This window comes from Rhinolophus hipposideros (genome assembly GCF_964194185.1).
Source record: "Rhinolophus hipposideros genome assembly, chromosome: 15".
NCBI classification, from domain to species: Eukaryota; Metazoa; Chordata; class Mammalia; order Chiroptera; family Rhinolophidae; genus Rhinolophus; species Rhinolophus hipposideros.
The window spans coordinates 32,955,717-33,079,753 of record NC_138061.1 but is presented as its reverse complement, the minus strand read 5'-3'; the positions used below and the strand labels follow the sequence as shown (position 1 = coordinate 33,079,753).

The window sequence follows — 124,037 nt, the reverse complement described above, 5'->3', positions numbered from 1 at the left end:
ACAGCCTGAGCTAAGACAATTGCCAAAATATTGATGAAAAAAATTCATGGCACTACATACTGTGTTACTCTTCCCAGTTCAATCACCACATTTATTCATAGTTCTACCTGAACATATTTTTCACAAGATCTTTTTTTTAGCAATTTATATTTAGCTGAATATCCACACAGAAAAAGAAACAATCCCCCCAAACTAGACTGGTAGCTTTAGTGATCCGAATAATTATTTTGTTGTTTAGTTATAACACCTCAAATATAGATTTTGATAGGTCCATGTTTTAAATTAATTTAGTGCTTGAGTGTTTGGTCTCTGGTACCTTTGACTAAATTTACTTAATATTTTACTGTAAATAATCTCAAGGCTAAGTGATCTAGGTTCTCTTTGGGCTAATTCTTTTTGTTTTTTGTCTTTGAGAGGCTTACTTCAAAGAACATATGGTAAGAAGCCCACAGTCTATTTTTTTCACTTACAACATGATAAATATAAGAAATGAGAGTAATGCTGAATAAATACTCACATAATTGAGTGGAAGGAAGATAAAGAATTTTGCTTATTTTTTGCAGATAATAGTTTTAAGTAAATTCATATATGAAAATAAACAAAACACTAGTAATTCTTGACCATCAAAAATGAAGGGCAAGTCCTCATAATTGGAATGGAACTAGGCTAGGACTAGGCTATTGTCTCAAGTGGGCCGAAGATTCTAGAATAGGATCAGTGAGCTTTAAAGTACCTTAGGCAATTTCAAGTTATGCTCTATTGCTGTCCACCAGATGGACTTCTTTTCTCTCCCCCACTGATCTTTTCTATCTCATCCATTCCTTTTTCTTTTTACTTTCTTCATAACATTTTAGTCCATGAACTTGGGTTAATCAGTAGACCAGGATTTAAAGAAGCTGCTGACCCTTAAAGGGAGTGCCTTCTCTTTATACACCTCAATCTCCCATCTTTTCCTTGTATGCTTGCTCCATTCCCTTTACTATCCCACCTCTTCATATTGTCCTTTAGCTCTGACACTATTGGCCAGAAGACGTGATTTAACTCTGCTTGGCTCACTTGAGAATAAATTTCCCCTCCCATACTAAAGTTTTATTAAAGCATCACATTGTCCCAGAGTTAATAAGGATAATTTGTGAAACTAAGTCTCAGTTGTGATTTGGCTGCTTCCATCTTAGAGAAAATTAAAAGAGAAATATTAGAAAATAATAATTTTGTCAAAATTTGTTTGAAAAAGAAAAGTTAGCTTTGAATAAAATTAGGAGTCTACCTTCTGGGGAATTTTGGTTATTTATGCTGTAACTGCGGAAGAGGTACATTACTTACTGTATTTACTTTTCCAACTAAAAAGCCTTCATAAACCTTTATTTATCCCTTCAGGATACAATATTAACTAAATCTAATATTTCTGTTGTTGATGTTCCCTTTGGGAAACAAAAGATGGAAATAGTGATTAATGTCTTTCTTGAGAATATCTAATACCAAAGAATAGAAAGGAAAGGATTGTATAACATGACATGTTAATGTAATGCAATATGTGGCTGATACTATCATCTAAGGATTATATAATATCCAAATGATAAGTTCTACTTGTATGTTTACGTATGTGTTTGAAAAAGTGTGTAATCTTTTAGTTACTGAGTTTATAAATACTAACTGATTGTCTAACTGAAAATGCCTAAAAACTACTAGGCATTTTAAGAAGTACAAAGGTTTTAAGAAGTACAAAGGTTTACACAAGAATTGTTTTGTAACCTCCAAGAAACTTCAGTGGGAAGTGGGAGTAGCTTCACTGAAGTGAAAACTGAGATGTTCTTAGGAGTCGTCAGGGCTTAAACTAGAGTGTCTAGAGGAAGTTTTGATTCTAAGTGTTACTGTACCTTCTGACAACTGTGAATGAGGCTGGTTCTTGGGAAGCTCGCACTGGTTTGTTCTTTGCACAATTCAGCTGGGATTAGCATCCTTCTAGTTTGTGAGAGATGTTATCCAGGAAGCTATCTAATCCATAGGGAAGGTGACATCTCCTGATCCTGGCCCCCACAGAGAACTTTGAGTGGGTGGGAAAGAAGGCTGTGTGCATTGTTGCCCATGTCATAATGTTGAACATATGAGTTAAGAGAAGCATGTGTCAGGTCAATGTGATGGGAGCATTTCTTTACCAAGCCTGACACTAGAGTGACTCAGAGGCTAATGCAGCTTATTTAAACTCTTAATTGAAACACTGGTATGATGTAAGATTATATCAATAAAAGAGATACAGTTATTCAAAAAGTACTATTTGTTGGGGACATCTTGAAGGACTGGGAGAATCCTTATTTTCCCGTCATTTCCGATCTTGCACTTGGTCATAACTATTCATCATTCATCCAGCATTTACTGAAAGTTTACCATATGTCAAACAATATGGAAGGTGTTAGAAATGGCAACAAGGAAAGTATCATTGAATAAGATCCAAGTGATATAATCCTCACTCAATCCCCTAACAATTCTGTTAGGCAGGTACTATTATTATCCCCATTTTACAGATGAGGACACTGGGAGACAGAAAGATTAAGTCATTTGGCAAAGATCTTAAAACTGATAAATGGCAGAGCAAAATTTGAAAGCAGATAACCTGCATACAGAAATGGTGCTTTTAGCCTCCATGCTAAATAGTATCTCAAGAAATTTATAATCTGAATATACATCCTTTCCTTTCAGGGGAAGGCAGTGGGGGAGTATTGTATAGGGAAGCAAAAAGTGACTCAGGTGAAGTGTTTCTTGTAAAATAACACCAAAAGTGTCTGACTCAAGAAATGCTTCAATCTGTATTCCAAATAGAAGAATGGAGTAATAGGAAAGCATTAAATGTAGTAAAAAGTTTGAAATATTTATCAACAGATGGCAATCTAGTTTAATTTTATATCCAAGTGTAAACCCTGCATCCTCCTTTTACATACACATTTTGAGAATCAATGAATACAATCAATCAGATAACACTTTCTCCTTTTGGTAGAGGTACTTGTATGAAGGCTACTTCACTGGAGCTTTGGACCTGTATGGGCATGTCAATTTAACTGATGACATGGATCTACTGGGAGAGTACTTTCAGAATACTGGGAACCTTAGAGAGAACATTCCTGAAGGTGGAAAATTGCAGAAATGATAATAAAGCCTCAGCTGTTACAGGAGAGAGATGATTTCAGTTCTTGTGTTAAAGAAGCAGTATAGGGTCAAATTGTAAGAAATACATAAAATGTATTTCTGTAAATCATGCCTGTTGAACATTTAGTGGTAGTATGTAATCAATAATATTTGGGTCACAGAGCTCACCCAGACTGTCCTTATAGGAACATATTTGCAGAGCCCTAAGAGAGAAAATATAAATATGCCAGGGGTCTTCATAAGACCTTACATATGCCCTTTAATGATCCTATCCATTTCTAAATGTTATTAACAAATGTTAGTGCTAATAAGTGTCTGTAGTTATTATTGCTCTTGTTACCTCCCCATTTTATATTATCGCTAATTTTATATTGGGATCTGTGGGAAAAAGGATTTAATTTCAAACTTTTCAAATATTAAAGTACATTTCTCTAAACGGAAAGAGGAGAATGCAATTTATATGTATGGGCATCCAACTAATTGTCAGTACTGGGCATTATGGATTTTGCTTTCTAATAGAATTGAGCTCCTGAACTGTGATTTTATTATCATAGACTTAATTTCGTGCTAGGAGTCACTTCCTGCTTATCTCACCATTGGCTACTTGCTAGCTCACTGTTTCTTCTATTTATCCTTCCGATGAAAGTGAATAAGTACTTTACTTCCTCTTTCTAGGCAAGTAGAGATTTCAAAAAGATGATGAAATCTTTTTCCTTCTCATTGGTCCTTTGGCCCTTTTAATCTACCCTCCACTCCCAGCAGGGGTAGTCATTAAAATGCCTCAGACAACTGTGGAGCATTTATGAACATAACTGTGATATGATCATGTTACACACCCATTCAAAGTTCTCGGCTTCAGGGCCAAGGTTTGGATGATGTCACAACAGCTTATGGACTTCCTGCTTCCTGAACTGGTTTCTTTGTTGTGAGACGATAGGATATGAGAGAATGAGCCCACTGCAAAGCTCAGGATTGGATTTAACTAAGGTCTGATAAATCTTAAGATATTTCCATATTGATGAATTGATCTAATTTATTTCTTTTCACCAGTGTATAATATTTCATCATATAAAAATATAAAAACATCATGTTTTCTTTACCCACATTGTTGTACATTTAGGTTCTTTCTAACTTCTTGCTATTTCAAGTAATGTTACCATGAACATTCCTATATGTTTTCTATGCACATGTATGAAAGTTCCACCGGAGTAGGGGTCTTTAAACTTTTTGGTTAGCTTACCCCACAAACAATTTGGAAAAGCTTTTTCTCCTTCTATACATTTTAGAATTAAAATTAATTTTTTTCATTATAAATTTAAGTAGTTGTCAAGGAAGTAATTTCCTTGTAATGTAAACGTTAACTTTAAAAGTAGAATTCTTAAGTGCATGCAATGGAATACAAATACCATAGTGATTTGATACTCACCATTACTCATCAAAACATCAACAACACAAACAGCTCTTCTTGTACAGTGGGGAATTTCACGTCACTCCTTTTTTTTGGACTTGAATTTTTTCCCCCACAGATTTTTATCTAAATGTATTATATATTATGTGTGAATATCTTTTATCGGTCACTTTTATATCTCTCTGAAACAAATTTTACATAGAAATTTAAATTAAATTATGTAAAATTCCTTTGACCATACGACTCCTAAGGGTTAAAAATTTTTCTGAATTGAGTTATCATTAAATATTTTTAGGGGGCCGGCCCGGTGGCTCAGGCGGTTAGAGCTCCCATGCTCCTAACTCCAAAGGCTGCCGGTTCGATTCCCACATGGGCCCAGTGGGCTCAACCACAAGGTTGCTGGTTCAATTCCTCAACTCCCGCAAGGGATGGTGGGCAGCGCCCCCTGCAACTAAGATTGAACACGGCACGTTGGTCTGAGCTGCCACTGAGCTCCCAGATGGCTCAGTAGGTTGGAGCATGTCCTCTCAACCATAAGGTTGCCGGTTCGACTCCCGCAACGGATGGTGGGCTGTGCCCCTTGCAACTAGCAATGACAACTGGACCTGGAGCTGAGCTGCGCCCTCCACAACTAAGATTGAAAGGACAACAACTTGACTTGGAAAAAAGTCCTGGAAGTACACACTGTTCCCCAATAAAGTCCTGTTCCCCTTCCCCAATAAAATCTTAAAAATATATGTATTTTTAGTTCATAATTGATCGGTTAAATAATTTTAAATATTGATAAGTATTTAACAAAAAAGAAATCAGTGGTCCTTTTAAAAATTTGGTTTGTATATCATAAATGAATTTTACTTTTTTCTAGGAGATACGTTCAGCTTCAATTTATCCCTAGTTTTTGCTTTTATATTGTAAACACAAAGGAATATTATTCAGATAAGTAATAGATGACAATTGGAAAAAATTGTTTTAGTGATGTCACTCACTTTTTGAAAGCTTTCGAAATTATATGCTACACATCACTCAGTAATTTTATTTTTAATGATTTACCAGGGACCATTGAATAGGTCTTCTTTCAATTTACTAGAAAACAAGTAATGTTGAACAATATAATGTTCAAAAGTTTTGTAGGTCAATAGAATCATTCAGATTCTCAACACCAATATTATTTCAGATTGTCTCTTTAGTCCCTTGCATGTTTTTACACTTGGGGCAGCACATTGTTTTAGCATTCAGATGGAGAGAGGTATACCTTTCTCTTCTAAAGTGGTTGAAAGGTCTACTGTAAAAGGGTAGGGACTAGGAACTATGAAAGCCACTCAACTATACTGGTTCTCAGGTAAATCACATGTGGGAGGGAATATAGAGAGAGGTTAAAGATCTGACTTAATTCAGTTCTCTAGTTTGAAGACCACTACTCTCCGGTTTATACTCAAAGTAGAATTGCTAGTGTTGCATCTTCTAAGCTGTGTGACTGGTTCACTGGACCCACATAACTGAAGACATTGCTACACCTCTCAAGGACCCGAGAAAAGTCCCTCTGAATGTCCATCTACGTGAGTCATGGGAGTTTTCTAACTTTGGGAAAATCCCATGGTCACTTTATTTAAATAACTGGTGACCAATGAGTAGCAACCCATCAGAGTTCTATGAGACACTTAATATTTTTTTCTGTAATTTGCTTTATGACAACCTCTGGAAGTATTTTTATTCATGGCTTTCTTTAAAGGGCATCCTTAGTCTACATCAACCAAGATGGTACAAAGTCAGCACTGTACTTGGTTACGTTCTGTGTCCTGAAGCAAAAATACCTTTACTCTCTGTTAGTTGCAGAATAAATAGATGTCTAGTGGAGAAGATTATTAGAAATATTGTATGCAGTTTGGGAGAACTAGAAATTAGGATTGCTTTACCTAGCTTCTGATAGCAAACTCAAGCCAAGGAACGCCCCCAAGGTAAGTAAGCTACTACTAAGGAGCAAAAAATTTCTGGTTTTCAAATTTCTGGATGTAGTTGCAAAGGACTGTACATTTCAAAAATAGAATAATAGCCATTCTCAGGCAGGAGAATGATACTTGACAGACTGAGAAGATTTTAAGTGCCAAATTCAAATCATAAGGAAAAATTAACTGGTTAATAGGACAAATGCCTCTACATTGTGAAATAAACAGGATTCAAAACACAGACGATCCTATTTTTACAGTTAGAAGTTATTTTAAAAATCATAAAGACAACAAAATATATTTCATGGTTAGCAAGTCCATCAGAACACATTAATAATACGGCACATCTTAATTAAGACCTCCCTCCTACCTGCTTCAACTGGTGATACAGGAAAGGGGTGATTCCATGGGCTATAGCAGCCAGTGGCCTGGGACTGCACTCTGGGAGACAGTCGAGCAGAGGTGCTATGTCCAGGAAAGAAATTTCAGGTAAGAGTATAAGTCAGAGCTAGGTAAATGATGGGTTCCCCACCCTCTTTAGAAAATAGACTGTTTCTATCCACTAACTTTCTCCCAGTTCCCCAACTTCAGGAAATTTATGTTAATGATTTGACGTAGTCTCAAATTAAGTTTTAATACCATGACCTTTGCTTACAGACCTCCTTTTCCTCTAGGGTTTCCTGAAATGTAAAACATGTATGTTGCGTAAAAAATGCAATGCATTTAAGTAGAATTAAGCAGCAAAAATCCACAAAAGAGATCTCTTCATTGATTGTATTTAGGAAAGATAAAATTTCTCTTTTAAGCTAGGTCTGACAATGTTAGGTTTTCTCATGGTATTTTTTTCTGATGTTCCTACCAGATCAAAAAACCTAAATCGCAACGTGAGTATCTTTTGAACTTGTTAATCCTAAGACATTGTTAATAAAATAACGTAATTGGTCAGGTCTAGAACTGCTTTACTTTATCATTAAGTGGAACCATGGAACTAAACAGTGCCCTGCCATTGGGCCACTAAGGTTAGGTTTTTAAAACAATTATTATCATTAGTTTCAGGTGTATAAAACAACATAATGATTAGACATTTACACCCCTCACAAAGTAATAACCCCACCAAGTCTACTATTCCTCTGACATCGTATATAGCTGTTACTATACCATTGATTATATTCCTTATGCTGTACTTTACGCTCCGTGACCGTGTGTGTGTGTGTGTGTGTGTGTGTGTGTGTATTTAATTACAGTTGATATTTGATATTATTCTACATTAGCTGCAGGTGTACAACAAAGTGGTCAGGCATCTACACAATCTATGAAGTGATCCCTCCAATAATTCCAGTGCCCATCTTGCACCTTACGTTATCTATACAACATTATTGATTATATTCCCCATACTGTATTTCACATCCCCGTGACTATTTTGTGATTACCAATTTGTACTTTCGAATCCCTTCACCTTCTCCCCAATCTCCCTACCCCCCTCCCATCTAGCAGCCATCTGTTTTTTTCTCTGTATCTCTGAATGTATTTCTGTTTTGTTTGCTTGTTTATTCTTTTCTTTAGATCCCATATAAAAGTGAGATCACATGGTATTTGTCTCTTGGTCTTTCTCAGTCTGACTTATTTCACTTAGCATAATATTCTCTTGGTCCAAACATTTTGTTACAAATGGTAAGATTTCGTTCTTTTTTTAAAAAATTAAATATAAATTAAAGATACTACATTCATGGGGTTGAAAAATCAAAAAGCATGAAATAACTGCAATCACATACCATGTGAATTATGGCCTTTGGAGTTGTGTAACTTAGCAGTCTTGAAAATGTCATCTTCCTACCTCGTCTCCTAGCCATATCAATTTCTTTTATATTGATACATAGAGGCGAGGAGGAGGAAAATGGGGATAAGACCAAAGAGACTGGCCAGAGAGAGGACAGGAGACAGGAGAGTAGAAGAATGGATGGAAGAGAATTTCTTAGTCTGTTCAGGTTGTTACCACAATATACTACAGACGGGGTGGCATATAAACAATGGGAACTTATTTCTCAGTTTTGGAGGCTGAAAGTCTGACATCAGTTTTTGTGTCTACTAAGGGCCTGCTTCCCAGTTCATAAAGGCCTCCTTCTAGAGGTAACCTCATGTGGCATGGGGAAAGGGGAAGGGAGCTCCATTAGCCTCTTTTACAGGGGCGCTAATCTCATTCATGAGGGCTCTGCTCTGATGACTTAATCACTTCCCAAAGGCCCCAGCTCCTAGTACCATCACCTTGGGGGTCAAGTCTCAACATAAGAATTAGGGGTTGGGGGGTGGGGCAGAAGCATTCAAATCATAGCAGAGGGGAAAGACTGAGTTTTTATACAAAGAATCAGCAACTTTCTACCAGCCCTCTCTTGCAATTGTCTTTTGTGTGTATGTGTATTTGTATACGAATAGAAGAGGAAGAAATGAAAAGAGTAAAAGGAAAAAAAAACACTTATCTGAGGAAGAATAGTAATGAGCCACCAGGAATTTTTAACCACATGTATGTATTAAATAAATAAACTTCTTTGTATTGTTTTTTCTCTTCATATCACTTTCATCTAGTCTTCACCAAGTACATTTTATTATTTTCAGATTTAGGTTTTGGGGGAAAATTCAGAACTGATAGTCATGAACTATTCGTGGAAGAAAGAGAAGCAGGGATTGAGGCCTCTACACCCTTCATACCAGAAACAAACTAACCATTCTCCAGCACAAATTGGCCTGGTGGATTCCAGAATTAAACTTTCTCTCTGCACTGTCTGCTCAGACTGCAAATAGATTAACTGATTTTGTTTTCAATTACCGTTGACATTCAGTATTATTTTATGTTAGTTTCAGGTGTATAGCATAATGGTTAGATATTTATATAATTTATGAAGTGATCCCCCTGATTTGTCTGGTATCTACCTGGCACTATACATAGTTATTACAATATTATTGACTATATTCCGTATGGTGTACTTTACAACCTTGTGACTATTTTTTAACTACTAATTTGTACTTCTTAATCCTTTCACCATTTTCACCCAGCTCCCCAACCCCGCTCCCACCTGGTAACCATAAGTTTGTTCTCTGTATCTATGAGCCTGTTTCTGGGTTTTTTGTTTGTTGTTTTGTTCTTTAGAGTCTACGTATAAGTGAGATCATGTGGTATTTGTCTTTCTCAGTCTGACTTATTTCACTGAGCATAATACCCTCTCGGTCCACCCAAGTTGTTGCAAATGGTAAGATTTCATTTTTTATGGCCGAGTAATATTCCATTATATATATGTACCACATCTTTATCCAATTGTATATTGATGGGCACTTAGGTTGCTTCCACATCTTGGCTATTGTAAATAATGCTGCAGTGAACATAGGGGTGCATATGTCTTTTTGAATTAATGTTTTGGATTTCTTTTGATAAATACTCAGAAGTGGAATTGCTGGGTCATAAGGTAGTTCTATTTTAAAAATTTTTTGAGTAATCTCCATACTATTTTCCATAGTGGCTACACCAATTTGCCATCCCACCAACAGTGCAGGAGGGTTCAGTTTTGTCGCCAACACTGTTGTTTTTTGATTTATTGATGACAGCCATTCTGACAGGTATGAGGTGACACATCTCACTGTGTTTTAATTTGCATTTCACTGATGAGTAGTGATGTTGAGCATCTTGTCACATGTGTGTTGGCCATCTGTATGTCCTCTTTGGAGTTATGTCTATTCAGGTCCTCTGCCCATTTTTTAGTTGGATTGTTTGTTTTAATTGATGTTGAGTTGTTAGATTAACTGATTTTGAGCCCTGCCGAAGATACTGTATCTTCTATGCATGGCACCATTTTTATTGACTCCCACTCTTCAGTAGGTGGCAGTGTTCTCTTCTATTTCCAGTGGCTTTTGGCATTTCCTTACTTTTGGCGTTTCCTTCCTTTCAAAAGAGTATGGTGCCTTTTCTTTTTTTCAGTGCACATGTAACAGCTGCCTCTTTTATATCCATGTTTGGAAGATAATGTCCAAATGATTTTAGGAACTGAGGCAGAGAACCAAATTTGCAATATGCAGCAATTTGTGTTTTCAGTTTTGATCTTTGAGGCTCTGATTCTCATGGTCTAATTTTCACAACAGTTCAGGGCAGAGTGTGAGCACCAGTAATTGTATTGTTTACTTGTTCCCGTCTTTCCCTATTCCAATCCCTGTTTATTGTCTCTACTTAGGCAGTCTTCTTGTTCCCTTCATTCACCAGTGCCCAAGGCTTGAAATTCCATTAAAAGCCATCTCTAGTCAAATTTTTCTCTAATTAACTTTTTTAGTTTTCTATAAAAGTGCAGTTTTATTCCCATCTTTATTTACTGAAGGGATATCAGGAAATTTCCCAGTCTCCAGTCTAGGATCCCTCACTGAGTAGTTGTGTAATCTGCACATGTAAACCCTTTGGGCTTGTTTCTTCGTATGTAAAATGGGGTGGGTGAACTAAGGGATCTTTGAGTTTTCTTGTGTCATAAAATAGTCCGCCACTGCCTTGAATGGTGGTGGGACTGTGGTACTATATGATTATTTCTGGTGGAAATTTTCTTTAAGCAGCAAAAGTCATTAAATAGTGCATAGAGTGAAGAGTAGGTCTAGTGGAGAGAGCTGATTTAGGGAAAGAGGCTACTCAGGGTAAGATACAACCTGTCTACTGTTCAGCATCTCTATTAGCACTTAGGGCAAATATTCTGTGTTTCTATGGTGAGCAGACAACAGACAGCCTTCAATTTAGCCTTCAATACTGGAAATACCTTAGTGTGCTCATTTATTAAAAAATATTAGAGTGGAACTCTCACCCTGGTTTATTTGATATTTTTTGATAGTAGTCAAATTTATTTTTAGTCTTAATTCTGTTGGATGACATCACTTTTTTACCTTAAGGAAATAATGAATGATCATTGTATAAAATTTTCACACCACACAGAAAGCAATAAATGAAAAGAGAAATTCCTCTCCCTCTGAATCCCTCCCTCCCCATCCTGTCCTCAGAGGTAACCAGCATTATCTTTTCTCTTGTTCATTCTTCCAAATATTTGCCATGTATTTATGCAAACACATATACATATATGTATTATCACTTTTGTTTTATTTCACTATTTTGATGACCCCTTTTTGTGACATGTATTGATCCTAGAGTAGAATTATATATGTAAAATACATGAGTAAGAAAATTAAGAGATTACAGGATTAAGGAATACAATAGATAATAAACAGAAAACATTTCAGTTGCTAATCAAATTGAAAACGAATAGTGATGATTCTTAAGTGACAGTCTAGGCAGAATTGAGCATGGAAAATTGTCTGCTCTAAGGTGTCATTTGTAGGGGACAAGGTCATTGTGGTAGATGACTACCAATAATTCCTCCATCTCTCTACATGCTTACTACCAAGAGGTGGAGTCTATTTCCCCTCTGTTGAATCTTGACAGGCTCTGTTACTTGCTTTGGTCAATGGCAAGAATGAGGCAAGAATGATGCTATTACAGTTTTGGCCCTAGAAATGGCAACTTTAGTTTTTGCTGTCTTGGAAGGTAATCACCACGTCTGGCTACCTTGCTGGAGAGAAAGGCCTGCTAGAGGCAGTGTTCCTCTAGAGCAAGGGTGTCCAAATTTTTTTCAACGTTTTTTACCAAGGGCCATATGCGGTAAAATACACAGTCGGGCCACTCACTCGAGGTGAAGTAGTATTGCCTCACCTGGTTTATTTAAGTAAACTAAATATATTTTTGGAATTTGTTGCAGGCCAATTAACAATGGATTGAGGGCCACAGTTGGCCGGCGGCCGCATTTTGTACACCCCTGCTCTAGAGGATAAGAGACGAAGGAGGGAGCTAAGTCTAGCCAGCCCCTAGCTATTCTAGCCACTCTAGCTGAGGCACTAGACATGTGACTGAAGCCATCTTGTATCCTCCAGCTCAAGTCAAGCCACTCCAACAAATGCTACATGAAGTACACACAAGCTGTCACCCCTGCATCCTGTCTGTATTGCAGAATGGTGAGCAAGAAAATGGTTGTTGCTGTTTTACACTGCTACATTTCGGGATAATGCGTTATGCACAGTAGACAACAGAAGTTGATGTCTGAAAGTTGGTTGCTGGCATAACAAAAATCTAAACTATGTAGCACTGGCGTTGGGACTGTGCATTGGACAGAGATTGAAAAGGTGATGAGGGAAAGCTAACCTTTTTCTCTAAAACAATTAGTTTAGCTTTAAAAAATTTTATTTTGAAACATTTTCAGACTCATAGAAACGTTGCAAAAATGACACAGGGTTTATGTATATTCCTCATCCAGTTGACCTAATCTTAATAAATTTCATAGCCATAGAATAATTATAAAAATCAGGAAATTAACATAAAGTACAGACCTTGTATGAAATTAATCAGTTTTTCTAGTGTTGTTTTGTTTTGGTTCCAGGATCCACGACGGGATTCCATGTCATGTGCACTTAGTTGATCTGTCTTCTCAGTCTAGGGAGGAGACTCTTTTTTGGGGGGAGGAGGAGACTCTTAATGGAGGCTATAAGAATAGTGAGGAAATTGGTTTTAGAAGCTAGAAGCTAGAGAATTGGTGTTATGTACTGGCAAAATGGTCGCCAACACTTGTGTGTAGTAAAACACAGAAGATAGAAAATGTACCTAATTCAAAATGAAATACCAAAGTTTCAGTTGGCTTCCATTAGTTATGTAGGATGGTATCACAAGAGTGATGTGTTAAAAAAGGAGCTATTCAGTTTTCCAGCAGAATATAGGGGAAATCTACAGGGCCTAGGAGAGTCTTTTTCACTAGCAAGAGCCTCAAAGTAAGAAATGGTCTCAGGGGCCTGCTTGTAAAATGTGGCCTGAAGGGAAAGATCTAATCAAGATTCTGTATTAAGACCTCTAAAAAATGTAAGATATTGTCTTAGAGACCCCCTTATCTAGACCAAAGGGCTTCTAGGAATCTTAAGGGCAGTCCAACAGCAGCCACCTTAATTAGGCCCAAAGTAGAGGTTTGTTTTTAAAAAAATTAAGTATGTTGCTTTGTGGGCAAGGAGTAAACTCATTAATAAGTGTCATAGAAAACCCACAACATTTTAAAGAGAATTGTATTGATATAACCACCATCAGCTTAGACTAAAGAAGGAAATGGTTCAAAACAATTTTTTTTAAAAAGCCTCTGTGTCCCTAAAGTTCTATAGGCAGGGAGAAATCTGAGGGAGCAATTGAACTGTAAAGGGCAGGCAACTTCTTATGGAAAAGGAAGATTGATTCAGAGGTGATAGATAGCCTGGACCCCTTGAGCAGAGCCAAGAACACTAGATTAGGGAACTACACTGAGGGAGAACAACCAGGCCCTCATGGAGAACCAGATCCTTAGAGTCAGGATGACAATGCTTGGCTGGCTTTCAGAATGCTATGGACTGGTGACTACTATGTGCCTTCCATTGCCCCCACCCTGCCCCCGCCTTTGAACAGAAGTGTCTATTGCAGTGATGCTATCCCTATTTCAGCATTATACGTTGTGTATGTAGCTTGTCGTTTTAGTTCACAGGTCTCCAGATAAAGAGGAGCAGCATCTGAAATACCTCATCCACATCTGGGCCTCATGTATGTGACTAGATTCGGGATTTTAGAGCCAAGGCTATCCAGAATGATAATTTGGGGGGAGGAAGTGAGTGTATTTTGCATGTCTGTGTGTGGGTGTGTATGTGTGAATTTTTGTTTCCAGAGGGTGGATTTCATAGAGTGTTTCCAAATATGACTGCTAATAATTCTTGTCACAGCCACTCCTCCCATTGAGAAGTAGAGTCTCTTTCCTCTCTCCTTGGATCTGGGTTGGCCTTATGACTGTCTTTGGCCAAGAGAACACAATGAAAGTGATATTCTGGAAGTTCTAAACCCTGGCTTTAAGAGACCTTTCAGTTTCCACCTTCTTCCTCTTAGGATCCAGTCACCGTGTAAAGAAGCTTGGGCTGGACCCCTGAATGATGAGCAATCACTCACATGAAGAGAGGGAGGCCCCCAGCCACTTCATTTCCCCTAGCTGAGGTGCTGGACATGTGGGTGAAGCCACTCGGACATTCCATCCCCAGCCAAACTCACAGCTGAATGCAATCACGTTTGACCCCATCTGACATCATGGGGGAGCAGAAGAACTATCCAACTGTGCCCTTCCCAAATTGAAGAATTGTGAGAAAACAAATGATGGTTGTTCTTTAAAGTTGCTACGTGTATGGTGGTTTGTTATGCAGCAATAGATAATTGAAACAGTTATCAAGCTTCAGGGTATTTTCTATTCTTTAACTCTACTCCATAGGCTGTGAAGAGGTTGCAAGTGTTAGAGTAGCAAAGTTTTCAAGGAGACTAAATTTCCTAAGAGCTGGACCTCATATGCCACAATCCTTGTTCTGTTCACAGAGTTTAACATAGTACTGGCACGTAATAGACACCCAAATATTTGTTGAATGAATCATTAAGTAACTGGAGACAAGACCCCATGCCATTTAGAAGACAGGCAAAAAGAAGATACTTTAAATGGAGTCTATCCATTGCATTTTCTTTCTCAAAAAGTTATTCTTTGTTTTTTGAAAAAGTGGTATCTCAGAAGCCAGAGGATGTTGTGAAGAGAAAAATTTATAGGAGTGAGGCAATGGTCAATCTTAATTCTTTTTTAGTGTTCTTCCTGTACATAGACAAATGAGGCTTACTCTGCAAAGCATCTGGTACGTGCCCCAATATCTCCTGGTATATAAAAATTATTACATTTTTCTATTACTGGAAGAGCTAAAAAGCAAAATATGTGTTCTGTAAGGCTAGATTTAGAGTTAATATTAAGGGGACCAAAGTAGAATATCCAATAGTCAATTAGGTTGGAGACTAAAACAGGCAAAGCTGTCTTCTCATACTAGGTCTTCTTTTCTATCACCTTCTAGTCCGAGTCACAATTTCTGAATGCCACTTGGACACAGTAAGTGCCTGGTCTGCTCTGTGGTTCTCCCAGAAGCACCCAGCCCAACTTTTATTTTTGAGTTATAAGTTCATACAGCACACCTCTCTACCGAGATGTGAAAGGAGACATAGGTACCATCTGAAATAGCTCCAGGAGAGATTTAGGACACTCATAGATAATAATGGAGATTTAGGAAGAGCTCATAGATTAATAATGGAAACTTTTCGATTATAGTTACTTATATGTTCCATAGCAATGCCTTCTGGGGAAATGTCTTGGACAAAATATCTTTATTCAAAAAAACAGCAATATTTATTGTAATTAGGATAAATTAGGATAAATGAAATAAGGGGAAAGCCTTTGGACAGTTAGAAGAATGGGGTGGTTTAAAGTCAAACATATAATTGTTACATTTTTCTATTCTGTATTATTAAGAAAACAGTGCTTATACAGATTAAAAATAGAGACGATGGCTTAAAGATGAAAACCATTGACTTAGATCTCTATTTGAAAGGTCAATGTGTGGGAGATGAGAAAGGCACTGTAGTGTGCAGAGTGTTCAGCAAAAGACATGTTAGCAGCAGAACCTACAAAGATCACATCAGCTATTTATATCACCCACATCAGGTTGCTGGTCATTTCACTTATCAAAAAAAGTAACAAATGTATTTTCTTTGGACATTCTTTGAGTATAATAACAATACAGTTTGGGAATCAGTTGTTAGAAACTGATAATTAAAGCTGCTTTGTCATGTTCACTGTTCTATGTAGTTAGCCTCCCAGAAGCTTTATATAATTCTCCCTTTGTTACAAGCTTTTGTTTCTCCCTACGGTGTGGTGTTCTGAATCCAGACAGGTAAAGAACTGAAGTGCTTGGAAACCAACGTGTATTGTATTATATGCACAGCCAACGAGATATTTGCCTTTGAACTTGAAAAAATTATTTAAAAAAAACACCCCACAAATCTTTCTGTACATTAGATGGATTCAGCTACTTAGAGGTTTAAGCTCTACCACTTGGGTAAGGAGATTTCTTGCGTAGACAGAAAAAGTGAAGAAAAACGAAAAATGAAAAAAGATACTTTAGTATTTTCTTCAGGAACCTACTTGACCCTGGGAAAGGGAGGAGATTTTTATTCAGCAGCTCCTAATAATCACCTGATATTGCTGTCAGGCTGGCCAAATATCTACCAACATTGCTGATCCCCTCATTCATCACTAGAGAAAAATAGAGGGACATGAAGTTTCGAAAAGCAGCAAAACTATCTCCCATTTTCTTTCTTCAGCTGATGGAGGTGTTTGTGGGCCAGTCTCATATTCCAGCACTTTAAGTGCTGGTGATGCACATCCTCTTTGCTCCAAAATAACTCTGTGCCATGGGAATTGGAAAGGATCGCTCCTCATGCCTAACATGAACAGGGTATAAGTGAACCCATTTTCTTCCCAGGAAGTGGATTTCAGAACTTCTCAGATGATGGAAGAGTAATCCTCACCTCAGGTAGGCTCCTATTTACCTTCATTTGACTTCATCTTCACTTTGCCTTTTCTCACCAAGTAGTAGTTGATATTCAATTGAGCACAGCTCAGGTTCTTACCATGCACCTAGAAATCAGACACCTTGTCCTTGGTTATTTGTAAAATAAAGAAATCTCTAGCTCACACTAGGCTGAGTGGACAGCATTTTCATCTTTGGAAACCAAAGTAGGAGTAGGCCTTTCTCCTACTCTTTCCAAATTGCTCTCCATCTAATTTTCCACTGTGGCCCTTACGATCCCCAAGCTGACCAGGAGGACCACACACAAAGTCAGCTTCCAATAAATATCAACATTGATGGTTCAGCAGGTTGCTAACTCTTGCAGAGTTATCGTGAAAGGATGTTGTATATAAATGGCAAGTTTTATGGAGACTCAGAGATCTCTAAGAACGCTTTAAATATCCCTGGTTTAATTAGTAGTTTTGGAATTAGGTAATGGCCTGTGGCTTCTAAGCTAGGTCTCTTGGGGTTTCTAGTCTTCAGTGGCTGCATGCAACTATGATGTGCTCATACAATCTTCTGTCTCATAAATTGAATAAAATCCACTTCAGACCTTCCCAGGCACCTATTCTCAATTACTGCAATACACATGCAAATTGATCCCTATTCTTCCAGATCTAAGGAAAAAAAGAACCAGTGCCTCAGCCTAGATCTCAACTCAGATACTTTTGGACTCCAATTGTCTCCTTGAGTTCTACTTCCCAGGGGAAAGAAAAGGAAGAAATTCCTAGATTTATGCCCATTTTCTCTAAGCAGAAGGTGCTTAGAGAAAATGGGTATCAACTCGCTTTGCAGCTGATCAATGTCGGGATAAATGCGCTCCAGTTCTCAGCATTTCTGAACCAGCTCTTTCACCGGGATAGGTCAACTAAATCGACGCCGTAACCAGATTTGACAGGTTTATTCTGGGCTGACGGCCATTGACTAGGTTCTCCGACTAGATAAGTCACTTGGCTGAGTTTACAGTAGGTGGGGCGCGCTCACCAGCTCAAGGGTAGTGACTGGAAGTTTGTTGCAACATCGTTGAATCCAAGCAGCGGGCTGCAGCAGGAGATACCCTTTTGCCCCGCGAGCAAGGCACTAAGGAACTAAGGCACTAAGGTTCGCCCTAAGGAGCATCGGGCACTAGCAAGGGAGAGGCACCAGACCCCCGGTGGCCCAGCCCCTTCTCTCACGGTTGGGAACGCGCGGTTTTAGCCGAGTCAGAGCTAGGAGTCTCAGGTCTCGGCCATTAAATTTGTTCTGTGGGTAGCAAGCGGAGAGTGGCACCAACTTGGGAACTCTCGCTCTGTGGTCTGCAAGAATCAGCGGCGGCAGCCACTGGTGCGGGAGGCGGGGGCACGTGCTTGGATGTGGGTGCTTGTGTAACCAGCTCCCAGGCGTCAGCCCCGACAGCGCTCCGGTGGGTGGCTCGCCTGAGTCAGTTTTTCCGCCGCGACCCTGTAGGCTCTGGGGTCCCTTGTCCGAACAAGGCGGGAGCACCCCGGGCGAAACCAGCGAACCACTTGCCTTGCCCAGCTCTCCTAGGGGAGTGGGAATTTGGAAAGTTCCCCAACTAGAAACACACGTGACCTCCTCCTGAAAGTAGTTCCGACCGTGGCCGTGTATCCCTCCACCTCCTTTTGAACCCTCCTCTGTCTCTTTGGCCCCGCCTACTCGCAGGGGCTGCAGCTTCCTACCGTCCGGTCCTTCACACATGGGCCAGCAACCCCGGCCTCCAGCGTGCACAACCCGGCTTGGGGAGCACGGATGCTGGCCCTGGGGCGATCCCGGCCGGGTTTTCACAGCGGCCCAAAAGGGGCGGGGCGAGGTAGCCTCGGAGGACCGAGCTTGAGTTCGAGGCGGTGAACCGAGCTGGAACCCCGAGGGGGGAGGGAAGTGCTCAGCCCTCCAGGGGGCGACGCATGGTAGAGCCCACCTGGGGATCCGCTTTCCGTCCGCCTGGACAGTTGTCTTTTGGGACCTGGAAATTCAGGGCGATGCGCTCACACTCAACGTGCTTGGCCGGGAGCTCTCACTTTTAGGGCAAACGAGCCCACTTGCCGTGGAAGCGGGAGGTGGGGCGGTGAAAAAGAGCCGGATGAGGTGATACACACTGGAGACACAATAGGGGGTTGTTCTTTGTGCTGAGACTGACACCTTGAGAACACGGGGGCGGGGGGGAGGGGAATGGAGAGGGGTTTTCTCGGAAAGGCTGCTGCAGTCAAATCCCTGCGAACGACAGTGATCCAACACCGGTGTAAAAGGAGAGTGAGGCTGCCTGCAGGCCGTGCCGGGGAAATCTGGGGGCGGAGGCAAGCGGAGGGGTGTCATCGCTGCAGGGACCGTTCCCGCGTTTCCCTGTACACTGACCGGCGCTGTCACCCGCTCCTTTGCACCTGTGCACAGGTAACCTCCGGCTCGAGTCAGTGACACCGCTCAATGCACCCGCTTCAGCTTTCACCTTCAGCCCACCCTTCCCCCCACAACAGCCTACCCTGCCTCTGGCTGGGCTTCTGGGCACAAATCAAGGATTAGCTAGTTCCCCCATCCTGCGTTGATGAAGAAGCAGCCAAGGCAAGTGCTGCTACCGGCGGGCGCCTCGGAACAAGCCCGAGCGAGCCCTGGGTAGTCACACTGGGCATGCTCAGTGGCGCCCGCAGGTTGGGGGCCCGGAGCTCGTACGCGCAGCAGCCGCTCCTGCCCCCTCCCTGCTCCCCCGGCCCCACGCCGTCCTGCCCTCCCCCGGCGCGATCGCGCCTGCCTCCCGCCTCCCCACGGACTCCCGAGGCGCTCGGGCTCCCCGTGCGTCGGCGGAGGGGGCGGGCAGGCCGGCGGACGGTGATGTGGCGGAACTCTTTGTGCACTGCGGCAGGATACACGTTCGGACGCCGGGACGCGGTTGCGCTCAGTTCTCTCCTCTCGGAAGCTGCAGCCATGATGGAAGTTTGAGAGTTGAGCCGCTGTGAGGCGAGGCCGGGCTCAGGCGAGGGAGATGAGAGACGGCGGCGGCCGCGGCCCAGAGCCCCTCTCAGCGCTCGTGAGCAGCCGCGGGGGCAGCGCCCTCGCGGAGCCGGCCGGCCGGCGGCGGCGGCAGCGGCGGCGTTCCTTGCCTTGTCTTCGTCTTCGTTTCTAACCGTGCAGCAGCTTCTTCCTCGGCTTCTGAAAGGGAAGGTGGAAGCCGTGGGCTCGGGCGGGAGCCGGCTGAAGCGCGGCGGCGGCACCTCCCGCTCCTGGAGCGGGGGGGAGAAGCGGCGGCGGCGGCCGCGGCGACTACAGCTCCGGGGAGGGAGTCGGAGTCGCCTGTCACCATTTCCAGGGCTGGGAAAGCCGGAGAGTTGGTCTCTCCCCTTCTCCTGCCTCCAACACGGCGGCGGCGGCGGCGGCACATCCAGGGACCCGGGCCGGTTGTAAACCTCCCCTCCGCCGCCGCCGCTCCCCCTCTGGCCCGGGCTCCGGAGGCCGCCGGAGGAGGCAGCCGTTCCGAGGATTATTCGTCTTCTCCCCATTCCGCTGCCGCCGCTGCCAGGCCTCTGGCTGCTGAGGAGAAGCAGCAGGCCCAGTCGCTGCAACCATCTAGCAGCCGCCGCAGCAGCCATTACCCGGCTGCGGTCCAGAGCCAAGCGGCAGCAGAGCGAGGGGCATCAGCTACCGCCAAGTCCAAAGCCATTTCCATCCTGCAGAAGAAGCCCCGCCACCAGCAGCTTCTGCCATCTCTCTCCTCCTTTTTCTTCAGCCACAGGCTCCCAGACATGACAGCCATCATCAAAGAGATCGTTAGCAGAAACAAAAGGAGATATCAAGAGGATGGATTCGACTTAGACTTGACCTGTATCCATTTCTGCGGCCGCTCCTCTGCCTGTCTGTCACTCTCTCTTAGAACGTGGGAGTAGACAGATGCGAAAAATTTTCCATAGTCTGGGTGACTATAACATTTACCCCTGGTCGAATGTCTAGCTTATGGGCATTTTGTGCCTCTCTTGAACGCATTGAACGGAGGGTGTGTTCTGCTAGACGGAGCTCTTGCCGGGTTGCAAGTGTCAAAGCACCGATGGGTTTCTTAGCCTATGTAAGGGGTCTCTTCCTAAGGGCTATTGTCCGTTAATACAGAATACAGTACGCGGTTAGTGGATTAGTGAGCTCGGCAATCCGGTCTACTAAATGAGCAGAAAAATAGACGCTTTGAGGTTGAGCATATCTCGATTAAATCTTGGCTTTAGGCCCTAGATCAAGGGTATAGATCAGATTAAAATGAAAATTAGTGTTGCACGTACGCATATTGCATCAGAATCTTGCAGTGATTGTTCTTAGTTTTCTGGGTTGCATTGATAGACTCTTAAAATGTGACTTGGGAGCTGATTTGCATAATTTTAGAAGCCGACTCGTTTTTAGCTTATATGGTGCTCATTGGAGGACAACAGTAGGGTTTGTATGTTTCAACTAAGTTAATTACAACTTTGACCTGTATTTAGGAGTTTTGTCGTTTCACAGCAATGGTGTCTGTCATACCTCATAAGGCGCTTCTATTACATCTTTGTTAAATTTGCCTTTTTCTCTCTTGATGGGGTGATGTGGCACAGGGCATGAAATTTGCAGTTCAAGTAGTATTTTATATTCAGTGCTCGTCACACGTAATAGAATGGAGATTGAGTGTTTTTTGATCCCAGTGATAATGTTGTGTAGGTTCAAGAGACTGTGTAGCAAATGGTGATTGCAGAGATTAAATTTCAGTTCTCACTTGAAATTTAAGTATTGTGATGCCAGAACTGCTGCTCACCTTTTGTAGACTTCAGGTCCTCCGACACCTTTGGGTTTCCCTTAAGTCTACTCCGAGTTGTGTAGAATGTCAACTATGATTTACCCTCTAATAACCAGAAATGCTGGCAAGAGTGGATTACTCCAGCTTAAGATTGTAGGTGTGTTAGCTTTTTCCCATAGTGTTAAATTTACTGAGTCAGCTTGTTGAATAAGATAGAAACCCCAGAAATTTTAACTGTACAGTTTTGGTTGTCTAAAAGTTAGGCCTTTGTACTTCAAAGGGTAGTGGTTATTGAAAGGCATTAATTGTTGTAGTTTCAGATATAATAAACTGGTTTTGATCAAGGATGGGGAGCTCTCCTTTTTGTAGAATGGGAAGTATCATAGGAATTGAATTATTGGTAGGTCAGTGTATAAGGCATGAAAAACAGAATTAAGTTATTGATCTGAGGTGACTGGAGCACTTTATTAAGGCCTCAAATTTGGTGGTGTGAATTGTAGCAATGGACAATATTTAGTTGAAATTATGTAATTGCAGAAGTATTAATAGAGTATTCTTAATAAAAATTATTTCTTAGCAAATATCAGTAAACATTTTGCTTAAAGGTGACACGTGTGTATATCCTAAAAATTATGGGGGAGGTTTTTTTGTTTGTTTTAAAACTTTATATCTGAAGAGGTTTTATTCCTTTGGCTTATGTAGGTGCACATAAATAAATGTGCACAGCTACTTTTGCCTGAGTTTTTGTTTTAAAATGATTATAAAAGTTACTGAAGAAATAGCTTTACAATATACAAAATGTAACAGTTTTCTAAGTTAAAAATAACATTGAAAAAAATAATTGGAAATTTTGCGGGAAATTGCATTAATTGAAAACTTTGCTAAGGCTGAACTTGACCCGCTGTCTAGAAGATATTAGGTAAAAACTCTTCTGATTTGTAATATTGCAAAAGTAGTGTACTACTGGTGTGAATTGACAGTCATCTAGATATATAAGAACAAATTAATTAAATGCTTATTTAACTTTTTTTTAAAAGCCCCAATTCAAAAAAATTTTTAGAATGCTGTTTGATAGAAAGATTCTTTTAGTAATCAGAGTATATGTATGCTATTTTTACTTTATCCATTTGATTTAAAATTATCCGGGTTATAAGACTAAAATTGTTCAATCGGGTTCTTCTTATATGTGAGTAGTGAAGTGGCCATTTCTCCCTTCATTTCAGAGTATGTGTACCTCTATGTGTGAAATTTATGTGACTTAAAACTTTCTCTAAAACTGTCTTTTTCGTTATCGTATGCATAGAAAGCAGTATCAAATATTGCATCAAATGACTAATAACACTTAATTCCTAGAGTTGTGGTTTTATTGAGCCAAATGTTGATAAGAAAAAAAAATCACTTAGGAAAAAGTCAGTGAAGGACTTGCGTTTTCACACTTCCAATAATTTTGATACACCAAAGTACTTTGGTTTGCTTGGTTTCCCTTAGTGTTTTGTGTTTATTGTGGGGGTGGGGGTAGGGATTAAAATGGCCATTGAAGACTGTGGCAGGTTGTAGGATCTATTTCAATAGTTAGCCTGTTGAAAAGTTAATTTCCTTTATGAAAGTAGTGACTGGAGTATTTTCATCTGTGACTTCTCAAAGGAAAATTGGAAGACTGTAATTCAGTTGTAAAAGATTTTGCAAAATTGAATTATTCTAAAAATAATTTGTTGGTAGGAATTTATTCTTAATGTTAGTCTGGAAAGTAGTGCTGAACACGAGGCTATAAAATATTTAGTGCCTTTAGATTTCATGGAAACTTTAGGCTTCTGTTGTATTTTTATCATTTGATAAGTTTATGTCTTCAAATATTAACCTTCATAGGGAATATTTTTAACTTTTGGAGAGTACAGTGACTACTGAAATTAACTGTATTATCTTTTAAGGTTAGTGATTACTGAAACAACTATATTTTCAAGTGTTATTTTTTTCAATTCTATTTGCAATTTTTATTTTACACTGTTATGTATCTGCTAAGTTGTATTTCTTCCCTGAACAACATGACTGGCCCACCTAATTGCTATATGATAATTTACAAACTTCATTTTTATAAAGCTTATTTTAGACTAAACCCATCTGAAAGGAGAGTGATTTATAGTTTATATGACTCTTACTATAAGGAAAAAGGGATTTTATTGCTGTCCATTGTAAATGTTTGCATAATAGTACAATCATCAATGCAGATTTACATTGCTTATAATATACTAAAATACTAAATGAAGAAACGACATAAAATATGTGAGATATAACCATCTTAATTGTAAATTTAGTTTTAGAAAGAAAGTAGAGAAAGTTGCATTTGTGTTTATTTTTAGAATTTTATTTTAACAATAGGAGAAAGATAGCTGGTGAGTTATTATAATTTTTATGTGGAACAGTGTATCTACTTTTTCCAATAACCACCTACAATACACAAATCTCTTAATGATACAAAATTCCTTACTTTTTTGGAAGTGAAGTCTTCAGTTCTTATTTTCAAGTGTTCTCATTTTGAAATTTGCCCCATTTGGTATTTGTTTATTTGATGATAGCTTAATACTTTTTAATAATTTTTAAGGCACTTAAGTAATCACTTCAGTGACTTGTGATGCAGGAGTATTTGCTTTGGGAAAATCAATTCATAAAGTTTCAACATTAATTCACACTCAGTAAACATTCTATTTTAAAATTTTTACTTCGGCCTTTTTAGTAAAACAAAAGTATAGGAAATGTTTTCATATTAATGTCACATGTTAAGTTGGAGTTTGTAAAGAGAAATTTAGAAATTTAGAAGTGTGCATGCATATGATAGGTTTTCAATTACTTAAAATGTTAGGCCTTGGCTGTACTATAAGGATTTAGGTTCCAGAAGATATGTATAAGAAATTTATTTGGTATATTTTTTCCTATAGAGACCATTAGTTCTGAATTTTTATTTCTATTTCGTAGAACCTTCATTCTTATCTTTTCTTCTCTCTCTCTCTCTGTTTTTCTGTTAGATAAATTTGATTTTAAGCAAAGTCAGTATTGGAGAATTCTTTTGTGGCCTGAATTCATTAAGAAAAGATGTTAGGATTTGTTCTAAGGATAGTGACTTAAGACATTGTATCATCTTGTGAGATTGGGGTCAATATGATTTCAGTAAATATTCAGTTCTGTTTCACAGTTGCTTTTTATCTGGTATCTTTGAAATTACTGCAGTTGCTATCAGAGGCATCAGTAATGTTGAGGTTAGACTAAATAACCTTAAGTTAGTAAGGATTTGTTGAGCAACCTGGCATCCTTAATTCTTTTACATAGGCCACGTTACTGCTACATACATTCTTTGCTAGTGGTCAGAGTGTTTTGGTCTGTGAATAATGAGACCTTGTAAGTGTTGAATGTATGCACTTACTAATGTAAAATACTCTTCATTTGTCAGGAAAAGTGAAAGTAGTATATTGGATTTGACTATTCACCTATCCCCTAATTTTTCAAATTTATTTTTCATTGGTTACAGAACAGGTATTAGCAATTTGGTTCTTTTAAAATAATTTGCTCTGGAAATAAAAAGGCTGTTGGAAAAACATGAATCTAAGAAGAATAAACGTAATTTAGGGATGAATTAATTTTGGATGGGAAATTTTACTTTAGTTCAAGTGTAGTTAAGGCAAATTATCTTCATTTGCAACAGTTGGCATTAAAGAGATGAGTGGACATCTTCAGGTTATTAGGTGTACACTTGTTGATAAAGTGTTGAGAATATCGGCAGGTGGATACTGTGGCCGCACCTGCCAGCAGGAGGATATATTCTTAACCTGTCTGTACATAGTGTGGAAAAGAAGACTGAATACACAGAACATTCAAACACCGTGTTTATAAATAATGTGTGTAAATAAATACAAAGTTAACTATCATAATATTTCTTAAAAATGAACATTTTTTTTCTCTAAAGAAGAGGATACGTTGGTGGATATTATTTTAGAATTTTCAAATAAGGTTAAATCTATTTTAAATCACATTAAAATATTGAGTATTTGTTTTATCTACACATTGTGTATACACTGTTTCATTTTAGATTTTAGGATGGCAGGGTAAGCTCTGGAGCCAGACTGCCTGTGTTGGAATCCTGGCTCTGCCCCTTAGTAGTTGGATGACTTTGAATCGGTTAATTAACCCTCTTAATCTATTTTTATCTGTAAAATGGAGATAATAGTAGCTACCCAAATAAAGTTTTTCTTGAAGAATAAATGAGATAATACAAGCAATTCAGTTAGCATAGTACCTGCCACTTTGTAAATACTACTTAAATGGTAACTGCTTCTCTTAAAAATTATAATTTCAGAGTACCCATGTATGAGAAGTTATTTGTATTTTCATATATGGGAAGAGTAGTGATTATAACTGAATTTCCTCAGTTTTTGGTATGTTAGAATTTTAATTGGTTTAAGCTCTGAGTATTTTTTAAACTAGGGGTATTCCTTTAGAAGCTCTGAGTATAAAAAGTCTGTGATTTTGCTGTTTAATAACAACTAGAATGTAAAGCTCTGCTTACCCATACTATTGACCAAAGAAGTTAATCATGCTAATCAAAAAGTATTTGTTTTAAAATACTAAGGGAAGATGAGAACTTCCTATTATGGCATACTAAAATTGAAGTTTTAGAATAAAAACTTGTTGCAATATTAAATTTTCCTTAGTGTTAAAGATAGGTCAAGTTAAATATATATTTTTATTCACGAAGAGTAATCTCTGCCTCAAATGAAAGAAAACGTTTAATGTATAAGAGTTATGTAAACTTTTTATCAAAAAAGGTGTATTTCTTAGCATTTCTTTCCAAGTTCAGATTTTGGAGGAGTCATGCAATTTTAAATGTCTGTTACATTTATTGCAATACAATTTACACTTAATGTAATCTGGTAGTGTATTAATATAGGAATTTAATTTTAGTGTTAAATTGTTGTATTATTGTGTCCCATTTTCACATTTAATCAAGATTCTCAATACAATTTTAAGCTCTAGAAATGGGAAAAAAGAGCTAAAGGATTTTTTTTCTTCGTTTATTCTTACAAGGTGTGGAGAAGGATGAAGACCTGCTTAGTAAAGACTGTTACGAGTGTATAGGGGTCAGTCTCTTTTTTTCCCTTTGCCTGTGCTGGTCTCCCAGCGGTGTCCTAGTACCTTCAGTAGTGAAGCACTTGATTTCCAGGGAGGGTTTTTATTTGTTTAGCATTGCGGAATGAACGGTGCCCTATCTAATTATATATGTGATTATCTGATTATGTGATTTTTGAATATTTTGTTATGTTGTGAAAACTGGCTATATTTTGATCCGTGTCTAGGTTGTAGAATTGAACTGTGCATTTTGACATCTTCTGGGCAAATTGAGTTGTCTGAAACGGGCTCTCTCTCTCTCTCTCTCTCTCTCTCTCTCTCTCTCTCTCTCTCTCTCCCTCCCTCCCTCCCCCTCTCTCTCCCCCTCCCTCCCCCTCTCTCCCTCTCCCTCTCTATAAATGCTACAGGTACTTATGTTTTGCTTTATATCACTACCCAAAACTTAGAGTTCATTTATTATTGTTAAAACCCTTCAGAATAATTTTCAATTTTGTTTCCTTTGATTTTTGTAGATTTTCTGGCTAAAATATGATAAGGTTCTCTTTTCTTTAGTAATTGCAAGGGTTGCACTCTGCTGTTTTTATGTTTAATATTTCTGATCTTTCAAAGAAGATGTGATTATTTAAGGCATTGTGATTTGAATTAGGTATTCTTCAAATCAGATATATTCTTAAAGTGATTTATAAATATAGCATACATGATCAAAGTTGCAAACAACTGCTTTAAAATGTATGCAACTTTTCTCATTTAAAATCCATTTCCTCATGAATTAGTGAGGCTCTGGTTACTCTGAACTGATTGGAGATCAAATAAATAGAATTGAAAACTTTTTTTTACTTTTAAAATGAAGTTTGGGGGATGTTACTAAGGATGATTTTAGGTATTTTTAAAATTTGTATTTATGAATTACTTTGAGTTTTTCAGAGGTAAAATGGGAGGATGGCATTGGCTTTTCTGTTTTGTTTTTCCTTCATAAGTGAAAACAGTGCTTTGCCAGACTTAATTTAACCATGTCGTAAAATTTATTTAACATTTTTATTTTATGAAATAGGAAAAAATGAGGACTTGGGTCAGAAGGATTTTTTTTTCTTTTTAAATGTAATAGAATTAGCTAGCATGTATCTAACAGTCTTGTATTTTATATATATATATATGTATATACAGATATACATATATATATATGTATATATATTATCAAAGCCTTTTCTTAATCATTAGCTTATTTGATTTGGCAGAGAAGGAAAGATACAACCTAAGAGTTAGGGCAAGCATTACTTTTTTTTTTTTTTTTCGTGGTATAGGAATCGTAGGTCCAATAGAATCAGTTGCTTGTTGAAAGCTGGTAGGAGATTGAGTCCAGAGAAGGATGCAGGGTTTGGGGGCACCTGGTGCAGTATTTCTCAGATTATGTTACATCAGTGGTTCTCAACCTTTAGGGGTTACAGAATAACCTGCAGGGCTTGTTAGACCATAGATTACATGCCCCACCTATGGAGTTTCTGATCATTAGGTCTGGGTTGGGACCTGAGAATTTGTGTTTCTAACAAGTTAACAGGTGATGCTGATGGTCGGTGATCCCACTTGGTGAACCAGCGTATTACAGTGTCTCCAGTCAAGCAAATCCTCAATGTGTTAGCTCTTTTAGGTTAGTAGAATTTACACATACATTTTCTGATTTGATCTGTAAACCCTAAATGGTTCAGCATGGCAAATGTTACCCTGATTTTGTAGACGAGGCATTGAGTTTAGAAAGGCAATATAGTGGAATGGAAGAAGACTAGATTTGGGAATCAGCTAGGCCTTTAAATCCTTGCTCAGTCACTTTATCAGTTATGTAATAATAAAAGATGCACCACTTAACCTTCCTGAACCCTAGTTTTCACATCTCTAACATAGTAAAAATCCTTAGCTTGTAGGTGTTTTTTTCAGGTTTGTTAGAAGAATAGTTTAGATGTTTTTGAATTTGTTGCCAACTGGAGGTGATCCCCTCCTATCCTGCCTGGGCATTTGACAATGTCTAGACATTTTTGATCCTCGAAGCTGGAGGGTGTCAAGGGGGGAGAGGTAGGGAGACTATTGGCATCTAGTGGGTAGAAGCCAGGGCTGCTGCTCAACATCTTACAATGCACAGGCCAGCGCCTCCCACAGCAAAGAAATATCTGTCCCAAATTGCCATTACTGCTGTGGTTGAGAAACCCTGGTTTAGAGGTATAAAGTATCTGGTAGATAGTAAGTATAATACGCAATAAAAGTTAGTACCTTTGCCCTTAGGTTGTGGTATTTAAGATCAAATTGCCAATAAATGATGGAGCTAGGCTTTTAACATCTAGGTTTTCTGACTGTTGCTAGGCCAGTATTCTTTATAATAAATACTGTGTCCGCAAAGGATATCCCTGGTAACAAAAAAGGTTTATTGGAAGAAGGCTCGTGTTATTAGGCTGATTGTGAAATTGTTGCTTTCAAATTCTGCTAGAAAAGGCTGAGGATGCTTTCAACAAACTTGTAAGTGTAATGCATTGCATGAGTTATTGAGAAGGATGTTGCACAGAACTGCTCTAACAGGATGGGTATGCTTTATGAAAAGAAAGCATTATTTTTTTTTATTTTTTTACTTTTTATATTGCGTAGTTTTTAAAATAACCCTTAGCTTGTTTCCTTTAATTATGTAGAGGGGAGATACTTTGCTCCCAGTATACTTGTTTTTTGCTGTTTAATGTATTTTTTAACCTTTCATTTTTTTATTCTAAAGCTGTTTTTGTTATAGTCAGATTTGATGGAATTAAATGTGTTGATGGAAAATGGCAAATTTTGACAAGTTATAAAAACTTCTCATATCTTTCCCAATAAAGAAAGTAGTGTTGACTAAGGCTGATGCATGTGTTACATTCTTTTCTAGACCCTAAATTTGCTATGGCAGCCTGTTGAATTTAAGTGCTTTATTTATTTAAATTAAAAACTTGCATTAATGTGAAGTTTTTAGAAAGGTTTGTGATGGAGTCTCAGATTAGTTCAGATATGAGAAGATGCCCAGGGAGTAGCTTAGTGGATTCAGATTTTTTTTTTTTTTGCTTTGTTTTGTTTTTTTTAGGGCAAACAAACATAATTACGAAAGTGTTCTAGGAATAGATTGTTATGTTTTTTTCAGTTTGCTTGATTTTACAATTTACTTTGCCTGTCACTTTGCACAAGCAGAATAAAACGCCAAAGCCTATTTTTAAAATTCTTAATGAAATTTAGGTTTTGACTAGATGTTATGATTCTTTCTGAAATTACAAGAGATATTCAGATACTTATAACCTATTTTAAAACCGAGATTGCTAATCACATGATACCTTCAGATTTGTTAAGAAAAACAGATAGCATCTATTGCTGTATTTTAATTGAATAAGGCTTATGGTGTTTATTTTAGTATATGAATAAAAAACTCCACTTGCTTATTATACTTAAATTTTTTAAATAGAAACATGATTAATTAAAGAGAATTAAAAAAAAAGTACCCATTGTTCTACTTCTCTGAAACTTCATGTTTCCATATTAGCTTCTAGTTTTGTTCCTAGGCATCTGTTTTAAAAAGTAGTTTATTATACTGAACTTAAAGGGGATGGAGGATTTGTGTTTGAAGAATTTCCAAAGCACAACTTCATAATTGTCTAAAATAATGACTTTTAAATGACGAAATCATCAACAATATTTTCCCCCCTGAAGTTATGCATTAAATTTGTTTCCAATATTTGGCTAATTTTTTTTCTGCTATTCTGATTTTTCTTTACAGTGTATTTAAGATGGCCTAAATATTAGGAAATGTTTTCATGATTTTGAGGCACAAAATTTTCTCTGATTTTTCTTTACAGTGTATTGAAGATGGCCTAAATATTAGGAAATGTTTTCGTGATTTTGAGTCACAAAATTGTAATCAGTTACACAAAAAATAGCTAAGTGTTTTAGTTTTGAAGTTTTTTTTCTTACAAGAAGCTATTGCATATTTAAAGTTTTAAGCATATTTTACTTATTTAAATGAAATGAAATCAAATTTAAACACTTGATCTGTCAAATTTCTTTTTGCTATTGTAGGAATATTGTGCTGAAATTAAAGTGGATATAGAAGTAATTTGAATAAATTGCCACATCATTTTATACTACAGTAGTTATAACCTGTTGCTTTCCTGTCTTTAGTGAGAAAGGATATATAGCTTGTCATGATGTTACTGTTACCTGGAGCATATGTTGAATGATATAGTTTATATTTGTATAGTTGCCTCGGTAATTAGTGATATTACTTGATGAAGGTTTGCTCTGTATTTGCATTTATTATTAATTCTAATTTTTGTGGTCAAAATTCCATGTTAGTTTATGTCAGATACTTTTTTTAAGTGTCAGATATTATAAAAAAGGGAAATAATTTTAACCTTATTCACTGACAGTTCTTTCTCAGTGAATTTATTAATTATTGTAGTTAGAATAAAAACTATTGAGGAAGAAAAAAATTCTTCTCTTTTTCAAAAAAAATTGTTAGAATAACATTTTTCCAGATGAGGTAAAGTTGTTTTAATTCTTAAGAAAATTTTGATCTGGGTGTGGTGTATATACCTTCTTGGGTGCTAATGAAAACATTGTCGAGGCAAAAATATTTTGTTTATGAGTGTATACATGTATGTTTTTTGAAAACTAGCGAAACAACCTAACATCTGAATAGTTTTCATGGGCTAGTTGTAGGAAATCTATATAAAATAAATAATTTAGTACATTGAAAGTATGATACAACTTTGTATACCTAGGTTCTGTCCAATGTGATTAAGATTATATCTAATACTGTTAAATGCACTAAGGTGCTAATTATTAAGGCTATTTTGGATTTTTTTTAATACTGAAAAGGTCACACAGATTGTGATTATTGTGTAGTGTCCAAGAACTAAGGCTTGCCATCTGTTACTTAAATATAGGAAAAAGTTAAGATAATCTAGTGATACAAGTGATTTTGGCACTGCTGTTTTTGGAATTATCTATTAATTATGATTTTTAAAGACTAATCAAAATTTTAAGCTTTTACAAAAATGAAACTTAATGGCTATGCCAGTGTTTATAATTTACTAAAATGCAAAAATACTGGTTGAGAAGTAAAGATTATGTAATGAAAGTCTGGCTTTTAGTCATTTACAAGATTGTTTAGATACTTAAGTGGAAACATGTTTTAACTTGAGATATTAAGTTATATAAGATTTTGATATTTTTAAACTAGTTTTCTTAACAGTTGATATTTCAGAATTCATTATTATAAAAATCAGGTAACTGATTTAATAAGTATTGCTTAAAAAATTTGCTTTAAATATTTTTCAGGTTCTCTTTTTTCTTCTTTTATAACTCATTTCTTGTGTGTGTGTTAGTAAATGAATTGCCCCATTTAAAATCTTGCTTTTGTAGTTTGAGCCACTAGAAAGGCTGTTTCTGTAACTTAATTTCTTTTTACCCCCAAGCATTTGGTGTTGCCAAGTTGCATGAGTCTTTAAAATCATATATTTGGCTTAATAGGATCTGATAAATTTTAATCTACTTTGTTTTATTTATTACGTTGACATTTTTTATTGAGAAGTTTGTTTTCATGCCAAATGATTAATGCGATCAGATACAATATTTCAGTTTAGATGTGATTTTGAATTTATGTTTTCAAATGTAACTTTGTGTCTGGGGCCTGTACTTTTTGTGTGAGAAACATCTTGCCAATTTCAAATTAATGTCTGATGAAAGTAGATTGTTTTACTAGCATCAGTTTATAGAATTTGTTCAGGCCTGAACTGTAGGCCCTGAAAAGATACCTTTTAGACCTTTTTGGATAGACAGATAATGTTAGACATTATATGATAGACATAATTTCTGAAAATTATGTCGCTTATATTAAGTGAAGCACATATATAGGTGAGATTTTTATACAAATACTAAAAGTTTAAGTCTTTACCTGTTTTGTTTGCTTTATAGTACTTAAAGGGTGTGAAGTGTTAGAGTTCCTTTTCCTTGTTTTCATTTTTATCCCTCCCATCTAACTATTGGTATTTTTGTCTTTCTATATGTTAAACTGTTTTTTAAGTTTGTTTACTGGTTGAAAAAGATGACTCCTGAATTAATTTTTTTCTCTTACATTTCATCTTAATTATTTTCAAAGAATTTTAGTATGCTCTCCTTTGAATATGAAGACTCCACAACTAATTATAATTAGTAATTGTGCATTTTCCCCCAGTTGAAATAATTGGATTTATACTAAAATGGTATCTGCAGAAACAAACGTTTATAGGTAGCTGACTAAAATTAAGTGTAATCTGTTGAAACCAAGTAACGTAGGTTTTCATCTGTTAGAATATTTTATAATTGCATATTAAATTTTAAAAAATGAGTTTTAACTTGTGTTTTAGTATATGTAATTTCAGATTGCTTTATAAATCACTTATTCAAGCGATTATAAAGTTGATCTAATGATTAAAATATCTTCAGTGGATTATGAGTCATTTTGCAATATGAGGATAAGGCAATTATAAAATCAGTAGTATGATTTACCAATAAAGTAATTAATGCCAGTATGTGTGCCTTCGTATTTTAAAATCCACATGTATTTCTAGTTCTTATTGTTCTTATCCAGATTAAAATACTACACTTAGTCAGATGATTTCCTGGTTTAAGATATAAAATAAAGAGACTTGGTTTTATTACGTTAAAGCCAAATACAAAATGAAGCAGTGTAAGTGTAGCACACATGTTTGGAGCTTTTTCTCTTTTTAAAATGGTTCAAATTAATGGCTTTCTTTGTAACATATATTTGATTGTTAGAAGTTAAATTTTTTGTAGTTTTGGTTTAATCAGGAAACGAGAACCTGCTTGCCAGAGACACAGTTGTATTAGAACTTTGTTTTTTTAGTACCCTGTGTGTGTAGTAGGTTTTTAATATTAGAAAATTAGTTCATGGTTGCATCTAAAAGATCAATACAATTGCAAATCTTGAAATCATTTTTTTAGAATGCAGTCTGCTAATATTGTGAATTTGCACTAAATATTATTATGAGTAGGCTTTTGTTCTCAAATTGCTGACACATCCCTTGGCATCTTCTGTACCTTAACTGTTTGAATGTCTTTTTTCTGTAAAAGTTAATGCCTATTTTCATTTTGCGTAGCTATTAGACTAGTTAAAACCTAGTGTTTTAGGTAGTCACTTGTAAAATAAATGATAAAAGCACGGTTTTTGTAATTGAATGATAGTACAGAAGTAACCTATAAATCTAACATTGAATGTAAAGATTATAGGATAAAGATACAATCTTGTGTGCTTTATAGTAATGCTGGATCTATATTATAATTTTAACTTACAATCGTTCATGTGCTTTATTATGATTTTGCTGTAGAAAATAACAGTTAGCATTTGGCGCAGTTAAGTATATAATGTTGACAAATATGTCTAATGTTGAACTGATAATCTATTTGAAAGTTGTTAGGTAAATTAGCCATATTTTGATTTGTTATTGGTAGTCAATCTTAGATTTTTTTTTTTAGTGGGAGCAAAAACGGTAGAGAGAGAGAAAGAGAGAAAATGTGTGTGTGTGTGTGTGTGTGTGTGTGTGTGTGTGTGTATTTTAACAGCAGCAGTGTTCTGAAACAGGAAATCAGTCTTATCGTATTCATCCAGAGACCTAGGAAGAAGGCAATTGTTTGGTATACTCGTTGAAATCAGTTAGTTGGGCAACCAAAATTTTTAGTTTCACAGATATAGGCTTGAACAGTAGTAGATAAATTATTTCAGAATTAACAACTACTCTGAAGAAAAATTGCTTGAATTTGTTGAGGGGAATAATACTTCAGCTAATACACTAAAAAATTGTACTTTAAATTGTAGAGTATTACTAGCCTTTTCAGTGACTTCATAAGATATTTTTCTGTGGTTGTAATTTGCTTAAATTTAAATAATTCAAGTTTAGAGTGCCTTGTTCCTTTAAAAAAAATTTTTTTAACTGTGTCTAATCTTACTCTATCTGGCTTGAAAGGCTTTCAAAATGATTCTTAAATTTAAACAATTTAATAGAAAAAAAGTTAATTCTATTTCAAATGTATGTCATTTGAAATTATCTTCCCGTTTTTTAATGTCCATGTGCACAAAATTACATACTTGTAATTAGTGTTTTCATACTGTTCTGTGTTCTTTTTTCACAAATTTTTTATCTCTCAGTGGTTACTTGTCATTTTTAAAGCTATGGAGGTAATACTCCATCAGGCTAGCTACCATGCTTTGCTTAGGGTACTGTGTTAGGGTTCTTTTCATTTTTTGATTTTATAAACTACTATTGTATCTTTGTATAGTTTACTTTTGTTTTTGTTTTTTAAGTATATTGTTAGAGGGGGATTGCTGGAATAAAAGGTTCAACAGTTTCTTAGCTCTTTGTTACAAGTTGTAGATTTCTCACCAAATGAACCAATTTATGGTATTGCTACTAAGTGGAAGAATTACTAGAAATTCTTGATGTTACCTTTGAAGAGTGATGTTTTCAGTTAGAAAGAAAGATCTAAACTTCTATTTCAAAGCAAAAGTATGTAAACTTTTCAGTCAAGATGGGTTTGTATAATACAAAAACATGAAAGTTGTGAGGTTCGAATTGTTTGGAGAAGTAGAAAACTTCAGTAGAGTTCGTAAATTATTTGGTAGTCACTTTTCCTTTCTGGTTTGGCACTGCTTGCAGGTAATTAAAAAGTGTTAAAAGGAAACTAAAATTTATGCTAAAGTGAATGTAAGTTAATATATTGGAGTTCTTTCTTTATAAAATCATACTGAGTTGCCTTGTAATGAGACATTTAAACTAAAATTAAACAACAGGACATTTCTAACTCTTGCAACTTCAAATAATAACAACCCCTTATTTACAGTGATAGAGCCCTTTCAGTTTTATAGATTTAGAGATATTTCCAGATATCTCATTTGATCCCTGAAACAGCCAGTGAAGAAGTTGCAGCAAGTGTTATTATTTTATATAGAAAAACAAAACAGGATATTTAAGGCCCAGAAATATTGAGTAGCTTATCTGAAGTCTTGTGCTTTTTATAAAGCTGAGATTGAAATTCTAGTCTTTTCTATTAAAGACTGTGCGTTTAGTCCTTGATATAGGGCCTGGCACCAAGTAAATATTTAAATATTCCTGTGTTGTATCTGGCCATTCCTTCTTTTTCTTAAAAATTCCCATTTTTTTGGAGCATTCTTCCTCTTAAGATTTCTGTAGTTCAAGCTTTTGTACCTATGTATACTTGCACTTTAGAAAGTAAGGTTTTAGGATGCATTAATTGGTATGTACAGGAATGATTATATGCCTTATATATTAGGACGAATTGTTCCTAAATAATGAACAATCAGCACTTTATCTGTTGGAAAATTCAAGGAACTCCTATTTATGCTTTTCTCCCAATATGAATCTTTAATTTAGAAACCTGATCCAAATAATTAGTACACTTAATGGGGAAAAATAAAATCTATTAAGACGTATAAAATCATTAAATGGAAAGCCATAGAAGTCCATGAGAGTGGGTAGTTATTAAAGCATAATTTGATTAGGAGAGATGATAATATGGATGTAACTGGGACATACTTGGAAAGTATTTGTTACATTTAAAGTTGTTAAAGTTTGTTGAGAGGAATTGTAAACCTGATGCAGCTTATGAATCAGTGACTGAATTTTGTTTCCTCTCTTCTCAGCCTTAAATATTTGTTGGTTTAAAGCACTGACAGAAAACAGAAAAAGCTCCAGAAATTCCTGGAAAATAAAATTAAATAGTGAAGTATTGGTATTTGCTAACTTGCTTCAACTCTTGTCTTCTCCTTAGTCTGACTTTATCCCTTCATTCCTGCTGCTGGTTTAACTCAGTGTTCCTCTTGTGAACCAGGCACCTTCAGATTTGCGTTTGATACTTTTTGAATTCTACTTCTCTCAATTTGTCTCTTTCTATTTGGCCAGTCGTGTTTGGTGTATGTTATAGCTTCATCTTGTTACTGTAACTTTCCCTTAACCAGAATTTTAAGAATAGTTATACGTGATTTATGGAAATAATTTTCCTTAAAATAATTATGGCAGGAAAAAATAGTTATTGGTTTCTATATTAGCACTCCTTTTGAGTTTATAAGCTGTTGAGGGATAAGCATATCTATATATTATATAGAGTACTACAAAATACTTTCAGTAATCATCATACTTAAAATATTCAGTGTATGTCAGAAATACATTCCTGTAAAGTAAGGTTAGGGAACTATTTTTGGTTATTCTATTTGAAAATTCTAGTTAAATTTATAGTACTAAACCCCATTAATTTAGGCTCAAGTAAAATTTTGAGATAAACTCATCAGATCTCAACTTACGTTTTCTAAAAGGTGTTTTGTTAATTGGATGTAACTTGGAGCATATTTTTAGTGTTTTATGATTGGATGCTTACAACAGACAATAAAAATGTATCTAGCTCATATAGTAGCTACATTATTTTATAATAGGTCAGTTACATTATAGGTTAAATCGACTTTGGACAGACTTTAGAACTTAATTATCATTTATTAATTTTTTTCTTTGGGACAGTATTCTGTTATATGAGAAGGGACTGTGTAGCACTTGAATCAAGACTGTCCAAATGATATGTATCTAATTTTCAAAACTCATCAACTAATCACTTATGATCTATGTATTTTATTGTATGTAAGGTATACCTCAATTAAAACAAAACACATCGAACATGTTTGCTCAGGTGGTGCGGGGAGGCACAGGAAGACTGTCTAGTGTATCTCACATCTCCTAAAGCTATGGTGGCCATCCAACCTAGGCAAGATAGAAAATACCATGTATACATTCTTTTTATCTCTTACTGAATTCTTACTGAATGTGTAGTAAGTAGTTACTGATATTATGGGGAGAAGAAAGCCTTTTTTTCTTTCGGAGTAATATTTTACGTATATTCTTAAAATCAGTACTTGAAAGACAAATTGATACAGTAAAGATTTGAAAGAATTAAAGTTTCTGTTAGGCTTCGATGCTCTTTAGGAAGATTGTTATTTAACAAGTCAGTGTCATTGAAAAAAAGCCAAATAGTTATGGTGGGCTCTTATTGCCTAGGCCTGTACCATTGTTCAATTAATAGACAACTATCACTGTTCTAGGCATTGTTTATATATTAACTCATTTATTCCTCATAACAACCCTATATGATAGGTACTTTTATTGGCCCCATTTTACATAGGAAACTGGGGCACAGAGAGAGTGTGTAACTTGCCCAAGGTTACACATTAAATGAAGCTGAGATTCAAGTCCAGGCAGCTTGGCTCTAGAGCATACGAGTTTGTTCTTCACCATGGTGCCACACTGACTGCAAGTAGATCACAGATCACTCACTAGATGGCAAAAATACTTGGCTTCCTTCAGTGATCTAGTTAATATAATGATGTTTAGTACTTACTTATAAGTCACTAGATAAAAATTTCATATTAAATACTACTTATTTGAATGTATATCCAGTAAGTACAGGTTAAGGCTATTCTCTATTATGAATCGTGTGTGTGTGTGTGTGTGTGTGTGTGTGTGTGTGTATGTGTGTATGTATGGTGGTCTGACTTGGTTTAAATTGTGTAAAAACATGCCATAAAAATTTTAATGTAAGAGGAAGCAAAACAGAAAGATTTTGTTTATTGATATAATACTTGGCATAAATATTTGCCTCAAAATTCAGCACTCACTAGTTGCTGACATTGATTTTAGAAACGTTGGTAGATTTTTGTATTGTCTTTTAGATTTTTCAGTTTCAGAGTTTGATTAGTAAAATACTTTCATTTGGACCTGCTTTCATGAAAATTTTATATTTTTGTTAATGACTTTGAAACATTTTTGATAATGACTTTGAAACCATAATCTTTTGTGAGACAGACTGTTACGGAAAGCTTGAGCTTTGAAGTTATGTACATCATGGGTTTGAATTATAACTTACTACTTATTGGCTTTGGGACCTTGGGCAAATTACCTAATCTTTTTGACTCTCAATTTTATTGTCTATGAAATGATAATGTTACTTCGTAGGTCTGTTAGGATTAAGTGAGAATATATTTGGCATTCTGTCTGGCACATGTTCTAATTTATGATGGATGCCAGAGTCTTGGGTAAAGTCTCAAACTGTATGAATAAGGAAGGTGAGAAGCTAAGGAAAATCAAACTTCCAAAAGACTGAATTCCTAGATTCTATTTACAAGGATAGAATTGTGACTCTGCAAGAGATTGCATGCAGGGCAATGGATTGTTGCTCTGCAAGAAACTCGCATGTTGATCCTGGCCTTGTTTGACTCATCTGTCTGATTAAATATTACTCCCTGCCATGGCATCCTTTAGACCTAATCTTCTGTCAGTCCTGCTGCCTTATCCATAAAGCTTTGTGGTGTGCGCTTTTTCCTAATATTTTCATATCTCTGCTCTATCCTCTACTTAGAATGTTGTAATTGCTCTTGTTTCTTCTGTCTACTCATGTCTGATTTCTTAAGGATTAGCTAACCTATTCCCTACTTTGTGAAGTTTTATCTGTGCCCCTACAGCATTAATCCCTTTCTCTAGCTCTTAAAACATCTTGATATGTACCTAATAGGGCCTTTGGCACTGTTGTAGGTCTGTGTGTCTGTCTTTCTGATAGAATAAGTAGCTCCTGAGTGCAATAGTCTGCTTACTTAGCCTTAAGTTCTCAGTGCCCCTTCCACAGAATGTTCTGTATTTGAATAATTAAATGAATGAAGGAGGGGGCCAATTGAATTTAATAAGTATATAACATTCCCATTTATGTATAGTTATAGACAAATAGTTTCTTAATTAAGTTAACCAAGTCTTTGGTAAATTGATTTACTTTATTAGTATTCATAGTGTAAGAGTAAGTTTTGAGTTTAGTCCTGGTTAAAATGACTGTATTTCAAGGGGCGTTATACTTCTGTGTTTTTCTGTAAGGCTAAAATCTTACTAGCATTCTCATTGAAATTAATGGTTAGGTAAGTTTGATAGTAGTAATAATTATTTCTTTTAAGTAAAAATAGTTTTCTTTTGCACTGCTCCAGAAAACATGGATGATTTGAATTGGTATTTTGACTAAAATGTGTATATAATTTTTTAGGTGGGAATTCCGGATTGGTGGTAACTGCCACTGCCTTGGGTTCCCCACTGCTGTCTCATTTTGTTTTTTTTCTCCTGACTGTTACTTCTTATTTTCTTATGTTTGTGCTTCAAGACAGAGGTAAAAAGTAAAGATTATTCACTTTCAGGAATTATACTGCTATAGGCTTTGTTTGAGCCTCCATTTTCTTCTGCTTTTATTCTCACGAATGGACATAATACCCTAAAACATTTCGATAATTGACCAAGAGCTACATTTTTAGGTGGGTCTACTTTCTTATGTGAGCATAATAGATTATAGCTAATATTTGTGACGTTAAAAATGATCATCTTAGTAGTGTTCTTTTGGAATCTTTATAGTAGAAGAACGCTTTGAGGTTTGGGTAAATGTATGTTGTATGTATTCTTTTTTTTTTAAGTTAAAATAGGATATTAGATTTATGGAGAAACGACTTGTACATTACAGGAATTCATTATATGATGAGAATGACAAATAAGTGAAATTAAATATTACATATTCATATACATGAATAATCATACACTTATATACATACTCATACATAGCCCACTTGTTCTTATGAATGTGTTGCAGAAAAGCCAAAACAAAAATTCCCTGTCATTGTATGACATTGGGAATTCCTTTAGACTCACATTTAAATATAAGACTATTAGACAGTGGGAATTATGTGTCAAAAAAATAAAGTTATTGGAGTTCTGGTAAAGATGTATGTGTTCTTAAAGTGACAAAAATTATTCCTGGCACATGATAAATGCTATTTAAGTCTTAGATACTATTATTATTATTATAATATTTGGGGTAGAAATTCAGCATTTTTAAAAACTATGCAGAGCTGATTCCTAGTCATGCAGGACAAGACAGTAATTTGTAAATGAACTTGGAGATAATTATAAAGCAAACATGATTTAAAAAATCTGTTAATAGAAACAGTGCAGGTGCATTGTGCCAAAAATAGAAAATACAAAACAAGCAAAAATAAGAAAAAAAAAATATCCCAACAACCTAGAGATTATACTTTTAGTACCTAGTTTGTTATCTTTTTACCTACATGTCACTATATGGGTATATATGTATTTACCAAAATAGTATCTCTTTTGAAACCTTCTTTTTGCCCCAGTAATTAATGTCTGCTTAATCATTTCAGTAAATTTTCATCTCATTCAATACTCAGATCATATTAAAATTTAGTTGGCTCAAAAATGTCCTTTATGTCTGGTTTGTCGAAAACGGTATCCAGAACAGTATTATACCTGTGAATTTGGCTGTTACACTCCTTAAGTCCTTTTAAATCAAGGTTAGTTACCCATTTCTCCCCTCCCAACCTTTTGAAATGATATTTTGACTTTTTAAAAAGATATTTGAAAAGAGACTGGGTCATGTCCTACAGACCTTTTGAATTTGTCCAGTTTACTCTCTCATTATGTTATTTACCTTATTCTTCTATCACATGTATTTTCTTTAAATTAAAATTATATATCTAAATGCTTTAAATTAAAATTTACATATCTAAATATATTGTAGATTCTCAGGTTGAAGATAACTTAGCTATCATAGCTGATACTGTATCTTTCATGTTGTATCACATCCAAAGTTATATCATCTCAACTTTCTTGGTGATGCTGAGATTGAACACTGAAATAAAAAGACCTAGAAAAATCAGATTTTTATAAACGTGGATTCATATTGATATTTTCAATGAATAGTTTTACCTGAATTTCTGATTTTATAATGATACCTGTTTTCTGTTATACTAATAAATCATGAATCTTAAAATTATTAGCATAACTTCACTGCTTTTTCCTACAATACAAAGAAAAAAGTTAAAGGATATCAATACTGATATGACTAAAAACTATCAGAGAAAGTTGAAAATTTCTTTGTAATTCATTTTGTTCTTAGAATACTTCCTACAAAGAGGTACAGTAAAATTACAATGTCCAAATAAGCCCTGAAATAAATTCTTTCTCCTGGTTACCAATTTCATATTAATCAGGTTTATTTATTTCTGGCTGTTTGCAATGTATGTTTCTCCCTTTCCCCTTCCCTTCTTTACGAAGCAGCCATTTTTATTAGTAGTTTCTCAGTTATCGTGTGTGTGTGTGTGTGGGGGGGGGTGTATTGTGTTGAGGAAGTTCAAATTCAAGCAAATATACATGTAAATATTTTATCCAAAAGATGTTGTTTTATAACAAATTATTTTATCCAAAAGATAGCAGAATATATACCTTGTTGTGCACATTTTTTTTCTTAAAGTATTCTGTAAATTTGTCTAATCAGTACATAGTAATTTTATGGATAGAACATAGAGTAGAACATTTTCTTATATCAAAATAAAAGCTTACAGTAATTTGATAATTAATTTTGCGTTGAAAACTAATACTGAAATTAGCTCAATAATGCAAATACAGGAGAAAGGAAAGAAAAAATGATCTGGAAAAGGGAATTGTATTTGGTGAGTTTTGAATTGTATTTGGAAGATGAATAGGTCCAGAAGTCAACGGGTGGCACACTTTAGTGATGGTCTTCAAGGGAGGCATTAGGCAGATTAGCTTGGCTCCTTTAAAAGATTCGAGGCAAAATTATGAGATTAGAGAGGATTGTTGGAGCTCAAGAAGAGAGCTGCTATTATGGACACAGTGCATTGAAATGTAGATTGTTGGTGATTTTTTATAGTTAGTTGCATATACATTCTTCTTGACTGTAGAAGTTTGTTTTTACACTAACTATAGTGTGTAACAAGTGAGTAAAATAAGCATGTTAAATATTGATTACCTTGATTAGAAATGAGAATAAGTTTCTACCTCAGTTCAGTATTATTAAGTCATAAATAGTAAAAGTGAGAAGAGATCTTAATGGTTGTCTCAACCTAATTATCATGTGGAATAGGAAATTGAAATCTAAAAAGGTTAAGTGACTTGTCCAAATTGTACAACTGGTTAGAGACATAGCCAGCTCTTAAATCTGATGTCTGACTCTTAATTGTATCCTCTGTACCGTGGGGTTTTCTTAACCATAAAAAATTAGAAGTTGTGTAGCTTTTATTGGTTTTTATTTTGATTTTTGCCCCAGGATACTTTAGTATTTGTGATTTATAAAGTCTAAGGTTTTTATTTTTCACATGTACCTAAATATTGTAAATATGGAAGCTACCTTTTACCTTGGGTGCATTTTTAATGTACTAAGTAGAGGGATTTGAAATTATTTTGCCAAGTAATCATTTTGAGGATCTTTTTTAGAATTAATGTATTTATTTGTATTTCTTAATTACACATGGAGGTTTATAAATTAATATATTTGACAATACAGCTGTGGTGGGGAAAGCTTTTTTATTATCAGCTAATATTTTAAAATGTGTACATTTAGATTGCATTGTTGCATGTTTCAGATATTTCCTTAACTTAAATACTCAGATATTTATCCAAACATTATTGCAATGGGGTTTCCTGCAGAAAGACTTGAAGGTGTATACAGGAACAATATTGATGATGTAGTAAGGTAAGAACTCTTTAATTTTCTATTTCTAATATTGATGTATTATATGAATGTTGTATTTTCATTTAGAAAACATTTCTAAACCACAGAAAAGGATGTACTTTGTGATGTAAACTTTATTTTTATTGTATCGGTGCTCTATAGCTGCTTCTTTTTTTTCTTAATGTACCTAATGGATTTCAATAGGATATAACTCATTTGATAAGAATGGACCCTTTTACATAATCACGTATATGTGGTATGATTTCATGAACTCTGTGTAAAGTGCCCCTCAGCACGTTAATGCCTGGATTTCATTACACTTACTATTTTTATTTTTCATTTATTGTGTTTTATTTCACAATTGGGGATTAGGCTTAAAATCCTTGAGTGCGTTTATTCACTTACATGTATTTATCTTAAGGTATAGATAACTGATACCATGAATTTTTACATAGAGCATTTTATAATGGGGCATAAACATACCAAACACCTAAAGAATAAAAAAGTATTTGGTACAAGGGATCTAGAAAGAAATTGCTGCACATACCAAAGCCTAACTTTGTCTGTTTTATAATTTTGCATAATTTTCTAAGTGTAATTATTCAGTTCAGAAGAAGGCACGTTGAAAAGGCCCACTTAAATTATTTTTAGTATATTTGTGACCTAAAAGTATATATTTTATGAGAGAAGGAATTTTTATCTGCTGTGTAAATCTTAATATATTTTCTGATTTCAGAGCAAATATATATATATATGTATGAATAAATTAATTGTAAAATATCAGTAGGAACTTTAATGGCTTTTAAAAGTTGAAATTTTGAATTATTCTTTCAGAAGGTAAAGTATCTTTCTTGGAGACTTTCAATTTAAATATTTGGTGGTTGTGAGTGTTGAATGTTATAATAGATGGTTAGTACTTTGTAAAGTGCTTTACAGATGTAGAATATTTTTTATAGTAGTTGTCTAAGTATATAAGCCTCCCTATACCCTTAAATGAGCTTAGCCATAAGTTGTTGATTTTAAGCAATTTGCTTTGAATCAAAGTACATTTACATTTTTGCAGCTCTGAGTTGTGTCCAGTTAGATTTTTGTAGTGTTTGTATTGTGTTCAGAATTAAATTTCAGTTTCTACATAAACTGCATAAGAACCCAAAACTACTTCTTTGTGGTTTTCTATTACAATTATAGGTGGTACAGTTATAGGCTGTCAGAAGTACTGTTTAAGAAATTGAAAATAGGGAAATGAATTTACCTTTTCATAGTTAGGCAGGACACAGTGGAAGAATGCTTAACATCAAAGATCAATGGGAGTAACAGCTTGATATGGCTTAGTCAGTGATACTACACATCAACAGAAAATGCAGTGGGTGATAGAAGAAGAATGAGGGAAGTAAATTTTGAATCGAAAGATGTGGAATCTGGGAAATGAGTAATGCAGTCACCAGACATGTATTCTCTACTATGGTGCGGGAATGTTTATCAGGCCTCTTTATGGCCTAGATGAAATATCTCATAAGATCATCTACTTCACATTACTGTAATTCTGTATTCAACCAACTAGTAATTCAACAAAGTCAGATTAGTACTCATACTGGGAAAGTGTATGAGTACTTTGGAGTAAGAGAATAAGTTGTCTGATTACTGTAAGGACATCTTTGTGGTCAATCTGTTGTGCTAGTTTTTTCATTGTTCTCTTCTGACTGAATTAGTCACTGAGGCTGAATGATCATCTTTTAGGTTACTGATAAAGTCCAATTTCTGGATCTATAAATTTGATTATCAGACCTTAGATTGTAATAATTTCACCAAGAAAATACTATGCTGTGAAATATTTTGATCTGTCATCTTCTGATTTCATAACCACTGCTTTTATGGCTCTGAATTAAGATTTCACACATTTAGTTTGTGATTAGTAACCAAGGTTGAAGTTTATTCTGTCTGCTTTAATGTTACTAGTTTATTTTATCTAGCTTTTAACTTTTTCAAATTTGTTATTCCTAGAAAAAGTTTTACTTGTATGGATTTTTATTTAGCTAATGGTTGCTTTAGCTGACTGATCTTTTCACCCTATGGTAATGGTAATGGTAATAGCATATAAAAATGAATTATCAGGTAAATATAATAGCTATGCTGTGTTTTATCTTTTTTTTTTTTTTTAAATCGGGTGATAAATGGCTGGTAGGACTTTGGCTTCAGTTGCTCACCCCACACCCCTTGTTGTACGAAAGAAAGGATGAACAGTGACCTGGAATGAAGATATAGTTTTTCCTATGAACTGAAATGAAAATAAATAATTCCTAAATAATTTGCCTGTTAGGATTAAACTTTCCAGGGTATTGGCTGTCTCCAATACCCGAATGATTGATTTTCTTACTGCTTCACACTGTATTGGAGACAGTCATAATAATCAGTAGTGGTTTCTTTTTGGTTCAAAGATGATAACGTCTCAGTACTTTTTCTGTTAACAAAAAACCGTTTTCAGTTAGATTTTCTTTTGCCTTCTCTAGGATGGCTGAAGAATATTATCTTTTTTCTAATTCCATATTTTTCCTATTATTTTGCCCCAAACAGAGCTCAGACTTTGTTGCTGTTGTACTTCATTGCCTTGAGTAAAATAAACTCAAATTGCAAATACCTGCATGCTTAAATTGTCCAGTATTATCTGTTTTGAGATATGATTTGTTATGGCAATGTGAATTTTATACTTGAAGTACTCAAAGTACTTTTGTGACAAATATTTAACTTCTCCATTCTAGATTACCTCCTAGGATCAGGAATTAATGTAAAAAATAAAGGGAGAGGAGGAGAAAAGTGAATGAAGCTGAAATTTTTTACAGTCATAATTGCAAATTTTAAAAAATAAGCAATCAAAATTGACAGAGCAGGGCTGGGACAGTTCATAGAAGTGAAGTTTGAAAAGTTAACTCTTCCCAGATTATTTTTCTTCTTTTCCTCTTACCACCTTCTTTCCCCCTTCTTGCCACTAAACTCTTGTTCTGACTAGCTGTTAATACGAAACAATGTTTTATTTAGATAATTAGTTAGTTTTTCATATGTATGTCTTACTACTCAGGCTAATATTGAAGGTATCTAATTTATATGTTATCGGATATAAATCTAAGCAGTCTTTAACAAATTGATGCCTTATGTGTTTAACAGACATAGCTTAAGAACTGTTTTGTACCAACTAAATCAGGAAAATGTAGGTTTAATAGAGGTGAACTGGCTTTCTTACTGCAGAACCTTTAATAAGCTACTGTGCACTGTAAGTCTTCCAAGAGTGAAATTCTAATATGCTGCTTTCCTTTCTTTTTTTCCTTTCCCTTTCTCTTTCCCTCCCTCTCTTTCCCCTTGTCTCTTCCTTTGCTTTTATAGTATATCAAATAACACCTTTCAAAACAGTGTTTTAGGGAACACAATTTGAGATATGTTGAAAATGAAAAAATATGCATGTAACAATATTTTTCCCTACTCTGAATTAGTAGGAAATAATCTACTTCCTCCTCTTTTATTGGAAGATGCGGAGAGATTCCCACATTTATTATTGTATAAGGAAATGCTTAAAGCTCAGTCTTCTGATACACATTGATTTTACAGAACAGGCATTATCCATTGTCTTGTATACTGTCAGTTTTCTTACCCATATGTAAGCGGCTGTATTACAGATTCAAGAGTCCGTCTTTTTTCCTGTTTTTTGTGTACATTTTCTCACTGAAGGAATATTTCTCTGAATTATATGTTAATCTTTTAATCAACCTTAATTTTTGATTTTCAATAAAAAAGTGTTTGTTATCCCAACATTATCATTGTTAGCTATTCAGCTAAAAAGAATTGAAGGAGATTATTTAGAGGATTTAATGTCTAGAGATTACATATAGATTATTCAAAATAGAGGAAAGACTATCAATTCTATTCTCCTTTTCCAACAACTTTCGACTTCTTCCCTCATTTTGCCTTTTTTCTTTATTCAGATGAAAATTAGATAGCACAAAATTAACCATTTTAAAGTGAACAATCCAGTGAGGTTTAGTACCTTCACAGTGTTTTGCTATCAAGTTCCAAAACATTTTTATCACCCCAAAAGAAAATTCTGTACCCGTTAGATGCCTCCCACTTCTTTTGTTAGTCTTGTTTCCTTACAAATAGCAAAGCTTTGATGGATTTGACAAGGTTTGTATTATCTGCACCGGTACAACTTTTGATATTTATAGTAATAGATAACGTTTATTGTACATTTATTTACATATGTATGCTATTGTTATATACACAGTTGACATGTGTCATCTTATTAAATCTCTACAGTAAACCTATCCCCATACCATAGATGGTTTAAAAGAATTTAACTTTCCCATGTGCCACACCGGCAAGTAATGAGGTTGGGGAATGAGCCCAGGTCTGTCAGGTTCCAAAGCTCATTTTCCTAATAACCATATATATATATATGGTTTTATATATATATATATATATATATATATACACACACACATACACACACACACACACACACACACACATATATGTACATATAAAACCTAATAACTCCTGTATATCAGAGGACAAAACCTGGAAACTCTTGGACTAATCTAGCCTGTTGTCATTTGTTTGGCCATAAACAGTGTTGGTCCACACATTGTTGGGAAATCACCAAGGAAGGTCTTTTCTGGTATTATTATGCCAGAGAATTTCTTTAGGATCTGAGTCTACAGATTGAAAAGACCTATATATTGCCTACCACAATAAATGAAAACAGACCAATACCAGGCAAATTATTATGAAATTTCTTTGAGAATACCAGAAATAATGAGACTGTTTCAAAAGCTTTCAGAATCAATTAGGAAGGATTAGGAATATGAGTGGCAACTAATTTCTTGGTAGTACCGTGTTTCCCTGAAAATAAACCCCAGTTAAGATCGTCAGCCATGTGGACACATTTAGGATGTTATGAAGATGTTCCAGAAGAAGATGACATGACTGTATTTGAATAAAGGTAGATTGTTGTACATGAAAAAATAAGACATCCCCTGAAAATACACCCTAATGCGTCTTTTAGAGCAAAAATTAGTATAAGACCTGGTCTTATTTTCAGGGAAACACGGTAGAATTAAAGATAGAGAATGGAGAGGTAGTGCTTGAAAAGTTCTGCGTTCAGCCTAGAATTCTGTATCTATCCAAATTATCAATCAAGTGCAAAAGTAGGAAAAAAAAGACACTCAGTGACCGAAAAAAAATATCCATACAACAGTTCTTAGCAGATTACTGGAAGATGTGCTCCAGCAAAACAAGGGAATAAACCATGAAATAAAAGGGCTTCAGTCAGTAAGGATCCAACTCAAGCAACAAAGATAAGTTCCAGGATGACAACTGTGTCACAAACTGAAGGGCAACCAGTTCAGGAAAAAAGAGAGGTTCTGGGGGGAAAAAAGAACTGATGGATTGATTATGAAATATTTAGGTGGAAAGATGCAATAGATTTTTAGAAAAATAAGTGAATTAGAGACAAGCAATTTTTAACATCTGATTGATTTAAACTGCAATTGTGATATTACTATTTAAAGGGGAATTAAGAGAAGTGAAACATGTCTGTAAGTACTACTGGCTTTGTAAGCCTCCTCTACCATGGCAGAAAATATGTAAGTAATTAATCTACAAGAAGCAGTATTATAATATATCATAGAGATACTGAATTAAATACCAGGAAAAAGAATCCGAGTAGTTGAGTTTGGTTGCTTTTAGGGGAGAAGCAGGAATATGGGCTTGAGGATGAATAGGGCTGGAGATTTTTTTATTGTAGCAATATATATAGTATAAGATCAAATTTATCATTTTAATCATTTTTAAGTACACATCTATGGTGTTAAGTACATTCACAATGTTGTGCAGCTGTCACCACACATCCATCTATAAAACTTTTTTATCATCCCACACTGGACTGTACCTACTGTTTTCCCTGAAAATAAGACCTAGCCGGACAATTAGCTCTAATGCGTCCTTTGGAGCAAAAATTAATATAAGACTCGGTCTTATTTTACTATAATACAAGACCAGGTCTTATATAATATAATATAATATAATATGATGTAATATAATACAATATATAATACTGGGTCTTATATTAATTTTTGCTCCAAAAGACGCATTAGAGCTGATTGTCTGATTAGGTCTTATTTTCTTGGAAACAGGGTACCCATTAAACAGTAGTTCCCCATTTCCCCTAGTCCCAGCCCATGGTAACCACTGTTCTATTTTCTGTCATATATAAGGTACATATATACGCATATGTACCTTATGCGTATATAAAGTGGAATCATAACAGTATCTGTCTTTTTGTGACTTGTTGCCTTACAGCTGCCAAACCGTTTGTTCCCCCCTCGCTCTTTCCAGGATTTCACAAGGGAGTCTTCAGCAAACTGAGGCTCGATGGAAAGACATCGATAAAGCTCCCCTGAGGGGATGTCTCAGCAAACTTAGACCCCGATGGAATAATATCGGTCCCTACCCTTTAATGGATCCCCTGGAGTTATGCATGTGTGTGAAGGCACAGTATGTGTTGGAGCACAATGGGGACGTTCAGTAAGACAGCCAGCAGGCATATAATTCACAGATCGTGATATTAACAAGCTTTACTTCCTCATTTGTTAACCAATAAAAGCTATGCGTTGGCCCCTATTCGGGGCTCAGTCCTTGACGCTTGAGTCCCTTGGCCCCGCTTGCACTCTATTCTTTCTCAACCCTGCGCTGCCCTTTTGGCTTCCCACAGCTCTTGTCGTGCAGGACACGACAGTGACTTATTTCACATAGCATAATGTCTTAAAGGTTCATTCATGCTGTGGTATGTGTCAGAATTTCCTTCTGTTTTATTTATATACCATTCATCCGTTGATGGACACTGGTGTTGCTTTCACCTTTAGACTATTGTAAATAATGCTGGTATGAATATGGGTGTCACAGTATCTGTTCTAGTCTCTGCTTTCTGTTCGTTTGTGCATACACGCAGAAGTAGAATTGCTGGACCAAATGGTAATTCTGTTTAATTTTTTGAGGAACTACATACTGTTTTCTGCAGTGGCTGTACCATTTTACATGTCCACTAGCAATATACAGTGTTTAATTTCTCCACATCCTCGTCAACACTTGTTATTTTCTGGACTTTTTTTTTAATAGCCTTTCTAATGGGTGTGAACAGTGGTATCACTTTGTGATTATGATTTTTATTTCCCTAATAAGTGATGTTGAGCATCTTTTCGTGTGCGTATTGACCATTTGTATATGTTTGAAGACACATCTATTCAAGTTCTTTGCCTGTTTGCATTGGATGGTTTGGGTTTTTGTTGTTGAGTTTTAGGAGTTCTTTATGTGTTCTGGATATTAATCCTTTATCAGATATGTGACTTGCAAGCATTTTCTCCCATTCTGTGGATTGCCTTTTTACAAATACGTTGTTGATAGTGTCCTTTGATGCACCAAAGTTTTGAATTTTGATGCAATCCAATTTATTTATTTTTTATTGCCTGTGCCTTGGCTGTCACATCTATGAAATCATTGCTAAATTCATTGTCATGAAGCTTTCCCCTGTGTTTTATTTTTATATTTCTTTCATTTCAGTTTTTGATCCATTTTGAGTTAATTTTTATACGTGGTGTAAGATAATGGTCCAGCTTTATACATTGCATGTGGATATCCACTTTTCCCAGCACCATTTGTTGAAAAGACTATCTTTTCCACATTGAATGGTCTTCGCACATTTGTCAAAAATCATTTGACTATATATAAAAGAGTTTATTTGGGGGCACTATTTTGTTCCCTTGGTATATGTCTGTCTGTATGCCAGTACCACACTCGGTAAGTTTGTAGCAAATACTGAAATCAGGAATTGTGAGTCCTACAACTTTGTTCTGTCTCAAGATTGTTTGGGCCATTCAGTGTCCTGTGAGAGTCTATATGGATTTTAAGATGGAATTTTTATTTCTGAAAAAAAACAAAACAAAACTGGGATTTTGGTAGGAATTGCGTTAATCTATAGATTGCATTAAGTGGTATTGAAATCTTAATATCAGGTCTTCCAAACCATGAACATGGGATGTTTTTCCATTTATTTAGATCTTTAATTTTTTTCAACAGTGTTTTACAGTTTTCTGTATACCAGTATATTACCTTCTTGGTTAAACTGATTCCTAGATATTTCATTCCTTTTGATGCTATCTTAAGTAGAATTGTTTTCTTAATTTTCTTTTTTTGATTGTTCATTGTTGTATAGAAATGCAACTGAGTTTTGCATGTTAATTTTGTATGCTGCTACTTTACTGAATCTGTTTATTCTAACAATTTTTTTTGTGTGTGGAATCTTTAAGGTTTTCTACATATAAGAAAGATCATGTCATCTGCAAACAGACAATTTTACCTCTTCCCTTCCAGTTTGGATGTCTTTTTTTCATTCTTGCCTATTTGCTCTGGCTTGAATGTTTAGTACTATGTTGAATAGAAGTGGTGAAAATAGGCCTCCTGTCTCAATTGTTCACCTTAGAGAAAAAACTGTGTTTCACCATTGCACATCCTATTACCTGTGGAGTGTTGGTTTTTTTAATAGACCTAGTTTTTTGAGCCAGTTGGCGTTCACAACTATATTGAGCAGAAGGTACAGAGATTTCCTCAAGAAATTGCATCCATTTGGGTAGTTACCCAAAGGAGTTGAAAACTTATGTTCAAATGAGCACCTGTACATAGAAGTCACACTTCTTAAGAGTCTGGCTTCCAAAAGAAGAGGGAGAAAAATGTAAAAAAAAATAGGCTCTGGATATAAAAGTCCCCAGGAAGCTGTGTCAGTCATTGGGGATTGCAGCAACAGTAGCCTGCTTCTGTATCAGCACATCTGTAATCAGAAGCAGAAGTTAAGAATCGGAACATAGATCTCTGATATTTGGGGGACAGAGTCCCCCAAGTTGGTATGGGCTTATCTAGGAATATATGCATGGCTGCTTGCAGGTGGGGGGTGAGGGTGGGGCGTTTAGGTGGGTAGCTGCTACCACACTAAAAAGCTGAAATTGAATGAAATTAACTGCCTTCCCCTGGAACCTACAAGCTTTTAAATAAACTCCAGAGTTCTGAAATAGTTAACCAGATAGGTTATGCCAGCACAATTTTTGTCTAAGTGGAGAGATAGATTCTTGGTCCTTCCTGCTTTGCCATCTTTCCTTGACTAATTTTTTATTGCAAACTTTTGTGTCTTTTGAAATATCTATGTGTACATATTATTTTGACAAAAGTAATTTTGATGTGCACTTTGGCAGCTTATTTAGAACTATTTCATAGAATTTCTTTGAGGAAAGTAAAAACTTTAAAAAATGACTTCTCACTACTGTGAGAATTCAGATTTTAATACTTTGAAATTAAGTACAGTATAGTTGTATTAGAAAGATTTGTATTCTAGATTTTCCAAGTTTTGTGGGTGTTACCTCTCTGCTCTTAGATCTAAGTTTCTGTCTCTACTTTCCAAATATCTACAGTTAAATTTTCCCATTTCCCTTTGTAAATGCTGTTTTCTTGTTTTTCCGCTTCTCCATTGTATCAAACTTATAAGGCAATGAGCCAGTTATGGGCATGAAATCCTTGGGAGGAGAGAAGAGGAAGTGGGAGGGGCAGGCATAGTGAATGTTTCTCTAAGTAATATTCAAGTTCTTTGAGAGAACTTACCCTCCTCCCCTTTTAAAAAATGCTGTGATATTTTCTTTTAAATAGATTGTTTATTCTTCTACTAGTCTCACTGTTGCCCATAGTGCTAGATAAGAAATTGTAAAGTTCAAATATTAAAGGGAACACACAGAAAAGTATGATTTCACCAGCCCTCACAAAAAATAACAAAGCACACACACAAAAAAAACAAAAAACCACACACACAAAACCTATAGGAAAATACTGTAAAAAGTGAGAAGTCAGGGTTCTTGGTTGCACATGACTGAAAGTAACTCTAACTTAATCAGAAAATAATTTTTTGAAAACTATTAGCTCATAGCTCCTAACTGGAGAACCAGGCTAAGATTCCAGAAGCTAAGGGAAGCAAGACATGGTCAGGAGGTTATAATAAGAGTAGTCTCTGCTTAAGACATTGCTGTTTGGACACTTGCTGTCCCAGGTACTGCTGCCATTACTGGATATTGGTGACTGTTTATAAACTTTCAGTTCCTCTGGAGATCTCTCTGAATAATCTCTGACTCCACTGTGTACCTTGTTCTCACTAGCTAGGATTCAGTGTCCAGACCAGGAGGACCTAATTGGTCTAAGTCTGCACGTGTGATAAGAGAAAGCTGGGGAAGGGAGTATTTTCTTCTCACCTCTTAAAATTCTCTTCACTTGGAATGGTTTTGAATACTTAGCAACCTCAAGATGACAGTATCCCTTACAAATTTCTTCTTTATGCCTCCTATACTCAGACTCTCTTCCCAAAGATATCTACAGTGAAAAGTTTCATACGTTCTTTAAAATACTGTTTTCATCTTTACCCGCATTTTAATAAAAACGAATGGGAACGAATATACTACATACTTTTCTTATCTTGCTTTTTTAAACATACTTAAGAATTTTCTATATAATTGATTGTTTTATTTTTTTTATTCTGTTTTATGATCATACCATAATAAACAGTCCTCTCTGATACATATTTAGGTGTTTCCAGGTCATGGCTATTAAAACAGTGCTCTAGTAAACATTTCTCTTGTGTCTTGGTGTCCTTTTGCAAGTATAGCTTTATGGTAAATTCTTAGCAATGGAGTTGCTGGGACCAGATTGTCTGGTTTAAAACTTTTACTCTCCAAAATGGTATTTTATAGTCTCACCAACATGCGAGAGAGTATTATTCCTCTCTCACAACCTTGGCAAACTGAATATTATCAAACTTAAACTTTTTGCAATTTGTTGTAATTTGATTTTTGATTGCATTCCTTTAATTGCAGATTATGCAACTTTGTGATATTTGTTGTCCTTATATATTTTTTCTATGGTTTGCAGGTGTGTACTGATCCTATCTTCGATTTTATTCTTTTCGTTTTTTTCTTTAGTGATTTTTGAGAACTCTTTGAAAAATAAGGAAATTAGTGGTACTCTTTTTTCAGACAGGTTTATAATGCCCTGCATCTCTTGACGTTTCAATTATATGACTACAGGATTCATTCAGATGAAGCAGTGATAAAGAGCTTGGTGGATTATCTCTGTTTTGAATTATTGATTGCTTACTATCTGCTTTACTAAGATGTGTAATCACGGAAATCACGGAAGGTTTTTCCATTGATAGCTATTTGTTGAGAAATATTCTTTATAAAACAGCCCTGCTTAAATCTAGCAAATTAGAAAACGCTTTTAATCCAGAGAAATGTCATGCATTCACACTCGTAGTTACTGAATCAGAGCAGCATTCCTCCTGGACAGAGAAAATGGAAGTGAAAAGGGAGTTTAGGAGTTTCTGCTTTATTTCTGCCTCTAGCATTTATACAGCTGTCTAACTTGTGGAATTCTGCCTTATTTATAGTTCTTTTGGGTCTAAACATTTCCCCCCACTCAAGCCTTTTCTCTTGTCTTTACCACTTTTATGTTCCTTTATGTGCACTACTCTTTTATATTCATCTGTGATTATTTCCTCTTTTACCCTGGTTGTTTATACCTTTTAAAGCTGAAGTTTGTGGGTAAATTCTCTGCAGCTACGTTGACTGTTCTTGGATAATTTTTGTTTTTCCTCTTTTGTGGATTATTTGTAATTGTTCGTACAGAATTTTGGTTTGTAAAGCCTCTGTAGTCTTTCCTTTTTGATTTTTGAGTTATGAATTCATTGCCTGTTATTTAAATGAAGCTTTTGAAATCCGTTTTACTGATCTGTATCATATCTAACTATGCCAGTATTTCCTCCCTTGTCTGACGTGAACTCTAAAATTATATGAACACTTTCTCCCTGTTTCCTGGCATTTCCACTCAAACTTGTTCTTCATTCTTAGTTAGAAATATGTTTAGAGTTGTAGTTCCCTTCTTTATTAATTTACTGATAAAAGAAAATTAAACAAGCATATCAGAATTTGTTAGAAAACTGCATATTGTTACAAATATTTTTTCAGTAGATAATTTGACAGTTGTGAAGTCCTAGTTATTATTGTGTCTTTCCTTTGTTTCAATTTTATGCTCTTTTTATTTCTCTTCTCATTCCAATAGAATGCTCTTTTATTCTATTTTCCAGTAGAAATATACTTGTTTTTACTACCTTACTAAGAGGCATATGTATCCTGTTCCAGTGGATTTTTTCATACCTATATATAATATCTTTTAGACTTACCCTAACCCTAGCCTCTAGCCACATGTAGCTATTTATGTTTAAATTAATTAAAATAAAATAAGTTTACTCATTCATTTTTATTTGTACTAGTCACATTTCAAATGCTCAATAGTTACTGTGTTGGACAGCGCAGATACAGAACATTTTCATCATTATGGAAAGTTCTGTTGGACAGTGTGTTCTTCTAGACAGTGCCATTTTGCTTTTCATTTAAAAAAGTTCTCATTTCTGAGGATGATGTGCTACGTCTGCTATCTCTGGTATTAATCAAAAGAAACTTGAGATTTCTTTTGAGATGGGTTGCATTTTACAAATTGATAGTTATAATCATATTGCTCCTAAATAAACTTTATTAAGGTATAATTTATATGCAGTAAAATGTACCCTTTGTAAGTGGACAGTTCAGTGAGTTTTGACATATATGTATATATATCCATATAAACATCACCACAATCAAGACTTAGAACATTTCTGTTACCATAAAAAGTTTCCTCTTTATCCTTTGTAATTAATCAGTCCCCAACCCTGGTTCCAGGCAATGTCTAAATCTGCTTTCTCTCACTGCGGATAAGTTTTGCCTATACTAGAATTTCATATAAATGCAATCATATAGTATATACTCTTCTGTGTCTGGCTTCTTTCTCTTAGTATAATCTTTTTGAATTTCATCCCTGTTGTTGCTGTATCAGTAGTTTTTTATTGCTGAGTAGTATTCCATTGTATGCATGTGATATAATTTATCCATTTACCATGGACATTTGGATTGTTTTCAGTTTGGATCTGTAATGAACAGAGTTGCTATCAGCATTGCTGTACAAGGCTTTTGTGGACACGTATTTTCATTTCTGTTGGTTAAATACCTATGAGTAGAATTGCTGGGTCATAGGATGTAGGCCAGTGGAACAGAGTAGAGATTCCAGAAGTACTCGATAATTTACTGGGAAGTGATACTCTTATTAGCAAATGATACAGAAACAACTGGATGTTGATATGAAAAATAAACTGAACTTTGACTTATACTTCTCATAATAGACAAAAGTTAACTTAAAATGGGTTGTAGATAAAAACATAAAAGTAAAATGTAAAAACTATGAAATTTCTAGTTAAAAACACTGAAGACAATCTTTATGACCTTTGGTTTAGTCAAAATTTCTTAGTACATGCAAAATTAACCACATAAGAAAAAAATTGACAAATTGGACTTCGTCAACATTTAAAACTTCTGTTCTTTGAAAGACACCATTAACAAAATAAAAAGGCAACCATAGTCTGGGAGAAATATTCACAATGCATATGTCTGACAAAGGACTTGAATTTCACACAGTATAGAGATGCTCTATTCATGAGACAACCCCATAAAGGGCAAAAGATGTGAACAGAAGCTTTACAAAAGAAGATATATAAATGATCGGTATGCATATGAAAATATATTCAAAATCAGTCATCAGGGAAATGAAAATGAAAACTATGAGATGCTATTTCATATTTGTTGGGATGGCTGAAGCTTAAAGGACTATAGGGTTGGCAAGGAACTCTAACCCATGTTGGTAAAAGCACAAAATGATACAACTTCTTTGAAGAAATGTTTGGTAGTTTCTTACTCATTTTCATTAGCCTTCTCTATTTTTTTTTTTTTTTTTTTTTAGTGAGTTACAGGTTACTTCCTCCACTGTTTCTTTTTCCTCTAGCTTAATACCTGTTTAAAGAGAGTAGATTTGCTTTAGTACTGGGGATCACAATCTGTGAGCAGAATTTAATAATAAGCTCTTATTTTTGCTTTTCTATTTAACTTGAATAAAGTAGGAGAAAGTAGTACTGTGCAGTTAAAGAGCTAAAAGTACATTTGCAACCAGCTACTACTTACTTTCCTTATACTGAATATATGATTGATTTTAATTCTGACAACCTGAAGATGACGAGAAGATGGTTAAGGACTAGAATGTTTGGGACTTGAATGTCTTAATGGAATTAAGGCAGAGGTAAATTGAGTACTAAAAAGTAAAACAATCCAATTTCACGGAGAAGTAAGCAGGCAACTATAGGTATATTATGGTTCTAAGAGCAAATGTTGATTTAATGTGAATATAGCAGAGGAAATAAATGTGGTTAACAAACAGTGAGTTAGCTACAGAAAAATGTAGCAGATAAGTAATTATTTTGCTGTTTTGTTTTCAGATGTCATTTTTCTTTTTTACCTATTTTCAGATTAGTAGGAGCTGTCCAATGTTCTTAGGCTGTTTTCTGAATTGGAAATCTTAAAAGAGGGTTTGCTGCTGGTTTCTGTCAAGCTGCCAGGAATACTTGTTCTGACTATTAGTTGTCAGTACTTTGAGTTTTCGTACCACTGTGTCTGCAGTAGTGCTTGTCACACAGCAGGTGCTCAATAAATGTTCGTTAGATGAATTGTTATCAATTCCCCAAGCACTTTAAAAGGATATAATCCTCTAATAATATAAACTTTAGTATCGGTATGTACTGACACCAAGCAAAGACAAACTAATTCACCTTTAAGAAATATGGTGACTTTTTAATCCAGTAGAATATATTTACTTTGTCTTCATAAAGCCTTTCGGTGGAAAGAAGGCATGGCTAGCTATTGGAATGTGGAAAAGGCATGGCGGAAAGGGAAAGGAAGCCTTAGTCAGTGAACTTAAGATATTTTTGGCAAGACCATCCCACTTGTGGAGGTGGAAACATCAGAATGTCAGTCTTTTAAAAATTGCTTCATTTTACTAACTTCTGTTAGATTCCCCATTTAATCAGGAGAATTCTGATTTCACTTCTCTGAGGTCTGTTTCTTTGAGGTGAGATATTGAACTAGTCATAAAGATGGGAATAATTTAGTTCTTGTGGCAGTTGAGTGTTTCAAGTAAATTAATATAATGCCGTTATGATCATTATGGTATTTATAAATCAATCATATGATGTTTGAATTTGTCCCTGAAAAAAGTAATACAACTCAGTATGCTGACAGGCTCATATCTGAAGAGGTAGAGGACCCTGAACCACCACAGTAACTTCACCACAGTAATTACTGAATTTCTGAGGCCTTGTCAGGGTCAGTGTAAAGTTTATCTTGCAACCCAGACTCTTTCTCCTCTATTGGAGTGAGTTCAGTAGTGTGGTATTAATGTATAGAAAAGCCAGATTGAGTTTTGCATTTGATTTATGTAATCTTGCTTCTTCAGAGTTGAATACTGCATAGTATATTAATTTGCCAGTATAGTGCTCCAACTTGTATAGCAAGTATATGTAAACATATGTACTATATTTCATGATGAAATATAACGAAGGTCAATTTTGAAGTTGCTTTATAATCACTGACTTTCTTAGTTGGAGCATTTAATCCATTTATATTTAATATAATTATTGATATATTTTAAGTCTATCTATGTTTACTTGTCATATATTTATTCATTCACTCTCATTTTCTCTCATTCTTCTTTCCCTTTCTTCTTTGAAGTTAATAGAATATTTTTAAGTATTCCATTTTAATTCTTCTATTGAATTTTTAGCTGTACCTCTCTGTGTGTGTGTGTGTGTGTGTGTGTGTGTGTGTGTGTGACTGAGTGTGTGAATCAAGGATTCAGATAGGCATGGTAGAGATGGCTTGTCTCTGCTCCACCATGTCTGGAGCTTTAGTTGGAAAGACTCACTGAGTATAGATGAGTTAGCAAGTTGAGCAAGTTGGGGGCTGAATCATCTGAAGGTGTTTTCACTCACATGTCTGGTCAGTGCTGACTATTGTCTGGTGCTTCATTTGGGTTGTTGGTCAGAGCCCCTAGACTTGGCCTTTCTGAGTGGTCGCTCTACGCAGGCTCTTTTAGACTTCTTCTAGCATGGTAACTTGGTGCCAAGAAGGAAGATCCAGAGTCCAAGGTGAAAGTGCATGGCATCTTTATCATCTAGCCTTACAAATCACTTAATGTCACTTCTGCCATGCTTTGTTAGTGGAGGCAATCACAACGGCGTGCCTAAGTTCAAGGGGAAGGAACCACGGACTCCACCACTTGATGGGTGAACTCTTAAGGTTATGTTGTATGAAGAGTATGTGGCATAGGAGACGCAGTCATTCTTGGAAAATACAATCTGCCACATCTTTCTTAGGCAGTCACCTCACCAATCTTCTGTTAAGAATACGTGGTAGATTTTTCTTTTCAGATATTGTACTTTTAAGACCTAGAATTTCTGTCTTTTATAGTTTCTGTATCCTTTGAAAAGCTGAGACTTTTTAACTTTTCACTTACTGTAATCATTTTCCTTTACATTCTTGTATATTTATAGTAGCTGCTTTAAAGTCTACGACTGCTAATTCTAACATTTGGTTCATCTTGGAGTTGGTTTCTATCAACTGCTTTTTTTCCCCTTGGTCATGGGTCATGTTTTTCTGCTTTGCATGTCTACTAAATTGTAATTGTATGTTGAATGTTGTGGATGACATGTTGTAGGGAGTCGGGATTGTTACTCTAAGGGTTCTGGATTGTTACTGAATTTTATTTCAAAAGTCATTTAAATTAATGGTTTATCGTCTGGTATTGTCAGGCTTGGTTTTCTTTTTTAAGGCAGTCTTATTTCAGTTTTGTCTTTTGTCTTAGGGCATGGTCCCTCTAAGGTGTAGCCTTTCTGGGGTCTCAGCTAAATACTGGGGTTCTCAGTGAAATCTCTCCATTCTGGCTGGGCCAGAACTCCTCCGTATTGTGCTACCTCAGGTGTCATCTCCGTTATGCTTTCAGATCCTGCACATACGCAGCCAAACAGTTGGCGAAGGACCTGAGGTGAATTTTCATACAGACTTCTGATACCCTCTTTCTGTTCCCTTTTTTCTGCTACCCAGTTCTACAACATCTGGCTTCCTTAGCACCTCAGAACTCCAGTTTCTGCCTATTTACCTCAGTGAAACCTTTGTTCCATTCGTTCCAGTTCCTTCTGCTGTGTCAGAAAAGAGCCTCCAAGCTGAAAGCAAGGCAATCTTTGGTGTTACATTTTGTTTCTCTTAAGCATCATAAGCCTGTGATGCCTTTTGTTCAGTGCCCCAAAATGGTTGCTTCATACATTTGGATAAAATGTAAAAACTGGAGAGTTTCACAGTTGTTTATAACAAGAAGAAAATGCTTGTACCAAGAGGAAAATACTCTGTAATGTTCAAAAGTGTATAAATGCTACTGTCAGAAAAATTTTAAGATGGCCCCTTTAGGTTGAAGACTAATACAGTAAAAGATTTTTAGAACAAAGTTACTTAAGGCCTATTAGAAATAGGACTTTAATCTGGTTACAATCAGTTTGCTATTACATAATAATTTATAATATTCAAATATTACTTTTATTGAATTTTACCCATAAATTTGTCTTACTTTTCTCTATAAATGGCAACTAGAGTGAACGATAAAAAGAATGAACTATTAATACATGTAAAAACATGGAAAAATCTGAAAAACATTCCATTAAGTAAAAAAAGCCACTCTCAAAAGAATACATATTATACGATGACACTTAGATGACATTCAAGGCCAAACTAATCTGGTAATATTCGTAGCTACCTGGGAGTTTAGCGCTGTTGGACTGCAAATGGTCATGAGGAATTTTCTGGAATGGTGGAAGTATTCTTTGTCTTGATGGCGGTGGTTGTTACAAAACTCAATAGAATTGTACATTTAAGATACGTGTATTTCATTGTATGTAAAGTTTACCTCAGTTTAAAGGAAAGTCTAAAAGTACAAATTGAAAAAGGTACAGGAATGTAGAAGATTAAGAGAGTAAAAGAGACAGGAATGAACGGTTGGTTGTGTGACATCCCACTTTTTCCTGTAGTATGTTTATAGTTCCGTAGATGTCTTCTTAACAGAATCAGTGTGGTTGGTTGACGTAGTTAGTTAAAACTAAGACTCAACTTTCTGTTGAGATGGTGGAGTACGTAAATGCTGTGCTCCCACAACCGCATCAAAATTACAGCAGAACTACAGAATAGGCATCAGTGACAGCCACCTGAAGACTAGCTGAACAAAAGTTCTATCAGTAAGGACATACAGGAGAAGCCATGTTGAGTGAGAATGGAGGGGCAGAGATATAGGACAGGCAGGCATCACACCACAGAATGGCCGTTAAAAATCGGGAGGGATATCTTGGCTAAGGAGGATCCCCATGAGGAGTGAGGGGTCCCAGCCCCTACCAGACTCTCCAGCCCAGGGTTCCAGTGTCTGAAAGAGAAGTCCTCCTAACTTCTGGCTGTGAAACTAGCAGAGATTGTGGCTGAGTGAGAGGTAGGGCTGTTGAAATCCCAGGCTTTCCTCTTAAAACGGCCTGTGCGTGGATTTACTTGCTGATGGACTCACTTGCTCTGAGCTCCAGCGCAGTTCAGAAGAGACATACGAGAAGGAACTGAATTGTCTGGCTGCAGGGTGAGGGATGGGGATGGGCAGCTTTCTCCCAGACAGAAGTGCTGGCAGAAGCCATTGTTTCTCTGTTGAGCCCTCCCCGCACCCATACGTAAGCTGCCCACAAGAGACCCACTTCAGATTGAAAGACACACACAGACTGAAAAGTAAAGAAATGGAAAAAGATATTTTATGAAAATGGAAACCAAAAAAAAGGCTGGGGTAGCAATATTTATATTAGACAAAATTAGTCTTTAAAACAAAGGCTATAACGAGATAAAGAGGGACCCAGCAATTCTACTTCTGGATGTTTATTTAAAGGAACCCAAAACCTAATTCTAAAAGACATAAGCATTCCTATGTTAATTGCAACATTATTTACAATAGCCAAGATATGGCAGCAACCTGGGTGTCCATCAGTGGATGAATGGTTAAGGAAGAGGTGATACGTACTCATATATACAAAGGAATATTATTGAGCCATAAACAAGAATGAAATCTTTACATTTGCAACAATATGGATGGATTTAGAGAGTATATTCTAAGTGAAATAAGTCAGACAGAAAAAGACAAATTCCATATGGTTTCACTTATGTGTGGAATCTAAAAAAAAAAAAGAACAAAACAGAAACAAACTCATAGATACAGACAACATTTTGATGGTTGTCAGATGGGGGAATGGGGTTAGGGCAGATGGGTGAAGAAGCAGAAGGGATTAGATGTGCAAATTGCCAGTTATACAAACAGTCACAGAGATGTAAAGCATGGTAAGGAATATAGTTGATAATATTGTAATAACTACCCTGTTTCCCCAAAAATAAGACCTAGCCGGATAATCAGCTATAATGTCTTTTGGAGTGAAAATTAATAAAAGACCCAGTATTATAATATATTATGTAAGACCCAGTCTGATTTTACTATAAATTTTTACTATATTAATTTTTGCTCCAAAAGACGCATTAGAGCTGATTGTTCGGCTAGGTCTTATTTTCGGGGAAACATGGTACATATGGTCTCAGATGGATACTAGACTTATTGGGGTGATTATTTTGTAAGTTATATAAATGTCTAATCACTATATGGTACACCTGAAACTAATACAATATTGTATGTCAACTGTAATTGAAAAAATATGTTTTTAATTAAAATAAATTTAAAAAATAAAAGTCACAAAGTGACACATACCTTAAATATTTACCTTAAAAAAAAAAGAGTTGTACACATGAAATGTTAGAATCAAATAGTTCTTCACAGTTTGTTAACAGCCACCACCACAATAAAGTATAATAGTTACTTTGTTTCCTTCTGCCCTTTGGCAAGAATTCTTAATTTTTTTTTATACTATATACCTCTTTGACAGCCTGAAGCTTATGAACCCCTTAGAGTGATTTTAAATCCATAATGTCAAATTCATAGGATTACAAATACATTAGTTTTGATTATAGTAGTTATGCTAATGTTTAAAAACCAAATATCTGATATAATAATATAGTTATTAACACAGTAAATAAAAAAAGTTTTGGCAGGTCTAATGACTTAAATTTGAAGTGTTGATTGTAAATAATATTTTTATATCTGCAACAACTGCAGTATGACAAAAATATTTCAATTAGTGACAAAGTTACAAGTACTGCTTATGTTATTACTGTGTAACATAAGTTGTTCATATCCAAGTTTATGGACTCTTTTTTCCCCCTACCTCAACCACACACATAGTTTCAGTTTTCCTTTCTATTCTCTCTCTTTTCCAATAGTTATATGTATTGCAATTTTGGTTATGTCAATATTGGGTTTTTGTGTGATTATGACTAGATAAATGCCATTCACAATTAAGTAACATGGTATGTTATGACTGATTTTTTTCCTGCACATTTTGTTTTTCCTGGAGTTACAAATCATTCCCTCCTTCCCCGTCCCCTTTTTAATTTTAGTTTCTACGTTAACTTTAATTCATCCCTAAACTTGCCCCCAGTTGTATAAACCTCCCAACATATTTGAGCATATTTGTTATATCAATTTTATTTTCTCCAGGAGTCTTCTCGTCTCCCCTAATGTGGATTAGTTGTGCTCTAGGCTTGCTGTATGGTTGTCTGTGTGAGGTGTTCCTTAACCATCATTCTGGGATTCTCTTTTCCCTTCTCATGAGTTGGATTCTTCAGTTCCTTGGAACTCGTTATTATCTTTCATCGTTTCCCACCCTTGTGGTGGAGCACATCTTTTAGTAACTCTCTGACAGAGAATATATGGGAAGCAAAATTATTTGAAACTTTGCTTATTTAAAAATGCCTTTATTATATATTCACATTTGATTTATACTCTCTCTTGATATGGAATAATTTTCCCTCAAAGTCAGAAAGTTTTGCCTAATTGTTTTCTAGCTGCTAGTAACCATTAAGAAGGGTGATGTCATTATGATTCCAGACTCTTTTTATGAAACCTGTTTCCTCTCAGGCAGCTTCTAGGGTTTTATGTTTATCTCTTCAGTATTCAGAAATTTTACTAAGATATGTATGCCTTTATTTGGGCCTATTTTTATTTTTGCTGGCTACTCATTCTGTCCTTTCAGTTTGGAAAGTCATGTCGTTCAGTTTTGGCAATTTTTCTTGAATTTTCTTCTGTGTTTTCTGTTCTTTTCTCTGGAATTTCTATTCATATGTTGAACCTCTTGGACTTTAAATCTTTTAATTCTTGCCTTCTATTTTCCATTTGTCTTTTTATTCTGTTTATTCATTTTCTCAGCCTTATACTTTTCTAACTCCTTTAATTACCTACCTCATAGGATTAAATAAATTTATGTAACATAAAGTACTTAAAATAGTGCTGGCATATAGTAAGTGCCGGTGTTAGCTGTAATTGTCGTTTTTGTTTAATTTCTTAACTAATTGTTTTGAGGGAGAAATCTTTGGTCTTGATTCTTTGACTTATTAGCTGTATTACCTTGGGCAAGTCCTGTAATTTCTTCGATACCTACCTCCTTCATCTGTAAAATGTGAATAAGCTCCACCTCTCAGATGTTTTTGAGTGTCAATTGAGAATATTTATGTGAAAATGCATAATAAACTTTGTACAGAGTTAATAGTTACTACTTAGATCTTTCAAATATCACAAGTTTTTAGTTTGAAAGAAAATAATGACTGCCTTTTCAGAGTTATTTTTAAGATTATTTGATTGCATGTCATTTTCTCACAAATCTGTATGAGCTCCTAGGTGAACTTTAGCTAAATGCTAATGCTGCCTTTTAAAGAAGTTATTTCTTAACACTCGACCTCATTATGTTAGGCTGAAGAGAGAAGATTATGAAAGTATCCATCCTATGAAAAGCTCTGTCTTTACTTCAGATTGTATAAATCTGTGTAATGTAATAATTATTTAAGAATGACCTGATTACTAGTTTAAACCCATGGAGAGAATATTTATTGGAGTTTTTTTTTTAATTATTTTTCTTAAATGGTATTTGAGATTAGGAAAAACAGATTCTGTCTTTTGGTTTTTCTCAATAGTATTAATGTAATTTCAAATGTTAGCTCATTTTTGTTAATGGTGGCTTTTTGTTTGTTTGTTTTGTTTTAAGGTTTTTGGATTCAAAGCATAAAAACCATTACAAGATATACAATCTGTAAGTATGTTTTCTTATTTGTATGCTTCCAAATACATCTAAAATAACTATTAAGTGAAAGTTATTTCCTTGTTAGAATGAGGTAGAGTTAAAGATATATTTGAACAGAACTGCCTTCCCAAAACAATTAGTTCAAGAAATCTGACTGAGAGCATTGTTAGGTCATTTAGAAAGTGTAGTGATGAGGTAAAACAATGTTGGCATAGATTCATGTTACTTTGATCGGCCTTAACTGACTTGGCATCTAGCCCATGTTTGAGCCCATAACCATGTGGTAACTTGAAGTGTAATTCACAGTAGAGCTTCTGTGAAAGCATTAATGACATCTTCCATGGAGGTATGCTCCAGAATGGATATAATTTTGTTTACTCTGTGTCTCTGGGTCAATTGATTGAAACAGCTATTAGGGCAGTCTCTAACTGTATATAACATGAATAAGTTAACTAAAGTTGTTGAATTGGGTGGTTTCCCTTGTCTGGGACAGAGATATAAGGATTGCCTGATTTATGCAGCTTGCCACTTTTATGTTTAAACTTCTATTTTTTTAGTTTGTCTTTGTGAGTAGAGATGTGAAAAGGAAAAAAGGGACAAAAGAAAGGTGGAAAGAGAATATTTAACCATTTTTGAAGACAATTTTTCTTTCCCCAAATATAGACCATTTTATAATTTTTAGAAAATAATATGTAAAATGTGTTATTTTTCTACCTAGCTTTTATTTTACTATGTGATACCCATAAATTATGCAACAGGAAAAAATTTAATCTATATTTATTTATACTAATTCATTTACAATTTCTATAGTTTATCAAATGTAAGGTTTCTTTTCTACGTTCAATGGTAATTTAAATCTTTACCAAAAAAGTTTGAAAGATTCTCTGTGCTTTAGTGGCTTGTGAGATGTTGCTTTTTTATCTTTCATTTGGTGATCTTTCTGTTCTGATAAGACCTCAGAAGATCTGAGAGTGAAGTAGTCACTAATACTTTTTCTCCTAGTGAATTTCCTCAGATTCATAAAGAAGGAAACATTTATCACGTGCTTGCCACATACATGTTAGACATTATAAAACATGTCGGTACAGAGGTGAATAAGATGTACTTCTAGTACTCAGGTAATTTGTAGTGTAATACGAGAGGTAAACAAGGTATTGTAGAAGAAATAACTCATGTCTAGAACAGAACTAGTAATGGTACCCCAAAGGGAAGATTTCACCAAAAAAAAAACATGTTTGAGCTGGGATGAAAAGAATCAGTAAAATCAGGTATAGCAGGAGGGGGAAAGGGCATTGCAGGCAGAGAATGGCATATAAGAAGCTTGTTGGTATAACAGTGTTTAGAATATGGCAAATAATTCATTATGGTCAGATTATGGTGTGTGTGTGTGTGTGTGTGTGTGTGTGTGTGTGTGTGTGTGTGCACTTGCTGTGGTAGAAATAGATAGCAAGATGTAAGAAAGTAAAAGGTTCTGTAGAAACTTAAGGATAGGTAGGCCCCAGTTTACAAATGACCTATACACATATCTTCCTCTTTTCCCGATTTACTTCTACAACAAGCCTTGTTTTAGATGCCAGAGTGTTTCTGTGGAGGAAAATAAAAACCACAAAGCAACTGGATTTAGAAGTTAAGTTTTAAAAAAAAAAAGGACAAGAACTGTCAGTGGGTTACTTTAGGCTTAGATTCTCAGGATTAGGCATTTAGAGAGTCCCAGAAGGAAGGTAGAAAGATACTAAAGACAAATTCTGCCTCTTTCAAAGTTTTATTCGCTTTTAATGTTATATCTAGAGAAAGGGAAGGAAATGCTTTTCATTCCTGTATGCAGAGGCTTCCTGCTTACAGAATTTAGGACTTACGCTTGTACTGTCAGTTCTGTTGGGCACTTATGTTAGTTATTATGGTTCAAGTTGGTGTTGGGAACTAGTCTGGGAACTTGACTGACTGTTTGTTTTGTATTTCCAAATGTTGGACTCCCAAGTTAATGAACTGTCTTGTTATTAGTTGAGAGTAGCTTTTGGTCCGTATATTTTAACTCCCATTCTCTATTCCATTTAATGGAATCATAGACTTTCAGAACTGGAAAGTACCTGAAAGAGATCATTTAGTCCAACCTTCTCATTTTACAGATGGGGAATCTGAGGCCTAGAGAAGTTAAGTGAGTTGAACAAGGTCACACAGGTACATATGGTAGCAGACCATCCACTGTTTATGACAATTTTACTTTTTTGGGGTTTTTGTTTATTCATTTGTTTTTTTTAACCTCCACAAATTTTACTTCAGAAATTTGTAGAACTACCAGGTTGTAGCGTATTTTGATTTCTGATGTCACTTTTCAATCTTCTTCACCTTTCTACCCATTTATATTTCTGGCTCTGGGTAAGTGAGTCTGGCAAGAAGCAGATGTTTCTATTTTATTTCTTTCATTTTTAGGATATTAATTACATGTGATATAGATATTTGAAAACATAATAAATTGAAAGATCTTAAAATATTTGCATTAAACATACCTCTATTTAATAGTTTAATATTAAACTTTTTGTGGCAGTTATGACATGTGGATGAAGAAGAGTTCTCAATGTAGACTTTCTAATAATTGACTGAATCTGTTTTGTCTCAATCAGGCATTCAATAAGCTATTTTAAGAAAGGACAGAATTAGCTCATCATTAACAAATTCAGGTATACTAGTACTTAGTAAATTAGTTTTGTGCAAGTGTGTGTATTTTATTTTTGTAGTTCCTCTGTATAATCTGTACTCTGGTGGAGATAAGTGGAGGAGTGGAGTATAGAGGGAATAAAGGCATAATACAGTTTTTGCCTTTGAGGAACTTTTTTTACTGGATACTGTATTTTTGTTTATGGATACTGTATTTTATTGTCTATTCTATTTGACATACAACTTTCCACCATTTTGTTGGAAAAATTTAGCTGTTAATTTTTATCTATTAAGTTTTCTTTTGTGAGATAGGGGTAGCTTCATTGAAGAGAATAAAGAAGAGACCTACATGCCTAGCTGATTCCATGGCAAGTCTCACTTTACTACTGGAAGCTTTTCCTATTTATCTATCTCTTTCTTCACTCTCTGTCTATTACATAAAAACTCTCTCTTTCAATGCCTCTTCATTTCTCTTGTCTCATATAAGCCAATATGAGGTGATGATTAAGAAAATATCTTTTGAGTTTTAGTTATAAAGAAGTATAAATGGTTACTTCTATCTAACACTTGTCTTAGTCAAATCCTACTTGCTGTTATTTATGCATCTTCATTTTTGGTTTATTGAGAGACTTAATAACAGTGCAAAAAAGTTACAAGTAACTGTGTGCATACAGTTATCGGAGAAGGTTTTAATTAAGTTGAGGGTCTTTATTCTTACCCCACCAACCCATCCCTGGTCACTTTTATCACTGCCAGTCCTGGGATATGTTCTCACATACTCTCTATCCATACCTGTAGAGATTTGCATCACTTTTTTATGTTTTTCATTATCACTGTTTGTCGGTTCTATCCTCCCAAATATTGCTCTTATAAGAAGGCTGGCTTTGGTTAAATCTTGTTTTGCTTTTGTTTTTAAAACTGTTTTCGATTTTTTTTATTGTAAGTGACATTATGGAGCAGTACTAGAAAAAGTTTGAGTTTTGTGATTAGAGATACTGAGCTTGATTCCTGGTTCTTCCATTTACATATTGTGGTTTGGAGCAAGTTGTTTAGTGCTCTTCTAAATCTTAGCTTTTTCATATGTGAAATGAAGATAATATTAACTATTATGTGGTTATGAAGATGAATCAAAAACATGGAAACTCGTTTGTAAGGTGTGTGCATCTAGTACGCATTTAATAGCTCATTATTTCCACTTTCTCCATTTCTTCCTCTTAACAGTAATATTTGAGAATCAGTGTACAAAGGTAGTCTTAAGCACTGTTTGTCAAAGCATACATTTTGAGCTCCTGAGAAAGCATGAGAATTTCAGAGAACTGAATCTGCATGAATCTCAACGTTTATTTTTTGTTGTGCTGTCGATGAGATCAGCTTCTTAGAATTGTTTCCTAGCCTATATCTCCCCTCTTACCTCCTATGCTCTATCTTTACATGGTTCTTTATAAAATACTTCATTATAGAATCTTCATAAAGAAATGACCATATCACTTCTTTAATTTGTACTAAAGAAAGTACAAAATGACTTATTTTCTTGGTCAGTAAGTCTACCTATCATGTTTTTTTATATGAGTATGAAATTATTTAGCAGGGATGCGCATATGTGCATATGTGATTATTGAATAAATTTTCCTTCGAGCAAAACTCAGTATACTCAATTATAATATGCTAAAATGGGAAAGCTTTGTTTTGAGCAGTAATACAAAAGTTGTTTATTTCAGGTCTGACCAGTTAGAAACTAGCGAATTGCAGTTTGTTTATAATTAGTTCAACCTTCATGTGGATGTGGATTTAAAATTGTTTAAAGTAGAGGAACTGTACAGAGATTTGCAGGATTTCTAAACATAAAATATAGGTCCCCAATCACTAAATTTGAAACTTCTGGGTCCAGTTGTTTCAGCATTCAGAATTTTTCTATTGTCAGAAAGACAACATGGAAGCGTATACTTTGTATTATAACACCCCAGTGGGGTTTAGAACAGTACCTAGAATTTCAGTTTGACTCTTCATTTTAAGTGTATTAATGAAGTACTACATACAGTCTCATGTACTCAGATTAGGTTCTGCTGCAATTGAGTTTGCCATAAATGTAAGAAAAAATGTTGGCTGTTTCAAACTTTGGGGATTTTAGAGTTATGGATTAAGGAACTTTGTTTTAAAATGCTGTTTTTATTTTAAATACTTTTTTTAAAAATCTGGTTTGGTTAGTAGTTGGAGTTACCATGATGCTGCCGACCACAAACTAATATGCGGAATCCCTTTCTGAGCCAATTGATGTTTCTAAGCATAGCCTATTAATCATGAGTAAGCCAGTGCATGATAGCAAACGTGTCACTACTATTAAAAATTTTAGCATGCTTTAAGTAGTGCTGAATCAACATTTTACTATTCTGTATTGATTTTGCTTACTACTCTTTCTAAGACTTTCATTAAAATTTATAACATGAGAGGTTATTGAAAAAGATGACCTTTGGCTTACCTAAAGAAAGGTCTGGTTTAAAAAGTTCATGAAGTGTTGTGTCTGAGTAGTTTAGCATCATTTAGTTTCTTTTCCTTTGCTCTTACAAATTTCACTATTTTTAACATATATCTTTTAAAGTATAATAGTTTGGGAAAACTGTGTGTGCTCAACTGTGAGGTAAAGATAATATTAAAACAAGTTAGTTATTAAATTCCATTAGCATGCAAAAATTTCCATAAAGGAAATTTGAAGATACAGATGCAGCTGAATTTGCAGTGTTACGTATTAGTGGCATTACAAGTTTTGTAAGCAAATATATAAGCTCTAATTGCATACACTTAACATTTTAAGCTTTGGTTTCCTTAATTGTAAAATGAAGCTATTAAACAGAACCTGCTTCATAAGATTCTTAGGATTAAAAGAAATCGTTAATATGAAACACTTAGCATAATACCTGGTACATTAAAAAGGTTCAGAAAATGTTGTTACTACTATACTTTTTTCTCAATTGTAAAAGACAACTTTATATGACATTTAAACTTTTCTTTTAGATGTGCTGAAAGACATTATGATACTGCCAAATTTAACTGCAGAGGTAGGTATAAATGTACTGTATTATGTTATATAACTTAAAACCAGTAGACTAAATCTTACTGTCATAGCAATAATAATCTCGATTATTAAGTGAGATAAATATTTATCTCAAAGATAATCTTAGAAAATTTGAAATATATAATTTTGCTGTTGTGTTTTAGGAAGCACAACTTTAGGAAAGTTCCATATATACCTGCCAGTAATATTAGGAAAGCTAAGTTGCAGAATGAACTTAAGAATTAGGAGAAATTTCTAGATGAACAGTAGACTAAGCAGGGAGTTATATCTACTTTTTGAGGCATTTGGTATAATACCGGTAGCAAGAGATTATAGGGAGAAAGCAAAACAACTTAAGTATCGAGGAGTATGAGCTGAAAGGTGGGGAAAGGTATAACAAGTAGGTATAAGGGGAGCCTGATAGGTGAGAGTAGGGAACTGCTTTAAATGAGTTATTCTTTAGGTACAGTCAGTTCTGTATCAGAGCCCGCAAAAACTTTCATTTGTATTTACGGAACCCCTTGAGCCATGAGAGAACTAGAGAGTTGAGAAGTTTGGCAGATGCTGTTAAGAAAAAGAGAGTGCCAGAAACTACAGATTGTGTTTGTCATTGACCCCACCTGAAAATCTAGTATGGACTTTGAGTTGGTTTGAGAATTCAGAAGTACTAATGGTGAGAGTCAGTATAGATTCACTAAGAATGTTTCTTTGGTGAGTTTAGGCGACTGATGACTAGGCAAAGCGTGTTTTAGTCGAGGTTTGTCTAGCTTTAGACAGGCATTTAACAGATTTTCCTAGATGATTTTGTGTGCCACTGAGGAAACGACGATGGAATAGTATAGTATAGTTACTCAGATGACTTAAGTGAAAGCTGTCCTTATGACTCCTAGTAATGTCAGTCATCGTCTATCAGGAGAGCTCTCCTGTCACAACGAGGATTTAATTGATTGTATCCTGTCCCATATTATGAGTGACTTGCTTGAAGATAGAAGACATGATTTTTACATATTTAGAAGACACAGAGGATAATTAGGTACATTGGATGTCAGACTTTTTTAAGGATCTTAATAGAATGGAACTGAGTCAGAGACCAATAAGATAAAATTTAATAGTGACATATTTAAAGTCCTTTTCCTAGACAAATTTTTAAAAACTCAACTCTGACTATAGGGAACAGAGAACTTTTGGGTTAATAACTCAATACAACTTTACTGTTGTATACTTTTATAAGTAGTTTTTCTAGTTTCTTTTGTAAATAAATGCCTTGAAAGTCCTGTGTATATAACACTAACATTTGCAAAAAACAACATACTCAGTGTTTTTATCATGTGCAGTGTAAAATGTAATCCTTTCCATTGTCAATTTATTAGTAATCTATACTTTCTTTTGAATATGTTTTGTGTGCTGCAATGTTACTCCTTTTGTTAGAAAATTCATTGAGAGTCCTGATAAGAGGCCCATGTGACATTTCATTTTGAGTTCACCTCCACCTCTGATATGTTGCACCTGTTACCTCTCTATAGCAGTTTCCTCTTTCATAAAATAGGGAAAATAATACTTGGCCTCCCTGTCTAATGGATAAGTTTAAGAGTTAATGAGAAGCTGTTTTATTTAAAAATTAGAAAATTATCAGACAATAAATTATTTTTCTCTGGAGTTCAGTTTTTCTTTTAAACATCTGTTGAGTTTATATGCAGCATTTCTAAAGTTAACTTTTAATAAACAATTCACAAGAGATTTTTTTCTTACTCCGAGTTATCTTTTTACCACAGTTGCACAGTATCCTTTTGAAGATCATAATCCACCACAGCTAGAACTTATCAAACCCTTTTGTGAAGATCTTGACCAATGGCTAAGTGAAGATGACAATCATGTTGCAGCAATTCACTGTAAAGCTGGAAAGGGACGAACTGGTGTAATGATTTGTGCGTATTTGTTACATCGGGGCAAATTTTTAAAGGCACAAGAGGCCCTAGATTTCTATGGGGAAGTAAGGACCAGAGACAAAAAGGTAAGTTGTATTTGATGTTTTTCTTTCCTCTTCCTAGATCTAAGAATTTATTGGAAAATAGATTTAAAAAAAAAAAGAAAGTTGGTAGCCCTTATTTCTTCTAAACATTTAAATCAGTTATGCCGTAACTTTAGTATTTGCAAATGACTGATTCAGTTTTCTGTTTATGCTAGCATTTTCATGTCATGCTAACAAATCTTCCCAATTAACTGTATTGCATATTTGGTATCATGATACACTTACAAAGCATTTTAAAAAGCGGCACATTGATCAAAAGTAAGCTTAATATTTTTGAAGCTTGATTGAGAATAAAATGTCTTTGGATAATAACTTGGATGCCATTACCTAGTAAAGTATGATCTTTGCTTTTATAATACGTAAAGAGTATTCCTTGATATTAATATTGATATATATAGTTAAGATTAGTCATAGTTCTTCTCTTTTTCAGAAGACTAAAGACTTGAAAATCAGTGACAAATTTAATTTGTGTAGTACATTTGAAAGCAAAAAGTGAACTCTTGCAAGAACTTTTACAGTGATTTTTCAAGAGGTTCATTTCTTTGGATGGTAAATATGGCAAAAACATGTTTACATTTCTTGCAGAGATTTTGTAAATTTCTTCTGTCTCCAAAAGGAAAAAACCAAACCATTCTAGGTAGATGGAAAAACTCATTTAAGGAGCTCTATTTAGAGAGAGACATGTTAACTAACCTATGTGAAAATTTTATTTTAGTTTTAATAATTTTTGCAATTAGGAAGATTCTCTTCCAGTTGAATTTCTTTTTAATTCAACTTCAAAACAGAACCATAAGTGATCATATCTATCAATTTGAACTAGATAGTTACATTGATTCCTATTTCCTTTACTCCTTCCTCATTTCTTGTTTTGTCTTTGTGACTTTTTAGAATTCTATCTAAGGATGCCAAAGTACTGTTTATTGATGGTAGTTTAAAAAAAAATTGAATCTTATATTAGTGCATGTTTTTGGTGAATGTTGATTATGGTAGCTTGTCTTACTTTCCTTTATATGGTGTGCGCCTGGGTTGATAGCACTGGAATGATTTCCAAAGCAGAGAACTTGAGATATTTACTTTGGTTCATCCTTTTGTCATCTAGAGGGAAACAATTGCTTTTGCTGGTTAAAATATAGAAGGTAAATTGTTTTAAGTGAATAAATGCAGGGCAGCACAGGAAAAGAAACTGAATGGGAAGAAAACCATGCAGAAGTGGGTCAAATTAAAATATAATTGCAGGAGCAGTGGTAGAAATGTAAAACAGGGTTGCTGAGCAGCAGACATTTTGGTAGTAGAAAAGAAATCAGGTGAAAACAGTTTAAAATAAAAATAGAAAAGTTGTGTAATGTGGAGCCAGAACACTAGGTTTAAGTTAGAGGGCTCTTACACTATTTATATTATATACCTTTTAAAAATATGGTGAAAGCTATAAATATTCTTCCAAAAATGTGCATGGTGTACATGAACGTAAAATTGTTCTTATAGTTTTTAATTGCACTCAGAACTATTTTTTAAACATAGAATGTAAAATAAACCTTTCTAAGAAATGTGTCTCATTTGTTTTTCATGCAAAAATCCGGTCACTCCTTGAGAATGATGAATAAATCTAAGTGGTACAAATTAACCAAAATTAAGCTTTAGTTCTGCTCAATAGTACATTTTAATGAAAGGGCTGCTATTATTTAGCTTTTAAACAACATGTTGAAACTATTTCATTGTCTTTGACTTGGCAACCTTTATGTCATCTTTGATATCCAGTCAATTTTGACTTTTGTGTTTGGTGAAAACAAGTGCTAAAAATCCTTTCTCGCAAAAGAATGGAAGCAAATGGAATCTGTAGATTCTTTTGCCAGATGAGAGAGTAGGCTTATGTCAAGAAATGAGAATTCTCTAAGACTCTTCATATAAATTCATGTTGCATCATTTTCTTTGCCTTCTAGGTAATGAGATCATTTTGGCAAGATACTGACATAATGCTATATTAGAAAGGAAAGGATTATGACTCCACCGTTTCGTTTTTAGGTTGAAGAGTTAAACTGTATAAACGAGTTTATATTTTATCCATTTAATGGCGGTTAAAATTGTGGCTGTAGAATTTGTCTTCTGAAGACCAGTGAACTTATGTGTAACAAAGAATTTCATAGTTGCTCCTATTTCTTGACAAAACCTCTTGAGAAGCCCAGTTGAAAGTCTTGGCTTTTATGAGTTTGGCAACTTTCACAACAGTAGACTTTTCGTGACAAATCTTCTTGCACAGGCTTTGCTCCCAGGCTTGGCCCTCACAAAGCAGGAGAACACTTCCACAACAATAGATAAGGTTTCTTTCAGGATTGATGGCAGAGTTGCTTCCCAGTGCATACTGATGAACAAAGAAGTGAGTCACAGTGACAGGCAGACCTTCTATGTGTCAAAGCAGCAAAACCACATATTTTTCCAGGGATAAAGGTGTACTGTCTGTCTATAGAACAGTGAGATTTCTTCAGAAGCTTTTTGGGTGTTTTTTTTTTCTTGGTTTTTGGGTTTGTCTTTGTTTTGTTTTGTTTGCAAAGAAACGTCACCATTTTGAAAATGTTAATGTCCCTTGAAGTTTCCAAAAAGGACTCTAAAATAAGAGTTATTCTTTGATTGTGTCATCATGCATATATTTGATGAAACTAGTAGCTGGCTTAAGCTAAGAAGTCACATGCTAAAGGAAAATTGTATTTCCAATTCTTTCATGACCTGTTTCAGTTTTAGGGAAAAAAGTCTGTGTTTTTTTTTTTTTAATGGATAAAATTGATAGAGACATTGCAACAGTCTTACTTTCCTGTTGTAAGATATAGATATGTTTGACCATTTCTAAGGTATTTGTCTTTACCCCGTTCAGCTGTGACTTTTTTGTTTGTTTGGCATTATAGCTAACAACAGCCTTTTATGGTGTTTTAATCAAGGATTTTGAGTTGGGGACAAATATAAAGGTTTTGTAATGGTCTAGCCTTTTCTAACTAAACTGTTCTCTCATGCAGTCTCTTTTTTCCCCCTTCTTCCCTCTTAAACATACCCACCCACACACATAGGCGTATACACCCTTTCTGATATAGGTACTTTTTGAGGATGGTTGACTAAATGCTTCTGATAGAACTAACCGCATAAGCACTTGGGATATTTCAATCCATCATGTTGAGAGAGATAAGTAAAACCCAAGTATACTTAACCTTGATTATACGTTATTTTCTCTGTTTCCAGTTTGACTTAGATCCAAGAGAAGTCTCCATAGTCAAAAAGTAAGGACATATTTTAATTTGTCAGTTCGAAGATATTTTAATGATCACAATCTGGCAATATTGTCATTTCTGTTTCTCTGTAGAGGTGAGGAGAGATTTGATGAAATGGCAAGACCCATGAGATATTGTTGTGAATAGGGTTTCTGCGGGAATTCCTGTTCTCATGAAATCTTTTTGTTTTCCCGTTCCTGAATCCCGAGAAAAGTTGGTCGGGAAATCGGGAACATCGGCTCCTTGAACCCTGTAATACCCATAATAGGAAATAAATGTACTGCTCACAATGTATCTCTTAGACATTTTTCCAATTTATCCTAGTGTTTCCGGGCGGGAATTCCCACCCATTCTCGGGAAAGTTTTTTGCTTTTCCTTTCCTGAATCCCGAGAAAAGTTGGCTGGGAAATTGGGAAAATCGGCTCCTTGAACGCAGGTGGTTGGTAGTATCGGCCGTTACTTAGTGGAAACTATTCATCGTGGAAAACAGAAAACAGTTTATATCTCAGGATTCGTGAACGGGAAAGCGGAAAAAATTCCTGAGAAGGGGTGGTAATTCTCTCCTGGATGCCCTAGTTGTGAAACGGACCAGAAGGAAAAGATGAAAATAAAATGCAAAGCTTTTAGTGTCATGTGGAAGAATGCAGGAGTATCTACATCATCAGCAGAACTGCTCTAAGCATAGTATATTCTTCACCCTCTTAGAGGTTGGACTGTGCCTCAAGTGAAAGGTGATGGGCTAATAGAAAATAGAGTTTGTACATATTGTTAAGGATGGATTCAGTACAATTCTCATGTATAGCTGTTACGTGGTGTTAAGATTCAGAGTTGAATAATTTAGCCAAAATTGATCGCTTTTAGCATCTTGGAATCAAAATAAATCATTGAACCACTTTATAGGAAATACATGCTTAGCTCATGATTAATTAATATACCTACACCATTTCTTGGGTGTATTATTCACAGGGTCTAAAGGAGTATGCTAATGTGCTCCTACCTTTATCCCTGTGTATATTTAAAAAGACAAAGAGAAATTTATGAACAGATGCTGTTGGCGAAGGTGTGTTTTACTAAATAGTGCCATTTGATTTTCGGTTGCAACAGCATTAGAAAGCTAGAGACAGTGGATAAAAGTCATAGGATTTTTTCCCCCAGGAATGTTGCTTATTTTATAAATGATAAGACTGGGTGCTTTGATTAAGATTATCCAGTCAGTGACAGCATTCAGAGTAAAACTTGAGCTTGGCACACTGTTGATTTCTTTCTACATTATTAAATCCACAAATCCTGGAACAGCAAAAGAATTTTGAGGTGATTCAGAATTTATTTTTGTACAGGGTCAAGCTCTCCTGAAAGATCTTATAAATTCTGATGAAATTGACCTATTTTGACAAGGCTTCTCTGTTTATACCCTTCTTTATAAAGAAGCCAAGGCACTTAATGACCCCTGATTTAAGTAGTTACAAACATTCAAATATGTTACATGTTTACCTAATGGTTGGAGTATTAGTGAAATAATATATTTTTAAGCTTTAAAGACTGTAATTTCATCATAAGAAAATTCAGGAGAGCATGGTAAAGCTATTGATATACAACTGTGGAATTCTTCCAGAGAGGTATTTTATAATAAAATAATTGATTATCCAAAGTAGTTTTATTCTTGAAACATCTGCTAATAGATTTATCCTCTTTCCAGTATTTCCTTTTAGGTTGAGTCTGTAGGTTTCCATTTTTGTAATTGTGAACCACTATTATAGAAAATACATGCATTTTATCAATTTTCAGTTTGTGTGTGATTAATTTTATTAGAACTGTCTTTAAAGTTGTTTTTGCTTGTATCATTAATTTTAATTATAGAGAAACATTAAGAAGCTGAAGAAAATTGTATTCTTTGGACATTTATGTAGGAGCAAAATGTTGCTTCTCTCCCTCCTCTCTTTTCCCCTCCTTCTCCCCCTCTTCCTCTCCCTCATCTTTCTCCTCTCCATCACCCCTTTTCTCCCTCTTCCCTTTGTTTTGAAGAAAAAGGAGCCAATTGTCATGTTTTGATGAAGAATTCGTAGACTTTGCAGAGACTTTCTCAGAATAATCTAGCAGTCTATACATTTCCTCGGCAGACTTGGTGCAAATTAGGTGACAGAGTGGTGGGTGCCAGCTTACCGTAAAATGTGCCATTGTGTTAGTAATGCCCAAATAATATTTCAGGTTTTGAATGTCTTGTAAAAGTCAAAGTACAACTAATACCTCCTATAAAGAAAAATATTTTCTGAGAGTGGATTAACTTCTTGAGGGAAGGAAGCCTTCTGTCTTTTATTCAGTAATTTATACAAATGCAACTATGTCATGCTTCTTTTGCATAGTTTATCCTTTTGCTTTTTGAGCATGTGGCAAATTATTCCCAAACAAGCTATCAAAAGTTTCTCTACTCCCCTACCCCCACAAGAAAGGCATGGTACAGGGCAACTCCTGGGGATGGTTCCCATCTTGTCCTATGCCTCACAGTCTGCATTTGCACTTAATGTTTCAGAATTGTAGTCCATAACTCATAATATTTATTGTAAACTATGAATAAAGAGTTAAGATACCCTGTGAGTGCTGGTAAGTATGTATTTTGAAAAGATTCCCAAATTTTCTGAATTTCAAAAGGCAAGCTTTTATTATGTGACAAACTTACCCCGAATCGTTTCTACCCCTCTCTCTTTCCCTTGCTTTCCCCCTTCTAGATGGTGGCAGGTAATGTAAGCATTAACATTTATCTTTTTTTATTAAACTTTTAGGAAAAACATTTGAGCTTTTGATTTTTTCCCCAAAGCAATTATTACAGATAAAGTTGCTATATGTTATGATCTCTGTGAGTTCATTAGCTTATCTTTAATGAAGACTTAAGTCTTCTGGTAATAATAAATACTAACATTATGTGATCCCAAGAAGATGGAATTTTCTAGTTTCTCTGAGAAATGAATTTTTATGTCCTTTTATATAATCAGGTTATCAGGTTATTTTTTTCTAGTCTATTTACTACTAAATTTTCCCATGTGGATACCCAATGAAATTTTCTCATTTTCTTCACTTAAAATAAGCTATAATTATGCTCTTTTTCAGCTTTAAAAAACTATATAACATTTTTATTTTTTCTAACATTAATTCTCCTGGGCTAAATTGTTTATCTAATACATGGTATGTAAGCCTGTTATCCAATTTATATATTCATAAAATTGTTAAGATTTTTTATACCTTGAAGGACCTTAGTAATTGTTTAATTCAGACTCATTCTAATGTGAATGATAAAACAGATTTGCAAAAATCAGGTTGTCCTCGGTCATTTAATCTCTGTAATAACTCAAAACCATACCTCCTAACCTCAAATCCAGTATTCTTTCTCCTTTACTATATTCTCCTGTCCAAATTATTTTTCTTTATTATTTTGTTTCCCAAAGTAGAAACTCGAAGGGGGTGGGGGGGCAAGCAGTTGTATTATAATGTATTAGAACTCTTTCAGTTCAAGTCACAGAAACCCACCTCAAAATAGCTTAAACAAAAGGAGACATTTGTTGGTTTATGTAACACTAAAAAAGCTCTGGCCTGGATCTAGGTGATTAACAGATGTCAAGAATCTCAACTCTTCTTTGCTCTCTATATACTTTATTTTCACACAGGCTCTCTAATGTAATGGCAAGGTCTGAATCCTAGTAGCTCCAGGTTTACATTCTGTCTGCTTTAGCAATTGCAGTGGGAAGAGAGCTACAGTCTGCTCAAAAATGCCTTGATTAAATTGGTAAATCAGGGCCTGATTTACCTGGATTAGAGTATGTACTCATCCCTCAACCATTCTAGCCAGAGGCTTGGGGCATACATCTGAAGCTGAAGGAACCCCACCCCCACTCCCAAACCACAGGGAGGTTGATAGCTTCCCAAAGAGGAAAGGATGCTGTGTAGAAAGAAAAATACCAGTTGTCTGCTTCATATTATTTTCAAGGATTCTGTGGTTCATGCACCACTATTTAATACATTACTTTAATTAGTTTCATGGAATTGAAGTTCTATAGTACTCCACTTCGGAGATTCTTCATAGATAGGAAAAATAAGAGCTCAAAGAGGTCTTAATTTTAGACGTAGTTAGTAGGGGTGGTATTAGTAAAATCAGGAATGGGACTAAAAAGTTTTAGAATCAGATTCACATTTAGGTTCAGGTTCTGGTTTTTAACAGGATAATTATATGCACTGGTACTGTTTTCTTGTCCTTAAAATAGAAATGAGGATATCTATCATGTAAAGTTGTAGTAGGGATATATGTAAAATGTTTGGCATGTAGCTTAAGATACAATAACTACTGTTATATGCTGTCATTTTAATAATAGCCATTCTTCAGAGCCATATTTCATCATTTGTTGAATTACTTTACTGTAATAATTTTACTGTGATCATCCTTAAAAACAAATTTCCAAGCTTCAAGCAAACACTATTATGTTAAAACATCTACATTATTTCTAAGTTTAGACGTGCCATTGAAAAGTCTACTGAAATAGAAAATTACTTCTTTACTGAGGAATCTAAATTGTGAATTCATCGTAGAGAAGATGATCTGAGAGTACTGATACACAGAATATGAACAAACATTACATATCTTGTGCTATGGTATCTGGGTGGTATTCTGGTCTGGTAATATTATGGCAGTATTCTAGGTTTGAAAGATGTGCATAACCCGTACTTTTAAGTCTCTGTTTTTTAAGAGATTAATCATATACAAGAGATTTGCATAAAATAACTCAGGTTAAAAAAATAAATGGTTTATTAAAGATACATCAATTAAATGTAAATTCCAAAGCAGATGACCAGATATCAGTATTGGAGTACAGTCACAGCCAAAATGCATAAAACTGGATCAAGAATGTCACTTTATATTAATAGAGGGTACACTCCACAATGAAAACTTAGAAATTAAGAACTCTTATGTGCTAAACATAGCTAGCATCAAAATATATTAAGCAAAAGCTAGAAAAAATGAAGGAAAAATTGATAGAAAAGCAACTATAGTAGAAATCTTTAATATACTTTAAGATCAAAAAGGCACACAATAAGATATATAAATAGCTTGATTAATATAATAAAAATGTAGCCCATAAAATGTTGTTGTTGTTTTTTGTCACCCATAAAACATTTACCAAGATTAATAATTCACTAGGCCAACCACAAAGATAATCTCACCTCCTAGTAGAAATATATAAACCCCATTCCTTAGTTACAATTCAGTGTTACTAGAGTGTTTTTTTTTTAAGTTGGGGAACAGCGTTTTTTCCAGGATGTCAAGTTGTTGTTTTTCAGTCTAGTTTTGGCGGGTGGGGTTGGGGGAGCGCCGCTCAGTTCCAAGTCAAGTCGTTGTTGTTGTTTTTTCAATCTAGTTGGAGGGAGTAGCTCACTGGTCCATGTGGGACTCGAACCGATGACATTGGTGTTATGAGCACCGGGCTCTAACCACTGAGCAAGCTGGCCGCCACCAGTGGCTCAGATCCAAGCTCAAGCCGTTGTTTCCCACTGGCCCATTTGGGAATCGAACAAGTGACCTTCGTGTTAAGAGCTCGCACTCTAACCAACTGAGCCATCTGGCTGCCCCGAGATGATTTCTCTTTTTTTTTTTAAAGTTTAACCAAAGTAAGTCAACCATTTGGAAATTTAAAATCACTTAAGTAATTTTGGGTCAATGAGGAAATACAAATTCATATTAGAGATTATTAATATAATTAGGAGAGAAGTATTAAGATAAAAATGTAAATATGTAAATTAATAAACAGTAAACCATTTCAACTAATAAATCTGAACACATTGACAATGCCAATAAAATCAATGTATCTCTTCTAAAGCCAATCAAAGGAAAAAAGTGAAGAGGGAAAACATATTAGGCATTAAATTTGAGAAAGGAGATATAACTACAGTCTAGAGGTAAAATTAAAAATCATATTTAAGTCTATGCTAATGAGTTTGAAAATTTCAATGGGAAGGGAGCAATTTTGACTGAAAATATTAACATAAATGCTTCTAGATGAAATACAAAATCTGAATAGACCATCTAAGAATGAAAATGTTTAGGAGCTCCCCCCACTACCTTGTCTGAATTGCATTTCAGATGGCTCCTATCAAACCTGGAAGCTTCAGATAATTATCTGAATGGGTCCAGGTGTTAGAAAATGTGTAAAACTTCCCAGGTGACTCCTTGCGTAGTCCTTCTACCTTAATATCCAATGAGATAGTGTATTTAAAAAACCAGTAAGTACAGTATGGGGGAAATTAAATACTTCAGTCTGGCCAAAAGCAAGAGTACACACAAAGAAGTTGTGAGAGTTAAGAGTGGTAAAAGAGGGGTGGCGGGATGGCTCAGTTGGTTAGAGCGTGAGCTCTGAACAACAGGGTAGCTGGTTCGATTCCCATGTGGGCCGGTGAACTGCGCCCTCCACAACGAGACAAGTAAACAAGGAGCCGTTGCTGAGCTTACGGAGGGGCAGCCAGATGGCTCAGTTGGTTAGAGCCCGAGCTCTCAACAACAAGGTTGCCAGTTCAATTCCCGCGTGGAATGGTGGGCTGCGCCCCCTACAACTAAGATTGAAAACTGTGACTGGACTTGGAGTTGAGCTGTGCCCTCCACAACTAGATTGATTGAAGGAGAATGACTTGGAGCTGATGGGCCCTGGAGAAACACACTGTTCCCCAATATTCCCCAATAAAAAAATAGAGAGAGTGGTAAAAGAGGTTGGGCTGTGTTTTTATGTTGTAATGGAATTACCATGAGTGAAAATTTTGTTCTTATTTGGGTAGACACAGGGAAACCTTTAACATTTTGAATTAATTGGTAATACGATTTATGTTATATTTTTGTAAAATTAATAGAAGAGTGGTATAAATAAAAGATTGGAGAATAGATAAATCAAAGACTGATCATCAGTTGGCTATTACAAAATTGCAGGTGACTGAACTAGAATAGCCACAGAAAAACAAAACTCATGTTTTGAGAGGTAATGTATTTCAGAGTCAAAAATCTGGATTTTGGCATCTGAATAGATGTGTAGGAATCAGATATGAATATTTTAAATAAGCTTAACCTCTGTTTCCCTTCTGTTTTGGGTGTAGTGTGTGTATGCCAGATAGTTATGTGCTCACTGATAGACCAATCTCTGCCTCCACTCTGTCTAGACCTTTGCCATATTGCTGGGGTTTCCTCACTTCTCTTTTCTATAACCCTACATATGTCACCACTGTCTTTCAGACTATCTGTTTCACTATAGCAGGAAGAAGATGGCAGAACAGTATAGTGTTTGCAAACTCGAGTTGGAGTGCTATGATGAAATCCAGTTTCATTACTTATAAGATGTATGACCTCATCTTGTCTAAAGTAGTATTGCCAATAAAACTCACTTTATGAGTATTACACATTTATGGAAGCATTTAGAGCAATGCAGAGAATTGAGGTGAGGGCTCAGTAAGCAGCAGTGGCAGTGATATTAAAAAGAAGTTTTGGGATCAGGTGCTGAAGAAAATAGTGAATGTCATTCACAGAAAGAAGTTGGCCTATGCAAGAGTATGAAAGCTTCAATTTTCAGACATGTTGTGTTTTAAGTGCTTCTGCGATTTCCAGCTAGAAATGTCCAGCCAAGTGTTGGAAATTCTGGACTACGAGTTGGGAATAAGTCATATTGAGAGACACAGGTTTTGAAGTTAATGCCTGAAATTGATAATTATACTACTGCAGTAGTTAGGATTGGCATAAAGAAGGGACAGCTAAGATCAAATTTTTGAGATATGCCTATATTTAGGGAAAAGAAAACGAGACAGCCGGTAAGGACAGGAGAAAAGCTTCAGAGAGTATATCCTATGACAGACGCAGGGAATTTTCAAAATGGCAGCCAAAAAAAGCCAGGATGGGAATAGGAAAACAGTAGGAAATGATCACTAGTTAACCATTAAGAAAGCCTCATAATAACAGATTTCTATGGGTTAAAGAGTAGAGGTTTCTTCTCAAGAGTTTATATAGAGAAAGGATGATAGTTTGAGAGAGATACAAGATACGGGGAGAATGTGGGATTTAGGTCTTTGAATTATTGGTGTGTTTTGAGTAAAGGTTAAGGGTTACCTGAGCTTATTATTAGGAGGAGAGAATAAAGGCAAACGCCAGAGAGGAGATAATTAATAGAGTACTTGCCAAAATGGAACTTATGTGAACATGAAGAGTTACTTTTACAAAATAATCAGGAATGAAAAGATTTTAAGATGGGAGAAGAAAATTTGGAGAGTGCTCACATTGGATGACCTCAGGGTTCCCAAGTAAGTTAGGAGCTGAATTCACTGAGGATTATGTCAGAGACAAGATAGAAAGGACGGCTGAACAAAGTGCTGAAATCATTGTAGTCAAGAGTTTAATAAGTGCATACCAGAAGAGTTATGGAATAGTCAAGATTTGGAATAGGTGAGAGTAAAGGCAGTGAAAAAGTGGGATGGAAGGGATAGTAGGAGTAACACCAAATACAGTTGTCCCTGGTATCCCTGGGGGATTGGTTGCAGGAATCCCCGTGGATACTAAATATGCAGATGCTCAAGTCCCTTAGTCAGGCTTCTGGATGTCTGGTTCTGTATTTGTGGATATGGAGGGCCCACTCTCTCCTCCTGAGTCCTCCCTCCTGGTCTGTGAACATAAGAGAATTGAAGAAACAGTGGCTGCCTTTTGAGATGATGGCCAGGAATGTGGTGCTAAGTCGACCTGAAGAATGCTAAGTTTAGCTAAAATTAGAATGTTCTGAAAGTTATAGTTGAGGAAAAAAGGTTAAGAATATAAGTAATTTTCTTCACAATTAGAGTGGAAAAGGAGAGTGATTAGAAGAGAGTTGAACTATATACTTTTGGGATATAGTTATAGACGAGTTTAGCTTAAAAGCTCTTGGTTCGAAAATTACACAGATTTTTACTAGTCTTAATTGAAATGAAACATGGAAATTTTGAAAATGTATTTTTAATTTCCAAGAACTTTAAAGGTCAGCTCTCTTTTCATAATGCATAAAACAAATTTTTGAAGATGAGTAAAATGTACATAACTTAGGTTTTTAAAAAGATACATATTTAAAATTAAATCTTCGTATTTAATATGTTATAGGTAAAAGATGCACATAAATCATTGTTTCCCATTTATGCATGCAGGAAATGGGTTATTTGAAGTATTACAAATTGATTGTGAATTTAGTGTGGAAGTTTTATTCATTTTATTTAAAATCCTAGATTACAGCATGATTCATTATATTATTAACCAAATGTTAATAAATATACATCATGGCTATGAGAGATAAGAAAAGAGTGAGGCGGACACATGGTCCTCCTCTCTGGTCTGTACACATTTGGACTTTGCGACTATATTTCTCTTAATCTGGACACATTGAATTTGACGTCTTAGAAAGCTAACAAGTAGATAAGAATTGCAAAGTTAGGATACAGAAGCCTAATTATGCATAATATAGTAAAATAAAAAATGAATGAAATTTGCAGTTGTGGCTTCTCAGAGTTTTTCTTTGAATCGTGTCAGTAATTTTGGTTCAGCTTGTACTTACATATAAATTATTTATCCAGTGTTGACAACTAGTAGGTTTATATATTCTTACTCTACACATTTGCTTAGTCCTTACTGGCAAGAATTAACTGGATGCAAAAACACCTGCCTTATAGATACGCTCCTTGAGAACTTTTTTTTTTTTCTGCTCCTTGAGAACTTTTTAATTATTGCATATAAGCTTATACAAAGAATGGAGATAAAGAAAAAAATATCTGTAATTTAATTAAACCTCCCAAAATAATTTGGTCTTCTTAGGTTGGTTTAAATCTTCAAAAATTGTATTTAATTTTTAGACTAGATATTAAATTTACATGACTCAAAAAAGATTCCCTTCCACCCGTCTTTCATCTGCTTTTTTCCCCCAACCTGCTTTGCAATTCTAAATATTTTATCTTGGTGGTATGAATGATGAGTTCTTGGCTAAAGTGGCATTAAATAATGTGGTAAACTATTTTAAGTGTAAATACTTCTTAAACTTTAAGATATTTTCAAATTAATAAATTTTACATTAATTTTTGTAGCAGCTCTTCAAAGTAATACTACTTCACACTATTTCTTTAAGAAAATACACAGAACTAAAATTCTTGCAATTCCAAAATGATACCTTAAATATGGGTAGAATTTCTAAAATATTAGGATTTGTATAATATTTTGTAGTTTCAGCATGTTTTGTGTAACTTCATTTAGTGTTTAATCCTTACAAGAATATTCTGAAGAAAGTAGGGTACATCTTATTGTTTTCATTTTCCTGAGGAAACAAATCAGAGTTTGTGTTTTAACTGTCAGCATTCAAACCCAAGTCTTCTGATTTTATGTATGGTCTTTGCACCATAACCAAAATCTTAAAGCATTTGTCCTGATTTGAAATGGCTATTTTTTGACATTTATATATCTTTAGTTGTCTGTAATAAAATTTATGCTAACTTTTAAGAGAATACTACAATGAATACCTATATACCTGTCATTCAACATACCTGTCTTTAAATTTACATAAATGTACTTTTCATTAGAGGGAAGAAAAGTATTTGTGTTCAGAGTTTTTAACATACTGGGAGATTTAGATTTCAGTACTAACTTAAAGAGAATTATTGCAAGTTCTTTTTTCTCGAGTATACTTTAAGTTTTTGCAAGTCACTTTTAACTGTCAGACTTCTTAATGTTATTATTTACCTTATATTTCTGGGTTAAATGCTTGAATTTTCCTAAAGTCACATTGTGTAATAGGAAAGAAACCTTAGATAAATGGCCTAAAACCTCATTTATTTATTCAGTATTGTTAGTGAATGCATTGCTGCACACTTAAGATTTTTTTCTTTAGATAAGTCACCTTTTAGATACTACATGAATTATATATATTTTTTTAGCTTTTGCAATACTTAAATTTTCTAAAATCATGACTTATTTCCTGATTTCTTCAACAAACAGATGTATAATATGTAGATCAGGGACATTTCCAAGTACCTGTGTTACCTATTTCATAAATTTATGTTAACCACATATTCCTGTTTTTGTTGGGCTCTAAGGCCAGCATTACTTTTTGCTGCTGCTCTTTTTACCTTTTAAAGGCAGTATACCTTTATCTAGTTTGCTGATTCTGATATGCTTTTGCCTGGAAGATAGGTAACTAAGTTTGTGAGGAACTGAGCCCATAAATCCTTGTGGGGAACCTATGTGTACAACTGTAGTGCAGAGGCCTTTGACAGTTATTTTGGATATGTAGTGGCCTTTGCTTGTTGGGTTCATGGGTCAGAGCATGGTTGTGAGCATTGACCAAATGGGGGTGTTACGGGGTTATGATCATTGTATTTTAAGGGACAAAAGTTATTTTGATATTTTCCTTTGTATTGATGTTGCTCTGATTTACCCTATTATTGAGCTGGATTAAAATATTAATCATTTAAAGTCAAATATCTAATGTATACATGTTCTTCAGTGACTACAACCCACTTACCATAACAATTTAGTGAAATAACTATAATGGAACTTTTCTTTTGAACTTGGCTTTTCTTTTTTTCTTTTCTTTTTTTTCTGTCCGCCAGGGAGTAACTATTCCCAGCCAGAGGCGCTATGTGTATTATTATAGCTACCTGTTAAAGAATCATCTGGATTATAGACCAGTGGCACTGTTGTTTCACAAGATGATGTTTGAAACTATTCCAATGTTCAGTGGCGGAACTTGCAGTAAGTGCTCTAAATTCTTATTCTTCCATGTACTGGAACACCTTCCTTAATATACCTAGAAGTTTATATAAAAATGTAGAATGATATTTACCACATGCAAAATTTATGCAGTAGTGTATGTATTTCTGAAGCATCCAAACTAATTAGCTCAGTTGTTCAGTCCATTGGGCTAAGGAAACCAAGAGCAAAGGGTTTTAATGTCTTTAAAGCCAAATTGTATTTATGGGGGGGAAATATCTGTATTGCAATGACCAAACACAGCCTAACGTCTGAGCAGATGACTAAAAAATCTGTCCCATCAGATCCAGCTTGAGAGTAGCAGTGGGTATCATCAGTTTACTGGGGTTGAGGTGAATTCCTTCATATCTTAGGAAGACAGATACTGATAATAACGGTGACAAGGGCAATAAAGAGCAAAGGAAAAATGATAAGACATGGCAACAAGCTGAAATATATTGAGTAAATAAATAGAGCTGAGTCAAAGTGTGAAGTGTGAGAGAAAACCGAGATTTAGATCTAAGTATTTAGAGTGCAATTTTGTAGACTCTACATAAGATACTACTGCATTATTTCTTTTAACACCTCTAATAACATCTCAGTGATATTCTACAATTCATTCGTGGTTTTTGTTTTTAGGTTTAAGTATTACTTCTTGAAAATATTTGTGTAATTTAAAACAATTTCTATCCTTAATTTAATTTATATCTAGGAAATTACTTGTTGTTTATCTTTGTCAAATAAGTGTGGTCACCTTCATCAGATATTTCCTGTATTCTAAGAGCAAGGCAACTTTATCAAAGACCGCAGTTTTATTAATGTAGCATGTTAAAGGCTTCTGAGAGACCTCATTGATGCTTTTGTCATCTCAGAACAATTTTAAAAACTGCTAAGTGCAAGGCACTAGGCTGTCAGAGGTGATTGACATAGGAACTTAACAGATTCATAGAGGAGAAGAAAAAGGAAGAAAAAAACTCATGCTCTTTCTGTAGTATAGATGTCAGTATCAGAGCTGTAAGAAAGGTATAACATATTAGGGAAAGAGAACAATCATTCATTTCAGTAATCTTATTTTGTATAATTTTTTTCACTAGTAAAAATTTCATCAGTTGGTCTGCTTGCCTACATTTAAATGTTGTGTTTTTTTGTTTTTGTATTGGTCTCAGTATTATAGTTAAACTGACTACTGAAACCTTTCAAGCTTTACTAGTTTTCAATGCACTGTGATTTAATACTACTGTGTTTCTCCACAAATAAGACCTAGCCGGACCATCAGCTCTAATGCATCTTTTGGAGCAAAAATTAAGACCCTGTATTTGTATTATATATAATATATATATTATAATATAATAATAAATATAATATATAATAAATAATATATATATATATTTGTATTATATATAATGTTATATTAGACCCGGTCTTATATCAAAATAAGACCGGGACTTACATTAATTTTTGCTCCAAAAGACGCATTACAGCTGATGAACCAGCTAGGTCTTATTTCTGGGGAAACGGTATGTAGTGAAGCCGTACATAAGTAATATATAATGGGAGGTTGTATATATAAATTATAAATGATTCAGAAAAAGTTTTAGGGTTTGTCAAATAGTGTCATGAAGGAAGCCCAACTCTTGACTGAACACAGTTTAGACTGGCATTACAACTGAAGGAAGTATTACAGCCAATAAGAAATAACTTGAATTGAAGTACGACAGAAGGATATGAACTGGACAAGAAATGTAGAGACAGAGAATAGAAGAGGAATGGAATGTGTGGTTGACTGTTAGAGGACCCTGAATGGGGATATCAGACTTGACTTGCTGAATAGTGTGGTGCCAGTAATAATAGTGGAGGCTTACGCTGTGTTTTAAGTAGAGTTGTATAGCAAGTGATGATTGCAAGAGGAAAAACATGGTGGAAAGGAAACCAGTTATGTGACTTGCTCTAATTCACATGTGCTTTGCTAGGGCAAATGGGGTGAGATTAGTTTTTCTTTTGCCATTTATAGCTGAAGATTTTGTCGAAGTTTTGTCACCTGATATTGGTCAGGTGAATAATTCACAGAAGAGAGGAAAGAAAAGTATATCTGAGCCTTAGAGACATGAATGTTGATATTTTGGTTTAAACATGTTTTAAATCAGTTGAAGATGAGCTGTTTACATAAAGATATTCAGTGAGTACTTCAAAGTATGGGTTTGAATCTTTAGATGAGAGATACATCAGCTATTTGGGGAAGCATCAGGAAAGAGACATAGTAGTTAAGCCTTTCATGTAAATGTGGTGTGGGGCTGTAGGATGGGACACCTCAGAGGGAAGCAGGGTGAGGACTGGAACAAGGGGAGTTGCAACAGTGTGGTTTCAGGAGGAATAAGATAGTATCAGGGAAGAAAGAAAAACTTGTGAAAATTGCGTCTTCTGCAAAGTTGTCAGGAGTTAACTGTTTTCTTATTTGATTATTGTCTTAATGTTTCTAAATAAAGGAAAAGTTACTATATTCTGTACATCTTAAAGAGTTAAAAATGTTAATGAAAGATGATCACTGTGATTTTCTGTCAATACTCTCAATATACGTATATTCAAGAAAATTTAATTCTGATTTTTTTTACTAGTTATCAATATTTAGAGCATAGTCAATTGTATCAAATAATATTAACATATATCAGAATTGTATCGAGAAGTCAACAGAACTATACTAATGTTGGACTTGTCTTATAGATCTAAAATGTGAAATTCATATTGTAAAGAAAATTATTTTCTTTAGTGATTTTAGGAAATCTTTTCCACTTATTTTTGTGAAAACTTTTTACCTTAATTTTTGAGGAAAATTCTAAGTAACACTGATTTTGAATTGGTTTGTGGATTATTTTTATAATTCTAAAATTTTTGTAGATATATATTTTAGATGTAGTTAAACTGAGTCTGGCTTATATAGTTAATTTGCTTTTTAAAGTTCTAAAGTCAGGATTATCAGAATCTGCATTAGTGCAGTTTGAATTAATAAGGTTAGAAGGCATTTTCATTCTGGTTGATTTTTATTATAACTTTGAAATCATACCTTGTGTGTGTTTTCAAGCTAGACTTCCTGGTAAAATATTCAGTATCGTATAATCTTTATCACATAAAATGGCTCATTGTTCTTTGAATCTAACAAGGAAGTGAAAATTATTGGCAGATTGTTAGTGTCATATTTCCCTTTTTTAGGGAATCTTTTTCTCATGATAAACGTCTCACTAATCCATATTAGAATAGCCCCACATGCTTTTATCAAACCCACTATTTATTATGTAATTGTTGATTGTTTCAGATAATTGCATAGATGAGCCAATAGATGTTTATTAAACTGGAAAATTAATTTAGCTTGGATAAGCTTTTTGCCTTGTTTTCAGTTGTGGGTCACACTGATAAAGTATGTGATACTTTTTTTTTCATCTTTAAGGCTGATGCCTTTTGGTGCTGAGAATTTTATGTCTCTGTGTATATGTGTATATATGTATACATATATATGTGTGTATATATATATAAATGTGTATATATATATATATATATATATATATATATATATTTCTCAAGCACTTTATGCAAGGTTGTTTTTATTTCTTGATTATCTTGACATGTTTCCTTCAAGACCCACTTCTAACCCTCCTAAGGTTAGTCACTTTCTTTTTAATGAACTTCTGTTTTTGAATTAAGTGTACTACAAATGAATTATATTTTGTCCAGTTATTTAGATAAAGTTTTTAAAGTCCTAGGATCTTAACATTCATGTCTTAAACTAATTTCCATCATTAATGTCATTAGGTATAAATGTATTTGAGTAGATTTAAAAAGCAATATAATCCTTCCCTTTTCACACTACATTTTAGTTGCACTGCTAATATATATAAGCATGATATATTTTGAGAGGTCATATTTCACTAGTTATTTTAAAACAAACATAGGCCAAAGCTAAAATGCTTATTAATGAATATGGAGTGTGTTTTAGAGAGAGGGAGGTGTGCTACAGTTTGTACTTGATGTCTGTCACATTTCTTTGCAGACATTTCAGGTCTTTTCCTGTTTCTCATCATGGTGGCTTTATGTATCTTTAAAAATAAAATGTGAGCTCTAGGTAAAATGAATGATGGTAATATTTTTATAAATATTGAGGCTTACATTTATGAAATTTACTGTTGTTTTGTTATAGATTATATTTCTTTCCTCTTGTGAACATGTAGTGATTTGTATTTTGTTATATGATAGAGACTTTAACACACTGCAGCAAATAACTGTTTTAAAAAGTTACCTTTTAGGCAATTCATAGATGTGCCAGAAAATTATTTTAGCATTTTAATGCTTAAAATAATTTATATTAGATTTTAACTTCATTTTATGATAAATAAATGATAAAACTTCATTTTATGATAAAACTTCATTTTAATGATAAGTTTTTATGTTATTATAATGCTGGAAGTCTAATCTTGGGACTTTTACTATTTTACTATTTATCAAATAGTATTGAATTGACTTTCAGACCAGTAGTAGAACCTTATGTTGAAGGTTCAAATTAGGGAATATCTTGTATTGATTGTATTTTGGACCTAATTTATTTCCATTGATTTGTTTTAGATCAGGGTTACAAAAGCAGAATTACTGTTTTGTATATATTGCTAATATTAATCATAAAATAATTTTTGACAGTTTGACAGTCAAAGGCATTTTCTGTGAAATGATACTTATGTGTATTTAACCATGCAGATCCTCATTTTGTGGTCTGCCAGCTAAAGGTGAAGATATATTCCTCCAATTCAGGACCCACACGACGAGAAGACAAGTTCATGTACTTTGAGTTCCCTCAGCCGTTGCCTGTGTGTGGTGACATCAAAGTAGAGTTCTTCCACAAACAGAACAAGCTGAAAAAGGTTTGCACTTTACTTTTATTGGGAAAAATATCCAAAATAGCCATACCTTTAATCGTAACCTCAGATCTTTTGCTTAAGGCATTTGGTTAGGCAGAAATCAATCTGTAAGTAGTGATTAAAAGGTATGTTTTATGTTAAGACTGATACCTAATTATATAATTATTTTTCCTGTTAAATTTTTATATGCTTTTCTTACTGTGGCATTGATGATCCATTATAATGGTAAATAATCTGATAAAGAAAAGGCCATATAGCAGTTAATTTGAGATGAATTTTCCTTAACTTGGGTTATACAAAGAAATTTTGTAAAAATGTTAAAGATTGTATAGATACCCAATGAAATCAGTTATAATTCTCTTAGAAGGGATGATTAATTAACTGAGAAGGTAGCATGGGACATAAGTTTCAAAAAACTTTGGTCTATATGTATAAATAAGCTCTGTTTCATGGTCTTGTGTAATGACACAAACCACTTTCCCCCGTTTTGGTTTATGTTTCTTGCAACTGGGTCATTCTATATTTAGTTACCTTAAATTTACTGAGTATTTTGATTTTTAGCTAGGAGAGAAATAGGTATGAAGAGGAAGTAATAAAGAATGAAAAAATGTGGTATTTAAATACACAGGTTTAGAAAAGTTAGTGATGTTTGCTTCTTAACTGAGCTATATTTAGAGAACGCAAGAGCTCATTTCGAAACAAAACTATCTTGTTTTAAAGTATGAAGTGAACATTTAAGGTGAACCTAAGATACAAAATTTATAGGTGGTAATGAGCAAAAACACTAGTTTTGGTATATTGTCACTGCCTCATTAAACATAGTAATAGCGTATTGCCAGTCTTTAGACATTCTCAGTAATAGTATTGATTTTTAGCTTTTGGTTTTGAAAGAAAAATGGGAGGAAGTTTAATTTACTACAAAAATTTTAAACTTTACTTTGACTTATTAGAAGAAACATTATTTCCTTTATTTAGAATTTAAATAACTGGAAAATCACAAAATTTTAAACTGATCTCCCCCCCATTTCCTACCATGTCTGTATAAATAGTAGATTGGTGCAAAAGTAATTGTGGTTTAAAGTAATTTTTTAAAAAATAATTGCAAAAACCGCAATTATTTTTGCACCAACCTAATATATCTCAGTAACTTTGAAAAATTATTTTTCAGTAATCTAAGACATGTTAGCAAATGTTCTAAAATTGAGGTGAGTAGTTTTTTTCTCTCCTATTCATTGTAAGATTGGTACACATGAAAATTTCTATTTTGCTTTTTAAAATAGGCACCTAAATCACTATTTCCCTGTACCTTTAGGAGTGTACTAATTCTTATCATTTCAGTTGTTACCATCTGTACATTACATTAACACATGTATAAAATGAAGATTAGATTAAGTATTTATAATATATTTGTGTATCTTGGATTACTTTGCATATATTTCCATTTTATGTGTTTTTTTTGCCCTTTTATGAATGTTTACTATGATTTAAACAACAGTTTTAGTATAATCTGTATATATACAGAAGCCACATTTTTAGAAATTTAAATACTAGCTTATTTTCTTCTGACCCTAAGTAAAATATGTGTGTGGTTACTAATTCAGTTACTTTGCTAAAGTAATTAAAATTAACAAATATTTTTTAAAAGATACATATAAGATTGCTTTGCTAGGTAGGTACTGTTAAAAGATATAAAGACATTTAAGATATAAGATATTTAAGGGTTTTACCATCTTCCTGGGGGAAAAAATATAACTTGAAGATAAATTAAAAGATTTAAATGGCAGTGTAGGCACCAGATAAGATGTCACGGAGCTATACGTTATTGTCAAATGATCTATACTATCCAAAGTCCTTTAATTAAGAGAAAACATTTTCTTTTTTGGTCAAGAAATGTTTGAAGTTATAAACTTCCATTGTTTTTGGTTAATAAGACCTCGTATTATTTAATAATTAATTAACTTTTTAAATTATAATTATAATTATTTTTTTAATTATATAATTATAATTATATAAATAAATAAATGATTTTTTTAAAATGGACATCTATAACAGGAAAAAAATCAAGTACTTACCTTCTTCCTCCCGCTATATTTTATTATGAATGTTTTCAAATATACATTGGCATTTAAGAAACTAGAGCCACTTAATGTTTGTATTACTGCAAGAGTAAAAATACATTTGCCTTGCTTCATCACGAAGTTGTACTGACATTTCAAGAACTTTTGTTAAAGTAAATTTTGTTAATAGGTAACTTGTTGAAACAGAAAATTAAATCCATTTTCTGAATTTTTAAATACACACATACATATAAACTCAACCTTTTTTAAAGCTAATATTAGTCCAGAAAGGAGATATTTTAATTAAGGTTTTAAAACAAAAGTAAGTTATCTTAGAACTTGTGGAATTATATTTTTGGTTTAAAATTAGAATGAAAGAAAAATCATGCGTAAATTAGATGCAACAGATAACCCACACATTGCCAAGTACTAGTCCTTGTGTTTACCTTTGTTTAAAATATGAAATGACGCATGGCTTATTTTTTTGACTTCTTGTGGCAAATGTTGAATTACAGGTAACATATTTTTTTTAAAAAAATTAAAAATTAAACATTTCTTTTTAAAAAATTAAAAATGTCATTTTTATTTTTTTAGGACAAAATGTTTCATTTTTGGGTGAATACATTCTTCATACCAGGACCAGAGGAAACCTCAGAAAAAGTAGAAAATGGAAGTCTATGTGATCAAGAAATTGATAGTATTTGCAGTATAGAGCGTGCAGATAACGACAAGGAATATCTAGTACTCACTTTAACAAAAAATGATCTTGACAAAGCAAATAAAGACAAGGCCAATCGATATTTTTCTCCAAATTTTAAGGTCAGTTTAAAATATCTTGAGGAGTTGGGGGGTGGTTCTGTGTGTGTGTGTGTTATTCTAGGTATATTACTGATGAAGGTCTTGACTAATTTTTAAATTAAGCATTATTTACAAGTAATACTTATGTAGCAGCAATCTGAAAGTTTCTAACGAAATCCAGGATGTACAAAAAGTCATGAAAATGGTGTTTTCCTTTCTTTATTCTTTGTTGTTTTTTGGTAAGATTTGGGGCAGACGTTGGGGAGGGTGAGTTAAATAAGTAGGATATGAAATAGAAATGGGGGGGAAGGTGGAAGAGAATTAAATCGTTTGGGAATGATTCACATGGAATGTTCTCAGTAGTTTTACTCTTACACCCCTCCAATTTATTCTCAGTCCCTCAAAATCATCTTGAAAATAGACTTGATTGTGTCTCTCCTATTTACAGTTTTTAAAGATGTTGTGGTTTTTAATAAGACCCGCAAGAACTTGCATAATTTAGCACAGGCCTACCTCCTATGTCAGCTCTAGCCACATTCTCTCCCTGTTCCTGGAGATGAACCCATACTGGTCTCTCTTCATTTCTTCAAAATGCTAAGCTCTTCTGCCTCTGGTCTTTTCCAATTCTTTTCCTTCTCCCTTTACCTCTCCACCCTCATCCTTTCCCGTATCCTTCACATGGGTAGGAATATCCCATCTGATATTCTAGCCTTAGCTTCGATTTCATGTGGTCTGAAAGGCGTTCTTTGATCATCCACCCCTGTTATTGCCTTTCTAAAAATCTTTCCTCCTGTTATGGAATTATTTGATTCGTTTTAAATTCGTGTGTGTGTGTGTCTGTGTGGTGTGTGTGTTTCTATGTGTAGGTAAGAATTCTCCAGGTTTAAAAATCTGACTTAGGAAGATTCCTAAATGCAGGTTTGACATTTTTTTCTTTCCCTTTCCTATTTCTTACTCTACTTGATTCCCTCCCCTTTACTTTCACCCTATCCTCCTCCTTTCTCTTTTTAAAAATTGTCTCTTTTTTGCTTCATTCCATTTTTATAATGTAACCTAACCATAGCTTGTAAGTATAAGAATATTGCAATAATAAAAATAAAGGGGAGGCCTATATATTTTAAACGAAAATAGATCCAATATTAAGTACCTTTAGAGCTTATATTACTTTTAAGTGTTTAGAGGTGTCTTTTAGAATCAACAGGTTTCCGTTTATTTTCTTTAAGTCTGCATATTCCTTAGTCACTAGTTTTTAAAGTGTGACTTCTAGTTTTATTGTTTTCTATTTTAATGTTGCAAGCGGTTTATATTTATTATTACAAATAAAAACTTTTAATTATCAATAAATAAATAGAATATCATAGAATGGTAAGTGCCATGAAAAATAAAGCAGAGGTGGGGTAGAGAATGATCTTGGGGTATTTTTTAGCTGGATGATTAGAGAAGGCCTCTCCAAGCAGGTGACATTTAATTAGAGACCTAAGTGAAATGAGTGAGCTATATAAATATCTGGATAAAGAGGAAAGAGCAGATGCAAACGCTCTGAGACAGGAATGAGCTTGGTATATTTGAGGAGTGATAGATAAGAAGTCATTTTGACTAAAGCACACTAGTCGGAATATGAAGAGAGTGTTTTCAGCACAGAAAAGATGTAATCTGAATTTTGTCTGAAAAGTTCACTCTGTTCACGCCTTTAAAATATAGACTGCAGAGGAAAGTAGGGAAAGGAGATAAGAATGGAAGCTGGGAGATTAGTTAAGAGGCTTTTGCAGTGGTTTGGTTCAGATGAGAAATAGTGGTTGATTGGATTAGAGTAGTGGCAGTAAGGAGTAATGAGAAGTGGTCAGGTTAGGTGTACCCCTTAGTTGACCCCTTAGTGACATGGATTTGAACTGCACCAATCCACTTATATGCAGATTTTTTTCAATAAATGTACAGTCGGCCCTCCACATCCCCAGGTTTCTCACCCATGGGTTCAACTAACAGGACCAACAGTATGCATTTTTCTGTGCTATTTTACATAGGGGACTTGAGCATTCATGGGTTTTGGTATCCAGCAGAGGGTCCTGGAACCAATCCTCCACAAATAGTGGGGGACAACTATAGTTAAGTTTCTGGGGCATCAAAAGTTACACAGATTTTCGACTGCGTGGGGGTTGGCACCCCTAACTCCTGTGTTGTACCAGAGTGAACTGTTCATGGTATTTTAAAAGTAGAACTAAACGGATTTACTGAAGGATTAGATGTTGGATGTAAGAGAAGGAGAAAAATTGATAATGACTCTTAGGTAATTGGGGAAGGGCTGTAGACATAATAGAACGAGCAAGGGATTTTAAGTCAGATCTGATTCAAGTTCCACATCTACTACCTTATTACATAGGTGACCTTCAGCAAGTTTCCTGACCTTTCTAGTTCTTAGCTTTGTCTCATTTAAAATGGAACTACTTGCCTTGTAGAATTGTTTTGACAATTATTTCAGCTAAGCCTATAAAGGCTCTTGATCCACTGTTTAGACAACTTTTCTTCCTTCAAGTGTTTAGAGCTAGTATTTTATATAGGATAATATAGTATTTGTATCTGTTTAGCGTTGTTTGTATCAGAGAATACATTGAGTTTTAGACAGGTAGCAAGTGCAGCATTCTTTTGGAACTCAACTATTTGTGAATTGAATTTTTTGATTGAAAATATATTATGTGAACTGTTGATGAACTTCAGTCTCAGTGTATTTCTTTTGTATATTTAGTTAATGCTTGCAGCTTATGCTTATTAAAAAACATGTTAATATCCCAGTTTATCTTTTCAGCATATAGCAAGAAAGACAATGTAGGAAATCTTAAGATAGGTGTCATTTAAAAGGTTGCTGCCTTTTAAATATCATGTTTGTCATAGTACTTAACAATGAATCTGCTAAAAATATATATTGACTAGGGAATTTAAGATTAGTCAGATTTATGGGTTCTCCATTTAAACTTTCTCCTTTTTCTCTAGGTAAAGCTGTACTTCACAAAAACAGTAGAGGAGCCATCAAATCCAGAGGCTAGCAGTTCAACTTCTGTAACACCAGATGTTAGTGACAATGAACCCGATCATTATAGATATTCTGACACCACTGACTCTGATCCAGAGAATGAACCTTTTGATGAAGATCAGCATACACAAATTACTAAAGTCTGAATTTTTTTTTATCAAGTGGGAAAAATAACATGAAAACAAACTTGAATAAACTGAAAATGGACCTTTTTTTTTTTTTTTATGGCAATAGGACATTGTGTCAGATTACCAGTTATAGGAACAATTCTCTTTTCCTGACCAATCTTGTTTTACACCCTGTACATCCACAGGGTTTTGACACTTGTTGTCCAGTTGAAAAAAGGTTGTGTAGCTGTGTCATGTATATACCTTTTTGTGTCAAAAGGACATTTAAATTTAAAATTCAATTAGGATAAATAAAAATGGCACTTTCCCATTTTATTCCAGTTTTATAAAAAGTGGAGACAGACTGATGTGTATACGTAGGAATTTCTCATTTTGTGTTCTGTCACCAACCGAAGTGGCTAAAGAGCTTTGTGATGATATACAGGTTCACATCCTACCCCTTTGCACTTGTGGCAACAGATAAGTTTGCAGTTGGCTGGAGGAGTTTCTAAAGGGTTTTTGCTACATTCTAATGCATGTATTCGGGTTAGGGGAATGGAGGGAATGCTCAGAAAGGAATATATTTTATGCTGGGCTCTGGACCATATACCATCTCCAGCTATTTACACGCACCTTTCTTTAGCATGCTACAGTTATTAATCTGGATATTTGAGGAATTGGCCGCTGTCACTGCTTGTTGTTTGTGCATTTTATTTTTTTTTAAGCATATTGGTGCTAGAAAAGGCAGCTAGAGGGAGTGAATCTGTATTGGGGTACAGGAATGAACCTTCCACAACATCTTAAAAATCCACAAATGAAGGGATATAAAAATAATGTGGTCATAGATAAGAAACACAGCAACAATGACTTAACCATATAAATGTGGAGGCTATCAACAAAGAATGGGCTTGAAACATAAAAATTGACAATGATTTATTAAATATGTTTTCTCAATTGTAATGACTGCTCCGTCTCCTGTGTAATCAAGGCCAGTGCTAAAAGTCAGATGCTATTAGTACCTACGTCAGTCAACAACTTACACATATTTACTAGTTTTCAATCATATACCTGCTGTGGATGCTTCATGTGCTGCCTGCAAGCTTCTTTTTTCTCATTAAATATAAAATATTTTGTAATGCTGCACAGGAAATTTCAATTTGAGATTCTACAGTAAGCAGTTTTTTTCTTTAAAGATTTATGATGCACTTACTCAATCCAATAGCTGTCAGCCGTTCCACCCTTTTGACCTTACACATTCTATTACAATGAGTTTTGCAGTTTTGCACATTTTTTAAATGTCATTAACTGTTAGGGAATTTTACTTGAATACTGAATACATATAATGTTTATATTTAAAAGGACATTATTTGTGTTAAAAAGGAAATTAGAGTTGCAGTAAATTTTCAACACTGCACAAATAAGGCATTTACTTTTTCAGTAGAAATTGTCCCACATAATGCGTTTATCAATTTGCTATTGAAAGAATAGATTTTTTTTTATGTGCAGTGTTGAATTATTTCTTCATAGTGCTTGAGTTAGGACTAGGGCTTCAGTTTCACTTCTTAAATGTCATATATTTGATATGCCCAGACTGCATATGATTTTAAGCAGAGTACAGCTACTATTATAAAGCTAATGTGAAGATATTAAAAAGAATTTTTTCCCCAGAAATTTAGTGTCTTTCAAATTATACCTTGACCTTGAAACATTTGAATATCCAACCAATTTATTTCTTAATGGTGTAAAATCTCATTTTCAATAACTTATTGGTGCTGAAATTGTTCACTAGCTGTGGTCTGACCTAGTTAATTTACAAATACAGATTGCATAGGACCTATTAGAGCAGCATTTATAGAGTTTGATGGTAAATAAGATTAGGCAGAACTTCATCTAAAATATTCTTAGTAAATAATGTTGACATGTTTTCCATACCTCGTCAGTTTCATTCAACAAATAAAATTTAAAAATTTTTTAAAGCTCTTAGGATTTACACATTTATATTTAAACATTGATACATAGAGAATTGATTGACTGCTCATAAATTATTAAGGATAGCGACAACTATTCCTAAGATCTCACCATTGAAATTTATATGCCACCTTATCTTTCATAAAAGCTGAAAATTGTTGACTAAAATGAAAATCAACTATTCATGTTTTGAAGATAGTTATTAATACTGTTATTTGTTACAGTTTTTGGGCACAGTATATTAAAACATAACTTGTATTGTTCCAATATGTAACATGGAGGGCCAGGTCATAAATAATGACATTATAATGGGCTTTTGCACTGTTATTATTTTTCCTTTGGAATGTGAAGGTCTGAATGAGGGTTTTGATTTTGAATGTTTCAATATTTTTGAGAAGCCTTGCTTACATTTTATGGTGTAGTCATTGGAAATGGAAAAATGGCATTATATATATATATTATATATATATAAATATATATTATACATACTACTCTTCTTTATTTCAGTTACCATCCCCATAGAATTTGACAAGAATTGCTATGACTGAAAGTTTTCGAGTCCTAATTAAAACTTTATTTATGACAGTATTCATAATTCGCCTGAAATGCACTCTGTAGGTAATCTCTTTGAGTTTCTGGAATGTTTTCTTAGACCTTTTGGATGTGCAGCCGCTTACATGTCTGAAGTTACTTGAAGGCATCACTTAAGGAAGCTTACAATTGGGCCCTGTACCATCCCAAGTCCTCTGTAGCTCCTCTTGAACATTTTTTGCCATAATTATTAAAGGATAGTTGAATAAATAGCATCACCATTCTTTGCTGTGGCACAGGTTATAAACTTAAGTGGAGTTTACCGGCAGCATCAAATGTTTCAGCTTTAAAAAATAAAAGTAGGGTACAAGTTACATGTTTAGTTCTAGAAAATTTGTGCAATATGTTCATAACGATGGCTGTGGTTGCCACAAAGTGCCTCGTTTACCTTTAAATACTGTTAATGTGTCATGCATGCAGATGGAAGGGGTGGAACTGTGCACTAAAGTGGGGGCTTTAACTGCAGTGTTTGGCAGAGTTGCCTTCTACCCTGCCGGTTCAAAAGTTCAATCTGTTTTCATATAAAATATATATACTAAAAAATTTCAGTCTGTTAAACAGCCTTACTCTGATTCAGCCTCTTCAGATACTCTTGTGCTGTGCAGCAGTGGCTCTGTGTGTAAATGCTATGCACTGAGGATACACAAAAAATGTGTACAGGATAATGCCTCATACCAATCAGATGTCCATTTGTTATTGTGTTTGTTAACAACCCTTTATCTCTTAGTGTTATAAACTCCACTTAAAACTGATTAAAGTCTCATTCTTGTCATTGTGTGGGTGTTTTATTAAATGAGAATATTTATAATTTAAATTGCTTAAATTTGTTGAAATTTTAAATAATGGGCAGCCAAATGTGATTAATAAGTTGTTGGGTTTTTTTTCCCCCTACTGTCCTTCAAAGCCTGCAATTAAAACATGGGTGGGCTTTTGTCAGCTTGGGAGTAGAGTATCAGTCTACTCGTGTTTGAGAAAGACACTTCTTAGGGCTTTAGTCAACACTTAATAAATTGTTTCCAGCACCTTACATAACATTCTAATCTTGAAAAACTTCAAGATTCTTGAAAAATTGTGCTTTTTTTTGTTTTTTAAACTAAGCCAGATGTTTAAAGATAATTCCCCAGAATGGATCTGATACTTCAGATTTCACTTTTCTGGCTTTTCCATTCTTTATGATTCTGTAGTTTGCCATCAACATATGGAAAACTTCATTTAGTCATTGTGACTTGTGCCATTTAAAATTTGATATTCCAGAATATTTTAAAGGACTTCGTGTACTTGAATTCAATCTTATTTCTAATATTCTTAAAAGCTTAAAGACTAAGGCATATCTTTTTAACAAAGCATTAGTAAGATAATAAAGTGTAGCTGTACAAATGTTTTGAAAATAAAGTAGATCATTTATGTAAAGTGGAATTTAATGTTATTTCAAGTTTACATTTTCTCCATGTTACTTTTTAAAAATAAATGTGAATAATGTATAATAATGTAAAGAAGTATGAAAAGCATATACACACATTTCTTTTAAGTATAGTTGAAAACTATGATTTATAAGATCTAGGTGATTTCTGAAAAATAGGAACTTACTGGCAATTTTGATTTTATTCATGCTGTCACTTTGCTGTAATTTGAGCTAGCTTGGTTAAGTGAATGCCATCACCATTTCCATTGAGAATTTAAAAAATCACCGGTGTTGAACATGCAGGCTTCCAAAGGTTTCCAAAAAAATCAAGACCCTTAAATCTAGTTAATTTGCTGCTAACGTGAAACTTTTTTGTTCTTTTATTGCCAGGTAATTAACAACACATCTAAAACATACTCTTAAATGGCTTAAGTATGTTTTTTGTTGGTTTTGTTTCATATTTTAGTACATCAGTGGTTTGAAATTTTTTATTTAGCTTCGGCAAATATTGGAAATAGTAAAATGAGTTTTGCAGAATTTTACAAATTTTCCAGTCTCCACTAACAAATTTATCCAATGGCTAAACAAACTTAAGTATAAGTTTTGATTAGCAGTGCTGTTACTAGTACAGAGAAAAATGTTTGTGAATGGAAACAGTAATAAATACTCAGCCTTAACTGGTGGAGTACCTAAAAACTAGCAAAAAAATAGAGAAAAATATTTTAAAACTTAAAGATGAGATGTTAGACTGATTTTCCTATAGGATTATATAACTGTAGAAAGCCTAATGAATAAGTTGCTTATCAGTTGTTTTCAACTTTAGAAGAAATTATTTTATGGCCATGATCTTACTATTTTTCCTCTTTCAAGAATCTTACAAATATAGGTAGCCACTCTGACAAATTCATATTGGTTGGCAGCTTTAAAAGTTTGTAACCTAAAGACAGGAAAGGACAAAATAGTTTCATTGGTGGTAAAATCTTTTGTTCTTAAGTTATTTTGAGAATAGTTTCCCATAACAAAATAATCACTCATAATCCCATCACCTGGAGACATAGCCATTATTAATACTTTAGTGACTATACAATCATTTTTTTTGTATATTGGTGTATATATTTTCTTTAAAAATATTTGTACCATGCGTACTCTCAAAGCCTTTAAGTTTAGCATTTTTCTCATAAGTTTGTAGATTGTTCAGTTATGTCAGAAAATGGACAGTGGTTTGATTCTAATGCTACAGATGCAGATTACGTGTAGTTATTGAGAGCCCTTTCCAATAAAGTGGGTTAATCATGAGTGTTTAAATATTGTTGGCATCAGGATGATATGTCTAAGTAAATAAAACTGTTACATTTACTTAGCATAGACAAGCTTAACATTGTAGATAGTTCTCTTCAAACACTATTTTAAGCATTTGCATTTTGGAATTATATGTTAAATAGTTAAAACATTGTGTGAAACACTATACTAGTAGTTAACTTCATCACGTTTCTATTTACCTTATAGGTTGGAAAAGAAGGATGAGATTTTTAGTTTGTATAATTCCCAGTTGCTTAGAGTGAGTTAATTTAGTTTTAGGTTTTTTTTAAAAAGCTGCTGGTTCATCACTTAGTTGTCTTTAAATCTGTGTGCTCTTGTGACTTCCATCACATCAAAAATAACACGAATATTTTACCTTTAGCTCTAGACCTTACCATGTTTAGGATAATGGTGGGCTTATAACAGAATATACAATTTAAGACAGTTATTTGAGAATTTTGGTGAAAAATAAGTTAGCTGGAGGGTAGAATATAACTTATAAACCAATGTATTGATATTTTAAGAACATTTCTACATTATATGAGTGAAGTCAACTGCCATCTTTGAGCATTACCACATTTTAAAGTAAAGCTGCATATTTTTAAATGAAATGTTTAACAAGGATTTATATTTTTGATTTTTTTAATTAAAAATAATTTATATCTCCTTTGTTGCATGTGAATTTTCATCTGTCAAAATGGTTAGAGATTTTGTTTGGAGTGGAGCCTTGTAATCATGGCTCTCGTGTTTCAGTTTGTGGAATTCGTTTACTGTAGTGGAAATTCTTAAAATGTTTAGGTATGGCTTCCTGTAGCCTATCATTTATTGGGATTTTATTTATGTGCATCTTTAGGATTTTCTGCCTGCTCCATACAGTTGTCCAGATGATATCCCATATTTACAAATACTCTTTAAGTTTCTTTTACCATTAAATTGCCCTAATGCCCTAACGGGCAGTGAGTGTGTGTGTGTGTGTGTGTGTGTGTCAGAGAAAGAGAATTAGGTTTTTGAGAGTGCTAGACTCCAGCTGTAGAGATTAAAATAGTTCGATTCATGCAATCATTTCTCACTGGAACTTCACAGTTCATTGTAATAAAAATGTTAACCCTGGATGACCTTTGACATACAGTAATGAATCTTGGATATTAATGAATTTGTTAGTACCATCCTGATGTGTGCATTAATGAGTTATTTTCAAAGTTGTGCCTTTAACAAAAGTTGGTGTATTGGAAATGTCTAGATCAAGTTCCATTTGGCTAATGATGGACATATAAAAATAGAAATGCTTTCCTTTGGAGAGTATCTTTTTCTTTAAAAAAATTAAAATGGATAATTTTTGAGTAATTGGTTTTAAATTTTTTATTCAATAAGTATTTATCAAGTCCCTGCTATATATAACAGATGCTTGGAATATATTAGTGATCATAGCAGACACCTCTTGCCCTTAAGGAGTGTCCACTCTAGTACAGGAAATACTTTATTAAAACAATTATAAACTGTGATATGTGCTGTGAAATATGAGATGTATGTGTTACAGTAATTATCACCAAATATTCCATATGCTCTCTGAAATTTCCACCCCCTTGAGGTTAAATGGGACCATTGTAACTAGTTTATTCCAGTGAAATAACTGAAAGTTATGTGGCATTTCTGAGGAAAGGTATTAAAAATAAAATCCCTCGTACCCAGCTTCTCTCTTTCCTTACAGTGGTAACAAAAGGCCTTGACGTGTTCTGCATGGTGCGGCTCTGTCAGCCTGGGTCTTGAGCAACTATATGGAGCAGAACTCCTTCAAATTCTTCCCCCACATTGAATGTGTTAGATGTTAGCATAAGCAAGAAACTATTAATTTACACAGATTCTGGAATAATTTGTTACCATAGCATAGTTAATTCTGACTAAAGCTTTGGAGGGATCAGGGAAGGATTTCTTGAGCCACCAACAGGGAGGTAAGAATGAAGCAAAACAAAAAGTGACATCTGTAAACAGCATGATGCAAATGAAGCAAAACAAAAAGTGACATCTGTCACTTGAAGCAAAACAAAAAGTGAAGTAAAACAAGTGACATCTGTAAACAACATGATGCAATAAAGAAACTAAATCAGTAGTTATTGACACTTGATATAGGTCAGACAAGGTTCTAGATGCTTGGGATACAAATGGGTGAAAAGCAGATCCCTGCTCTCATGAAGCTTACATTCTAGTAAGGGGTAATAGATGATAATAAACATACCATATATAAGGTAGTAAGTGCTATGGGGAAGAAAATGGAAGACAGGAAGCTCGGGTTTGTAGAGGTGGAGAGCATGCAGTGTTGAATAGGGTAGTCTGGAATAGGCCTCACTGGAAAGGTGAGAATTGAGCAGACCCCTGAAACGGTGGTGTTAGAATTTTTTGATCCTTTCAATTAGCAAGAAGCACTCATTATCCCCTATAAAATTTCATTCTCATCTTTTACAACTCTATATTAATTCCTGACTTTATGAGATTATTATTGGGATACCTAGAGAAAAATTTTAAGAATATCACCCCAAATACAATGCTCTAAATCATTTTTTCTAAGTTAGTTTGACAAAATGTTAATTTGTCCCTCCTGATTCTTAGTGTTAAGTTCATTTTTCAGTTTTTCTTACAACCTTGCTAAATGTATGTGTTTGTGTTTTGAAAATATATAATATTGCTTTTCAGTAGAAGTTATAGCCTGAATCATTTCTGTAAAGCTGAAAGGAAATGTCATTTATGATTTGTTGATGGGAAACAAGTTATAAATTTTGAGTTACTTGAAAAACAAGAGGGGTGAAATTTATGGCCTAGTGCTATATGTTTTAATTCTTAACTCATAAGCAAACACCTCTGAAAGTACCAACATCTAAATAGTGAAATAATTTTTTTTCCCACAAAGAACTCATCACTTTCTACCCCATTTTAAGATTCAAGCAGTTTAACTTTGTGATCAAGGGAAAATAGTGAATTAATTTGATACAGTAGAAATTTAAAACTATCAGGTCATCATTACTGGTATTTACTATTAATCAGTTTCTTCCTCCCATCAGAGCAGGTACTTACAATTGGTCATGAAATTTTGAAAGAAAATGTTAACTATTAGCTTTTCCTTAATTTTTTTTAAGACTATTTTTTTTTAAAGATTTTACTGGAGAAGGGGAACAGGACTTTATTGGGGAACAGTGTGTACTTCCCGGACTTTTTTTCCAAGTCAAGTTGTCCTTTCAATCTTGGTTGTAGAGGGTGCCGTTCAGCTTCAAGTTGTTGTCCTTTCAGTCTTGTGGAGGGCGCAGCTCAGCTCCAGGTCCAGTTGCTATTGCTAGTTGCAGGGGGCACAGCCCACCATCCCTTGCAGGATCCGGCAACCTTTTGGTTGAGAGGATGCGCTCCAACCAACTGAGCCATCCCGGAGCTCAGCGGCAGCTCAGCTCAAGGTGCCATGTTCAATCTTAGTTGTAGGGGGTGGAGCCCACCATCCCTTGCGGGACTCGAGGAATCAAACTGGCAGCCTTGTGGTTGAGAGCCCACTGGCCCATGTGGGAATTGAACCGGCAAACCGGCAGCCTTCGGAGTTCGGAGCATGGAGCTCCAACTGCCTGAGTCACCGGGCCGGCCCCAGCTTTTCTTTATTTTAAAATAGGATTCTAAATGGTTTTAGGACATTTTCCTTGGCAATTTTTCAAAATTCTGTGTTTAATGAAGCTTTTTCTTTTTTTTTTTTTTTTTTTTTTTGCACTTTGCTTCAGGAAAAATTTAAGATTGCTCAATGGGTTTCCCTAATGTGAGAAAAATTGTCATGTAAATTCAGAAAAAAATATTGTGTATTTCCTTTGGTCTTGGCCTAAGGGTTAAACTCCACTTACTGGGAATTTCTCCTGAACTTACCTCATTGGAATTTGGAAGTATTTTCCAACAGTATTGTGATTGCTCCTTTAAACATTGATAAATAAGCCTCAAACCTAATTTTAAAGAGAGTAAGCCACGTTTTTAGAGCAGTGTTTACTTTTTTTTGAAATACCTGACACTTGGAAAAAATTTAGTGAATTATACTTTTTGATTTAATATTTGCAGTTAAACGTGACCTGTAAATAGTGTGAAACTTATCAAAAATATCTATAAAAATGCTGTCTAAGTATGAAAATACTATCTATGTAGTAAAACTTCTACAGAGCTAAACTAGTTCAATTCACTGACATTAGAACACTTCATGACATGTAAATTAGGAGGAAATAGCAAAGTAGAGTCATGTTTATGCTTCTCTTTTCAATTTTAATCATGTTTTTGAAATTAAAGATCTAATTTTCTAGTCCTTATCTATAAAGAAATGTATTAAAATTTCACAAGTGGATGTGAAAATTAGCAAACTTCTTAGTTTATTCAATAATTCCATGAAGATATCATTTGCAAGAAAGCCCAATATTTTACATCATTCTCAACAAGGGATCTCTATTATTTAAGTAATTAGCTAATATTTTGTTGACTGTGTACAGTCATCACAATTCATATGAATAATGCCTGAGCTTCTTAAGATTAATAGTACTATATATTAAATGATTATTGCAAAGGAAAATAACTAATCTGTAGTAAAAGAGTAGGCATAGGTAAAATTTCCCTTTTGCCAGACTCAGCAGACACCATGTAATGTGTTCAGCTGTCCTTGGAGATTGAAGTCTTTTCTATAAAAAAAAATCCAATAAGGTTAAAACAAAGATATCACTATGAACATGATTTACTGAGGTAAAATCTTGACTAAGAGGTGCTTGAAAGCCTCAAGCAATCTGAATCTTTCTCAAGAAAATTGAACGTAGTTCTACCTCAGAAAGCCTGAATACCCATACTTAAAATTCATGGGAATTCTGTGATAAGTCAGCTACCTAGAGACCAAAATAAAGAAGCACAGAGAGAAATAAAGCTGGAGTAAGAAAAGAAACATGGGGAGAAATCAAACTAACTCTAGATACTAGAGGGATAGGAAAATAATAATCATTTTGAGCCTGTAGTTTATGCTAGACACTGATAGACATTTCACATGCTTTACCAGCCCCTTCAAGGGAGGTGGTTTTATCTCATTTTATGCACAAAAACTGAAAGTACTTAAATTACCCAGGTTTCACAACCAGTAAGTAGGGAACTGGATTTGAATCCAGGGCAGTCTGCTACCTCTTAAGCAGAATCAAATTTACAAAGCAAACAAAAAGTAAAAGCCTAAACAATTAATGGATAATGAAGTCATACCAATGTTCTTTATTACTGACAGAAGAAACACAAACTTTAGTACAAGGGATAAGTCCTGCAAAATGAAAAGCAAAGAGAAGTATTTAACAATTGTTTGAGCCATAAAAGAGAAAACAACTCTGTATCTTGCAAAGTTCTTGACAGGTAAGATGATAAGATGTTGGCACATATTTTTATATCAAGACTCAGCATGAGAGCTCTTTTATTTGCTAGTTTAGTGTTAAATCCATTGACTAAACTTGTACTTTATTTTTGCTTGAACTAGAAAGAATACTCAGTTTTAAGTAATTGGTTCTCAATTAAGCCCAACAGCCACCCAACCAGTATGTTGTTGCCTACCTCCTGTGTCCAGTTGATGTTACTGGACAGTAGTATAGAAGTCAGAAAATGTCATAGCGCTTACGTTTCTGGGGAAACAGATTTTACACAGGAGAGAGAGCAAGTGCAATGGCTTGGTATAGGAATAAACTTGGCCCTTTAGGAAACCATAAGAGAAAACGGCTAGAGCAGAGTGACGGGACAGTGGTGGAAGATAAAATTTGAAGTAGGCAGGGGAATCTCTGATTCTAGCAAAAGTGGAATAAAACCACTCAAGCCCATCTCTTTTGCTGATGACAACCAAAAATGTCTGGACCAAAAACAAAAAGCAAGTACCTAAGAACTCCGAAAAGTAAACAGAAGCAGGCAGATTGTGAAGGGGAGTCAAAACTTTGAAAAGTCATATGAGGATGTTCTCCATTTCCCCCCCTTATCTCTTATGGCTTTGCCCAAGGGTGGGCCCCACTTGTAAAGCTGCACAGCAGTGGAGAACATGAGTAGCTGAAACTCTGAGAGAAATCCAACTTTCTGGCCTGAAGAACCAGGAAAAAGAGTTTTCTGGGGGCCAGAGAACAGAGGTTGGGGGGTATGGGAAAATCCTGAAGAGGAGAGAGCTGGAAAACAGGGATCCTGTAATTCTGTGTGTGAATTTCCACAAGTTCTGGGCTCATTCCTGAGCAGGCATGCACCATAGCAAAGTCCTAGAAAATGAAATGAAATGCATCAGAACCACCATTCATAGAAGGTGAGAGAACTTGCAGTCTGAGCCTTACTGGGTTGATTGCCTGCTTAAACAACAACAACAACAATAACAACAAACAAAAAATGTTTCCTAGAAAATTTTAGCAAGATTCAGAATTGATATAACCTAGTATCCAAAATTACTTCTAGGAAGAACCAGGAAAATGTGACCAATCCATAAGGGAAAAGACAAGAGGTATAGGTCTTTTATAGACAAGACATAACCCAGATGTAGAATTATCAAATGTTAAAGCACCCGTTATAATTATGCTCCGTGAGATAAAAGTAAACACACTTGAAGTGAATGAAAAGAGAAATTTTCAGCAGAGAAACAAATTATTAAAAAAAAACATAGAAATTTTATAGCAAAGTACAACGTCTGAAATTAAAAATAAAAATCACTATGGGCAATAGAAAAAGAGGTGACAGAAAAGAATCCGAAAAAAATACATTAATAAATGTCCAATTTCAATGATGACTTTAAAGTCTTAAAGGTGGATGAGGCTTTGAAAAGCAAAATGTATTTGATTATAATTAGCTACAGGAAACTTAATAAGATATTAATCCAAGTACATTCATGTGGCTCCCTCAGATATATATGAAGAAGTTTCTGCTATTTGTCAATTACATTGAGTAAAGAATTAGCATTATCACAGATTCAACCATGAGGATTATGAGAATTTTCTATTACAGTTTTATACCGGCATAATATGTAAAAAACATATTTCAAATGGTCTGCGATTTACAATATCCAAGGTGAAGAATGCATTGACAAAGAAAAGTTTTCTGATCAGGTCCATTAACTTGTGTACCTGCAGTAAAAGCAATTTTGCCACATAGTAGACTTATCACTAGATAATGAATGCTAAGCTCATGCTCCGAGTCAGTGCCTGATAATTGCTTTGCTTGCCTGCTCATGTTAGTGCTTTGATTCAGCCTTTGCAATCAGGCCCAGCTATGACATTAGAGAGATGCCATACAAAAATCAATCTTTCATGTAAGCACAATACATGTTTTTCAATTTTATAACAGGAAATGCAATGTTTAATGCCACTAATACCTAGAAATCTGTTATGAGAAATCATTAAGGTAAGTTTGGGGAAAAACTGAACTGGTAATATGTTTGGAGAAATGACTTTCTGATGAAAGAAAAGAAATTCTAGACTTTAAAATACCTCTTATTTTTATAGTAGCACGTTACTCTTAAAAGGTAATAAAAATTATTGTAGTGGCGATGATAATTCTGGATTTAAGAGTTTGACAAGCATTGCCATTTAATTCTCATAAGGTAGTAAGTACAATTATATCTATCTGATATATGAGGAATTGAGGTACAAAAAATTTCGGTAACTTGTTGATTATAGCAAAACTAGTAAGTTGTAGAGCCAGAATTTAAATCCAAGTCAAACTGATTGCCAAGCCTAGGCCATTAACTAGAGTGTTATATATGTTACTTCCTATAACAACTTAATGAGACCTTTCATTTTCTTTAAAGAGCATCGTCTTCAAACTGGAAGGGGTGTGACAGTGGTATAAGAAGCAGTTCTCAAGGATTTCTTCACACTCTTAAAATGTATTGAGGACCTCAACCAGCTTTGTTTGTGCGGGTTATACCTATTGATAGTTACCATATTTAAAATTAAAATGGAGACTTTCCTTATTACTTGACAAATATCTATTAATTAAAAAATAACAATAATAAACTCGTTACATATTAACATAAATAACATTTTTAATAAAAATAACTATACTTTCCAAAACAAAAAATTTTAGTGATAAGGGTGGCTTTGTTTTTTACATTTTTTTCATCTCTTTAATACTTGGTTAGTGAAAAACAGTGAATTCTGATATAAGCTCTTGCATTTAATTTGTTGTGATGTGTTGCCTTTGTTGTAGTATATGAAGAAAATATGGCCTTGCAGAGATATGTATTTAGAAAAGGGAGACGTATTTTAACAGCCTTTTCAGATAATTGTAGATAGTTTTATTTGATACGACCAAACTCATCAAGTTGTAATTCTTAAAGGTTAGTTGCAGTGTGGAATTGGAAACCTTCAATGGACTTTCTGTACTCTGTTTAATTCAAATCCATTGATTTATGTTGTTCTTTCAATGGAATTTTTACCCAGGCATGGTTTTGTAACATCACACATGGGTTTTTTGGAAAATATTGGTTCACTGACTTATGTAGGTCTTCCAAATGTTGACATATTTCATTATAAAATGTAAAATAAAAAAAATCATGTCTGTTAATATCACCCTGAGCTCAGCAGATAAGTCTTTATATATTGGGAAGCTGTCAACTTCCTGGTGGCAGATACAAGTTTTTAAAAATGTTAATTTTTACTTATAAGCTTGAATTTTATTTTATTTTTAAGATTTTTATTAAAATATGGTTAAAATACAATATTATATTAGTTTCAGATGTACACCATAGTTATTCAACAATTATATACCTAAAGAAGTGATCACCATGGTAAGTCCAGCAGCCATCTGACACCGTACCACACTATCACAATATTATTAGTCAATAATTAGTCATATTCCCTATGCTGTACGTTACATCCCCATAACTTATTTGTTTTATACCTGGAAATTTAGACCTCTTATTCCTCTTCACCTTTTCCCTTTCTTTTTAATTTTTCAATTACAATTGACATTCAATATTATTTTATATTCATTTCAGGTGTACAGCACAGTGGTTAGACATTTATATAATTTAAGAAGTGATCCCCCACCAGTCTAGTATCCACTTGGCACCATACATAGTTACTACCATATTATTGACTATGTTCCTTACATCCCCATGACTATTTTGTAACTACCAATTTGTACTTCTTAATCCCTTTACCTTTTTCACCCTGCCCCCTAACACCCTCCCATCTATCACCCCAACAAATCTAGTACCCATCTGATACCATACACAGTTATTACAATATCACTGACTATAATCCTTATGCTATACTCTACCTCCCCATGACTACTTTGTAAAAACCAATCTGTACTTCTTAATCCCTTCCCCTTTTTACCCACCACCCCCACTCCCCTCCCATCTAGAAACCATCAAAATGTTCTCTGTTTCTGTGAGTTTGTTTCTGTCTTGTTTGTTCACTTTGTTCTTAGATTCCACATATAAGTGAAATCACATTGCATCTGTCTTTGTCTGACATACTCCACTCAGCACAATACCCTCCAGGTCCATCCATGCTAATGTCAAGAACCCATTCCCTTCCCTGGCCAAACAATATTCCACTGAATATATGTACCACCACTTCTTTATCCATTCATCCATTGACAGACACCCGGGCTGCCTCCACATCTTGGCCATTGTAAACAATGTTGCTGTGAACATATGGAGGCACATGTCTCCTCAAAGTAGAGTTTTGGGTTTCTTTGGATAAATACCAGGAAGTGGGATTACTGGGTCTTTCTTTGTCTCTTGTTATACCTTTTGTTTTAAAGTCTCTTTGGTATAAGTATTGCTACTTCAGATGTTTGTTCATTTCCATTTTCATGAAATAACTTTTTCCATCCCTTTACTTTCTATCTGTGTGTGTCTTTCAATCTAAAGTGAGTCTCTTGTAGGCAGCATATGTAAGGGCCTTGTTTTCTTATCCATTCAGCCACCCTATATTTTTGATTGGAGCATTTAATCCATTTACATTGAAAGCAATTACAAAGCGTTCCACAGTTGGTCGCTGCCTGTGCTGTACCTGGAGGTGAGTGAGAGGCCATGCTGCGAACTGAGGATGGCTGCCACCAGTATTGGGTCTGGGGTAGCTCCACAAAAAGCCAGGGCATTCCAAGGCCTGCTACCACCTGCCAGCTCCCATAAGGTTCAGCCTCTGATAAAAACCTTCTGTGGTAAGGAGTGGGTTGTGGTGGGGGTCTCAATGAGTCAGCAGGGTGGAGCAGCGGAGCTCACCAAGCCAATCAGATTCAGATTTGGCCTGTGGGGGCGGGCTCTACATAAGAAAAATGGCGCCTGCCTGTCAGCTCCATGGAAGAAGGGCCCCACACAGGGAAAATGGCAACTGCACCTCCAGTCCTTCCCGCAAAGTCACACAACTCAGTCTCTCCCCGTATGTCTCCAACGCCCCCAGAATCACTGGCCGTCCGCCGGAGCCCAGGGTAAGTACCTATGAGGGCCCTTTCAGAAGATGTCTGGGTTTCCTGTAGCCTTCCCACAGGGTTCCAGATTATCAGAATCCCCACTGTTTTTCACAGTCAGATGTCATGGGGGCTTGTCTTCACGGAACCAGTATTCCGGGCTGGGGAGCCGGTTGTGGGCCTGGCATCCCTAGCTCTTCTGGGGGGAATCTCTGCGACCAAAATATCCCTCCCGATTCTCATCTGCCTCATACAGGTGTGGGGCCTGTTTCTTGTCTCCGCCCCTCCTACCAGTCTCGTCGTGGCTTGTCTTTATATCCTTAGTTATAAAACTTCTGTCCAGCCAGATTTCAGACGGTTCTTCAGGTTAATTGTTCTATAATTTAGTTGTAATTTTGATGTGTTCACCGTATGAAGCAAGCACAATGTTTATTCCGCCATCTTGTATCTCCCTTGAATTTTATTACTAACAACAAATACTGTTAGTTGTTTTCCTGAAAGAGTCTCAATATGTTACAGGAGCTGCAGGCCACACTTTGAGGGTGACTGGTATAAGAGTTTAGATGGGGAATAAGCAAGTAAGAGAACATTTACCTACAAGGCCCAAACAAATTAATTTTCAGGGAGCCGAAGGTACTTGAGAATGAGGTCTCAGAATCACTGGTAGTAATCTATGATAAATTAGGGGAAATGGGAGAGAGTTCAGACACAGAAATGAGAAAAGATTGCCTTAATTCCCCAGAGGGATGTATTCTGGGTAACAAAGGCCAGTATGTTTAACACTGATTCCCAGAAAAAGACTATATTTTGTTCTGTAGCAGGTAGTTTAAGGACATTAGAAAATAATTTAGCAATTACCACCAGATGTCATGAAGGCTAGGTAGGTCATCTCAAAGTTCATTTTTCCTTTTTGATCATCTGACACAATGCTTTACATGGTATACATACTAAAATGTTTGAATAACTACACAAACACAATTGAATAATAATTTGTATAGGCACTGCTTATGCCAACTACACAAATCTCATTTGCTTAAAAATAATTTATAGAGTACCTACCATATGCAAAATGCTATTTTAGGTAAATGGCAGGTCTGAGAAGCACATATGAAGAAAACTGAAAACAGAAGCCCCAGGGTATTTTCAAATATAAAATATTTGAAGTCTGCCTGGTGAGAGAAAGTAACATGGCGCTGTGGGAAGAGCACAGCATACGAGTTAGAACATTGGAGTGCTCATCCTGGCTTTATCACCAATTTAATGGATGACCTTGGACAAGTTACTTCAATTTTAGACCTACATTCCATATCTGTAATATTAAAGAGGCTAAGTCCCCCAAAAGGGATGGGATTGTACTCTCTCAATCCAATGGAGCATATGCTGAGTTTATGGGTGGAATTTTGGAGAGGCCAAGTTTGCCTCACAATAAGTAACTTTTTAGCTCTGTGCTGTCCAATACTGTAGCCACTAGCTCCCGGTGGCTATTGAGCATTTGAAATGTGACTATTGAGCACTTGAAATGTGACTAGTCCAAATTGAGCTGTGCTATAAGTATAAATCACCAGATTTTGAAGACTTAGCATGAAAAAGAATATGAAATATCTCATCAATAATTTTTATACTGACTACTTGTTAAATGATCATTTGGGGGTATATTGCGTTAAATTATTATTAAATTAATTTCACCTGTGTCTTTGTACTTTTTAAAAGATATGGCTACTGGAAAATTTTAAATTACATATATAGCTTACATTATATTTCTACTGGACAGTGCTGTTCCAGCCAACAGAGTTTTCAACAAAGCATAACAATTTGAATAAAAACTAAATTTTCTTTTAATTTTAATTTTTGATGTACATAAGCAGAGGTAGGTAAGTCACAGTTTCGACAATAGAACCTCGCAGAAGACTCAATTTGCTAAGCATTTGGTCTATATCGTGTTCTCAGTCTGTGTTCAGATGAATGCTAGAGCTCCACCAGCTTTCCTCCCAGGATTTGTCAGTGGCAGGTCAGGAAAAGGACCAAGAGGGATACCTGATATGGAGCATGAGGGACTTTCTCTCCTCCCTTCCTTTATTCAAGTAGAAAATGGTTCAATATGTATTAATTGAGTGAATGTATTAGCGTACCAAATATATGTGTGGTACCATATAGATGATGGTTTAGGGTTCAGGCTTTGGACCAGGTCAGGCCACCAGTTTGATTCTCAATGCTACTGTTTGCTAGCTCTGTGACCCTACTTACCCACTCTGTGCCTCAGTTTCTCCATACATAAAACACGGAGTTTGCATGTGCAATTTTGAATAGAGCACAGTAGATTTCCCTGGAAGCATGGCATGCTACTGAACATATTTGTCAATGCTATCGTGTAAATCACATCTTTCACTAGAAAACAACACACAAAACAAAAAACCTTTTAAAAAATATCTTGCCTGTAAACAAGTTGTTAAACATGTTCTCACTTCCCTTGCCTCTGTCACCACCTGTGCAGCACATTTTTGAAGCAATTCCCCAGTGCTTGTGATTAAAGCAGATTTGTACACTACCCAGACACCCTTGGGAACTTGATTTTCTGGTAGGAGGGCCCTTTGTGGGGAAGTGGAAACTTCATACTCATTAAAGACCTCTTAGGTGCAAAGCGACCGAAGGTGCTCTCTATTTCTGCATTTCCCATCCAAACCTGACCCTGACCATCCTGGCAGCATGGAAAAAGGAAGTAAATTGTTGATCTCACGTGCCTTCTATCTGACATTTAGGATTCTAAAAGTTAGGTCTGGATGGTGAGTCATGATTATTTATTGGCAATCCCATTATACTCCTCTGTCCTGCTCTCTCTCTCATTTCCCAGACCTTCACTGCCCTGCTCAATGCATCCATTCCACCTCCTCTATTCTCTCTCTCAGAACCAGCCCTTGCCCCTTGCCTTCTACTGAATAGAGGAAATAAAAGCTGTCATACTGCATGGGCTTCCTGTCCTTCTTATTTCTATCATCAACCAACTGTCTACCTCCTTCAATCTGCCTCTCTTTCATTTTAAAGGAAAAATATTTCCTGTCTTGTTTAAAGCTAATTTTCTATTCCTCTCTTTCCTGGGACCAAGATCATGTTTTATAGAATTATCTCCTTCCTATTTTTGACATTTAACATTTTAGTCTCTTTTGGATCATTTCTTGGAGTCTATTAATATTCTTTAATCCTTTTTTTTCTTTTTTGGAAAGGGAGGGGAAAAAAAAAAAGCCTTTTCTGTCTTGCATTCTATTTAGTTATCACTACTCTCTTTTTAAAATCAAGTTCAAGAAGAAAATTTCTACCCTGTCTCTACTTCCTCACATCTCATTCACTCGTTTTTCTATTTATAATATTTACTATATTGATTTAGTTACAAATGCACATTAAAAATCACATATGTAAAATATTATATTAACTTAGAAATATTCTAGACCTCATCAAATTGTCAATCAAGTATATAGGTAGAATATACAAATTTTCAGATATTTAGGGATTCAGAAACTTCATTTTCTATGTAATCTTTCTTGGGAAGGTATGGGAGAATATGTTCTAGCAAAATGCAGAAGTAAACCAAGAAAGAGGAAGACATGGGATCTGGGAAAGGGGAGGGGGAGCAGGAAAGGGAAGTCCTAAAAATAAAAGCTATGCAGCAGGCCTAGAGAAAAAACAGCCCAAATTGAAGCAGAAACATGGAGTCCTGGAAGAAAGGACTCCAGAGGGAAAGAAATGGAATCAACTGTGTGTGAGTGTATACAAAAATTTATCAATAAATCGTTGACAGAGATGTTGGAGCATTTTGGAAAAATGTGTAAGTGTTAGAGGTACATTGAAAATCAAACAAATGAAAAGATGGGATAATTATCAACTCTAGGAAAAATGAAGGGTTGAACAAGACAGAGTGTATGGTTACAAAAGACTATTTGGTTCCTTAGAAGCATCACTGTACATCGTTATAATTTAAACACTGATAAACGATTTTACCAAAGATTGTTGAGATGGTTGGTGTGTGGTGGTGAAGTGAGGAGAAGGGTAAAGTGGAAGAGGTAAGTCCTCATCCACCATAATACAAAGTCAACACCTAATACCTAAAATCTAAAATTCATGAATAAAGAGATAGAAGCGCAATTTTCAGTTAAACATACAAAAGCAAATACCAAGAAAAACAAGAATAGTTGAGAATCAGTTGAGACATTGCCTTTGGAATGTAGGGCCAGAGCATGGAGACGTGTAGAGATAGAAATCTGTTCTTCGTCATTATAAAACTTTTAGCATTATATGAAGTTTAAAATTAGGTACATGTGTAGTTTTAATACAAAATAATTACAAATTAGGTATAAGATTTTGATGTCAGTGTTCTCCAGGATTGTAATTTTTTCCCTCTTCCTTCACAACTGAGTTGGGTGATTTCTTCTATTTCATGATATTCTCTGTTATTAGTACTCTATAGATGCTATCCGGTTGCCCTCCAAATGTACTGCTTTTCTGGTAGCCCTCTCAAGTGGAAACTGATTTTACCTTTGCATTTCAGATTATTCAAGGTTTGGTAGGGTGGAGTGGTGGAATAGGTATAGATCTTGCTCTTCGTTGTTACCTCTCTTGTCCAAAAAATAAAAAACAAAAATAACACACACACACACACACACACACACACACACACACACCACGTGTCCATCTCCTCTGAAGTTTATGCCATTAGACTTTACAATCCAACACTCCTCACTGCCGTTTCCTGGTCATCTGTTTTTCTCTAATGACTTTAGTGTCTGGCTTACTGTTTTCCTACCCACCTCTTAATTCTGCTGCGATTCCTAAATCAATACAGGACCAGGTGGTGTGAACTAGTATACATTAAAACGTAATTCATTTTTAGGTTGTGAATTTGAAAAGGTCAATTTTTAATACATTTTACAAGAATATTTAGATATGAATTAAGCATGTTTAGGAGAATTAAGAGACCCTGCCAGTTGCCACAGACTCCTGGGAAAGATGGTAGTTTATGTATAAGTTTCTGAAGTTTTCTTAGAATTGGAAATAGCCAAGAGACACTAAAGAAACAGAAGCAAAATACCTCCAACTAATTTGTTTTGAAATCAGGGGATAGTACCAATGAAATTCCACAAAATTCAAAGAATTTCTATTAGATATGGTGCAATGGGGACAGACTGAAATGACAGAGAAGAAAGGAAATCCTGGAAACCCTATTGGCACCCCTTAAAGTGACCAAGGTTAAGAGTGAGGGTGGGAGATGTAGCTATAATAAGAATATGACGCACAGCTTATAGCAACAAAAAGCAAGTTGGGAATTTTCTTCAATCCATCTTTTCAGTAACTTAGGCCTTTCACATCAAGGCAGATAAGGACTTTCCTAAACAGGAATAGTATCAATGCCTATTTTTCTCAGCAAGAGGTTGGATGAGAGACTATTCCAAATGAGTGGATGTACCAAGAGTGGCTACCAAGCCAAACAATAAACTGGACATGAAAAATCGCCTTCTTATGACAGAATAAAATATGGAAGTCAAACAACAAACACAAATACACCCACTCCAATCTGACCTCTGGCCTCAGTTCTCTCCAGCCTTCTGTAGATTCCGTTTGGAATGGTTACGAGAACAGGTATCATCAGCCTTCCAGTTGGATCTAAGAGGAAGTTTAAAGGGTGCCCAGGATCAGTGAGGAGACTCAAGGAGGCTTCAAGTATACTATCTGGGGCAAATATCTGGTCTGGGATTTACCTCCACATTTCTAAATAATATGTCAATACTCAACCTCCTTATTTTTTAATTTTAGAAATTTTATTTAGTGCACATGTCCCCCAACCTATAATTTTTATCCTTTTCCAATCCTACAGGTACAGTTATGTCACAGTTTTTAGTTAAATTACTATATAGTGTTTACATCACTGGACTAGATAAATATTGCTCTCTGTTTTGCCAAGCAGTATACAGATTGTTTCTTATATAACTTTTGGGTTTTCCTGTAGTTTGTAATTGCCCAATTTATTTTCATTTGTCCATTTCCTTGTACCGTGTACCCTTTGTTAATTTTTCTTCTTCCTTTCAATATAATGTTCCACATGGTCAAATCTGGCCATAACCTACCCATTCCATTTATTTTCCTGGAGACATTTCTTTGATCTTCACTGGTCGCCTTCTAAGCCTGCTGCTTTAGTCCTGTGATCCTGGGACTTTTGTATTTGATTCCCTAATTCCTGGCTACTGTGTCTTCTTTCCTGGTTTAATCCCTCTTTTAGTGATGCTCATAATTTTGGAGCTTCCCAAGAAAAAGGTGCAGAGGAAGTAACATTTTTTGAGATTTTGCTTGTCTGAAAAGATGCTTTCTCTATTTTCATACTACTTTAAGAGTTTTAATTAGGTATTGACTTCTAGGTGGCAACTCATTTTCCCTTAGAATTCTGCAGTTTTGGTCAATTTGTCTTCTTTAAATTTATTTGGAAAATAGTTAAATAGGAAATATTTAGGTGCCAGACATTATTGTGAGCACTTTATAAATATTAACTTACGTAATCCTCATCATAACCCTATGAGGTAGATGCATTATTAATGCCATTTTTCAGATGAGGAAACTGAGGCACAGAGAGATTAATAACCTGGGCAAGGTCACACTACTAGTAGAGAGTAGAGCCAGGATTGAAACTCAGGCATCAGATTCCCAGCTTTTACACTACGTCACCACATCTGATGTAACTGTTATAAAGTTCAATAGCGTTTGTATTTCTGTTCCTTTTATGAAACCTGTTTCTTCTCTCTGGAAGATTTTAGGATCTTCTTTTTATTTTGGTGCTCTAAAATTTCATGATCATGTGTCCCAAGAACCTTGTTTTACTAATTTGGTGTGATAGTAGACCATTTTACTTTATAGTTTTATGGTTTTTAATCCTGGGGATTAAGTGTATCTGTGTGTGTGTGTGTGTGTGTGTGTGTGTGTGTGATAATTTCCCTCCCACTGTTTTCTCTGTTCTCCCTTTCTGGAACTCCTCTTAGTCATATGTGAACTTCTAAATTCATATTTAATTTTGAAAACTCTTTTCTCTCCTTGTTCTGTTTTCTGGGATATTTTCTTGGCTTTCTTTGCCAATCCTCTCTCCTACCCCCACCTTTATTTTAAACAAGAATTTTGGTCATCTTTTCACTTCCAGGATCTTTTTCCTTGTTCTCTGAATTTTTCTTTTGTCTGGATTTCTAGCCACAACATATTTTCATCATTCCAAGGGAACAATAAGAGTTTAAAATTTTTAAAAAGATTTCTTCTGCTCTTTGCATAGTTTTATTCTTCTTCAAGTTCCCTTTTACAGTTTATTTACCTGTTTTTCACATTAGTGGAGATGTCTTTCCAGATGTTGCTTGGTTGTCCATTCATATGGAAGAACAAGAGATCCCAAGTCACAAGTCTTAAGACTCCACAGTCTTCAAGTTCTTCTCTCACCTCTTTCTTCTTTATAACAGGTCTAATTTTGGAGTCCCTTAGGCTGTAGGTTTATCTCTACCTGCTCATCTCTCTATATACTTTTACTTAAGGTGCTCTAATCTACTCACATGATATTAAATACCTTCTGTCCTGATGACTCCCAAATTTATATTTCCATCCCACATTTCTCCTGAGAGTCTCAGTCTTGTCTTAACAGATTTATTTAAATATATAACACATTTTATTCCTTGCAGAGAAAAACTCTTCTTTTTAGTGTCCATGGAACACTAAATGACAAAATTTTAATTAAAATAACTCATTGTATAATAGAATTTTATTTTAAAAATCTGTATACATCTACACAAATATATTTATATGGATAAAACAAAACAATATGGTGACTGCAATAGTAATAGTGTTTTCTCTGGATTGTGGGATTTTTAATTATTAATATTTTCCTTTTACATGTTTTCTAACATTTCTGCAATAAAGATGTATTGCTTATATAATTAAAAAGTGAAAGGAAGAGCTAGCCAATTTATGCTAAAATGAAATATTAGAAAAGAGATGGACCATAATAAGAGAGAGGTGATCAGTAGGAAGGAGGAAGTATGCACAGAGACCGAAAAAACAAAACAAAACAAAATAAAAAAAACTTCAATGTGTTTTAGGACGCTTTACTAAGCTACAAGAATTGAGAGAAATCCAAGAAAAATACATTAGTTCATATATAAAAAAGGAAGCCAGGACAGTACAAAACTAGAATGAAATCTCTCGTCATAGGCAGAACACTTTCCCAAACGGAGCATACCACGAAGTAAAGAACAGAAAGAAAAATACATCTCAAAGGAATATAGATATTAAAATTAATGCAAACTCTGGAAGGATTATATTACTATGCTGTTGATTTTGGAAAGTGAAGAAAATTTCAAGCCTCTTGAAATGATAAGAGACACTGTAGTGAAGCAAAAAAAGCCCTGTGGAATTAAGCATATTTGAATTAGAATTCAAGGACTGACATTCAACCAGTTTGTAATCTGATTATTTAAAGGTCTCTGACCCTCAGTTTTCTCATCTATAAAATGGGAATAATACTTTCTTTGGATGATTGTTATATTGAATTATTCAAAGAAAGTGTATATACACATATGTATACATATATGTATGTATGAATATATGTATATTACATGTATATATGTAGCATTAGGCATAAATGAATCTGGAATTAGTTTGAAAAAGCTTTTGAAAGAAATTGAGCTGGACTTTGAAGGATTAATTTGATATACATGTATTGAGTACTTACTACACATAGGAGCATAAAGGGAAAACAGTAGACCTCATCTTTGCCCTGTTGAAGCTTACATTCTAGTGATGAGAATGACTTTTCTGGGCAAAGGAGGTGAATCTCTGAGCAAAAAAATAGAGGAACTTGGATTACATTATGTACATCAAAAACTGTACAAATAGTTATAAAAACCTTATCCCAAATCTCAATTAAAACAACAGTTTACCTAGGATATAAATTTATATCCAAGAAAAGTGTATTGATTCAACAA

The 124,037-nt window shown here is 34.8% G+C and overlaps 1 protein-coding gene across 2 annotated transcripts; it reads left to right on the top strand.

The window, feature by feature from the left end:
- The first annotated feature begins 19,827 nt into the window (after positions 1 to 19,827).
- On the top strand, positions 19,828 to 101,658 carry PTEN (phosphatase and tensin homolog). 2 transcript variants are annotated; one of them, XM_081075096.1, is made up of 9 exons: positions 19,828 to 20,793; positions 43,399 to 43,483; positions 65,712 to 65,756; positions 71,412 to 71,455; positions 73,224 to 73,462; positions 88,354 to 88,495; positions 93,230 to 93,393; positions 96,042 to 96,266; positions 99,231 to 101,658. In XM_081075096.1, the coding sequence occupies exons 1-9, from the start codon at positions 20,715 to 20,717 to the stop codon at positions 99,414 to 99,416; spliced, it is 1,209 nt and encodes a 402-aa protein (XP_080931222.1). In that variant the 5' UTR covers positions 19,828 to 20,714; the 3' UTR covers positions 99,417 to 101,658. The 2 variants fall into 2 exon arrangements, with proteins under 2 accessions (XP_080931222.1, XP_080931221.1); XM_081075095.1 differs by lacking the exon at positions 65,712 to 65,756 and having other exon boundaries at positions 20,340 to 20,793.
- The last annotated feature ends 22,379 nt before the right edge of the window (positions 101,659 to 124,037 follow it).

Excerpts from the sequence above, each read along its gene's own strand:
- PTEN (XM_081075096.1), top strand. The coding sequence starts at position 20,715 with ATGACAGCCATCATCAAAGAGATCGTTAGCAGAAACAAAAGGAGATAT. Across the intron at positions 71,456-73,223 it reads TGCCAAATTTAACTGCAGAG|TTGCACAGTATCCTTTTGAA; the intron begins GTAGGTATAAAT and ends TTTTTACCACAG. Across the intron at positions 88,496-93,229 it reads GTTCAGTGGCGGAACTTGCA|ATCCTCATTTTGTGGTCTGC; the intron begins GTAAGTGCTCTA and ends TTAACCATGCAG.